The sequence below is a fragment of the Rattus norvegicus genome, chromosome 6 (assembly GCF_021556685.1).
Source record: "Rattus norvegicus strain SHRSP/BbbUtx chromosome 6, alternate assembly SHRSP_T2T, whole genome shotgun sequence".
Classification (NCBI taxonomy): Eukaryota; Metazoa; Chordata; class Mammalia; order Rodentia; family Muridae; genus Rattus; species Rattus norvegicus.
Window position 1 is genome coordinate 13771853 of NC_141539.1, and position 143534 is coordinate 13915386.

The following is a 143534-nucleotide window of genomic DNA, read 5'->3' on the forward strand; positions in this document are numbered from 1 at the left end:
TTAGTAAACACACAACTCTTCATCAGGTAGAGCTCATGGGAAGATGTGGGGAAGTGGAGACGGTGGCTGTGGGATTTGGAGCTGAAGTCTTTTCTAGACTGTAGATTCCTATAGCCTCTCCTCTGTGATTCAGTGGTGATCTCTGGTACACGGGGATCTTAAACTCCTCCTTCCAGCCCTGACCAGTTGCAGAGGAGAAAGTAGGTAGGAATGGGAGAAAGAGAGCATTTGTCCCTTGAAAACATTTGGGTGACAAAAGGACATCAGCTCGGGAAAATGATTTGCTATGTAAGGTCCCCTGCTTTGCCAAGCAATACCAGGACAGCTTCCTTTAAATCTGGAGGGGAAAAATACCTATTATACCCTTGTGTGCTTGCCACAACATTCTATCAGAATGATTGGCAGGTGCCAATGGTGTGTTTCTGCTACTACAAGTGGATGAGTTTCAGGAAAGTACTGTTCGCTGTATGAGAGTCTGTCAGTGGTCTATCACAGCGAAGGAACTTAGGTTAGGCCTAGCTCCTGACTGCAAGCAGACCAGGACAGAGTTCAGTGTTGAACTCTGAGTTCTTGAACTTGGCTGATATTTAACATCACAGCTACTTTGGTGGGATCAGAGTTGACCAAGACAGTGATTGAAAGTCTCCGAAAAACAGGTGAAGGTCTGAGCCTCAAGGTTGTAGATTTGCACGTTGCAGCACTCAGGAAGGCCAGTAATAATTAGGTCCCTTGAGTGATTAGAGTACCCATGCCTTCTTGTGGCTTCTGTTCATGTAGATTAAGGAGTTAGTGACGCGTGTGTATGCTGCCTAGGAGTATGCTGTGTTTGTTTATTTATAAGCTATTTTGTATAAGAGTGCACACATGTATGCACTAAATATTATTATCTGCCCTCAATTTCCACTAAGAAATGATTTTAGGAAGCATGTTTTTGTTTTGTTCTGAGACAGGGTTTCACCATGTAGCCCAGGCTAGCCTCAAACTCATGGTTCTCCTCCTTCAGCTTCATGGTTGTTGTGAGTATCCACACCGCCACGCTCAGCAAGGAGACACACCTTTTTGAACATTCATAGTTCATACAAGGCTTTGAGATGCACAGCTGTATGCCTTTATCCAAGATCCCCACTGGATATTTAAAAATGAGGGAGTACCGAATCCTGTGTGAGTGCTGTGATGTGGCAGCGGTTCGTGACTTTAATTTTTTCAAAACCTATATTTTAATGATGGCTGTTAAATGCTTTAACCTCCCTTGTAGCCCACCACCCACCAGAGGTACTGGGAAAGAACGGATATGGGGGAAGTGGACCTGTTCAGAAAGGTTCTTTGGAGCACCTCCTGTCTGTGCAGTCTGGAAATCCGCAGTTCAGTTCACAGGTTCGCAGCAGCTCCATCCACTCGCAAACGCTTCACGGACACACCAGCAGTCCAGTTCAGTAGAGTTGGGATAGCAAACACGGGTCAGCAGCGGTGGAACTGCCGAGCAGAGACAGCCTCAGGTCAGCAGGAAGGACCAGGAGGGATGTCAGGAGCTGCTCTCAGCTGTGCCTCTCTCAGGGAATCAAAGATCAGTAAAGAAGAGACCCACAAGCGTGGCACAGCTAGCTGTACCAGCAAGCCAAGCTCTGCCTCCATCACTCCATCGAGTCCTATTGATACCCTCCAAACAGTACGTGTCCTCCACGTGCCTTGCCTCAGCACATGCATCCAATCAGTGGCAAGAAACTGCAGCTCACCACCAGACCCTTTGGTGCATTTCTCTCTATGGAGTCCCACCTACATAATGTAAGGCAGACCAATACATGCATGTTGTCGGCAAAGAATCCTTCATCACATGTCCTTTCACATGCTTGCTTTAGCAGAACATCCTCTCTCCTGTGTTTGCTTCAGCGAAACGTTCTTTCATGAGTCTGCCTTAGCCCTTCACACCGGTATGCGCTTGAATGAGACACTCCTTCACATGTTTGCCCCAGCAAAACACCATCAAACCGACTTTCCAAAGAACCCATAAATTTCCACCTCAGTGGTTAGTCACATGACCGAGACAGCTGCTAAGTGACCAGGGACCAGGGAGTGTATGCAGCACGATATGTCAGGTACAGCAAATAGTTCATATGAAATGGGTGGAGTTGGCAATAGATTCTTATCACACTGCTCAGAACAATCCAGAATGTAAAACAGCGTTTCTGGAACTTCCCATTTATATTTTCAGGCTGATTCTGAGTAACTGAGACCCTAGAAATGGAAATGTTGGGAGAGGCGGCTACCAAGTGTGTAAGACTTGTTCATCCTTCAACATGTCTACCTTGGGAGAGTAATTAGATGGATAATAATTTAAACTCTGCTATGCACCTTTCCAAGACGTGTCTAACACCATTCCACAAAAGCACAGTTCAGAGGGAACACCGCAGAAAACAGGATGTTTGAGTACAGCTGTGGCCAGGTTTGCCTTGTATTTGACTATTAGATCAGAAAAGATATTTCTTTTAATGACTTTTCTCTTCCCAGATGACCCCTGTTTTGGTTCCTGGTTCACCATGAGTTTTCGATACTTATGGACTCCTTTCTTTGAGACTGCTTAGTGCATGCTGCTCTGTGATTATCCGTTTTCTGGAAAGATAGGACCCATATGGCAGGATTTAGTTACTAGGAACAGGGGAAAAAAATCACTATGGTCACACACAGGACAGATGATCTTCCTGCTTTCCCTAGACAAGGAGGCTTAGAGAAGGTGCTTTTGACTAACTGACTGAGTTCAGAGCTATGTAGCCAAGTGTTAGCAAACAGGTTTGCACTTCACAGTAGAGAATGCTACAACAGCCAGAGGGGACGCAAAACAGGACACTTTTTCCAAGAGGCTTAGTGATCTGCTCCTTCCCCTCACTCCGCCATCTACTCGTCCTGTTGTACCACTGTTCTGTCACACGCTCATTTGCTATCACCTAGTCAGCAAGCCTTCCACAGGGAAGAAAATCTTCCACATCTGCCTGAACAGTAAAATACATTGCAAAGTCCTGGCATTGCCCCGGAGTCTCTGCAGTCGGCAGCCTCATTGCTACAGGACAAAGCCGAGAGGTTGGGAGAGGGAGTGGTTAGCTATTGAGAGCTGCATAACCCCTTCTCAGAGCTGCACCATATCACCCTCAGATTATTTGAATGTATTTGGGTGCAACCACTTCGCCTGAAATTGTCCCCCAAGTGCTTGAAATGAAAAAAGAAAAGAACTGGCTACACGTAGCGAAGAAGAGTTAGCATTCTTAAAAGCTGGAAAAATGACCTCCAGATGCTCAGCACAGGGGAGGAGGCCTCTCCCTCTAGTTCTAAGCTGCCCACAGTGATCCCTAGTCTGGTCCCTCCCATCTGGACAGCTGCCCTGAGCCCTCTGGGAGGCTACCTTGGGAGACCGCCCGGGAGCTCAGACTGGCCCCAAATCCAAAGAAGGCAGGCAGGCCATCTGGAATGAATTGCCCAGATCAGCTCTGCTTCGCCCAGGCACCCCGGCAGCTTCTTGGGTCCATGAGAGGCTTGGATGGAATCCATCGAGCACCCAGACAGGCCTCTAGACAGCTCATCGACTCCTTTCAGAATCTGGATCCCAACAGAGGTACAGTTAGGCCTGCTAGTCATTTCCAAGTTTGACTTTCTCAGGAAGGACCAAGGTGTGCTCTGAGAGGCACTTTCCAGCAGCTCTTGGCCTAGAGACAAATAAAGAAGGGGAATGGTTTTGGCAGGAGGCCTCTCCCCGGTTCCTTTGTATTCCCACCACAATATGCCAAGCATCCAGCCAGCCCTGACAACTGACACTTATTTGGAAAGGATAGAGAAAATAATCTCACCCCATGACACTTTGGGGAGCCTCTCAGATGTGTCGACCTGTCTTTCTACACCCTCTCTACACAGTGCAAGGTCTGCTTGGGAGAAATGATTGGATAAAATCTGGGGGGAGGCGAAGGGGCTGGGAAGGCATTTGGAACTGTCCCTAAATCGAACTGTCAAAAGGATTGAGGCTTATTTTTTCTTCTTCTTCAAAATCATAAATCCCTGAAAACAATAGAGTTTTACAGTTTTTCTTCTAGAAACTATAGAAACTAGAAACTAGAAACAATAGCCACTTTGATGGTGTGTGAACAGTATTGAACTGCTTGCTCCTCCACAAAGCCCCACCTTCTCCCTCCCACCTTCTTTCTACTCCGTATTCATTTCTTCACTGATAAGGAACATGGATAGTTTTGGAGAACAGATTCCAAGGTAACCGAATCCAAGTTGAAGAGGAGAATCTACTGTGTCTCAGATCAGGTCAGTTCTCAAACGGCTAGAGTGGTGGTGGATCACAGGATCACCAGCACCACCACCTCAGAGTTGTCTAGAGACTTCCAGAATGTTTTGCAAACAGGAATGTTCCCGTCATGGCCCGTGTCCCCTCACAGTGCCCCCTCCCATGTCCCCAGCACTGCCCACTCTTCCCGTGTTCACCACCTGGCAGCACATGGCAGCCCAGAACTGAGAACTTGAGCTACACACAGTAGATGTGAATGGAGCGGGTCACACTGCTCGCCCATCTCCCCGTGTCACCACCTCCACAGCTGCACAAGAATACCGATATTTGGAGTGAGGAGCGGTGAAATTGTCTCACTGCAGACCAACTGAGCAGGGGAAGTCCTCTGTCTGCTCCATGGAAGGAACCCCTGTGTTTCTTTCGCGCCTCTGTGTCCCTCGGACTACTCAAAATGTCCCCAGACCCCCTCTTGTATGTTCTCCATCCCCTCCTGTCACCAGCCAGTTTGTTCCTTTGTGCGTGTGTGCGTGTGTGTGTGTGTGTGTGTGTGTGTGTGTGTTGTGTTGTGTCTTAGTTAGGGTTTCATTGCTGTGAAGAGACACCATGACCACAGCAACTCTTATAAAAGACAACATTTAATTGGGGCTGCTTACAGGTTCAAAGGTTCAGTCCATTATCATCTGGGCAGAAAGCATGACAGTGTCCAGGCAGACATGGTGCAGGAGATGCTGAGAGTTCTACTTCTTGTTCCAAAGGCAGCCTGCAGAGACTCTCTCTTCCTCGTTGGGCAGAGCTTGAGCACTAGCAACCCTCAAAGCCTATCTACGAAGTGACACATTTCCTCCAACAAGGACACAACCTCTTCTGACTAGGCCACATCTCTTAATAGTCTCACTCCCTGTGGACCAAGCATTCCAATCCATGAGTCTATGGCAGACCACTCCAGTGTGTGTGTGCTATGTGTGTGTGCAGTGTGTGTAATATGTGTGTGCAATGTGTGTGTAATATGTATGTGCAATGTGTGTGTATAATATGTGTGCAATGTGTGTGTGCTATGTGTGTGTGCAGTGTGTGTGATATGTGTGTGCAATGTGTGTGTAATATGTATGTGCAATGTGTGTGTAATATGTGTGTATAATATGTGTGTGCAATGTGTGTGTGATCTGTGTGTAGAGTGTGTGTAATATGTGTGTGCAATGTGTGTGTGTGATATGTGTGTGCAGTGTCTTGTGGTATGTGTGGGCAGTGTCTGTGTGATATGTGTGTGCAGTGTTGTATATGTGTGTAATATGTGTGCACAGTGTGTGGTATGTGTATACAGTGTGTGTGTGATATGTGTGCAGTGTGTATGTGTGTGTGTGATATATGTGCAGTGTGTGTAGTGTGCATGTCAATGAGTGCAGGTGTATATGTGCCAGAGTACATACGTGAGAGGCAGGGAAAACTTTCTGAAGTTGGTTCTCCCCTTCCACCATAGGACTGAACTCAGATCCTCAGGCCACAGGGTGGGTGTTTTTATCTGCTGGGCCATCTTGTCAGCCCAACCATTAATCCAGAATGAGTTAGCCATCTCTGTCCTCTTCTGGATCCAGGCAGGACATGGCTGCCAGTAGACCCTGTTTGCTCCTTCTTCATATTGAGGAGGATCACTCGAAGACTTGCTCTCTGGAGGAATCCTTTTTCCAGATCTCCAAGAACTGAAGGAATGTGGAGAGGGTGTGATGGCCCTGGGGACTGCTCCACTGCGGAAGTCAGTCCTTAAGGGGCAGGCAGTGGGCAGCTTGGGTTCCATGCCAGGTTGAGTCTGAGCTTTCCAGTTTGGTTGGCAGAGCATAGCCTAGGAGAATTAAGAAGCCGCTAGAGGTTCAGAGTCCTCTGCGTAGATGGATATCATGGAGAAGTTTGCTTGCCAGAAGTAAGACATAGCTATCAGGTTTGAGTACAGGTTAATGTCCCAACTCAAGAATGAGGTGAACATTCCAACCCAGGAATGGGACTAAGAAAAGGTCACCAGCACCAACAGCACCCCATCCAACCCCACCACTATCCAACACCGCTCCCACAATGGATGATCGTTCAGAGTAGAATTCTTCAAGAGAGGTGGGGCAATAAAGCGAAACATCAGGCACCAAGACCAACATGCACGGAGGCTGTAGAAAGAGTTATAGCTCAGAGCCAGTCGGCACTGCACAAGAGTCCTCGGATCCCGGGTTCACTGACTAACAAGGATAGCGGGGCAGTAAAGTAGATGCGAGGCTCTTAGAAGTGGACACCGGCTGTGGCAACTGTGTGACTCCGTGCTCTACTGGATAGTGGACGATGAACCAGAGTGGGCTATTTATGAGACCGCAGAGCCTATGTTGGAATAGAGAAAGCAGAGGAGGAGAAGCAGGGGTGTGTGGGATTGGTCATCCTCAGTCACAAAGGACAAAGCATTTATGATTAAAATAGCATCTTGCTATTTTAATTCTGGTCTTTTGCCAGCCTGAAGTGGTAGAGGAAAATACCAAAATGAGAGTCCAGAAATCTCTGAGTTACTCTGGCTGAAGCCAGTCACCAGTTTAGGACTCCTAGACATGTCTTTTTATCAACTGTTGGGGGAGGGGGTGTTATCCTTGTTTGTAAAAACCAGGAGGTTGAGCTAAACTAAAGGTTTTTAAAGCATCCTCTTCAAACCGGCAGTACCAGTGTCACCCGGTGGCTTATGGGAAATGTAAGTCCTTAAACCCTACCTTAGTTCTACCAGATCAGAAACACGGGGACTGACCCCTGGAAACCTGCGCTTTAATGAGTCTCCAGGTGGCTCTGAGCCCAGCAAAGTCCTAAACAATTCTGCATCTGCATGCCCAGATGCCTCTGCATCTGCTAGAAAAGATGAAAGCATGACACCCCACCCCTGCTCCTGAACACACAGATACCCCCAGAGCAGGTCTCAGCACACGGCCTTTGTCCCCAGTCTGTTGCTCTGCCAGGGTTGGATAAATGCTGTAGCCGGCCAGTTAGAGATATGCTGCACTCCGTCTCCTTTACCTCCTGCCCAATTAGCCAGAGGTAAGTTAGAGAGATTTACTCTCTCTGCAAACAAGGTCGCAACCTGAGGTTGTCATAGAAGCCAGTTTCCACCCTGGCAGCTCCCCTGGAGCAGCGGATTGGCTAGTAGGCAGATGGCTCCGCCTAGCAGCAGGGATTTGATAGGCAAGGCGTGCGGGGAGAGCCAAAGGGGAAGACTAGTTCCGCTGAGCCTGCTGCCTTCTGCTTACAAAAATTTATAAGTCTATTTATAACCTGTCTTGCTCCACAAAGGATTTCAGGCGGCTGCCTTCCTTGTTGGAAAATCCTTGACGCCAATACTTGGCGTCCGACACCAAGGACTTCCTGGTCCGGAGCAGGGGGCCAAGCCTTTGTTCATGTGGTCTCAGAGCACATAATGGGTACCCTAAGTGTGGAGGGTAGATATTCATCTTCCTGCCCCTGTCTTCACAGAGGATGCAGTCGGCATCTTGTCTGCCCTCATTTTCAATGGTACAACCTGATGACTCCTGGTCCGCATCTTTTCTGTTTGGGTTAAATATAAGTAAGATCCATCAGGAAAAGGTCTCAAAGCCCAGTTGGAGGACTGATTGCCAGAGCTCTGTACACACAGGGCATTCTCTGCCTTTGCTCAGCCTCTCTTCCTCAGAGGAAAATGCTGACTGCTCAGTCATTGAGTGGACTCACGCTTGGAGTCAGTTTGGATTTTGAGGGGTCCGTTATATCCACAGCATGCTTAGAGAGGCAGCGTCATAGTAAATGCTCAAGAACCGTTACCTTAAATAAACAGAGTACCCACCAGTGGCCTGGGTTGACACTAGCGCGTCTTAGGAAGCCATTGATGAACTAGATGCAATGGGGCAGAGATGATTGATCACCGTGAAGCAGAGCCCCAGACTCTGGCCTTGCTTTACTTCTTCCACGGATCTTCTTCGCCTAGAGCTGAGTTCAACAGCTAAGTTATTTGGCCTCAGCTCTTTCAGAGGGGGAGATTCTAGTTTTTAACAGATCTCCCCACAGGAGGCTCAGAAAGAGAGAGGCTCAGTGAGAAATAGCCAGAGTTACTAACACACGGAGACAGCCACATGCTTTGACGCCGGCTGAGCGCCTCTGTGAAAGGCTGCGGTATTCGGGCTCCCTGAGTCCTGGCTCCTCGGACTTCAGCCAGGCCAGGGCTCTGACACATGCTCTGCCCCCACATGGCTTCCCTCTCGCGCCTCTATCTGTCGCTGCATACCTCCGCCCTGGCTGCTTGCACACGATGTCCTCTTTCAGAATCTGACCAACCATGACAAAAATTGACAGGAAACAGCCAAGAGCAAAGGCTAGACAGGACGCTTCTGAAGAAGAGTGGCTTAGCTTTCTAAATATCAAGACTCACAGTTAGTAGCGTTTGGGTGGTTTTTCTTATATTGAGCTGGTGGACACAGACTTAAAAGGCGGGTGCAGAGCAAACACTCTTTTGTAACCCAGGCTCCATTGTTCTGTTTGCATTTTGGTAGATATAAGAAGGAATATGACGATGAAGAGAATGCATTCAGCAGTAGAAATGACAACTTTGTTATCAGTGCAGGGATGAAGTAGCACACAAATGACAGAGGGGACACTAGAGGTGGCTTTAGGGGGTGGTGATCATAGTGGGTGGTGGCTGTAGGGGGTGGTGGCTGTGGGGTGGTGGCTCTAGGTGGTGGTAGCCATAGGGGGTGATGGCTATAGCAGGTGGCTATAGGGGGTGGCTATGAAGTGGTGGCTATAGGGATAGTGGTCATATGAAGTGGTGGCCATGGGGTGGTGGCTATGGGGTGGTGACTATAGGGGGATGGCTTCAGGGGGTGGTGGTCATACGGGGTGGTGGTCACAGGAGACAGTGGTGGTTAGAGGGGTGGTGGCTATAGGGGAGGTGACTATGGGGTGGTGGCTATAGGAGATAGTGACTATAAGGAATAGTGGCTATAGGGGACCGTGGCTTTCAATAAGTGGTCCTGGAAAGCTAGTTTTCTTAAACATAGAGAAAATAAAATGGATCTTTACATAAAGAAAGAGGATAAGAAAGCACAAATGATATAAATGCAGAGACAGAGATGGAGGTGATAAAACAACTTAAACCTACATTTACTTATTTATTTGTTTATTTGTTTGTTTGTTTGTTTATTCCATTGTTGTCCAGGGTGTCCAGCCTCCAGAACACTCAGTTCCCAATGTTTCCACAATCCCTTACAAAGGAGATGTTAATAAAAATAGAAATTAAGTTACTACCATCAAATACACTAGCCCCACTTTCCAGGATTCCTAGAGGTTGCCACAGGCCAGATAGCACTGAGACTTGTAAATTCTGCTTTTTCCAACATATGTCTATGGTAAGGCTTAATCTATCAGTTAGATACAGTAAACTATTGACAGTGATAAATAGGAATGAAATAACACAGTTAGACTATAATACAAGTTAAAATATTTACTTCTGAAATTTGTCCTTTAGCATTTTCAGATGACAGCTGACAGTTGGTAACTCAAGTGTAGGAACCAAAGCCATAGACAAAGAGAGCTACTATGACTGAAGAAGTCACCTAGAACCATGATCACTGCTAAAGGCCCCCCTCTCCATCCCAGAAAGTAAAGGACAAAGTAAAATGAAGCACTCCTTCCTTCCAAACTGCAGGCTCGGGGATGCACGCCTCTAACCCCAGAACCCAAAAGGTGGAGGCAGGCACGTCAACAGTTTAAGACCAGCCCAGGCTGCACCACCCTCCAGACCGCCCTCCAGACCGCCCTCCAGACCATAAATAAATAACTCGGATTGGACAGACACGCACATCCTTGACTGTCCTAGCATCGTTTTAGTTGTTCGAGGTAGCCTCTTGCCATTGGCTTGCATTATTTCTGTAAGACAGAGCAAGGACACAATCCCTCTGGAAGCCCAAGGTCAGACAGCTTGCAACAGCCATGCTCCCAGGATGACCGTCTTCCTCAGCACAGTGCCAAGCTGCACAGCGCCCTAGAAGTTTGTTGAATTACACAGAGCTGCTTGGCTGGCTGCTGGAGGAGGAGGCTGGGGGTGGGAACAGAGGGTGAGCAGCGGGGTGCAAGGTGCCAAAGAATGTGTGACCTGAGCTGTAACCAGTCCACAGTGGGTCTTCATCCATAAACCAGGAACAAGGCATGGCTTCAGGCATAAGAGCTTTCAAGTTCACTTGTCCTTTTTTTTGGAGTCTAGGATGGGGTCCCTCAGTAAGGGAGGGGACCTCTGATGGTGAAGACAGCAGGTTTTAGCAGCTTCCCAGACTCTCCTTCATCTAGATGGTCTGCGTAGCGAGGTCAGAATCGGGTTCAGAGCTATTTACTAATCTTAGCCTGGCCCTCAATGCTGGTAATGCTCTTGGAACTAGAGCTTGTGAATATAATTTCCTGTGGCTCATAAAAACCTTTACAAATCCCTAGGAAATTACGTAAGTGTGTGTGTGTGTGTGTGTGTCTGTGTCTGTGTCTGTGTCTGTGTCTGTGACTATGTGTGTGAGTGTGTATGTGAGTGTGAGTGTGTGTGAGAGTGTGTTTGTATGAGTGTGTGTGTGTCTGTGACTGTATGTGTGTGAGTGTATATGTGAGTGTGAGTGAGAGTGTGTTTGAGTGTGTGTGTGTGTGTGTGTGTTAGAGCTCTCTAGACTACTTTCGTGATTCAAAGATGTTCAAATTACAGCCCAGAGAGGCTCCTGGGTTTTCCCCAAGTCATTCTGCTCAGTGCAGGGCTGCTTTCTTATTTCTTTTGAAGAACTGAAATATTAAAACTGTCTCATTAATTTTAACGCTAAGCGGATACTAGCATCTCTGTCATCTAGTTTAGAGATTTTGTTCACGTCAGTTGATCTGTTTTCTAATCTGTGACATAGGGTAAATAATACTTTCTGGGATCACTGTAAGTTAATGTGTAGGACACACACACCTTCCCTCCCCAAACTAAAAACCAAACAAAGCAAACAAACACCCTCTTGGTCCTTATATCTTCCTCCCTGCCTTCATAACGAACCAAAGGTTACCAAATTCCTGCTCCACAGGCAGCCTAAATTCAGACCCACATTGCTGAGCAGGGTGAATGGAAATGTCCCAGTCAGCTGAGGTAAACCAAGGGCATTGCACAAGGGCGATGTGTGGGCTGGCGCGATGCTGGAAAAGAAAAGCCCTCCAAAGGGAAGCTAGAGACGGAAGCTAGAGAGGTTATTCCCAACAGTGCTGAAGGAGAGGCCTGCGGAGACAGAGGGTTGACAGGGACTGCAGAGAGCAGCTCCCGGGAATGTAGCCAGGAGTCTCAGTAAGCATAGACATTGGAGACTGGTGGCTTCCCCACAGCCCAAAGACCCTGGAGGAAAGGCAAAGGGGGCACGTGACTGTAGGTGTGCACGGTGAGCATGACATATCAGAAAACTGTGCTGGCAGCATGTCTGAGGAGACAGGCTGCCCCTCTGCCGCCACGTGAAGTAAGGGAGTGCACCAGAGCTCCTGAAGCCTGCGGGAAGAGGGACTTTAGTACCAGCCACCAATGTAGTGACTTAAAACTGTCCTGGGTTCACTGCCTTGCTGGTTATAGCCCCTGTGCCAAAGGTACGTGCAGTACACAGAGGCCCTCTTGACTCTCATTGCATTCGTTCCCATACAGAGCACATCAAGAGACAGTCAATTTCATAGAGATATGGGAGCTGGGGAGATGGCTCTCAGAGTAAGACTGTCTGCTGCACAAACATGGCAGCCCGCGCCCAGACTCCTGGTATCCATACAGAGACAGGCGTGACCCTAAATACCTGTGGCCCCAGCCCTGGTGGGTAGAAACAGGAGGCTTGCTAGGGCTTGGTGACCATCCAGGCTAATAAAACAGCAGCAAGCTCCAGGTTTAATGGGAGGCCATGTCTCAAGAGGATAAGGCAAAGGGTGAGAGACATGTGTGCTCACCGGCATGTGCACACAACCTCATCCCACACACACGTGCACTCACAGACATGCCCACACATCCTCATACCACACACATGTGCACTCACGGACATGCCCATACATCCTCATCCCACACACACGTGCACTCACAGACATGCCCACACATCCTCATACCACACACATGTGCACTCACGGACATGCCCATACATCCTCATCCCACACACACGTGCACTCACGGACATGCCCACACATCCTCATACCACACACACGTGCACTCACGGACATGCCCACACATCCACATACCACACACATGTGCACTCACGGACATGCCCACACATCCTCATACCACACACATGTGCACTCACAGACATGTGCACACATCCATATACCACACACATGTGCACTCACAGACATGCCTACACACCCACATACCTCACACATGTGCACTCACAGACATGTGCACACATCCATATACCACACACATGTCCACACACAGCACATACAGACATTCAGTCTAGTGCTTTTGTAGCAGTGTTGGGTAGTAGGAAGGTCTCATGACTATCGCTGGTCCACAGTTAATATAGAACAAAATCAAACTTTTGCTGAAAGTAGTGTGCATGAGATTGGGATGAGGCAAAACTGGAGTAGAAACGCAGCTCTCAACTGCAGTGCTAATGGAGCACACTCAGGCTCCCCTAGTAGAAACCAGAGGTCACATGGTGAGAGTCCCTGGCTCTCACTGGCCTGGAGGCCACACTGTTCTGGAGAGGCAATTCGGTTTGCATTTGGAGGATGTCTTAGGCTTTTACTGCTGTAAAGAGACACCATGACCAACGCAACTCTCATAAGGACAACATTTAATTGGGGCTGGCTTACAGGTTCTGAGGTTCAGTCCATTATCATCAAGGCAGAAACATGGCAGCATCCAGGCAGGCATGGTGCAGGAGGAGCTGAGAGTTCTACATCTTCATCTGAAGGCTGCTAGCAGAAGACTGACATCCAGGCAGCTAGGATGAGGGTCTTAAGCCCATACCCACAGTGACACACCCATTCCAACAAGGCCATACCCACTTCAACAAGGCCACACCTACTTCAACAAGGCCACACCTTCTAATAGTGCCACTCTCTGGGCCAAGCACATACAAACCATCTGAGGACAATACAACCTATCCCTCACCTCTAGGGTGAGTCTCCTGGTTGTTTAGCTCTACCTCAGCCATCCATCTGTAGCCCTGAGACCCAAGAGCCCAGGGCCATCTTTCTCCTCCACACAGACTGCCAGGCTTACACCAAAGCAGGAAGTAATACCCAGATGGGGAGAAATACACTGGCCTGCTAAATGCTGGACACTAGGAATTTAAGGAAGAGAGCAGCTAGGGATGAAGGACACATGAAATGAAAATACAACCATGCAAGGAGCAGACTGATGCAGGAGAGAAAGAGGATGGAGAATCCACTGACAGCAAACAGGGCCAATGAGGTGAAGTCCCCGGACCTGAGAGCTCGCTCCATCCCGAGGAACGTGACTGTAGGTTGTCGTGACTGTAGGTTGGCAGGACAGTCCTGTAGAACCCTAGAACAGCTCTTGTCATTGGCCCCAGGGAAGGGTTTCTCTTCCGAGCGGGAGGAGGGGCTCTCCTTTCCTCTTAGTAACCCCAAGACCTACTCGTACTTTCCAAAACACAGTCCAGCAGCTACCCCACCAGGAAGAATGTGGGGCGACTTAGCCAGGACCCCAGCACTATTAGAGAACAGCTTAACCACGTCTCTCCTCAGGGAAATCCTCCAGCCTCACAGTCCCCATCTCTGCCCAGTTGTCTTCATTGGGGAGGTGCCCTAGCTTAAGGTGGATGGAATGTCTCGACGGGGGTACAATCAGATGTGGAGAGGCTGAGGTTGGTGGGCCAAGGTGTACATGAAGGTTGCAGATAATGATGCTTCCGCTGGCAGGGGAAGGGAGAGTTGCCATGGTGGAAACATGGATCTAACCCAGGCTTTCTGGGCTGGGAAACTATTCACAGCTTCTTCGGCCTGGCTCTTTACCTGGCGGCCCGGACCTGGACACAAGTCTTCACGATTGTGCAACAAGAGCTCTTGCTCACGAAGCCATCTTGCTAGTCCACACACACACACACCCCTCTTATCCTGCGACAGGCGTGGCTGGCTTTGAACTTACGAGCCTCTCACATCAGTCTCTCGGATGCCGAGGCTGCATGTCAGCCCCGCTAAGCCCAGCTCTGTGTTGTCTGTCCTGTTTGTGAATACGCGTCTTCCCATTCCGGTTGTGCAGCAGGTCACTTTGTTTTGAGCACTTTCCTAAGTGCATTGTGTAGACTAGTTCAGCTAATGTTCATAGCAACCTTTGGGGAAGATGCCACAATGTATCGTCTCTATTTCTTGAGGGGAACGGAAACAATAACAAACTCTCTTAAGATCTTGGGGTTGGGGATTTAGCTCCGTGGTAGAGCGCTTGCCTAGCAAGTGCAAGGCCCTGGGTTCGGTCCCCAGCTCCGGAAAAAAAAAAAAAAAAAAAAGATCTTGTAGAAGACCAGAACGTTGTGACTTTTCCTCTGTAAAATGGAAGGGCTAAGAGCGGCTGCTCCTTAAGAGCACCAGGAGGAGTAAGCGAGCTAATGTGTGGATAATGCCTGGCCCCTAAGCACTTCCTGAAATGAGGTAGGTAAATAAATGAATGGAATCTTCATGGCTGAGCTCAACATGGCCAGGTGGTTTGATTCCTGAGAATAAAGTCTTGTTTTCCAGTTCTCTCCTGTTGACTGTTCTGCTCTTTTCCTTCTCATATCTTTTGACAGGGATTCTTACAGATGGGGACACTGACCTCCAGAAGTCGTGATCCAACCAGGGTCACATATTCGTTCCTCTTCTAGAGAATGCCACGGTGACGCTTCCTACAGCCTACGGGCCACTCTACCTGCATTAACTAATACAATTGCATGTTGTCTTAGGGGAGGGAACGCTCCCCATCTGTTACTTAGACAGGACCAGCAAGTACAGCGTGGCCTGACAGTGCTGTCTATGCTTGAGCAGAGCACTCTGCGGTCTGGGACCAGCCAGTTCTGCCCGCACCTGGTATGCTAATTTAGAAAACTACTTAAAGAAAGAAACCCAGACACTGAACGCAAGCGTACCCTTACAGAGGAACCTGTGCTAAGTTTGTCCCACCTGTTTTGCAGTGGTCTATGACTAAAGCTGCTGGTGGGCCCCAGGTCTCAGTATCTGCCTTGGCTTGACTTTAATAGATACATCAAATACTCCTAGTCTGATCTGTTGCTAGGGTGACCAGTTGTCTTGTTCATCTGGAACCAATCACTTGAAAGTCCTGTGTTAACAGGAAAGGCCTTAACACCCCCACCCCCACCCCCCATTCTTCACAGACACCCCCCCCCATTCTTCACAGGGATGCCTTGGTGATCAGTGCTTAGTACATTTTGCACTGTCCTATGAATTTCCAGAGAAAACACATCTTGTCTCCAAACGGTCCCTGCATCATTATAACTTTGGATGCAGCCACAATGCATCTCAATCACGGGGTGGAAGGAGCATCGTGTGGGATCCTCTCTGTCTGGGGGCCGGGGCAGATACCCCGGGTTTCCTCTCTATAATCATGCAGTTCTCCCAGCTTCGATGTGGCCCACCACGCTGTGATTGCCCCCTCCCCGTCTTCATTCTCCCCAGGCACCTTTGAAGATCTACTTTCTGTAGCATCGTTCAGAATAAAGAAAGCTGGAAAGAGCGAGGCTTTTCAGGGAGAAAGATCTGGAGTTGAGTCTCTCGCAGGCCATTTTATGACTGTGGGCGCGCCTGTCTGCAAGATGATAATACTATGCAAAATCAGCAATGCATCATGGGACTTGACTTGCTCGGAGAGGGTGAGTCGGCAATAAACCACTGACTCGAGAGGCCCAGTTCAAGACTGGGGCTCCCAAACACTGGCGTAAACTCGTGTGGTTGCTATGTCTGTCTGTCCAGGGGATGCTTCGGAGAGGCCGCTATGCGTCTAAGGTGGCCACATTCTTCTCTTCTTTCAATGTCGCTTCCCCAGGCAAGGTTTATCTTAGACTCATGGGACCCTGTGCTCTTTATGTCTCTTTTTAAAAAATGAATTTATTTTTGTCAGTTGTTTTGTTTATGTTCAGTCCTTCCTACTTGATGACAAACTTTCTAAAGTCAAGGCCATGTTTATCGTGTTCACTCTTGAAGCTTCAGTGACTAAACCAGGGCTTGGTACCCCGCAGGCATTCACAAATGCTTGTTGAACAAAACAAACTAATAATGACCTAATAGCAAATAACCATAATAACTAATAACAAATGACCATTCGCAGGTACCTGGAGAAGACGGCGTAAGCCTCAGCTGTAGTCACCACTAGATGGCACGAGTGCCTCTCGCTCAAACTATCCCGCAGGCTTTCTCAGACCTGAGGGACGGGTGGCAAAGGTTCAATTTCCAATTCTGCCTGGAAGGGATTCTGCTGAGTTTGTAACATCTGTCTTTACTGAGCGCCATGCTAGGCAATTTACAGCGTGTACTACAGCTCTTACAGCCGCAGCAGGAGAAGCTAGCCCGCTTTACAAGGGAGGAAATAATTTCAAGCAACTTGAAGTAACTTTTAAGATACACAAGCCGCAGCAGGAAAATAGCACTCCAAGCCAGAATGTGTGGGCTTCCATATCTGAGCTCTTTCTAGAATATTCTAGGGCTTCTATCTTAGTGGCTTCATAAGCCAACAGTATACTTCCTTCTATTAAAACAATCCTCACGGGCGATTGGTGTCTTGTCATGGTCCCAATAAGAAGTCTTTGCATGGTCATTTGTTTCTAAAGTCAGCTTAGAGAAGGGGGCGGGATCAAGTCAGAATAGACTCAATATCTCTTGGGCCAGACCTTTAAGTCTTGAGCTCGTGAGTGGCCTAAACATAGTTGGTGAGAGGAGAAAATAACCTTCTGTGTATTAACCAACCATGAATGGCTATTAAGTTCACTCAGGAATAGCTACTAAGTTCATTCATGAAAGGCTACTAAGTTCATTCATGAAAGGCTACTAAGTTCATTCATTCAGCAACTAAGTTCATTCATTCAACAACTAAGTTCATTCATTCAACAACTAAGTTCATTCATTCAGCAACTAGGTTGGTAACTGGTCTGTCAGAAATGAAGATAATCGAAAGAGATACTGTGTCCTTCGATCTTTCAAATGACTGAAACAAGGGATCCCAGAGAAATGGGAATTTGCCTAGGAATCTCATGCTGGGAGAAGGAAGGGCAGCTACCAGAAGGGGAACTTTTCTCCTTGACAGAGACACAGTGTGGGATGAGACTAAGGATGGATCAGTGGTGGACGGATTTTACTGAAACAGCTTTGATGTGCACACCGCAATTTAAACTTTGATCTTATGTCGGGTCCCAGAGACAGACTTAAGGATTCACTGGATCTCTTTGTCCCTCTTCCCAATGTGGCCACATGGAATATTTCTCCTTCTTCTGCTTTGCACTTAATAATTTAGCTGTTTGAATTGGCACATTGAGGACCTAACGTGGGGCACAAAGCACAACCTGCAAATTCAATAACAAGTTCACACACAGGGCTGAGCAATGGCTGGGTTGACAACATGGTCAGTGATATGAAATGTGCACAGGTAAGACATATGCACACACAGCGGGACCTCAGTGCCACACAGATACTACACATCACCAGAGCAGCCTGAGTCTAAAAGCAGAAAGAGTCCTTTGAAAGGCACAGGTCTGAAAGTCAGAGGTGACCAGAGAACACATCAGGAAGACAGCAAGGACATTATAACCTTTCTACTCAAGGTGCAAAGCAAAGGTCAGAGGCACTGCCCCAGCCGAGAACGCGGGAGCGATGTGGAGTGCCACCCCAGACCTGAACAAGAATCTGCACCTTAACAAGTTCTCTGAGTGATCTGCACATGTTCAAAGACTTCCAAGGACGGTAATATACCAAATATACTAGCACTTTAATTTTTAATTTTAAATTCGGACTTTTGTCTTGCTCATGACGGAGTTGCACTGTATACTCTGGGCTCTTCTTCACAAGAACCTCACAGACACTTCTAGTGGCTACATTTTCTGTTGGCTGCTAAATTATTAACTAAAAGAGAGCTCTTACCCTGAAGTATTTTTTTTTTGCATGTGTTTATTTGAAAAAGTTTCAGGAAACTAGGCAGGCCTTGAAAACAACCAAAGGACTAACATTTTAATCACTAAAGAGACTTTAACATATTCATTTTAATTGTGGCATATTGTAATTCTTTGGAGATCAATAATTTATTCATGTTGCATACACCAGGACTCCTCCTGTCCCACCCAGGCTCCTATGCTGTCCTCTTATTCACCATTGTGAGTTCATGGAAGTTGAAACATGGAATCCTAGTGTGCTGTGACAGAGAAAGCCCTTAAGAAGCAAGCACAGCCAGTGGACCTGATTTATACCTTAGTGAAGGTGACACTGTGCCTATGTCCTTACCTGTGGCTCACGTCTGCTCATCTCCTCATGAACGCTGTGTGAGCCCATTTGGATAGGCAGTGTGGCCTGAATTTAAAAAGCACTAAAGGGGGTTGGGGATTTAGCTCACTGGTAGAGTGTTTGCCTAGCAAGCGCAAGGCCCTGGGTTCGGTCCTCAGCTCCGGAAAAAAAAAAAAAAAGGATTTAAAAAGCACTAAAAAATTCTGAACAGAACATGGTCCCTGCGCTGGCAGTCCCTACACAGCGTCACATCTCTGAGATTCAGATCCCTGTGTCTAACTAGGTGGCTTAGATGGTTGCTAAGGACCCTTCCCTGCTCTAGTATTACATGTGCCTGGTTACCTAGGAGTAGGAGCATGGAATGTTATTCATTAAACCTAGAATATATATTCCCAAATAGAAATGGCCCACGCTATCCTCACTCCCAGATATAAAAGTTGAGAATGCTGGTTACCATAGCAACTCACCTTCATGGAGTCATTTAGAAATCCGATTCTGTAAAGTGACAATATTATGTACCAGCACCTGCAAAGCCCCATAACAGTTCCTCTACTCCCTTCTTGCCCCGGGCTACGGTGCCAAGAATTGTCATAATCTGGAGGAGCAATCGGAGTCTTCAAGCTGCCTCTCGGGCTGCTGGAACAGAAGGTGCTGAGAGGGTGGGAGTGTCGGAAGGCCTCGCTTTGGTTTACTAATTCTGCAGCCGCCCTTCGCAAACTCCAGCAAATATTTTGTGATGTTGCAAGGTGTTAGGAGGAGTGAAAAGCAAGCTGTGATTCAGCCGGCATGAAGACTTTGCAAACACGAAAGGCTGATGTGTTACGAGGCTGAGTTTCACTTCTGTGAGTGTGCGAAGCAGACGGAGTGCTTTCTGATGGACGCCATGAGCATGCACACTGGATTTTAAATGCAAGACCAGCTATGTAAAACTATTCCATCAAGCAGGTCTCACCTTTCGGAACCTGGGCCTCTGGGAGCTGTGGCATTAAGGGCATTGAGCCTGCAGACCCCGTGTGTTCTCTCTGCAGAGAGAGTGAGATGTGTGCTCATTTGTATGAATTAGTTTTCAAATGTGCATGCGTATTACAATGCCCACCATGAGTAAATTAAAATTAATTAATTTGCAATGTTACTATGTCTTGGCTGTGTTTTTAAGCAGCTGATCCTAAAAGCAGGGTCCTTCTTGAGGGAACAGGTTACTTCGGGTGGACTTGATTGCTGTCTCACTTTTTCATATTACATCTTGATTCTGAGGGCCATGGCAGGGGCACCTTACTCTTAAGAGGAGCCTTTCCCCAGTTGCTGATGCTCTTTGCATCCCACAGGTCCAGAGAGTTCATTTACCCCTGGCTTCCAGAATGCCAGCACCCTTAATCGGTCAGTTGAGGACTGTTTCTCCATGGGAAATGTCATATCTGCATATAAGCTGTGAACGATGGGTATAATTCTTCGTTAACACATTTTTATGACAAATATAACTGGAGAACTAAACATTAGACTCCCTGAGAGGCAGACAGACAGTAAGGAGAGCCATGATTAGGTAGGGAAAACTGTGAACTTCCAAGATGGCTGCTTCTTCCTCCTGACCCTGAAACAAATCTCTCAGTTTAAAACAAAGACCTTTTGGATCTTTCTTCCTACAGTCAAGCACCCTGCTGCTGGACTGGCCCAACAAGTTCAAGGTCCATTCAGGATATGTTAAATTACAGTTGTGGGCCAACCGCCATCTTGTCTTTCTTCAAACTGACCGCCTAAACTAGGGAGAAAAGACCCTAAAAGGACTTAAAACAAACCCTCAAGGAGAAGCTGGCTTAGGCTTCCTGAGTCATGCCTCTGCTTTGTTGGCAGTCCTTTTTCTATGTGCGTTTCCTCTTCCCTAATAAAAGCTGATTCTGTCTGTCGTGTTTGCTTGTTCAATAGTTTCTCACCTGCTACCTGTCTTACTTGAGACCATTCCTGTCTCTTACATTCTTTGGCAGAGAAAACGAGTCCAATCAAGCCCCCTAGACAATGTTAATCCAAAAGATTTGAGATAAAACACCGCCAACCCAAATCATCATGGCCGAATTAATTAAAGCAAGCATATATATATCTTTTTTTATTTGTGTGCATGGGCTGTATAGGGCTGCCTCCCATGACAGGGTTCAAGAGATCAGCATTGGATGTGTGGAAGAGAAGGTTTTTATAGCTCAGGGGTAGGGAGTTTCCAAATGGTGAATATAGCGGGCAAATAGGTGGTACTACAGGCAGAGAACATAACAAGGCGGTCAGAACAAGGTAGTCATAAGAACCTTTTAGAACAAAGTTAGCTTTGCACGGTGGTCATAACGACTTTTTAAAACAAAGACATGGTGGTTGTTTCCTGGAATAGGCAGTTCAGAACCATTTGTAGTTAAGGTTACTGGTGGGAATTGGGCCCAATTCTTGAGGAATGAGAGGTTTAATCACAAATAGGAATGAACCTAGTTTGTCTTTACTGTCAGATGATGTTCAAGCCTAAGCAGGCCAGTTCACCACCAGAAACATAGCTACTTAGTTTCAGACCTGCTTAGCTTTGCATTGTCAGAGTGGAATCACAGAGAACCTCCCTTTTCCTTGGGACCTTGTCTAGAGAAAGGGAGTAGTTATGAGCTGTGAGGACTTCCATGAGTGAGAGGCCTAAGGAACCTGATCCTTAAGCACATCTTTCCATGCCATGGTGTATTGGGGCATTCTTCATGGTTCAGGGCTGCCTTCCACATCTCTGTCATTCTCTTGGCCCCAGGATATGCTAAAGTGTCAATGGGGTTTGAAAAGCTGCACAGCTACAGATGGCAAAAAGGTGATGTAGGGCTTTGAACATGCTTGGCCCAGGAAGTGGAACCATGAGAAGGAAGATGTGGCCTTGTTGGAGGAAGTGTGTCACTGTGGACGTGAGCTTTGAGAGACCTTCCTCCTAGCTGCCTGGACATCAGTCTGCTCCTGGCTTCCTTTGGATGAAGATGTAGAATTCTCAGTTCCTTCTCCAGTACTATGCCTGCCTGTATGCTGCCATGTTTCCCCATTGATCGTAATGGACTAACCCTCTGAACCTGTAAGCCAGCACCAATTAAATGTTGTCTCTTATAAGAGTTGCTTTGGTCATGGAGTCTGTTCACAACAGTAAACCCTAACAAAGACAGATGGTGTGCCGTGTGGCAGGACAGTGTGTCTGTTGGAGTCCATGGACTAGAATCCCTGTGATTCCTGCAGATATTTCTGTTGAATATTGTTCTGGTTACCTTTTTGTAAACTCGACACAAATTAGTCACCTGGGAAGAGGGACGCTCTAGGAATTGCCTCCATCAGATTGACCTGTGGGCATGTCTGTGAGCATTTTCTTGATTAATGGTGTTTGATGTGGGAGGGTCCAGGTATTCAAGGTGGGGTCACCCATAGGCAGGTGGGTTTTATAAGAAAGCAAGCTGAGCAAGTCATGGGAGTAAGCCAGTAAGTAACATTTTCCTCCATGGTTTATCTCAGTGATGAACTATAACCTGCAAGTCGGTTTTGGTCAGTGTTAAATCACAGTAACGGAGAGGAAAATTTGTGTGTGTGTGTCTCCTCATGTTCATAGACACACACACACACACACACACACACACACACACACGAGCACATTATTTCTTTCCTGAGGTTCTCCTACTTTCCGGGGGTGACTCTACTAAGGTCACAAGGAACGTGTCCTCTCAGTTCCCAAGTCCTACCAACACAGTTGACTGCTTATCTTCCCAGGTGAGGTGGGTAACAGGGCAGAACTCCCTACCACAAATCTAATCCTCTCTTCCCAGAGTACTGTCCCAATTCTACGCTCCTCTTTTCTTCCAAATACTGTGTCTATGTCGCTACTTCGTTTTTTCCCATCCCCAGCAAGCTTCTAAAACCACAGCAAGGAAGACTTTTGTTTGTTTGTTTCTCTGTTTCTTGCTGTTATGTCTTCTCTGGGCTCAGAGAACAAACTAGGCTACCCGGGGAGAACAACAGCCAGGGAGGAACATGATGAAAGGGACGTCTGTCACCGTGCCACATATACAGATCAGCAGAGGTTTCTGGATCCAGGGGTGGCGGCACCTCAGCCAAGCAGCCTCAGATGAAATTAGATACTAATCAAAAAGTGAACATATTTGATAATAACTAAAATAGGACCCCTTCCCCCAGCATCAGATACATTGTCTTCAAAATCTTGCCTTTTTTTTTTTTTTTTTTTTTTTTTTTAATAAAGGGGAGTAGGCGTTCAGAACTCAGTGCCTGGGCTTTTGGCCACAACAGTAAAATATGAAAATTTTCTCAGGACTGGTGAATGATAGAAGCTGTTGGTGGCAGATCCTCAGCCGAAGTCTTGGCAGGAAATTGGGGGAAGAAACAGCAGTTACTCTGCAGTGGCTGCCCCTTGAGACTTTCTATTTAAGGTCTCGTGGACTTACGCCTCCCTCCGTCTTGTGCCTCCCTCCCTCCCTCTCTGGAAACTCCCCTAACCCTCAGACTCTTGGAAACTCGGCTGCCTCTGATTTAAGTCATTTCTACCCTAACAAGAAACAAACTATCTTAAGCCATTAATTCATTTGGAACTTCATTAAAAGCCACTGACTTTCTGTTGGAGCTATGAAGTGGGAATGGCTAGGTCTGTCTTCATCCTGGTGACTTTAGGGGCCTGTTGAACGACAAATGTGCTATATTTGGGTGTCTGAGTCTTAGTTCAGTTGCAGGGGTGGAAGACCTTTCGTAAATTAAAATGGAGTAATCTTAATATGGGGGGCGGATGCGGGCTGTAGGGCACGGAGAGACAGGATACATGGCAAGATCTTCGGGTGTCAAAGAAAGCTTTCTGTGTGGGCAAAGAAGGTTGAACAGGTGGAAACTTGAGAGAGAGTTGAGAGGCTCAGGGCCAGCTGCGGGTAGACTGCTTCTTTAGTAGGAGAGGAACCGAGAGATGCTCTGACTCACCCCAAGCTGTGGTGGGATTGATGTTTCAGAGTTGGTGGCCATGAACAAAAGAGGGAGCTGCTTCATGCCTAGGCAAGAAGACTCCAGCACACCCCACCCCGATTATCACCATGTGCTGAGGGAATCAAGAGCCATGGAGGGTTCTTCTAAATGCAAAACGCACAGGTTCTCCTCTCCCTTGTTCCTCGGGGGTGGGGAGGAAGCAGTGCCTTCCTTACAGGGTCTGTATCTCAGGCAAGGAGTCGGTAAGCATGTATGAGGCACTGGAGCGCTGGAGCAGACCTTTTCTGAGCAGTGTAATTGTATCATTAAACCTTTGGGTAAAGTTGTCCAAGTGGGCTGCCTTAGCTGAACACTTGTCTGAGTGTGGGGCAAACTCCTTAAAACACAGGTTGGTTGCAAATAATCTGCAGAGAAACCGAGTTAGAATTCATTTTATAAAATAGGAACTGCCTGAGTTGTCGGCGGGCGTCTCTCTGGCCCCCTGGATGGGAGAAAGAGCTGTTTTCTGCAGCTGTGAAAAGGAAGGAGACCTGCCTGCCTGGGGAACCCCACCGTCACCCCAAGGCCAGCTTCACATCATGGAAGCGAATCAGAGGGCTGAATTTGGAGAAAGCCCATAAAGTCTAGATCACACAGGAAATAATTACATTCTGAGTGAACGGAGCAAGAAAGTATAATCCTTGAGTAAATAACCAGAGTGAGTGCATTTGCGCTCGCTGCTGACGGTCATGTGGATCAAGTTACTGGTGGTTTAGTTCATCAGTGTATGATAAGTGCTTTAACTCATGCCAGTAAGATAATCTTCAGAGAGGTCTGAGAGGCTTCTGGTCCTAACAGTAATTCATAAGGAATTAAAAAATATCAGGGATAGTCTGGGAGAATGTTAAGCCAATGCTGGGCAACCATTAACCCTTTCTGTCAACTCAGCTTCTCAAATGTATTGATCATTTCTACTCTTTTTTTTTTTTTTTTTCCGGAGCTGGGGACCGAACCCAGGGCCTTGCGCTTCCTAGGTAAGCGCTCTACCACTGAGCTAAATCCTCAGCCCCGTATTGATCATTTCTAACTAGGATAAAGCTTGCAACAACAAACTTATTTTAAGGAACAAGTAGTAAATGTTTTAGGCTTTGTGATCCTGTCCTCTTACAAGAAAGCAGCCAGTAAACGTCTGTGACTTTGTTCCAGTACAATGTCTGTCAGAATAGTTAACATGCCAGTGGTTTGTGATACCCTCATGCCTGATTCTGAACGAGTACATCAATGCAGAAAGATTATAAATTCTTTGGGAAAATTAGGATCTCTTTGAAGGTTCGCAGCAGACTTTTGTGAAAGTGTATTAGTCACTGGCCAATAGACAGTGTCCTGTAATATTTATAAATATTGGATGAAGAAGCCTGGATGCTTTTGTTAGAAGCCAGATGCCTGATGGAAAGGCAGACTTGGTGCTGGGATCAGGGTGAACTGTTCATTTGAAGTGTAAAACACTTAGGGAAAAGGAATAACTATAACAAGCACATTCTCTCACACATGCAACTGTAGAACTTCACCAGGTTAACCTCTCACATCCCCATGAACCCCCTACCTCTGTCTGTCCCTGTCTTTCTGTTCATTCTCTGATTTTGCCTCTGTCCTCACCACTTCTCCTGTTAAGAGGACTGAATTTGTAGGTCAAAAATCTAATTAGAGAACTTGCCTAACATTTGTGAAGGCCTTGGTTCAATCCCAGGTACCACAAACTAAATAGATAGATAGATGATAGATAGATAGATAGACAGACAGACAGACAGACAGACAGACAGGTATATGAGTGCCTGTGAACATTAGGAAGGTGATAAAACTGTAAGAATATATGGAGTTGAAGTTTCTCGGAAATGTCAACAAATAAAACATCTAATTTTGATCCTTAACTTTCCCCTCTAAAACTATATTACCAATATTTTGGGGGAAATGGTGTGATCCCCAAAGATAGTGAAGGGAGGTATCAAAGGATGCAACTTTGAGTGGGTGGAGGAACAAGTGGTAATAGACCTGTCACTTCTGGAAAAACTAAACTTCAATGACATTAAGTACATATGGGGACAAGTTTGGCATACACTTTAATGCCAACTGGCTCACAACCTTATGACACCTCTGGAAGTGCACTGGAAAGCTGACTTAAAGCACACTGGCTGAATGACGGACAAACGAGTCACGTGACTTCCTGGCCCTGAAGCACAACCTCTATGCATACTACTGGTGGAGGAGTATTGCTCTCCCACACTATGGCCAAAACCTCGAGGTGCCAGCTCCAGAGATGGGGACACGGATTTTCACCACACACAGCTCGAGGTGGGCACTGGACCCAGGGCAGGAGGAGCCAGTGCCTGAACACTGACCACTGAGGCTCTTTGTCTCCACACTAACCTCCAGAGAAGTGAGAAGTGCTTGTTACAGTCAACGGTATCATCCAGTGATACTGTTGGAGAGGCTGGCCTGCTAATCACGGTAAGCTGAGGTGCAGAACAGTCTGACAGTCTCCGCTGTTGGGTCTGCGTGGGCACAGATGGCCAGAAAGGTCGGGAGAAACTGGGGTCCTTAGAAACTGGGGGTGAGGGGGTGTGGGGAAGGCAGAAATGAGAAAAGTAACTTAAAGAGGCAGAGTCTGTAGGGCAAAGAACTTTAAGAAACTGTACAAGACCAGCCAGACATGGGGGTGCATGCCTTGTTCATCCCAGCATTTGGGAGGCTAAGGCTGAATTAAGCCTGGGCCACACAGTCCTCTTACGACAGCTTGGCTTCGGATCTTCTGAATTTAGAATGTTGAGGGAGCGGTGTACATTCAGAAGTGCACTTGGATTCAGAATGCTGAGCTTCCCCAGGCTGGTGAGAGGCAGTACGGAGCTTTTTCATGATGCTGGCAGAGCATGTGGAGGGAGGAGGCGGGAGGGTGGGGCTGACCACTGATGCTCCTGTGAGCTATGCTGTAAGCTGGGATTCCAGTTGCTGGGTGTGTTTGTAATATCTTCAGCCTACCACGGGTTTACTGGGATGGGGAACTTTATCAAAACAGACATCTTAGTCCATGTGTAATGGACACGGGTGACTATGACAAAATGCCAGGGGCCATATTTACCTTCCTGCTCTAATCAATTCTTAAAAACGGGACAAAATTGTGAAAACTGGTTTTGGATATTGGGGAATGGGCAGCACAGGATTGTGACCCCTGAGAGGGACTCGGGCCATACAGGAGCAGATCCTATTCACCTTACTGGGTGAGGACCAAGGCTAGAGTTAAGGCCATGTGGGCTGTTCAAAGATAAAGGGCAGAGTCCTAGAAAGGCAGCAACACATCTTCATGTATCTTTGTCACATCCGAGGATGACCTTATCTAGTGAGCCAGCCCACAGGCTGTGGAAAAAGAGGAGTGGGCTGGGAGCTGAGGAGTTAGTTCCCAGACTTCGCCCAGGGCATGGGAATGGGACGTGGTGATTGATGTGTACAACCCTGTCATTCTAGAGACTGAAGCAGGATAACAGTAAGCCCTCGCTGACTACCAGCCCTCAGATGGAGCCCTGGAAGGACCACACCTTCATACTGGAGCTAAACTATCCTTACAGTAAGGGTTCCTCTACGTTCTTCCTAGCAGAGCTTTTAAAAAAAAGTGTCAAAAGCGGAGGCTTAAGCAAACACGATTCCTCATGAGGTCAAAGCCTGGCACATCCCTTTCAAGAAACGCGTTTAACTTTTTAAAACTTAACTGTGACACTTGTTGTGGGCCTTCTGTGACCTTAGAAGGCTAAGGAATTCCTTTCCATTCTAACTTTATAGCAATTTTCACTGTAACTGATTTTAGAGTATGTCATTATCTATATGTGTGCATGTGTGAGTGCACTCACCTGTGTGTGTAAGCAGAGGCCAGAAGAGGGCATCACACACCTTCCACCATTTCCGAGTTCCTCTGAGGCAGTGTCTGTTCCTAAACCTGGGGCTCAAGTCTTTGCTAGGTTGAAAGAACACCAGCAGCAGTGACCAACCCTCCTGTCTTTGCCCTTCTCAGTCCTGGGGCCATGGGCATTGGCAGGGGACCCAGTTTATTTCATAGGGGCTGGAATCACGTGTGTGTGTGTGTGTGTGTGTGTGTGTGTGTGTGTGTGTGTGTGTGTAGCAGCTTGTCTTTCATTTTTTTTTTTCTTTTTTTTCGGAGCTGAGGACTGAACCCAGAGCCTTGCGCTTGCTAGGCAAGCGCTCTACCACTGAGCTAAATCCCCAACCCCTGTCTTTCATTTTCTAATGTGGGTACCTTTAATGGGTTTAAAACATGTCAGCCAACTTGAATTCCTAGAATAAGTCAACATTGGTCACAAAACATACTGGATTCATTTTCTAACATTTCCCATCTTTGTTCTGAAGACTGCCCTTAAACAACATTTTAACCTATTTTCCAGTGTTACAGATTTATTTGTGTGTGGGTGCCTGCACATGTGTGCAGGAGACCATGGAGGCCAGAGGCCAGGCTGTGAGCCACCATGGAGATGCCGGGAACCAAACCACGTCCTGGGTAAGAGCTGTACACACTCTTAACCAGGAACCTCCCCACCCCTGCCCATCCCTGCTTTAAAAAAGATAGTCTCGTGTAGTTAAGGAATGTTAAACATTCTAGAGCTTAGCTCCTAAGCTAAGTTTTATATATATAATTCATGGCCTTAAACTTGTTATATAGGCCAGGGACACCTGTAGCCTCTAATCCTCCTGCCCCTACTTCCCAAGTGCTGGTCAGTACACCTAGTGACACAATTCTGGGAATCAGAGCCACGGCTTCATGTGCTCGGGCCCTCTCCAGCACCCTTATTTCCACATTGTAAATGTTTCATGAAGACCCTCTCTGACTATCTTATCACAATGTCATCTGGGACTTAAGTGTACACATTTGATCTTTTGGGTTGCTTTAACTGCAAATATTTTAGGATGGTTGCAAATTAAAACCAGGAAGAGCATCATTGCCCCCTGGTGGAAAGGCCTACTACTACCACGTTGAAAAGGCCCCCAGTGACAGCAGCCTCTCCTCTCACTCAGTCAGTCCAGCCACCTCACTGGGCCATTGAACCTGCATCTTTATTTTCCATTTCCTCCCGGTATCTTAGCTCAGCTTCCAACCTCATCACTACTGGCTAACGTCACTGCTCTGAAACTGCTCAACTCTACTCTGTGTACAGACATTTGGAGTAATAAAGCAGAAATCCAGTAAATAGTGGCTGAATTTTAAAAGCACTCAGCTTCATTCACTAAGTCACCTGGGAGGGAAGTTCCGCCCCGTGTGCACAGGCTGATACATGGTAATCATACATGTTAAGTGTTTGCCCAGAAATCTTACAACTTGAACCAGGGACATCTGGACAAACGACTCACTGCAGGGCTAAGGGCGGGTGGGAGGACCACAGTAACGGAGCCCAGATCAAAACAGACCATCCTGTGCTGCACGGTAAGGAACTGCTTAAGGGTACAGCACAGCTGGGTCCTTTATGACTTCTCTGCGTTAAGATCTTAACACTTCGAGAAGTCAGCTTGGTCTACAGACAGTCAGGGCTATGTAGAGGGACCCTGCCTCAAAAAACTAAAACCCAACCCCCGAAAAATCCCAAGTTAAAACATAGGAGGTATTTTATACTGAGCCATACTATTTGTTTTTGTATTTTGTCTTTCCAGACAAGGTTGCTCTATGTAGCTCTGGCTGTCCTGGAACTCACTCTGTAGACCAGGCTGACCTTGAACTCAAGAGATCCTTCTGCCTCTGCCTCCTGGGATTAAAAGTGTGTGCCACCACTGCCCGGCTGAGATGTTATTTGTATTTTGTATTATTTCTGTAATTTTTCTGATAAAAATTAACAAATTAACAAAGCACCCTAGAAAAACATTGAAAAAAAATCTAGTGGATAAAATTAAGAATTTTTCTTCAAAGTAATTTTAAAACCATAATCAATGTCTATTTTTTCATTGTTTATAGTAGGTCTCACATTACACAGTGATATGCATTTAAGATCCTGCAGATAAAAACAGAGAATATGCTTTTGGTCTCTGGGTAGGCTGAGGGTTTTAAAGGTGGAAGGCCCAACCCAAAGAAGGCAACAAGAAAAACCTTCATTCACAGCAGCCCCCTGGCAGGCTGCAGCAATGTCAGAGGCCAGAGGCCTGCTTTATTTCTGAGGAAGTGGCAGCGGGGGTTGGGAGGTGTTAAGGAAAGCTATGTTTCCTTCTTCAAAGAACATTCCCAAACAGAATAAATGTATTCTCATTTGAATTTAAGATAATGCTGACAGAACGCACGTCTCTGAACTTCAGTGTCTGCCTGGACATCGGGCCCCATGGCACTCAGTCACACGTAAAAGAAACTCACTTTAGCAGCAACAGCAACTTTAAATAAAAATGCAACTTATCTTAGACTTGTGGCAGGACTGGTCACCAAGGAACCACTCTGCAAAAATGGTCTCAGACATTATAGCTCATGAAAATGCAGTAACTAAGGCCCTGTTTGTTCTAAGAACTGCAATGTTTGTGAGAAAGTGAGAAATCTCAAGTCTGGATGTCAAGTTCAGAGCAAAGAATCAGTGATTTCACATTTGCAATATCTATAAATAAAACGCGTGGGTCAGATAGGAATTATATGGATAATGTCTAGTAGACAGTGCGTACAGAAGTAGGGAACACCTTACTCATTAATTATACAGATAATGTCGAGTAGACAGTGCGTACTCATTAATTAGATAATGTCGAGTAGACAGTGCGTACACAAGTTGGGAAACCTCGTTCATTAATTTTGTCACTTATCTAGTTCAGTAAAATGCTCACAAGGAAAATAACCACCTAAGGCAGAAACTTCATTCACAACTTCATGAGAGCAGACAGATCAATACTGATCAACGTCCCTGCTTCAGACTGAATCATTCATCCTCAAACAGGTCATTTTGTGAGATGGACATCCGTGTTACGCTTGAAAAGCTGAAGCACAAATACAACCGTAGAGTTGGAATCTTCAACAGCCTAGACGGAAGTCTGCTTGTAGTTTTTAGTATCCAAAACCTTTTTGCCACACATCGCACAGATGCCTGAAACAAAAGAAAGCATGTGAGCAGCAGCCAGTTGCTTTATTTATGTTAAACTAAAGCTCAGCGGGGCTGCCCGGCTCGCTCACTGGTCAAGCGCACTTGCTCTGTCATCATGGAAACTAGAGTCTGGAGTTCAACATTCACATCTGCTCACAAATCCCCATAATTTCAAATCCAAGTAGGGTGCAGACAGGAGGATCCTTGGGGTTTGCTGGCTTCTACCCCAACTGAGAAACAGGAGCCTCAGGGTCAGGGAGAGACCCCGCCTCACAAGGTGGTAATAGAGAGAGACGCCTTCTCTTGGCTTCGGGCACACATGCCTAATGCATAAGTGAGCTGCACACATGACCACACACTCAGACACAGAGAGAAGGACAGATGGAGAATCTTTAAGAACTTCAAAACGTCATAAGAGAGAAAAAAGGATATCCTTTTGACTACAATTTTAAATTCTATTTTATCTTAGTAAAAAAGGGTATTTGATTAACAACTCTAGAAAGGTTACTCCTTTCAATTACTTAAACCAACACCAAATGAGATAGATTTAAGTCGAAAAATCGAGTTAAAGAAACATACCTTTCTTGTAGGCACAGCCTTGACAGTAATGAGAACCTGGCTGGTGTACAGAACTTTTACAAATTCTGCAAGTGGAGAACTTATTTTTTCCATATGGATCAAACCTAGAGAGTTAAAAAAAAAGATATTCATACCACAATAGAAACTTGTGTGTGTGTGTGCGTGTGTGTGTGTGTGTGTGTGTGTGTGAGAGAGAGAGAGAGAGAGAGAGAGAGAGAGAGAGAGAGAGAGAGAGAGAGACAGGCTTTCTCTGTATGGCTCTGGCTGTCCTGGTACTTACTCTGTAGACCAGGCTGGCTTCTAACTCACTGAGATTCACCTGCCTCTGCCTCTCCAGTACTGGGATTAGATATGGGTAAGCCAATTACTAAAAACGGGAGGGTGGATTCCATATGTTCTCTATGTACATATGTATGTCATATGTGTGCAGGTAGCTATGGAAGCCAGAGGGTTTGGGTTCTTTGTAGATGGGGTTACACGTGGCTTTAAGAAGCAAACTCATGTCATCTCTCCAGGACCATTCCCCTTCCCTGCCCCCCTCCCTTGGTGAACCTTGACCTCCTGATGCTTTTGCCACCAGCACCTAAGCACTGGGGTTACAGGCACATGCCATCACACCCGGCTTAGTTTTTGCTCCACTCTGAAGGTATATAATATATTCTGGTGATGGTTTCTGTGAGAAGTAATATAAACTCTCATCAGCAGACCCGACCATAAAGGGTTAATCTCAATGTCCACATGTACAGTTCACTTTAATGAGACAGGCGCATTTCCTAATGACTACTCACTTTAACAAGGTTTTTCTACTGACTCCACTTGGTCCCTTTGGATAAAGGGATTTCTACTATATGAACATTGGTATCTTACAGGAAATAGAGGGCAAATAACTTTATAAGAAATAATTCTCCTAAAACTGACTATTTGCCTTCCTCCAGAATAGCTCTTTACATTTTCTTCATGTGACATTATCGTCCTGGTGTCTTGTTTGGACTACGGCATATGAGATTCTTTTAACTTTTTTACCTTTATCTGTGTATTTTAATTTTATGTGTACATGTGTCTTCCCTGCATATATGTCTATGTGTCAAGTGGGCTGTGCCTGTGGGAGCCAGAAAAGGGCACTGGATCTTCTGGGACTGGAGTTAGGGATGGCTGTGAGCCACCATATAGGTGCTGGGAATTGAACCTAGGTCCTCTGGAAGAGCAGCCAGTGCTCTAACCACTGAGCCATCTCTGCAGCCTTATTATCTCATTATTAAACAAACAGACACCTTTCACTTGTTTGCTCATTTGACTTTTAAGACAGATTCTGGCTCTATAACCCAGACTATCGTGACCTTTGCTATCTTCCTGCTCAGCTCCCCACAGGTACTACAATGGCTAGGTAGCAGATAAATTTTTAGAGGTTAACTTTTCTAAACTGAATCACTTTACTCCCACAAGAGTTAAGTAAAATTTGTTTAGATTTGGATGTTTAGAATCCTTTTCAGAAACCATATTTTTATTGTTCTAAAATGACATTTTAACCTTCAAATGAACCTTTACCATCAAGTGGCAGCTTTTTGTTCTTTTTCTAAAGATTCTATTATTTTTAAAATTATGTTTCTATTGTGTTTGTGTGGGGATGTGTGCTGCTGAGGCCAGGAGACAGTGTGGATCCCCTGAATTTGGAGTCACAGGCCGTTTGTGAGCCTCTCAATGTCCAAACAGAACCCTCGGGAAAAGCAGTGCGTGCTCTTAACCACTGAGCCATTTCCCCAGCCGCACAGAGTTTCTTGCTCCTTATAAATAATGGAACTGAAAATTTAATGTAATACAGTAGTATACTTTCTAAAACAAGCTAGAGTACTCAAAAATAATAGCTACAATTCAGAAATATCAGAAAAAAGGAATGGGATGTATATGAAGTTGCACGATTCAGATAAATAACTAGTAAACCCGGTCTTAGCAAGCATTGTCTTGCAACAATATACAGTCTGATGCTATGTGCCAGCCACTTTATAAGGTAAAAGCTTCACTTTTATTTCTTTTAATTCCTACTGTACTGACACTCAATGGCTACTTACTCACTCAGCAGATTATCTACAGAGTGCTTTCTATATCCAATACTGTTCTAAATACCAAACATGAACACTACGGATTCCCTGCCCTCACCAAACTGTTACAGAGAAAATCCCAGCTAAAAGCTGGAGGAGAGGAGAGAAATGCTGGTTAAGGACCCTTCTCTGAGATCAGAGCTCAGTCATGTTTCAAGTGACAAGAAGTCAGGAGGAACCTCGGAGCACCAAACACTGGCCTTAGGTGACAGTGGAGTCTCAGAAGAGGAAGCCACCATATCATGGAAGACTTGTAGTAGAGAGCTCAGATTCTGCTCTACTGGAAAAGGAAAGCCATCAGAAGGCTTTAAGCAAAGGAATCACATGATCTTTCTGTATGCCCATTCTGGCTAACAACCCTTCACTGTGGTAAAGGAAACAAGGAACTGGGGTAGCAGTGGGAAGGGTTTTGTTAAAGTTTAAATTTAATATAACGAAGCAATGTGTCAGAATTGGGGAGATTTTGTCCTCATTCCCAGAGATAAAGTAAAATCAAGTCTTCTGTTAGAATAGTAGAAAGCAGTATCTACACATGTCGGATAAGGTGGAGAAGGGGCCTACAGCAAACAGTCCATCACTGTATGCAAACATGACCACAACAGGATCAGGCAAAAGTTCACTCCGCTAGACTCGCCACTTAAAACATGAACTTCACGACTGCCCCAGGGATGCCCTCGCTTACCTTGCTTTCTTCGAAGTCAGAGCTTTGTTTTCGTTCAGCTTCCTTCCACCACTTTCTATATGTTAAAAAGGAAAAGTGCATACATGGTGGGCCATTCACTTTTGTGCATTTAGCATGTAATGTGCAATACCCAAACTCACCCTGACTTTCTATCAATAAATGTGCACATCATAGCCCAGTTTCTGATGAACTTGGTATAAAGTGTAACTGCCTCATTACTCAGTCTTAGGGTAACTCTGACAACGCATACCCTCGCTTTGTATGTGTGACATCTGTCTACTTTGGTGTCAGAGACTGAATACAGAGAAACGCTGGGTCCCCACTACTGAAGACAGACTTCGCTGTGTGGGGTGGTTTGTTTGGTTATATTTTGTAGATAGGGTTTCTCTGTGTAGCCCCTGGCTGTCCTGGAACTCATTTTGTAGACCAGGCTGGCTTTGAACTCAAGAGATCTGCCTGCTAAGTGCTGGGATTAAAGGAATCGAGTGCTGGGATTAAAGGCATGTATCACCCCACCAGGCCTTGGTGTATGGGTTTAATAAAAAACGTGAAAGCAGTTTAAATTTGTTCGAGAATGTAAAACTTAAGATGTCGGAAGGAAATTTAAATACAGACTTTATTAAGCTGAATCAAATAAAATACACTGAAATAATAATTTGACTCCTTCTTGACTCTCTATATGAGGAATCCATTCATGAAACTCAGATGATGAAAAAGATATGAATTCACAGGGGAATCCGGTCCTCTTTGTGTTTAATGGACGAGAGAGTCATCATCTAACACTGCACTCTGCAAACAGTGAAGCCCTAGAGCTGTGTCCACAAGCACTTGATCCAGCTCCTGTTTCCTACTGGCAAGCAGTACCTGTGGTGTTCCGGGCCCCGTCCTTCCATGTGTCTGGAGTGATAACCCTGCCGAGTTTCTTTTCACCTGTTGTAGCAAAATAGCAAAAGAGTACAACTGTCATCTAATACACACACTGTGTGGAAATAAAATAACAAAACGCATTTCTCTGCTAACGTTACAATAATAATTTAAAATAATAAATATACTGTATTATGCCTGAAGTACATAATGACATGAAAAGTGAGACTACAGTAGGAACCTACTAACACCAGGGTAGAAATCAATGAATGAATGATAGCAACTGTGGGCAACAGATACTGGTTCTAAATAAAACTTCCAGGACAACAAGATGCCCTACCAACAGGTTCCACTGATTATACTTTAAACAATTCTGACAAACGTATTCATTTCTCCCACTTTCTCTAATCACCTAGTCTGTACAAAGCACTGTGGGAGGTACTGAGGAAAACAAAGCCATGAGTCTAGATTCAGGGGCTTAGACCCAAGTTCACGAGCTCCTTAAGAGCTTGTAGGCTGATAGCTGGGAGGAAACGAAGCAGGCGGGACTGCACAGAAACCTAGAGCATGTGCTTATAACCTTTTCTTGTTCTGACTGGAGCCTTTCTGAAAAGTGAAGAAGCCTTCAGTAGAACCATAAGCTGGAAGCCTGAGCTGTGAACTAAGGAGATGGAGCTTAAGTGTTGGGAAAGTAGATGAGGAGATGAAGTCAAACAGTAAATAAAGGACACATCCCCAGGTCAGGCATGGGAAGCTCAGGGGTACCACAGTGCACAGAGTACTCTGGCGAGCTCAGTGTGAGGTGGGAGAAAGGAGGTTGGAAGGATAGCTTAGGTGTTTGTCTGTAGAGGGCCTCGGACGTCAAGATCCAAATGGACAGTTACTTCTTAGAGTTTAAGTAGGGAAAAGGTCAGGTGGAGAGGTGAACTGGATACTCAGTGGTATGGATGTGCTAGCTGAGGTCAACCATTTCCCAAAGATCTAATGGATCAAGAGAAACAAAGCAGACCAAGACAAACACCCTGGAACCCAGTAAATGGAAGAGAACTCTAAAAATTTGGAGACAAAGAACTTTTTGAGCAACTTATGACAGAAGGAAAGGCAGAACTGAGGTGGCTGCCTGACAGTACAGCTTCTGTATGAGCAGGAGTTCAGTTTACATACAGGGTGAGTGTAATGAGCACACAGACTAGGAGGTTACAAATAGTAAAACATTAGATTTTTCAGAAGAGCAGAGGAGTAACTATAATAGAAAGAAATGGCCTTTTACTGCACAGCACAAAGGACAGGGTCATATCTACATTTAGGCCACATTTAATTAAACACTTTCCCCACTTTCAAAAAGAATAAAAAGCTGTTTGAGAATGGAGCTGATGAAGGTAGCTAGGAGTGGTCTTCCCGAGGGAAGGGCATACCAATTGGTTGTCCAGTGCTAATGGTCAGCCCGGAAACATACATCCAAGTAACAATATATGAACTGAGCAGGCTGCATTTATAAAACAACTATATACATGTATGCATTCAATACAATTAGTGAAAAAAGAGGTCAGGAATTTGATGGATATATGGGAGAGTTTAGAGGGAGGAAATGGAAGAAAGAAATGTTGCAATTATATTATCTCAAAAATAATAAAGAAATAGAATTTACTGGAAAAAAAAAGAATGGTGGCTGAGTCTGATGCCACAGCTACTAGGTGGTGTCTGTGTCCAGAGTTCTATGTACTGTGGTTGTATATATTAGCCATTAACTGAGATCCAAGTTGGAATCTTGTCAGAGAAGGCTGTCTAGCCCAAGAAAGAGATCAAGAAAAGAAAGCTGTTTTAAACAAATCAACAGCTTTTGCAGTAAAAAACAAAAAACAGAAAACGAAAAAACAAAACAATAAGTATTTTCAACAAATCTCAGGGGTTTCATTGGAATTACTGAATGGTAACTTAAAGAGTTAAAAAGACCTTTCTAAAAGCCAGGGATGACTACATAGATTTCTTTGGTGGTGATGAGACTCTCTCCTTCACCTGACCTAATGCTGTATTAATGAACTGACGGGATGGTATAAGATATTCAATTAAACTTAATTTCAGATGACCACTGAATTAATTTTTAAAGTAAAATCTGTATTAAATGCGGCATGTTTTGTAGTAAGGAACAGCAAACAAAAGCCAAGATTTAAATATTATGCGGGATATATTAATAATACTAGAAATTAATCATTGCCTATAATCTTATAATGTAACTGAGAGCCTGGGATTTATATTTGTTACACCTGGCAACTCTAGATGCTACCAGAAAGATTTTTAAGTCTCTGGGATCCTGTCAAGAAGTTATAATTAAAGAGATCCAAGGAGGGCGCGAGGACGGTGACAGAAACAAGCATAGATGTGCAGAACTGAGACCATTCTGAACACAAAGCATAGGGCTATAGGGTCCCGGGATAGGCAAGGACCGTGGGGCAAGGAAGGAAGACAAAGGTTATACTACAGACCGGTGAGAAAAAACAAAGGCCGAAATCCCAAGAGAATTTCGTCGGGTTCATCCAGCCTCCACCTCCCACAGAAGCAGCGCCTTAACTTACACTTTTCACACACCATCCTTCCACGGGTCGTCCTGTCCCCCTCAACCCGCAAAGCAGGAGCAGCTGCCAAAATACATCAACAACACAGCTGAGAAGACTTCTTCTTCCGGTTACGTCAGTTCGCTTCCGTACTCAGCCCTCCCGCTCCGGCCTATCCAGGATGGAGAAAGTCGCGGGAGGGATAAACGCGGGCTCATGGGCGGGGCTTCCTTTATCGGTCCGCCTCTTCTCTTCAACGATTGGCTATCCGCTTGTGAGTCCCCCGCCTTCTGGTCTGCGCCTGCGCGAGGGGCCATGGCAGCCTGTCGCACCTGAGGGTGGGAGGCGGTGGTGTCCCCTTCCCTTCGGCGGGCGGGAGAGTTAGGTAAGCGGGAGGGATGCTTCCTAAGTTCTCCTGGGGCAGGTGCAGGTCGCTCTGCGGACTGCTGCCGTGGCTTCCAAGGCGCCACGCTTCCGGCGGGCCAGAGGATGCATGGCGCGACGGACCCTCTGAGATCCCGGCGTCTGTTGGCGGGACCGACCCTCTGTCACCGTCTCTCAGGTTACCGGGTCGGCCGCCCGGGCTCTCTCTGATGATGCCCCTCAGTTGCCCACACTCGCGCTGTCCGGGGTTGGGACAGAGTCACCTGGGTGGGGTTGAGCCGCGGTCAGCGCCCGGGCAAAGGCTGCTCAGGAGGGTTCGGGAGCAGCCATGCCTTCCCACCGGGCTCTCGTGGGATCGCGACTCCGAATTGCGGCTTCCCAGGTGTGGCGTGCTAGGGAAACTCGCCCGCCGGTGTCCGAGGAAGGGCTCCATTCAACCGGCCTTTGCGTTTGGGCACGGCTCGCCGTGTTAGATAGGGATTTGCAGGTGGCCCAGAGACGAGCTCTACTTAGAGGATGGATTTCTGATCCCCCTACCTGCCCGATCCCTCAGTGGAGGGGAGAATCTGAGAAACTTTTCCGAAGTCTTTTCATTGTTATCCGTTCTTGTCCGGACCCCGGAGGGTATCTTCATGTTAAAGAGGCGATACTTGAAATGGCTTTAGTGTGTGTAACCTTGGCCGCTTCTGCTAACTTGTTTAGCCGGTTTGCTTAATCAGTACCATATTTGCCTTTGAAAACGATAGTGTGAATTAAATGAGGGCAAATAGGACAACGCCCAGACTTGCACTTTTACGTTCCCTGTTAATTGCTCCTCCTTTTGTGTGGATGTTCCTTTTTGGGCCGGATTTTTACTACATTGTAACAATTGCTAAAGTTCTTAATTAATTTTAGTCAATATAACATAAAAAATGTTCTTTAGGTCAAACACATGTATTTAGGGACTGTAAACCTTTGCTTCTCCTCCCACTTACGTTCTGCTTTTAGTAGGATTTAGCATCTGTAACAGACAGTGGGCCCCTAGTTTATCATAATGACCATCTTACTCTGGTTCTGCACCATTTGCATACCTAAGTGTATACTTGGTTGTCATTTGGGGACTGCAGGACTTCCTGATTTTGGCCAAAAAAAGTAAAATTGTTGCTTGTGTCTGCTACATGCCCCCTTTGCAGAAACCAGTCACAAATATCTAATTTTTTACCGAATTTTTCTGAGGCTCTGAAAGATTTGTATCATATTAGAAAAATTTAAAGGAAGTTAAAATTTGCATATGCATTTTCTGTGTTTTGAAACAAATAATTGTCCATAGAAACTTATTAGTCCATGATTTATGTATTTCGAGTGATGAAGTGTTTGAGACATGGAAAAAATCATTATGACATGTTTTTTTCTTTGTTTTCTACTAGATAGTTACCCAAGAAGACACCATGAAAGATACTGACATCAAGAGACTTCTATATACCAATCTTTTGTGCATATTTTCAGTTTTCCTAAGCATTTTTATCCCATCCTTTTTCTTGGACAACTTCTCAATATTGGAAACTCACTTGGTCTGGTTGGGCACTTGCTCTGCTTTTGTGACTGGTGCCAATCTCTTGTTATACTTGGTAGTGAAACCGAATGTGTCCTCTAAAAGAAGTTCATTGTCACATAAGGTAAGGGTCAGCTCTGCATAACTGGTTTTTAGATGGCGGTTATTGTGAGAGTGAAGTGTTGCTGTGTCCTCATTGAGTTATTTACAGTGTAAAGGGAACCAAGTCCCCCCACCCCCACCTCCCAAAGCATTAGTAGCCTGACACTTTCCTGCAGTGTTTGATAGATCCTTGTTGTGCATTAATTGTGGAATTATGACTCCTTCAGTGCATCACAATGCAAGCGACCTGAGTAAGCATGGTTTTATGTCATCACTGAAGGTAGCGTACAAGACACTACAGTTTATTTTCATTTATTTTTGTATATTTTTAGGTGTGTGTGTGTTGGGAGGGGTTATGCTATATGCAAATGCATTTGGAGGCTAGAGGACAACTTCCAGTGTTATCTTTAGAAACAGTGTCCACCTGCTCCGTACAGGACATTCAGTGGCCTGGAGCTCACTAGTTAGGCTAGATTGGCTCGCCAATGAGCCCCAGACATCCTCTCTCCCCAGTGCTGGGATGACTAGCTTGCCCATACCTGACATTTTACTGTGGGTTCCAGGAATCCATTCAGGTCCTTGTTTACTGACTGAACTGTCCCCTAGGCCTGTACTTTTTAAAATATATTTTTCTATTTGATAATTTCATGCTTGCACACAGTGTGTTTCGATAACATGCATTCATCCCCTACTCTATTCTTGGGGGTACCTGGCCAACCTCATAACCTTTGTTGTTGTTGATAGAATGTTTAGAACCCTATATCTGTGAGTGGGTGCAGGGCCATCCACTGGAGCTTGGTCAGCCTACCAGGGACCATACTCCCAAGGAAAACTGACTTTGTCTGCCTTAGTAGCTATCAACTGTCAATAGCTCCCTCGGCGAGGGGTCAAGGCCACGCCCATATTTTTGAATCCTTAAATAAGTGATTTTTCTAGATTAATTGCAAATTAAGTCATAGCAACTGTTATTTCACATGAGGCATTGTGTAAACAGTTAAATGTTTTCAGATATTAGAATTAATTTTTTCTGGAATGCTCATTGTGCTATGACACTTAACAATTATGTTAAATTAAAATCCTTACTGAATACTCAATACTATGATTAATTCCCTTTTAGAACATTTTGAACACACATGTGCACATACACAGACACAAAATATTCATTCTATTCCTCTAAAGACAACTATCACACAAATATATGCTACTCACCATACCAGCATAAAAGTAAAAATTTATTTCTGTTATGTGGTATGACTGAGATATTATTAATACTTAAGAAATATTGATAACTGAGTTTTGAGATACAAAAACCACAGTGACCTTATTATATAAAGAGATATGAATTACAAAAAATAATGAATGCTATGCTTTTTTTTTTCATTTTAAAGCAAAACTGGGTAAATTCCATCAAAAAAGCAAAACACTAAGTAATTTCCCAAATCGTATTCATGTTGCAGAATAAACTATTAAAAAAACATGAAACACTTGAACATCTACTAATAGGGCCCATGCCTAGAACATGGTCTGGAACTTCAGATGCTATAATTACAAAACACAAAGAGCACATTTTAAACCGTGTACACACAACACAGCTCTCGGTGGCGAGGTCAGAGGGTAGGCCTTCACTTCATCCTGTGGGCCCCAGGGATTGAATTGGTGGTCAGGCTTGGTGGCCAGAGCCTTTCCCTGCTGAGCTCACTCGCTGGCCCCATCTTTGAAGTCTGTTTTGAGGGCTGTGTCTGTGATGAAACATGAGATCCAATTCGAGGTTATCCGACAAAGGACGTCCAGCTGTTTCAGACACCATGGCAACAAGTTATATTTGTGTGTAAACCGGCAGAGTGTATGGGTCTTAGGTATCGTCTGGAGTCTTGAGATTCTTCCTTTCTCTTTCAGGTAGCCCGAGTTGTCAGATGCTGGCTCTACTTTCTCGCGTCTTGTTTTTTCCTTCATATAATCTTTGTTCTGTATGGAGCACCACTGATGGAGTGAGTCTTGAATGCTTACTTTGTGTTTACCGTGTGAGTCCTAAATGATATGCTAACTTTAGCAGCTAGAATGGGACCATAGCAGGCTTGATTAATGTGTCAAGGTAGGAGACAGTTGTCATTGTCCTGTTGTTTTAAAAACATCAAGACAATTAAACCTTGTCACATTTCAGCTGTTTAGTTTCTGATGCCCAATTCTACATATGAGCAGGGCAGGTTAGCACCATTACTATATACTGTAGTAATAAATGTACGTTAGCACCATTACTGTATACTGTAGGGCAGGTTAGCACCATTACTGTATACTGTAGTAATAAATGTACGTTAGCACCATTACTGTATACTGTAGTAATAAATGTACGTTAGCACCATTATTATATATTGTAGTAATAAATGTACGTTAGCACCATTACTGTATGCTATAGTAATAAATGTACATTAAGGACCTCTAGATGTCCAGCTTTTTGGGCGTTATAACACAATGTGGTCATCTACAAAAGTGTATTTAGGATTGGCTTATGATTTGGGAGGCATTGATGCTATCATTGGCCAAGGCCTACACGCTAGATATACCTTGATTTCTGCAGGCAACTCACTATTGCAATGGGTGTAAGTTGGTTATAAATAGCATTTCAATGATTCATAAATATGATTCTAGAGTAGCTGAGGTTATTTTTGTAAGGTACATAGATTCCTTTTAAATACTAATGTTTATATTAAAGTTTTATAGTTTTTAAAACTCAGCCAATTTCAAACTAGTGGAAGCTAATTCATAAATATTTCTTAGATGAGACATTTAAGTTTGGCAGTGATTAATGATGATGGTGAAAGGAGTGGTTTTACACACGCACATGCACACACACACACACACACACACGCACGCACACGCACACAGAGTTGTATATACACATTAAACTAGCAGATTGTTCTGTTTAAGCAAAGCAGGGAAGCCTTGTCATGGAAGATGGTTTCTATCTAATCCATCATAAAAGAATCAATGAATGGACAATGTGTTCAAGATTTTACCAACATCCAAATTGCTAGACTTCAGTCGTAAACTCTTGAGGTGAAACTTGCTGATCTTTAGTCTCTTCATGTGAGAAAAAAGGCAGTTCAACTTTGAGAGTTCTGGAAAGTGATGAGAAAGCAAGCTAATTATCTAAAATTGAGATGTCTTTTTTTGTTTTTGCAAGAGACCTTAGTATAAATCTTCAGATTTTTAACATTTTGAAATCTATGATGAGAACCAGGTAATTTGGCTTGTAGAGTAGTCGAGTCCTTATTTAGTGTTTCGAGGCGACGTGTGAAGCAGGTATTGGAGGGTGCGTGCGCTGCAGACACGGCTGTGCTGTGCATGTGTGTATCACCACTAATACTTTTGAGAGTTAACAGTGTTCTTTCCTCCTAGGTTGGTGCTGGAAACCTTTTTATTTGCAGTTGTTTTGTCTACTTTTACCACAGTACCTTGTCTGTGTTTGTTAGGACCAAATCTCAAAGCCTGGCTGAGAGTTTTCAGTAGAAATGGGTAAGTTTAAAGTTTACACTTTAGTGATGTTAGTAATTTAAAGGAAGTAGGGAAATATTTTCTGTTCGTGCCCATAAACTCATCCTCTGAGTGTTTGTAGGCAGTGCTGGCTCTCAGGGATGGCAGAAAGAGCCGGTGAGGTTAGGGAACAGAGGCAGGAAAGAGAGGACCCCAGACAGTGAGAGGCAGGAAAGAGAGGACCCCAGACAGTGAGAGGCAGGAAAGAGAGGACCCCAGACAGTGAGAGGCAGGAAAGAGAGGATCCCAGACAGTGAGAGGCGGGAAAGAGAGGATCCCAGACAGTGACAGCCGCAGCTCCTTCCTCCACATTGGCCAGGTACAGCACTACAAGGATTTCTAGCACTTCATAGTAATCTACGAGTGTTTACACTAATGGTCTCTTCTTTGGTCTTTCCCATGGTAAGATACGAAAGAGCAAGTGTTCCCAGATCTCCATTCTAAAGCTACCATATAGATTTTCAGCATAGCTAAGATTAACATTTAGCTTCCTTAAAGCCCCTGGAATGATACATACTAAAAATGGTTAATTTTAACTAAGAAAACCAGCTGCATTAGTTCTCACGGGTTTGCCCTGTTGGTGACTTTGTGAGCATTTACTCTGTGTTCCCCCTTACCTCACTCTGTGTGGGTTCCAGAATACTCAGAGGACCTCGTCTGATCAAGGGCTAAGAGTGACATGAGTCCGGCATTAAGCCACTAAAAGTGTTGGAGGATAGGGAAGGAAGCAGCAGAGAAAGGGGCTGTAAGGGGACTGACTGATCTGTCATGAGTTGGGTCAGAAATAGAAGATTTGATGAAACCTAAAAAGGGAGAGATACTGTCTACAGGGTGTTAAGGGAGCATAAAACTGAAGCAAGCTTGGTATTGTGTCATTTGAAGTTCACCTGCACAAGGAGTGCACAGGGTGGGTTCTGCATAGCCTATCTCTATAAATTACATTTTTCTTTGGTAATGAGTATTATTTTATGTATGTGTGTGTAGCTTTGGTCTTGCTGTGTTTATATATTTATTTTTCTGGAAGTGCTGGCTAATCATAAAGTTTCTACAAACAAAAGCATAACAACTGAATCTCACCACCACCACCACACACATAAACACACACACACACACACACACACACACATGCATGCACGCACACATACACACACACACACACATAAAAACACACACACATTATAACCATGGTATCTCCAATGGAATTCTTTTATTTAATTTGAAAATTTTAAATATAGAAACTGCTGAAACTTTGACAGTTTGTTTAGGTTGGTGATTTAGTCAACTCTGAGTTTTGTGTCCTAAGTTATATATTTGCTGGATACATTGTCATCTGGTTTTACAGATGGCTGTTCTGTCCCTTGACCTATGTGTTCTAAAACCTACTGTACTTTGCAAAAAGTCAGTCGCAAAGAGCAGAGAGATTTTTGTATAGGAAAGGACAGAGTTCGAGACGTCTGCTCGGAGACTTCATTAATGACACAGAAGAGAACCAGGAACTTAATAAATGGCAGCACAGTTTTACATTAAAAGGCTTCAACCACATAGACATTCCATTAAATAGCATTTTTTCCAGGAAAAGCCTTGAAATGTGTTCCTTGTCAGTTATTATGGAGCAGTGAGAGATGGTGCTGCAATGCTAAGAACTAACACCACATGTGCATGGACATAGCTTATAATGCAGGGAGTAAGCATACAATTGGGACACAGAGCGATAGATTACTAGTTTATTTGTGTGTGTATGCACAAGTGTCCATGTCCGTGTGGGTGCTGTTGTGCCATAGGGCACGTGTGGAGGTTAGAGAGCAAGTTTGGAACTTGGTCTCAGAGACGAAACTCTGGTTGGCAGGTTTGGCAGCAGATGTCTTTACCTGCTTTGTTAGTTAGGCATTTTCTCATCTGAGATTCTTCCTTCTCATGATGTAAGGTTGTGTCAAGTTGTAAAAACAAACAAACAAACAAACAAACTAGCCAGCATACCTGCTGAGCCATCTTCCCAGTTCATGGGAGACACCATTTTCTAAAAACTATTGAGATATGATTCACACTCCATAAATGTCAACTACTGGAAAGTTTGACAGAATGGCTTTTAGTATAGCCACAGATATACATACCCATCACCAGAGTCAATTTTAGAATATCTTTAGTACTTCAAATACAAGTACACTCTTACATCCTTGTTGCTGTCCCCAAGTGACCATGAATCTAGTTCTGTCTTCGTAGAGCCAACCAAACAACCAAACAAAACCCGCCAAGGTTAAAGCCAAAACCCGCCAAGGTTAAAGCCAAAACCCGCTAGGTTAAAGCCTGTGTATAGGATGCAACATTTGTGTTCAGAGTTGGAAGGTGGAAGGAACAGTCGGTCGCACTGACTTCCGAAGACGACAGGAGCTTGAGGAATACCGGTTATCTCTGACTAGCTGGCAGACATGCAGGACACTTTCCACTGGAGCTTCTTAGCTTGTGAAACTTGAGCTTTGCCCACAATGAGAACCACTAGGTACTGATATTGAGTTGGTTCTTGGTTACTGAAGTTAGAGCTGTAATAGAGGCTGCTAGGTTTCTCAGATGCCACCAAAAGTCACTAGACTGTAAGAGCTACCCTCCCAAAGTTTCCAATGTGCAATCAATTGAAGGTAATCGGCAAGCTGCTAAGGACTGTGGTTAAAAAAGTCAGTTTGTAATACAAACCTTGCCATTTACCAGCCTGTGGGATGCCATGAAATCATAATGAAGTAAAATCAAACATTCTTTATGAAGATGCTGAATATCCTGAAGGACGATGAATCCTTTCCTCGTGTTTCACAGTCAGTGAGCAACGGGGCTGGGACTTGGATTCAGCGGTAAGATGCTAGTGGTCCAGGGTTGGAAAGTGGGTTTGTGCCTTCGTTACGTAGTCGTCATCTCAGACAAGCTGCTTGGCTCCATGGGTTCTCATGGATCTCATATGATCAAACTAAAATGCATGTGTGCTCTTCAGGGGTGTTGCCAGACTGAGGAAGACAGTAAAGTCAAAGAGCAAGTGCTTGTCAGGTAGGTTAAGAAGACTGGCAGCATCTGTGTACCGTATTGCCACCCCGCACGGTTTGTCTCAGTCGTTGTATTTGGTTTGGAACAGACCAGCAAGCGCAGTGCATGGATAACTCAGAGAAGCGTAAGGCTCTGCCAGTTAATTCAGTTGATGTGTGCATGGCCCAGGTCACGAGTGGAGCAGAAGGCATTATGGCTCCACATTCGTTAGTGTAGTTACAAGCCATGAAATGAACCTGGGATGTGGAGGGGGAGCAGGTCTACTTTGAACTGACATCATATCCTACCCCACCTCAAATCAGTATAAGCAGTCTGTACTATTTTAATTGAAATAACCACGGTTTGATTTACTTTTATTCACTTTATGTTTATAAGTGTTTTGCTTTCATATATGTCTGTGTACCACATGTATTCCTGGTACCTAGAGGCCAGAAGAGGTAGTCAGGTCCCCGGGACTGGAGTTGTAGACAGCTGTGAGCTGGCATGAGGGTGCTGGGAGTCAAACCTGGGTCCTCTGACAGAGCATCAGGCATTCTTAGCCACTGAGCCTCTCCCTCCCCTGGGTTTAATGCATTTATTTGCATTCATGTATATTCAGTGTTGAGCAGATGACAATCATGTATAGACTGAAAACTAAACTTTTGAGCTTGAAGACTGAGAATTTTGTCCTGAGAAAAAAGGATCAATTCTGATGCTTTTGAAGTTTAGACACTTAATTTCATTATTTTAACAGTTACCCTTAAAGTTATTCCAGAAAAGTAAATGAAACCAACTTCAAGAGAACGTTTTGTGGAGAAACTGAAGACAGAAAGTAATTTGGTTTCTTCTTATTGCTATGCATAATATTGGATGTGCTCCATTTGTAAATTTCATTCAGCTTGTTGCCTTGTTAATTATCACAAAGTGTGCTTCTTTCACTTGTGGAGTGTGTGTGTGTGTGTGTGTGTGTGTGTGTGTGTGTGTGTGTGTGTGCACGTTCTGTCTGCAAGTACACCTGCAGGCCAGAAGAGGACCTCAGATCCCTTTATAGATGGTCACGAACCACCGTGTGGGTGCTGGGAATTGAACTCAGGTCCTCTGGAAGAGCAGTCAGTGCTCGTCACAGCTGCACCATCTGTCTAGCCTGTGGACTTTCTTATAGAGAAGCGTAGCAGTTACCTATCACAGACCTATGCTTTGTACTCAAGTTTACGCTTTGGTTTGTCAGTTCCTTTGTGCTATTTGGTCACCTGAGCTAAAAAACGTTCCTGGATAGGATGGTCTTGTCAAGGTGGAAGCTCTCAGGAATGCCTATTCTGTACATGAGACAACCAAGTCTGGCTTTGTCATCTCTACACTGATATAGATTTTATATTGAGAAAACCACCACAGACATTAAGAGGAAAGGAAAGTAAATGGCTGAAAATTTATGCTTATAAAAGTAGGCACCGTATGTGGCTTTTATTTTTTCTTTATATCCAACACTTTATCTGTGGATTCTATATCTTCTAGCAATGTCTTCTCTGGCTCAGCCCAGCCTCTCCTGTCTCAGCTGCCTCAGCTGTCTTCTCGTCTCCCTCTGCTCTCTGACCCTACTCTTCTGTCTCTTTGTACCACCTCTCTGCTACCCCCTGATTCCTACTCCCAGTCTCAACCTCTACTGGCTTCTCATAGCCTCTCCTGTCCCAGAATTCCAAGAGGCAACTGACACTGAAGGGCATAGGGTCCTTTAAAGGGCCAGGCACATAAAATAAATTCTACTACACATTTAGTCCGAATGTGGTTGAAAAAAATTAGTAGCAAAGAAGCAATGGATTTAATGTTTATTTACTGGGGAAAACCCATACTTAGCCACCAGGAGGAGTTGCACCCCTCTTCCTTCAAAATCTTTAAACTTTGTGATGAGAACCTGTCTAAACCACATGTGCTTACTATTAATTGCGTTCAAGTGGCTAACACATTGACATACTGAAGGCACTCAAAGGGGCATGTTAGAGTTGACATTTGATGAAAGGAATGTCAGAGAAGTCAAATAACATGGATGGTACTTAGGCCTTTGTCATGAAGAGTGATCTATAGCCTTTCCTGAATTACCTTAAACGTTTCTTCATAGAATAATAGGCCATTTAGTCTGTTCTCAGCCCTATGGTTTATGTACAGATATTCTATGGTTATGACAGCGTTAGCAGTGATCGCACACTTGAGAGAGTTTAGCATGTAACCCTGTGAAGTGACAACAAGCCAATGTCGGTCCTGAAAGAATTAGTTAGGAGGAACTTGCCTGCCTCAGCTTTTCTCTCCACTCTTTTTTACAAGAGAGTGCATGTATGTAAGTAAGTAGTAAAATGGGTAAAGTTTGTAGTAAAAGTATATAATTTTAAATTATAAATTATAAATTAAATTATAAATTATAAATTTAAATTATAAATTTATAAATTATAAATTTAAATTTTAAATCATGTTAAAACCTCAAGTAATTAAACATAGGTCGGATAGCCTACTACTGTGATATTATAAAGAGGCACTAATTACAGTTTATGTACTCAGTTTTGTTTCTTCATATGTAATGTGCATTTTGAAAGGAAAGCAGTGGTTGTAGTCACTGCCTTATAGTGTACTTTGCTCCACTGATGGTATGAATATTGTTCTCTGTGCGTATGTGTACGATGTACCACTTTTTGCATAGCACATTTGCACAGCACAACTATCCTATCTTTAAGTGAGATGAGACCTCAGGCTGTGTTGTTTTTACCGTGAAGGAACATGCTATGCTGCAGTATAGACAGTGGGTGCTTCTGCATACAGATAGCACGTGACTGCCTATTAGGGATTCTCTGGTCCTTGTCCTTGTTAGAGATGAGAGAAGGCAGTAGCTCTCTTTCCTTATGCCCTGATTACTGAGAAGGAGAAGCAGTCACTATGATCAAGTTAGTCAAATCATCATATCATTAATACTCTGTGATTAATTTACTATTGAATGTTATCACATTTTCACAGTTGTAAGTAAGGTGATGTTCATCTTTGTTTCATCAAACTTGAGCAAGGGGCTGTTTGTTTGTTTGTTTTTAACAATTGTAAGTAATGTGAAGTACATCTTTGTTTCAGCAAAACTTAGACAAGAGTTTCTGTGAACTAAATTCCTGGACTAGAACTCAGGGATCGAGGGCAGCTCATTGACACAGTCAGATTAAGATTCTAATCCAGAGAATGTGTGCACAGCTAGTTTTCTTACCAACACAACAGCCGTTCCCTGACTATTGTCAGGTCTCCTTGCTTTTTATGAATTTCATGACTGCTTTCTACTGGTCCTCTGCCACGGGCACAGACGGCGCTATACTAGGTCCATCTGGTTTCTGAAAGGATGTATAAACCCTGGCCAGGATTATTTAACGTTTGAATCATGGATCCACACTTACTGCATCTCAGCTGAGTATTACTATAGAGTCACAGCGAGCGTCTGCCTTGTCCTTCTCCGTTCTTTCCTTCTGACTCATGATAAAAACCTACAGGAACATCCAGTAAAGCCTACAGGAACATCCAAGGAAACAGGAAAGATGGAGCCAGTTAAGACGTGGAGACAGCACCAAAGTGAGCTTATTTGTTACATCTGAGCAGACAGTAGCCAACGCAGCTTGCCATGGCAAGGGTGAGCTAGAGAGACAGACGAGGTACAGCAACCAAGAAGGGAAGATGGGGAGGCAGAGGACGGAGAGACACGTGCACAGGCAGATGAGTAACGGGATCTGGAGAAAACAGCCCTGGACCAAACCAAGCAAATCTCACAGTTTACCATAAAGCATGTTATCATGCAGATTTATTTAATAAAAAGAGCAAAGATGAGAAAATCAGCCAAAATGAAGAAGACCAGATTGCAGAATCAATGCCACAAAATTAGAACCTAAACCACATTTATAAAATATACATTAGAAATATCCAGAAGTGGCTGAATGGTGCCCAAGTTTAATTCTGCACTCAGAGGGAGAGGCAGGCAGAGCTCTTGAGTTCAAGGCTAGCCTTGTGAGCGTAGTGGCTTCCTGACAGACGGGGCTAGGTAGAAAGACCCTGCCTCAAAAAAACAAAACAAAACAACAAAAGGAATATCAAGAAGTATAAAGCAAACTAGAAAATCAAAATTTAACAGGAAGGTAAAGTTTGAGCTAATCAGATTGAATGAGGGATGTGAAAGGAGCTGGAGGCATAAAGTAAGTGGAGAACATGACAGACGGAGACAGGAGACTCAGTAATGTGCTCCTAGGGCAAAGAAAAGTCAAAGATGCTTCTCCTGATTGAAAGAGTTATTCAGCGTTTATATGAAAGTGGCTCATGACGTCAAGAAAATACTAGAATGAATTAGGGATATGGAGGAGAAGATACTGTAAAAGTGACACAACTTGAACCATGGAAGAAGAGGAGTGGAGAAAATAGAATTACACCCTAATAGCCTCAGCTGTGTCAGCTAACCCTCATGCTGGAGTTGCCAGCTGCTTCAGGGCTCCTTTATCCCCAAGCTTCCCAAAAGGAGCTCTTCTCCAACAGTTATGAAATGCAGAAAGAAATGAAATCTCGAAATATAATACATGAAATGTATATACACACAAACACGTATGTTGGAATACATATGCATATATACACACATATATATGTACGTATATGTATGTGTGTGTGTATATATATATATACATATATATATATATATATATATATATATATATATATATAAAATGAAGCATCTCTATAGGGTATAGAAATCAGGGGAGGAGACTTTAATCTGATTTGAAAGATGTTATTTTTGACAAATATATTTACTTAAAAATACAGGCTACAGGAACCTTTATAGTTTTATAGGTCTTGTTTTTTGTTTTTTGTTTTTTTTTTTAGCATTTCTTGTATGTAGGATCACAAACACTCATGAATATGCCAAACAATCAAAACTGAAATCAACCTCTGTGATATTTGCACTATTTATCTTAATAAGCAGAAGTCAGTTACAGATGTGCTAGAATAATGAAAAAAGCTGAAGGGAATTGTTTCTAGCCACCAGTGGCTCTGATCACATCATTAGCTTGATTCAGGTCCTTCAGTGGTTCCATAGCATGACTTTAGCACAGTCTTAACCATAAGTCTGCTGCACTGAGACACCATTTCACACTAGAATTTCAGGCTAGAGTGACTGTCACCCACAGATTATTAGGAAGATGTAGACAAGTTGGAACCTTCACACATCAACTGTTTGGGCTGCTTTAGAAAATTGTCGGGCTGGAGAGATGGCTCAGCGGTTAAGAGCACCTGACTACTCTTCCAGAGGTCCTGAGTTCAATTCCCAGCAACCACATGGTGGCTCACACCCATCTGTAAAGAGATCTGATGCCCTCTTCTGGTGTATCTGAAGACATCTGCAGTGTACTTATATATAATAAATGAATAAATCTTAAAAAAAAAAGAAAATTGTCAGTTCCTCAAATGATTAAAGAGCAGGTGACCCAACTATTTCAGGTACAGTCCCAAGAGAGGTGAGAACACATGTCCCTACAGAGACTTGTACATAAATGTTCCTAGTAGCAGTATATCTAATACCAAAGGGCAGTAACAACTCATGTTCATCAACTATTGTATGGAGGAATGAAGTCTGCAGTATATACAAGGGCGTGTGACCCCCTGATAGGGTGTGACTGAAGTGTTGGCACATGCAACACCACAGATGACTCTTGGAAAGAGTATTCTAAGGGGAAAAAAATCAGTAAGAGAATTGATGTCACCTGAGCCCACTTAAATGAACAACTTAGAGCAGGCAAATGCATAGACATAAAATAACTTGGTGGCTTAGGGCTGTGAGAATGAGGAATGGAGACTTACAGCTGATAGGTGAATACTTTCTTTTTATAGTGATTAAAATATTGTAAACATGGCTGGTGATGGTCATGTAAAAACTGTCCTGAAAACCACTGTGTTATAACCTTATGTAAGTTACGTGGCCCGAACAGCATGTCCTAGGGGTTTGTTGTGGTTTTGGTTTGGTTTTGGTTTTGGTTTTGCTATACTCAATAAAGCTGGATTTTTTTTTCCTGTATCCCAGATTGGACTAGAGCTTGCTATGTGATCCAAGCTAGGCTTGAACTTGCAGTATTCCTCCTGACTCACAGCCTCAGTGCCGGAATTACAGGTGGCTTTGAGTTGTTTTTGCAAACTTGCTTCTCAGCCTCTTCCCATCTTGCAGCTGGCCTCTCATGTGTAGTGCATTTTCTAGCTTACAGTCTCACACCTCTTACTCCCTCAACGATGACTTCCTCTTCTGTATTCAGACACGTCTTTCCAGCGCTGTCATCGGTCCCCACAGACCTAGTGAAGATTGACCTTTGAGAATCTGTTACGGTCTCTGGACAGTCTCTGTTTAAGTCAGTTTATTTCCTCTTCAGTGTAGGAATAGTTTTTCCTATTCCTGCTGACTGCTAGTTGAAACTGTCTAGCATTTACAGACATTACCTTAAGTGCAGAGCAGTAATGTTCAATAAATAATACAAATATGGATAGACGGTGATTGTCTACTTCCCCCAAGCCCAGAGTTTTACAAGAAACAAGAATCCCTTAGAAGTGGGATGTCAGTGGACAGGGCTGTAGTACCTGACTTTCACTTGGATGTCTGTAATTCACTGCAAATAACTGTTCTTCTGCTGTGCCAGCCAGAAGATGCTGCCTTTCACTGACTTACTTCACCCCACCCCGCATTGTGAGCTAGTGAGTCTGTGGCTGCACTCTGTATTGTTGTGGGCCCTTACTAAACACTATTCTGACTGAAGCATTCACATATGAGACGGTTACTGAATTCTGGAATTTTGGCGTCTTAAAAAAAAACACAGAAACATTGTAAGCATGTGCTTTTGTTTAATCCCAGGTGTGGGGGTACGGGCCGCTTCAGACTGTCCGCAGCGGCTATGATTTACCTCATGCTCTAGCCGAGGCATGGTTGTCCAATCTGCAGATAGTCTCTACAGTTGTGTGACGTTTGGAATTCTGGGAACTTTTCAGAGGGCACATAAATGCCAGGACCCCAAGAGGTGGGGTGAGTGGTTGATGGTCGTTCAGAGGTTGGCCGCAGTTTGTAGTAGTTGTGGTCAGAGAAGAAATAAAAGGAAAGAAATGAGATTCAGTGATTTTCCTAATTCCTCTCTCCTCTATCCTTGTTCCTCTCCTACCTTGTGTTGGGGTGAAACAGGATTGGGGAGGATACAATGTGAGAAGGAGAAGACCCCACAAAGTAGCCAAGACCAGCCACAATAGTACACGGTGACGTTGAAGTCACTGCTTTAGCACCAGCCTTCCCTGAGAGCTACCATGTCCACTGTCAGGAGGGCTTTGGAAGTTCTTGTTCTCTGGCCCTAATTTGTCTAGTTGGGTGAATGAAAGGTAGCATGGAGAAGACGAGTTGAGAAAACCATTCTCCATCCATACATGGGTTATCATAGCTGCTCTTGCAGAAAACAAATCTCCATTGGGCTTATAACATGATGCATTTAAGTCTTAATTGGGAAAGTACATACACACATTTCATTTATGCAGTTATATGTAAGATAAATCTGTGTGCATAACTGAACCTGCATAGACCCTTTCTGGAAAGGCATATAACTTGAAATGGCAGTGACCTGTGGGGGAAGGTCTCAGGAGCTGTGGTAAGAGGATGTGTTTGTTGCCGTGTATTGTTTGCCTCTCACAGTGCCTGTCCAATGGAAAGACATTTGCATCTTCATGGTTCTACGTCATTTTGAGTTGATTATGTTAACTGGATGAAAATATTTGTGTAGCATCAGTTTGTTCTAGCTGTTATGACCTAATCTGCCAATGACATATGTATTGTGTCTTACAGAGTTACATCTGTTTGGGAGAACAGTCTTCAGATTACTACAGTTTCTAGTTTCATAGGAGCATGGCTTGGAGCATTTCCTATTCCACTGGATTGGGAAAGACCATGGCAGGTTGGTTTCAGAGACTTTAACAAATGCATGTTGGCCCAGCAGTAGGAAAGCTGAAGAAAGCTGCCGTGTGATGCCAGGTATTTCATTGTTTGTGAAAGGAGGGAAGGCAGAGCAGTCTAGGGGACTGCCCAGCCACAGGCATCCATGTTGGCTGGGGTCTACCTACCATCCAGCTGTGTTTTCTGTATGCATAGGTGAAGGCTTCTTCTTCAGACTGTGTGTGCGTGCGTGTGCGTACTTATGCATTTATTGTGTGAAGGTCAGAGGTTGACATCCAGTGTCTTCTGTGGCTTACCTTATTTTTTGACACAGTCTCTCCCTGAGCCTAGAGATTATGCAATGGCTAGGCTGTCTGGCCATGGCAGCTCTGGGATCCTCCTGCCTTCACCTTCTTGTACTGAGATGACAAATGTGTCATCACTATGGCTTTTCACATGGGTGCGGTGACCCAAACTCAGGACCTCATCTTGCAGAGCAGTCACACGCTAGTCCCTGCCTTACACGTGTAACAGTTTATTTTGCCAATACACACAGGGCGCTATTTTCTTCATCTTTTCTTTCCAGCTATTACACTTCTGATCTTAGATTATATATTATTAACTAGATTGATGCCACATTAAATACTCCCTTGAAATATATTAAAAAGCATATAGCAAAGTAATTTTTTAAAAAAGCATTCCACATTATTTTATGTATGTGCATGCCTGTGGGCGTGGGCGTGCCTGTGGGTGTGTCTGTGGGTGTGTCTGTGGGTGTGGCGTGTCTGTGGGTGTGGCGTGTCTGTGGGCCTGGGCATGCCTGTGGGCGTGTCTTGGTGTGGGCATGTCTGTGGGCGTGGGCGTGCATGTGGGTATGTGCATGCTAGAGTACGAGAGTGGATGTCAGACTAGGTTCTTGCCTTCCACCGAGTATGTTCTACAACCCAGCAAGCAGGTTATTGGGTTTAGCAACAGGCGCCTTTACCCACTGAGCTGTCCTGCCCGCCCCAGCATCGTTTTAAAATAAAGGTAGGTGTTTGAGAGGAAACCTACAGTACACTACCACTGAGCCAAACTCCTACCTTTGGTGCTTTGAGGCAAGACCTCCTCGCTTAGCTCACAATGACCTTGAGCTTATTGTGTCATCCACACTGGCTTGAAACTAAGGATCCCCTTACACATGCTTCATGATTAGTAGGATTATACTCACCACCCAGCATCGTTATCTCCGTTTTTAAAATATGGTTGTTTTGAGACAGGATCTTATGTAGCCCAGGCTGGCCTTAAATACATTTTATATTTGAGTGTGGCTTTGAATTCCTGATCCTCATACTTTCCTTCCCTAGGATTGGGGATTACAGGTATGTGTCACCATGTGCTGGCATTTTCTGTTGTTGTGATAAACAACTTTGTTGTGACCAAAAGCAACTTAGGGGGAGGGTAAGCTTTATTTGGCTCACACTCGAGATTATATTTCATCATCGAGGAAGGTCAAGGGGAAACTCAAGGCAAGAACTTGAAGCAAAACCTTGAAGGATCAAACACCATTTGGCTTGCTTGTTTCTAGATTCATGCTTTATGGAATGAGTTCATGGTATGTGTGCCACCCATGGTGGATGGGTCCTTCTGCATTGATTAACAATAAAGGTAGCCACCACTGACATGCCCACAGGCCAGTCTGCACTGGGAAGTCCCTCAGTTGAGGCCTTCTTCTCAGATGACGCTGTGTCTAGTTGACAGTACTAGCCAGGACACTCCATACTTTGTGTCAACTTGGCACACAAACACATTTGCCTTTTTTTGTCCCCAAAATCCTGTCTCACTAATTTCCAGTTGTTTTAGACTGTGCTTCTCTGCTGTATAGTTATTTATAGTGTAGTAAACTTCACTCTGGGTTGTTTAGCTTGTCGCCAGTATGTTGCTACAGTGCACTGATGACGTCCTTAATCTGCAGTATCATGACTTTTCCTGATAATTTCTCTAGTAAGAACTGTGCTATTAAAAATGGCGTACTTAGGGGTTGGGGATTTAGCTCAGTGGTAGAGCACTTGCCTAGGAAGCGCAAGGCCCTGGGTTCGGTCCCCAGCTCCGAAAAAAAAGAACCAAACAACAAAAAAAAAAAAAAAAAAATGGCGTACTTTTTTTCCAATATGGAGAGAATGTTTTTCTTGTTTCAAAGAGAAGATTTATTTGCCTTTTAACTTTAAGCTGTGTTAATAGTTATTACAGAAAGTTAACATTCGCTTTTTTTCACCCACTGGGAGAATGCCATCGTTTGTATTCTGATGGTGAGTTTTTGCAGCTCTTTCTGCACCTGAGCTGTTCATCATGTACATGTTTTTAATGTGTTTTCCTTTCAGCTCTATATCACGGTGTTAGTGTGTATTAGTGAAGAGTTACAGAACTGGAATGTTAGGTTGTTTTCGGTTCTCACAGGTATAGCATCAATTTTACACTTGTCCTTCTTAAGCGTTTGCTGAAATCCTGAATTCTAGGCAACAGTGGGTGGAGCTAAATCTTTCCTGTGTCGCTCACTGACAGGACCTGAGTTTTCAGGAGAGCAGACTGCCTGGTTTTAGGTGCATTTTTGTGCCCTCACTTAGCATTGTGTCTCCCATGGCCCTCAGTAAATCTGCTGTGTGCCCTGTTCTGATTGTCATGTGCAGGTCTCGGGAGGCGTGGGGACCGTGGTGGCTGTCATGTCCTTGTTGAGGATTTAGTGCTTGGGCAAAGCCCTACCCCACTTGGTTGTCTTGCTGGCATCTCTGTGCCGTCACCCATGCTTCGCTCATTCACTGAAGAGCATCACTGCTTAAGTTGGGGGGCAAAATTATTGAAAAGGGCACAGGAACTGTTTCAGACTTTGAGACTCAGGACTTTCAGTTAGTATAATTAAATCTAAATATAGAATAAGCTTTAATGTGTTGGTAAAATGTCAGTTTGTATATAGATTGCCTATTTTATGATATAAAAATTTGATCTTACATGTTTAGAACTTCCCTGCAAGATAACAGAAGTAGAAACTGAATTGTGACAAGCAGACATACTGACTAAAGCATGTGTTTAAGTTTGCTTAGAAGACATGAATTACAGTTCAGTTGTCCATTTTTAGATCATTTAGGCTTTTTACTAATTTTTCTCCTTCAGTATTTACAATAAAGAGTGAACTAGATTCAAATTAATATCAGATTTTAAAAATATTGTAGTTTTCCCTTGACCTATGACATTTGGAGAAGGTATAGCTTTGACGCAGGCTCACTTTGTAGCCCAGGCTTGCCTGGAATTCTGTATGTAGCCAAGGCTGGCCTCAAAACACTTGATCCTACTTTCAGCACATCCCAGGTCCTGGGATTGCAGTCATGGGCCAAAATGCCTGACACCTAACTTTGTCTTTGAGAGTGTGTATAAGCGCATGTGCTACTGCACATGTAGAAGTCCACTGACGAGGCCTCGATATACACACACACCAGTCAAGCCTGCTCTCTTAACTTCCAGGACCTCTGTCTGCGCTCCCACGTCCTCGGCTGGTCAACTGTGTAGCTTTCTGAGAGCTCTGGGGACCAGACCTCATTTAGCACTCTGTGACAAGCATCTTACTTACCCTGAGCCAGTAGCTCCTGAGTTCTAGACCTCCTAAAAGATTAAGCTGATTCCAAGTTATTACAGGTGGCTAAAATATTTCAAAGATTTCATTTAGATGGAATACACCGGCTGTTTAATCTTGTTGTTGTTTTTTGGGGTATTTTAAATTAATGGCTGGCTTATTCTCTATGATCCTTTTAAAGTCTAATATGTACTGATGGGGGAAGAATAAAACTGACATTTCTCAGATTTTATTCAGCTTCTTACCAGTGGTTTTTGGTTGTTTTCTAATAAGTGAGGTGGTTTCACTTCATTTTCAGCAAACAAGGTTCTGTGGGGCTTCGGCTATTTCCAGTGCTTCAGCCTACACAGAGCAAGGCCTCACGGTTAATCATATGGACAGAGTCTGTCAGGTCAGACGGCAGGCATTTCATAAACGTGGAGAATTTGCTAGAGCAGAACTCCATGAGAAGATAGTACTGTCTAAACTCTCCTGTCAGTATAGCATGCTGGCAAAAGGGGCTTTTAGTTCTTCGTTCCCTGCAGCCAGGTGCACTTTTGAGGACTGTAAATCATGTTTCAGCAAGGTCTCTGGGTGATGCTTGTTGTGTTTTAGAGATGGGAACATCTGGTTTCTTTAGAAATACACATACATGAACACATGTTTGAATGCCATTTTCTCTGCTCTGAACTCAAATTTGATTTTGTGTGATATTCCTGTGGCCTGGCATCAACTGTTCCATAATGACAAATTTCAGTTTTCAGATGGATTCTTCCTCAACTGACAGAGAGAGAAAGCTCACTGAAAGTTAATGTCCATGAACTTATTTTCAACCTACATGAGTGAGTGTTCAGTGATTTTAGTAGTTAGTGATAGATGGTGATAGGTCTGTGCACATGAAGGAAGACCTCTGTGCTGTGTAGAAAACAGCAAAAGTTGGTCACAGAAAGCAGGGTAGAAGGCACCTACTACATGCTGTGACCCCCTGAAGAAGCTGACAGAATTTCCTGCACAGCAGATGCAGGCTTCATTGTTTATGCTGAGTTCTCCTCCTCTGTGTCTTGTTCTGTCTGCTAGCACTCCTATGTGAGTTTCTTTCCTTTTATATTTTGTTAAACCAGTTTGAGTTACTTGAATTTCATATCATGTTGAATTCTGCCTGACATTTCAGATAATAATAGAACATAATAATAGATCATAGTATCATTTGTAGGTCTCTGTATACCAGGTGTGGGTCTGATTCTATGCCAGAGGTAATGTGATGATGACAGCAGAGCGAGCTCTATCTTACTCCTATTAGTACCCACCACAAAGGCCAAGTGTGGGAGAGGGGAGACACGTCGTTACTCCCGTTAGTACCCACCACAAAGGCCAAGTGTGGGAGAGGGGAGACACGTCGTTATTCCCGTTAGTACCCACCACAAAGGCCAAGTGTGGGAGAGGGGAGACACGTCGTGCTCACTGGTATTTAATTGGCAAGAAGAAGATTTGGGATTTAAACAAGAACCCCACCTACACCGCGATTCTCTTCTCTGCAGGAGACCGAAACACTGTGTTTATTTCTTTTTTTTAAGCCAGAGCTTTTGTTCTCTTTAGAATAGCTTAAATATTAAATTGCTTTCCTTTCCCACATTGCTTCTTTTAAATGTCATGATCACTCTGGTGATGTCTGTATTTTTAGACCAAAATCTTAATATATTTGTAGGAGCATTGTTAAAGCTAATTTATAGTGTCTTTGTCTGAAAAAAATGCATGCCTTTCTTTTCTGTGTACTCACACATGTATGTAGCCTGCGGCCATAGAAAGATGACAGGTGCCATGTTCTATCATTTTCTGATTTCTACTTGTTACTAAGGCGTCCTTGTTTGTGTGTGTGTGGGTATCTGTGCACATATCTCTTGTGTGCCCATGGAGTCCAGAAGTGGTGGTGAGACCCTGAGCTGGAGTTACAGGTGTGTGGGTGCCTCCGGATGTGGGTACCCTCAGAGTAAAGAGGAGAAAGGGGTGATCTGCAGAGGGGGAGTTCCTCTCTTTTCAGATACAAAGGAAGGTGAGCCCAGGCTGTCAGTCCTGTTTCTCATAGGCTCTTCTCAGTGGTTTGTTTATTGTGCTGAACAAATTTTCAGCTGCCTGACTGTTAGAACCCATGTGACAAAGCTGCCGCCTTCAGGTGGTCGCTCACAATTCCTCTCAGTTTGGTCTTGAGTGCTTTGCTAGGTTCTCCTAACAGAAATGCTGCAGTCTGGGTCCTCCTAACATAAGTGCAGCAGTCTGTGTCCTAACATAAGTGCAGCAGTCTGTGTCCTAACAGAAATGCTGCAGCCTGGGTTCTCCTAACAGAAATGCAGCAGCCTGGGTTCTCCTAACAGAAATGCAGCAGCCTGGGTTCTCCTAACATAAGTGCAGCAGCCTGGGTTCTCCTAGCTGTAGTCCGCTGTAGAACACACACACAAGTGACAAACACCTGTTCCTCTGGCTCCCGTTTGCTAATAGTAATGGACACTGACCTGCATTTACTCTGACCTCTCTCCTGCAAGGGACACATACTTAGGGACCTATTACTTGTGGAGCAGTGAACTCCTGGCCAGGACTCCTGTCAAAGGAACAATAAATACTTCTGAACACACACATGCACACACATAAGTGAGCCGGGCCAGTAAGTCTCTCAGGAAAGTCCTGCCATAGTCCTGTCAGCAGAATTAGCTGATGTGAGCAGATCTTTAATCCAAAACCATCTTCTGTTAAATACTAGTTTTCCCCAGTCTTGAAACATGTAAATGGTACGCTAACATTTTAGTTTAACACAGTACAATCCCTTTGGTAAGGGAAATACCAATTAACCTAAATTCACACAAGTCTTCATTCAGAATGAGACAGACCCGTGACCTGTTTTACTCTCTACTCTGGCATTTTGCAGTAACATTCAGTTATAGTCCTATGACTTCTAATTTCAAATTATTTAAGAATTTGTGGTATCTGTAATTTTTAAAAATGAGTGTTTCATAAATACTGATTTTTCTATCCTAGTAAAACTGGGAAAAGGCATCATGATGTTTTACATTTGTGTTTATTATTGCCATGTGTGAATGCCTGCAGGTAACAGGGTTTGTAACTTAGCACAGACTGGCTGGATGGCTTACCACAGACCTCTTCAAGCCAAGATTCAACTCCAGTCTGTGTAATACCAGAGCCTGTGCTCTTCCTCACTGTTTTACCTTTAGAGCACAGTGGAGAACTGGTGAACCTGCATAGCTGTGCTGAGCAAAGGAGAGTTTCCTCCCAAGTCAAAGTGGACACACACTTTTGTATTGTTGCATTCTTTTAAACTCTCTTTGTTAAAGTACTTATTCTACATGTTTTGTCTGCATGTATGTCTACATATAACATGCATGCAGCACGTCCACCCACAGAGGATCAGGACTGAAGTCACAGATGGTTGTGAGCCACCATGTGCTGGGAATCATACTCAGGTTCTCTGGAAGAGCACCGTGCGCTTAACTGTCATCCATCTGCCCCAGACCATACTGTGTCTTTCAGACAATTTTTATTTGATGGGGGAAAAAAACAACCACACATTCAGTTTATACATCTAAAAGTGCTTTTTGGCTTATGAAAATATTTTATTTCTTAAAAAAAAAAACTTTACTACAGGTTTCATTTGTTCCAATTCTATGCTAGGTAATATAAAATCTTTATTAATTTTTATTACTTTGAGAACACTGGCCTTTCTTGGTCACGTGATAAGTGAATCCACAGGCACCTGATTATGAGAAGGACCGTAATGGAGCCCTAAATGCAAGGCTTTTTTTTTTTTTTTTTTTTTTGCCAGTTGGGGAGAAGGGAGGCAGAGATTGAGTTGAAGTTTTGTTTTCCCTTTTAGTGTCTTGTGTTTTGAAATAGTATCTTGCCCTGTAGCCCAGGCTGGCCTCAGACTCATGGTGGTCCTCCCTTGTTGTTACCCTGCCAGCCTCTGAAGTACAAGGTCACAGGAATGCAGCCGAGTGGGGTTTGTGAGGTAATGTCTTGCTTTGTGGCTGTGCTAACTGATTTTATCTGCGAGGAGGGCGCCTCAGTTGAGAAAACACTTCCTTTAGATCACCCTTTAGACAGGCCGGGAGGGCATTTTCTTAATTAGGGATCCATGTGAGAGGCCCTGCCCACTGCGCAGTGCCACCCCTGGGCTGGTGGTCCCTAATTCTATAAGAAAGCAAGCTGAGCAAACCAGTAAGAAATACCCCTCCATGGCCTCCGCATCAGCTCCTGCCTCCAGGTTCCTGCCCCGTGTGAGTTCTTTTTTTTTTTTTTTTTTCTTTTTCTTTTTTACGGAGCTGGGGATCGAACCCAGGGCCTTGCGCTTGCTAGCCGTGTGAGTTCTTACTCAGACGACCTTAGATGGCAGTGATGTGCAAGTGTAAGCCTTTCTTTCTTTTTCCTTTCTTCCTTCCCCAAGTCACTTTTGCATTCTGTGCTTCCATTAAAGCACAGTGACCCTAAAACAACGGCATGGCTTCAAATTCCCCATCCGTGTCTTCCTTGCCTCCTGATTTCGGGCATGAGAGGTGTGTGCATGATGCATACCGAGGATGCTGGCTTTTCACCTGATGGAGCCGCTCATCCTTTAAACGGTTTCCTTTGGTGCCTGTAAGTTTATTTACTTGGTTGTTACACTGTTATGCACATGAGATGGTTCTTCCATTGAGTCATTTAAAGAAACATTTGAAGCTAAGGAAACTAGATAAAATGATTGTCACTTTGGTGACAAACCCTGGGAATGGCTTTCTTAATATGAATGTCTCTGTTTTCAATTTCCTATTTTCCTTACATAAAACAATAATTATATGTAGCTATTTCAGATAATTTAGAGAAATATTTATATTTCTGCAGCTGAACTAGCTAATAGGTGCTACAGATTTTTTAAAATATTGTGGCATGAAGAAAATAAAAATAGTATCTGTGAAACAAGGAAATCTTTAAGTGGAAAACTTAAGATCCCATTATTAAAATATAATTAAACTAGGCTGACTGGATAAGTCAGGATGAATTCTGTGCTGTGGTGTGGTTTAAACATTTTACAGTAATCATGAGAAAGCCGGGAGGAAGAGAGAACTGTCAACAGTTAAGGACTTGCGAGTTGTACTGCAGGGGACTCACAGCAGCACCCTGGTACCCACAAAGCCTGGGGCATCACTAGGGAATCATTCGAAGTTTACTTTGCTGGCAGGGATGGCTAAGTCTTATGTGACTGAATTGCTGAGTGCTCCAAGCCTTACCCCCTGGCAGGAGGAAAACACTGAAAACAACATTTGCTTTATTTTCCAGTCTTTGGAGGTGAAGTATGGCAAATGTCAAAAGGGTGTGTGTGTGAGTGAGTGTGTGCGTGCGTGTGCGTGTGCGTGTGCGTGTGCGTGTGTGTGTGTGTGTGTTTGAGAACAGAGAACCACACTGAAGTCACAGAGTGATTAAAACAGAACTTGGTGCAAATAAGAATGTGGCTGGGACCCATTAGGATTGTTTTTTCCCCCACACCCTGACCTTCTTAGGGGACGCAAGAGCTTACAGGTTGCCAGGGTGAGCCGTCACACAGCAGAGGAGAGGGGATTAAATAAAAACTCCTAAGGTAAGAAGTTCAGTGCTTTACATAAAACAGTAAACTATGCATCTCATTTTATTATGACTCCATATGTCAGGAGGGGATGCTATTGAAGTAACAATCATTTAAAAACAACAACCAACAAACCAGCATTTAATTTGGTATTTAAAACCAATCATTAAAAGTCAAACGGAAGCAGTATGTAAAATAACTAAGATAACAAGTAGTATGAACTCAAGCTCTGTGTATTGAAATATGATAATTCATCACGAGTGAGCTACAATGTACCTGCAAGGACAGGAAGGGCATACGTTAGCAAAGAGAGGCTGTTAGAGTGCAGGATTCCCCTCAACATTTTAAAGGGCTTTAGAACAGATTTTCTATGCAAACACTAACCAACTATAATTTGTTGTATGTTCTTTCACACATGACCTTATTTGAAGCAGTGTTCTTACTAACACAGTTCATATTAATAAAACATTGAGAAGAATTTTCTTTCCCAGATATTTCACTAGTTTGAAAGAGTTATTCCAGAGATTAGTCTGAATTTCTGTGGCAACCTAAGCCATTAATGAAGACATGCGTCTGAAAATAAGGCAGTCTCTCTATAATCTGTTCATGAATAGAAAACAAATCTTTGGTTTTCTGCTTAAAGTGGCAGAGAAGATTTTGCAAAAAGAAATATTAAATAACAAACACAAAGAGCTCTTAACAAGCAATGGGAAACTCCAAACCCCATCAAGGTAAGTAGAGTACCTAAGGCACCTCAGGTTCAGATGATACAATCGTCTGCTTAGAGTTCAAACAGTCTGTGTACATGATTCTTACCATCTGGAGAAGCTGAAGCCCAACGGACTGCTGTCAACTAGGAGAGAGTGATAAGCGCTCAAGAATGACTAGGACACACGGTCGTCCCCCCACGGCCACACATGAGGAGACTGAGGTGACACCACTGCACGTTTAGATTCTTAATCCTTTTCTCTTGAAGCAGGCAAGTCCTTGACTTTATCTCATTGCTAACACACCGAGTGTCAAGGGTTTCACAGATGTAGATTTGAAGAAAAAAACAAACCATCAAATCTCCAAAGGCAACTTGGAAATGAATAATACTTTACTGTCTTGATTCCTTCATATCATAGGTTTGACAACTTAGCTAGTACGTTAGCCGACTATACAATTTCTTTCAATTCTATCTAAAAACAGACCGAAACTAAATGGGAAAATTACAGAAGTCCCATTTGAGCATACATAAATAAGGCCATGATATACCTAATGTGAACCGCCACTGCCTGAGGACATCCTGCGTCCACTTCCAAGAGAGCTCTTGTCAGTAGACGGTCTGCTACCGCGTGGGGAGTGTGGTGCTCATATTTTAAAAACTCCTACAAAGCTCACATGCAAGACAGTACATCTAGATTTGTGACTGGTATGAACATTTAAGGCTGTCATTTTCAAGTATAAATGTTTAGTGTTCCATTACCCAATCTGTGCACTAGACAAAGCTTAAGCACAAACCATGGAAGATAACAGAAGCTTGCTAAAGACAGATGTCGTAGTTTAAGCAACAGCAACTTTGAACCTAAGGGAGGCTGGTGCCAATGTGTGGATTCGCTTGCGCTTCCCCAGACTGCATGAGGTGGTTCACGGAAGCTTTGCCTACACTACTGTCTGTTGCATGGCATTTAGAATAAGGCAGATCCATAGCAGACGGAAGAAGAAAGCCAACGAGGTAGCAGCCAGTTATTAGGATGGTTTCCCTCCAGTACACTTGGATGGCCGATTCCCCAGAGAAGGGTAAGAAAGGCTGCAGTACACCAGATAAGCTTTACAAAGGACATGAAGGTGTCTGCAAGACTTTACACACACACCCTGTCTGTGGCATTAAAAAGTCTCCTCTATTTCTGGCTTAGTGAGATGTAGCGTGGGGAGTGTGTTCTTGCCTCACGCTCTAGGTGTGTACGTAAGCTGTGGTGTGTAGACCTTCTGCTGTGGACACACTATCTGCAGCTCCAAGTGGCCATCAGCTTACCATGGAAGAGATAACCACAAATTCCACGTGACATGCTCGCATCCCACGTCTTTCCTCTCACACGACTGAACGTTTCTAAGGTTTGCTCACTTATTTCATTTGATGTACACAGCCAGTGTAGGAGTTAGAAAAATGGCCAACTAATTCAGAGCCAAACTGAGTTCAGGATTATGGTAAACAATGACCCATTTTTACATGTTACTTTTGCATGTATTTCATGCAGTTTAGATAAAAGCAAACTAGAGCTACAGTTGCCAGAGGCCATGTTACTGTTTAATGCACATTAACTAAAATGTGGACACTTTTAGTGTTATGATCAATGCAGTCATGACCTATTAAACTTGGCATTCTTTATGAAGCACACTAAGCTTCACTATAGAAATGTGTGCAGTACACTTCATTTGTGCTCAAGTGTAATAAAGCATCGGTTGGCTTAGATCTCAATTCTTTCCTTAGGTGTGGCCCATCTCCTGTACACTCGGAGCGACCTTTGGCTACGTGGCTGGCCTGGTTATCTCGCCACTCTGGATATACTGGAATAGAAAGCAACTTACATACAAGAACAATTAAGAGGAGAAGGGAGAGAAGTGATTTCTTTGTGCAGAGTCCATAAGGGCTGTGCAGAAGTGTACGTGGTCAAAGCCGAGCCGTCCATTTACAGCACTGTGGTTTTCTAAATGTCATTTCAACATGATGTGATTGTAGCTTTTTAACTATGAAACCCCTGAGAGATTGTACCTTCTAGTTGAAATAAAGTATTTATAGTAGATTGTGGCTTCAGATGCTGTTCGCTGCCGCTTAGACCTTTATGAAACATTCTCAATGAACTCTGTAGGATGCTGAGGACAGGCTCCCTCCCCCCTCAAGTTAAACTGCTTCATTGTAAGAGGTCAGGACATTGCTGTAGCATTTCAAATGCTTTCTGGGAGAAATGACAGTTTCCTTGGCCACTAAAGATGTTTCTCACGTAATCAAACAACAGTTTATACATCTTGATCCTATTCTCTTTTTTACTGTGTGTTTCTTTGGAGTTAAAATGGCTATGATAGCCTCGTCAAACACAGTCTTCAAACCCTTCTGGGTCAGAGCTGAGCATTCCACATAGCAGCATGCGCCGATCTGGGAAGGAGAAGAGCCAAAGTTAGAGAAAAGTTTATACAACTCAGGAACAACGCATTAAAAGGGAGGTTATAATATAGCTGTATAAAAAGAGCCTCACTGTGCACATTCACAGTACCCAGAGGGACACGTGTCAAAATACTAGTGTGTGGCCTTCCAGGTTTCTCTATGGAAAACTCATTCATCAAATATTAGAGAATCACTGCACATTAAGCAACTGTTTAGGTGCTGGGGACATGGCAATGACCAAGGTGTCCTGCTCTGTGGCAAGAGAAAGGATATGGAAGAGACACTAGTAAAATGCTGGGACAAAGAGAAGAGGGAAACAGGAGGACAGTGATACTCAGGAGTGCCTTCTCAATGGTCAAGGTTGAGCATCAATGAATCTCCAAGGATCCAAACCCCAAGACCGATGTGGGAGATGCTTGCCATATCTAAGACACAGTAAGCCAGATGGGAGAGAACACTGATTTCCCTGTGTAGACCTTAGTCGTTTTCTTGTCTGTTTTCCAGGGTTGCCCGGCTGCTCTGTCCCTTACTTTACCTTCCTGTCGTCTTCTGGCGTTCTAGCTCTATGCTCACTCCTTTTGAGTTGTAATCTCTCCCTCAAAGAAACAAACAAACAAAACACACACACACACACACACACACACACACACACACACACACAGTCTGCTAAGAGCAGGGTAGGGACTTAGCTTATTCTGCTGTGATGTCAGACCTCAAGTAAGAATACATAATTTATTGTTTGTTTGCTTGTTTTGACTTGTCCTCAAGCTTACTCTGTAGAGCAGCTGGTCTTGAACTCACAGAGATCACCCTCCTCTGTCCCTAAGTGATGGGATTAAAAGCATGTGCCCCTGTACCCAGCTAGAATGCAGTTTCTACTCATTCTCCTTGGAGTAGAAGCTCATGATGACTTCCTCACACTTGGTGACTTTGGATGGATGTTCTTAGCCCACTCTTCCGCTGGGGTCTCTGCCCTCTTCTGATTAAATCATGTTATGCAAGGGGTTCCTATATACTAAAGACATCAATGCCCTGCACAGTAATCTGATTTGTTTCTGACAGCCAGCGTAATAGCACGTATTTATGTTCTCAGATAACCTGCATTTATAACTTTTGCTTTTATGTATTTAGAAATTCCCTCTCTCCCCAAGATTATAAACTCAATGCAAGGAATTTCTGAAATGATTTGTTGGTAAAATCATTTCTCTTTCCTTTGGGAAAAGCTGTCCTCCAGAAAGTTCTCTTGATTCTTCCTCTCTCCCAATAGTACATTTAAAAGACCTTGTTAGATTGTACTTATAAAGAAATCCTACTAAAGCCAAACAGAACAGGGAGAAAAAAAAGAACTAGAAGAACTCAACAATCTTGTAGTCATAGGCAGGGGAAAGAATCTAGCTTTAGGTAAAGAATAATGCCAATTAAATTAAAAGGTATTTTATGTATCCATAAGTATTTTGTAGAGAACTACCCATAATTTTCTCTTAAACCACAGATTTAAATTGTCACCTAATGTCACTTCCACTGCACCTGCAGGAGTCTAGGCTGAAAGCAGAGCCTGGCACAGCTGAAATGTTTAAATAATTAAATAATAAATTAAATTATTAAGAAGCCCTAGCCTCTGCTTCCGCTAGCTCCTACAGGTGCCTCTAAAGTCATAGCTGTCAGCCTAGCACAGGTGGCCGAGCATCTGTGCTGGAAGCCCAGCTGGGCCATTTTTTACTTTTAAAGGGCCCCATTCTTTCTTGTTTTGTCAGCCAGGGAAATAGACCTTCCTCAGTGCGGAGATGACGGGATAGTGGGAGAGGGCTGGGAGGTGAAGCACAGCGCTGCGTTGTCTGTTGAGCCATCTGCGTTAAGCCTGGTGGGGATCCGTTACCTCTTTTGCTAGTTTCTGTCCTTGTTCCACACAGACAGGTTTTTCTTTCATGTCATTCAGTCTTGCTAAAGTTTTGGGGTCATCTCGGAGATCAATCTAATTAAGAAAGATAAATAATGTCCTATAATATGTATTTTAAAATCAATCATACAGTCCCATTTAATCTCCACATATTAAAAAAATTACATAAAATAAGATTTTAAAGATACAAATACAATTTGGGGAAAATATTTTAATAGAAATATGAGGGGGATTGCTGGTTTGAAACTTGCTTAGCACATCATTTGGTAATCACAGGGTCTTGTTTGAGAGCAGTCCCCCAAGACTAAAACTATAGAGCTTCTTAAATGAATAAAGTCAAAGCAGACACACCTGAGTTCCTATTAACAAGAAGGGGACATTTGGTGCATATTCCTTTAGTTCTGGTACCCATTCCTCCTTTACATTTTGAAATGAGGCTGGATTTACCACAGAGAAGCATATGAGGAAGACGTCAGTCATGGGGTAAGATAAAGGCCTCAGACGATCATAGTCTTCCTATGGAAAAAAAAGGAAAGTCATTGTTCATACTTTCATGTCTACAGATTAATAGCGATAACTACATTAGATCACAAGGTCAAAAAGAACAGCCAGAGGGGTTGGGGATTTAGCTCAGTGGTAGACACTTGCCTAGCAAGTGCAAGGCCCTGGGTTCGGTCCTCAGCTCTGGACAAAAAAAAAAAAAAAGAACAGCCTGGAATCTATCTCTCTGTGAAGTAAGATGATTTCACTTGGGTTTGGTTTTCTTCTTTTCTTAGTTAACAAAAAAAAAAAAAAGTACAATCAACAAATCAAATAAAAAACAAAGAAAACAGAGGGGTGCACACTGCCATAACTCCAGCATTCTGGAGCCTAAGGGAGATGGGGAATTCTAGTCAGCCCAGGCTACACAGTGAGATCCATCTCAGAACATACAAAGAAACACACACACGGGGGTAGGGAGCAGTACATTGTGATTCCTATAGCTCTCGCTGCAAGGTTGGTCAAAGAACCGAGGTGAGCTCAGTGCTAACACACCCTGAAATATACCCCAAGTATCACAGTAGTACAGGTCTTGACCAACGTGGTCTCATGGACTTCATCCTTAAAACTGTATGGTCCACATACAGAGGCATGGAAGGCAAAGAACCTGTAAGGACAGACGGATGGACAGACGTATGGATGGACAGTCAGAGAAAAGTTGCTGGGCTTCAAACTGGGGGCTGGAGGGTGGGGCAGTGCACTTAGTGCTTAATGAACTTTCACTGAGAGCCTTTATTTGTGACTTTCTTGTTCTCTCTCTCTCTCTCTCTCTCTCTCTCTCTCTCACACACACACACACACACACACACACACACACACACTTAAAGACAGAAATGTATACATCACACTACTTCCCACTTCCTTTTCCAAATGTTTTCTTCTGTATTTGCTAGGTTGTGGTGGTGGTGGTGGTGGTGGTGGTGGTGGTGGTGGTGGTGGTGGTGGTGGTGGTTGTTTTGGTAAGGTTTAGTGTGGGTTGGGTTGGGTTTGGTGTGGTTTGGGTTGACTTTTGGTTTGGTGTGGTTTGGGTTGGATTTGGTTTTGGTGTGGTTTGGTTTGGTTTTGGTGTGGTTTGGTATGGTGTGGTTTGGTTTGGTATGGTTTGATTTGATTTTTGTTTTGGTGTGGTTTGGGTTGGTTTGGTTTTGGTGTGGTTTGGTTTGGTTTGGTTTTGGTGTGGTGTGGTTTAGTTTTGGTGTGGTGTGGTGTGGTTTTGGTTTGGTTTGGTGTAGTATGGTCTGTTTGGTGTGGCTTAGTTTGTATTCCCAGAGCTGCAAACATTCATACAGCAATACATGAGATCAAACGGTGCCTTCTGCTCTGTGACCACCTGGTCTGTCCGTCTTGGCAATCTCTCCACACCACAATGTGCCGGGCTATTGGAAGGGTTAAACTGCTGCTTCCTGGCTCTCTTCCTGATAGGTGCTTCCGTCTCTGCCACAAAAGCAGTGACTAACTCATTTTGCATGGACTATTTTAGATGACACAAAATTCTACTTACATTCTAGCAAGAGAATGGAGCTAGGGATCCATTTCTGCCATGACTGGACTCATCTGGTTTCATGGAAACTGGTTTTGGTGCAGACTACCTTCTTAAATGACCCACTTCACTAGTAGAACAGTATAAACATGGAGCTAAGAGAGGATTTTAAAAGATCCCCATTTAGTTTCTGCCTATTATTTTCCTACTGAAGTACTTTCCTTTCATATACTTTTCTCACTATAACTTTCAATTCCAGCCACTCTTCTCTTACTTGTGAGTGATTAGTTCCAAAATCCCCATGACACCAACATCTGCAGATGCTCCAAGCCCCTTCTGTAAAATGGCTGTTACTTATATGTAACTTATACAACCTCGTGCACATCCTAGCCACTGACACATTGCTTATAGTGCCTAATGAAACACAAAGAGCTAGCTTATTCTATCCTTCAGTGTCCTGGCTTGTTTTAAGTCAGTTTCACCAAGCTAGACTCACTGGAGGGGAGGGAGACTCCATTGAGAAAATACCTCCATAAGATCATGCTGTAGGGCATTTTCTTAGTGATTGATGGGACCATCTCTGGGTTGGTGGTTCTGGGTTCTATAAGAAAGCAGGCGGAGCAAGCCATGAGGAGCAAGCCAGCAGGCAGCATCCCTCCATGGCCTCTGCATCAGCTCCTGCCTCCAGGTTTCGGTCCTTCCTGAGTCCCTGCCCTGACTGGCTTCAGTGGTGAGCAGGAATGTGGAAGTGAGAGCTGCATAAACCCTTTCCTCCCCAACATAAACTTTGGTCAGTGTTTCATTGCAGCACTAGAAACTCTGCGAAAGACAGGTAGGGAACAATACCAGGAATAAAGACCTGCACATGAGATGTATATTTTAACCTAAATATTTTCAATCCATAGTTGGTGATGACATCTGCAGACATGGAGGGCTGACTGTGTAAAGTGGGACTTGTGTGTTTATCACCACATATCTTGTCTATGGATGTTGCTCTTCTGTCTCTGTGAGTCTTTCAAATGGCAATATGCTCTAAGCATCTTTATTCATGTCACTGGCCCAGCAGTGGACATGGAACTCTATAGCCATAGGCAGTGACCATTTTTGATAAAACAGGACAATAGGAAAATGTCATCTCCACAATCTTTATGTTTCTCCCTCCCTCCCTTCCTCCCTTCCTTCTTTTTTTCATGTTCATGTGTGTTTCGCCTGTATATACCGGTGCCCACCAAGCCAGAAAAGGTGTCCGGTGCCCTGGGGCTGGCCTTACACATGGTTTTGAGCCAGCATGTGGGTGCTCTGCAAGAACAGCTATCTATTGCTCTTAACCACTGAGCCCTCTCTCCAGGCCAAGCCTTTTCTTTCAGTGTGGAAGTCGCTACTTGCATTTAACTAACTCTGTGCCATGGGTTTAGAAATCAGGCCGTAGGCAGTAGCAGTGCGGTCACTGCCCAATGTGTTGCTCTGGCAGTGTACTGAGTTAGCCACCGTTCCCAGTCCGGTCAAACATGAAAGAGGGGGGTGGTTGGTTGTGAGGAAACAGGTAGAGTAGGTTTGAAGCACAATACACCTGGACCAGCTGGGACAAAACCCTCAAAACTACAACAAGAACAAACAATCTAATCATACACTTAATCTAAAAAGAAGCCAGCAGTATGGCCAATAAATACCTTCTTCTGCAGCCAGCGACAGGAAGTGAGACGCACCAAGAGCCTACTGACCCAGTGAGCATGGCTATCATCCATGAAACAAACGGAGCCACACTGCCAAGGGTACAGAGGGGCTGGGGGGGGGGAGCCTTTATGGGAACCTAAATTAGTACAGCCACCCAAAAAAGCAGGAAGTCCTAAATCACCCCTACAAACCCTCTAAGAATACAGCTACCACATGAGGCAGCTAGACTGAGCCTGAGTTCACACTCAAAAGAATCACAGTCAGCACACGAAGAGATGGGCCCACTCCACTCACGGTCCCTGAGGACTGTCACCCACAGTAGACAAGTTACAGAACCAGTCGAAGTGCCCTGCAGAAGGCACCTGTGTGTGTGTGTGTGTGTGTGTGTGTGTGTGTGTGTGTGTGTGTGTGTGTGTGCATATGTGTGTGTATATACATACACATAGACATGTGCAATGGACTTTCAGTCAACAAAATCGTGTCATTTTGCAGGACGGTGGATAGAACTGGAAGTTACCATGTTAAGCAAAATAAGCCAGCCTGAGAAAGACAATGTGTTTTCTTTCACTTGTGGAAAGTAGTGGGGCAGCTAGGGAAGGGTAAGAGACCCAGGGACAAAGGAGGGTAAAGATTATAGTTGGGAGGGTAGAAATAACCAAAATATAAATAACTGTAGACATATATGGAGACATCACAGCGAAACACGATTTTAAAGTATGACGTCCAGGGGTTGGAGAGTTGGCTCAAGGGGTTAAAAGTACTTGTTACTTTTGCAGAGGATCCAGATTTGATTCCCAATCCTGGCAATCCTCAAAAGCTCCCAAAAGATCCTAAAATCCCCGTGCCTCTGGCTTTATCTCCCAGCAGGTACAGAGAAGTCTCTTTACTGAGAAATAAAATTTCCTACGCTCTCATCACAACACCCAAAGCAGAGTCGTGGGGGCAAATGCTTTTCTGATTGACAGGACAAGGATTCGTTATCACTGAACTAATTGACAGTTTGGAATGCAACCAGCATTCAAAGAACTATCTGTAGTTTTTAAGAATGCCAATTACATATTCACTTTTAGCCACGATTACGTCATGGGGGGGGGACGGACAGAACCATGCACTCTTCTCTCTGAGGGGCTGTGAAAAGAAAGCAGTTGAATTCAGAATTCCCTAGAAGTGCTTAGTCACACTAACCCAGGTACTGATGGCTCTCATGACCACGCTTAATCAGGCCTGATTTCCCCAGTGGGGACATGTGGACATACAGGAGGACAATCGGATCAATCCTTTCTAGGGTTCGAAGGAATTGCATTTTGTGTTAGAACAGTTACCCTCAAGGAGCTGGGGCTATAAAAACTGATCAAAACCAAATGCTTGCACAGAACTTCTTGGAGTAAGTGATGCTTCTTCAACTCGGACCACCTGGAACGAACGGCTTCTGCCTGCCTCATGGGCTAAATAATTGGCAGTTATTTTGAGAATGAGATCACTCCTGCTTTCATCTAATCTGAGTAATTAGAAGGCTAATAATAGAGAGCAAATTAAGAAATAAATTAGCCCTCATGCATACTGTAGCCAGCATCGTGTAAAACTGCTTCTCCTCATCGCACCACGTTTACGAGACGACAATGTAATGTGAGCCGGTGGTCTGCGAGTAAGGACAGCTTCGGGGCCCCATCTCAGGCTAGATACGGAGACGTGAGGCTCGCATGTGCGAGCCCTTACTTTTAAACGACCATGTGTCCAAGTCAGAACTTTTCTCAACCGAGTCTCCTGTGTCCTTCTAATTAGCAAACCGACTATATATTTTAGTTTTGATTTTTAAAATAGGTATTTAAACATTTAACTAGAATGTTCTCAGGAGCACAGCTAAGTGTATTAAAGGACAACTATCCACCATCAAAATACTGAATTTCATCAACAGGACTTCTGGGCTGCCAAGGGAATTATTTAGCTCCCTACTAGGTGCCTATATTTCACAGAGGTTTCCGTTTTTAAAGTCACACATTTTTATAGCTTATTGAGTGGGATTTGCATTATTGAAAACCAGAACTGATAAATTATCATATACTTAGCACTGACAAGAATCCCAGACAAGAGAAGAAATGTGTTCAGAAAGAAAACTAAGATCTTCAGGAGTGACAGTGAACTAAAGCAGGTGCCCTGTCCCAGCCAGCAGGGCCCCGGGGCCTCCCCTGCTGCACACCGGGCCCAGGCGGCAGGGCCCCCAGCCTCCCCTCCTCAGCATTATCCTTGTCCCTGCACACAGCCCTAGGTATGCCCTCCCACACGGCTGGTCTTTGAATATCTGTTTAAACTATACATCCAAAATACAGCCCTCACCCAGCACCGATCCTGGACAGCATGCTTCTGCTGCGCAGACAGTGAACATTCCTATCACCCTGGCTATTCCAAAGCCATCGGCAAATGCTTGAGATTACACTGCATGAAGATGTCCTAAGACATACACACATAAAGGACTTCACTGTACCTTCTGGGGTTTATAATCTAGTTGGACAGTCAGGACATAAATAGGAAAGGAAGATCATATCTAACAACAGGACAGATAGAGAGGAGACTCAATGGGGTAATTAGATAAATGGTTACTCCAAGCAACACCATTCAATAGCCCCAAAGTGCTGAGATCATTCTATAAACAGGGACAGGCAAAAACCGCACGACTCGAAACCCAACTTACAAACTATGTTAGAAACGTTCACAGGTTCTCTCATGAAAGACGTATGTTTAAAATTCAGGCAATGATGTTACTTGAACGAGCATACTTGAATAAGCATCTGTGATATATATGTATATATATGTATGTATATATATATGTATATGTGTGTATGTACACACACACACACACACACACACACACACACACACACACATACACATACACATACCTTGCAACTCATTAGGGCTTTGAAAAACCAGTAAGCCACAGCCCCAAAGGGATGAAACTACAGGCTGCTGCACAAACACACACAAGGTGAGCCCCAAGGTGGATTGCACGGGTGGGAGGTGACACTCAAATGTCAAACAGCCATAGCTCTCAGAGAGTGCATGGCAAGGCAGACAAGTTGTGTGTGAACATGTCATTACAAGGCAGAATGCTGTATGTGTCAGTGGTGTGAATCAGACCTTACAACTGGAGCAGACTACACACAAACGAGGTGTGGCCTTTGTCAGGCCTCGTACCTCTGGGACCCTTAGTTTGTGAAGTGGGAGGTTGTCGGTGACAAATGCTTCAAAGGTAAGAAAATGCCGATGTGATAAACTATACTTTCCAGTCATCCGGAATATAGCCCATTACCAAAGTCTACAAGCTTCTGTCTGTGACAGTCTGGAAGGAGAGAAAGTGGGGCCACAGAGGACGAATTCTTTCAGCCAAGCCCTAGCCTTCTAACTCCAAAACAGCTGCTGATTATTCTTGGAGCTGAAAAAGCTGTCTAACAACCACGAATGCCCCGACAACTGTGGCTCTGCTATACACAGAAAGCAACTGTCGTGCGTGCAGTAGCCATCCCTCTCAAACATCTGTTTCAGATGAGAAGCCCAAAATAGGCACCCTGCCCTGTGGAAACAGCCCAGCCCTCAAAGGGTGCCATGCAGTCACTGAGCAGGCTCTGTCTCTGCAGTAACAATAGCATCTGAAACTTTGTTTCCGTCATGTAGTCAATTTGTCACTTCTGAGTTGGTTTCCTATTGAACTTTGTCAAACAAAAGTAGCAATTTTTTTTTCACCTTAATTAGTGGTAGAGCACTTACGTGGCATGAACAACATTTAGTACTGGGTTAGATTCTCTATTACCACAAACAAATGGACTCAGAGTAAAACTCTAGGGGGAGCTGGAGAGATGGCTCAGCGCTGCGGATACACACTGCTCTTTCGGAGGACCAGAGCAAGTGTCAGGCAGCTTACAATGGCTCCAGGAGGGTATGATGCCTCTGTCCCACGGACACCTGAACTCATATGTACACACCACCCGACCCCTACTGTACACACATCACTAAACATAAAACTTGACCTTTAAAAAAAGTTGTTTTTTTAAGTGGGTAGGCTGGGTATGTAGCGCGGTGGTAGAGGGCCCCCTTAGAGCACGTGTGTAGCCTTAGATGAGATCTCCAGCACTGTGAACAATAACAGCACCTTGGTTTTTCCAGAGAACCTGGGTTGAGTCCCCTTAGCCCTTTGGTGACTACATTGATCAATATGGTTCAAAGCTCATCCATCACCCAGGAGTTTTCTGAGCTCACCCACTTACTCTCTACTACCTCCGTCTGCTGTAGACTCAAGGCAATTGGGGAGGAGAAATAATAGTTAGGGTGCTATAACTCCCTAAGAAACTATTGTTTCATATTATTATTTCAAAACTATTTTCTCTTCCTGCACTTTTCAGTCTTTATTTTAGTTATGAAACGGTATTTGGTCATGGGTCTGATTAGCTCTAGGCAAGAATTATTGAACTTAAAGGCTGGCATTCTGACTTCTAAAGTGTGTGTGTGTGTGTGTGTGTGTGTGTGTGTGTGTGTGTGTGTGTGTTAGCAATAAATAGCATCTGAAACTTCGTTTCCGTCGTGTAGTCAATTTGTCACTTCTGAGTCTGTTTCCTATTGAACTTTGTCAAACAAGAGTAGCAATTTTTTTCACCTTAATTAGTGGTAGAGCACTTGCTTGGCATGAACAACATTTGGTACTGGGTTAGATTCTCCATTACTATAAACAAACAAATGAACGAGGGGGGTGGAGGGAGAGGGAGTGGTGTTTGAATACTTTGTGTGTTAACGGGTCAGTCTCTACCATTAATTGAACAATTAGTTTGGAGCTGTAGACCCAAGTTGTGGGCTTTTCCATCGATACCTTCTTGTGCCCACTTGACTGATCATAGCACCAGTTCAGTTAGGCCAGAAGGACAGTAAGTGCTCAAGATGAGGTGGGGCTGAATGACAGCCAGCAAGGACCCTTGTGGAACAGTACTTCCTCTCTCTAAAAGAAGGGGTCTGAACGAGCCACCAGGTCCTCGTGTCTCTGCCTTTCATTCTGTGAACAGCCCTAGGAAAAGACTTACATTTTTAGATAAAGCTCGAGTCTTGGGGTTCTGCTTTATCTAAACTGAACCCACAAGGCTCACCCAGATATGGCCCTCCGTCCAGCAATCTTCATTTCCCTATTGGCAGAGGGACAGTAAATATAGCATACACATGTTGAGAGAAGAGAGCTGGAAAAGTGCTTTGTGCTCTTCTTGCAGATCAGCCTGACTTTCCAAAAAAAGATAAGCCACAGCCTCGCGGCCAGTGCTCTCTCTTCAGTGCAGGGCGAGGTGACTCCCCTGGTTGGGGAGGTCTCAGAGCTGAAATTCTACACTGTCAGGAGCTATAATTACAAGATGCTTTTACTAAAACAGAGGTCAGCTGGCCTCCAGCACCAGGAACAAAGCTAAATGCCAGCTCACTCTCCTGGTGTATGTCTTGCCTGACTTGCTGGCAGGAATTTCATGTTGTTGGGATCACGCACTCCCACATATGCCTGGCAGCACAGTGCTGAGTGTGGTGTACACACGCATGAGAAGCAGGTGCGGGTCCCACCTTTCGCTCTTCTGCAGAAACCAAGGGGCTTAGCAAGGGACTGTCGTCTAGGCAGTGCGACTGTCTGGAGAATGCTCTGGAACCCAGGGGTGCTTTTGATTGTCAAAGTGAGAATGGGGTCTCTACAGGTATTCTGACATTGCTCTCCTGGATCCCATACAACTGCTTGAGTATCAGCATTCAGAAAAACAACTTCGTGATTACACAACTCCAGGACCTGCCATGACTAAATATATAAGCATAAATGATTCATTTTTTAAAGCACCATTTAAATAAAGTTTCTAGGAAGGTAATCTCAATGCAAACGGAATTTTGTTCAAAGCGCTGAAACATCACACGGTGATCTGCCATTGCCCAAGGTCACAGGCTGCCGGCAGTGTTGCTCTTAGCATCCAAATGGCCAACAAAAACATGATTGTGTCAGTCACTTCGGTGACTGTCGTTGCATTTATGGTAATTACAGGTACCTGATTATGAAATTATGATTTCAGGAATATTCTCACCCTGGGAACCTAGGAATTTAGTACTGAAATAAATAACTTAGCAATGGATTGCTTTCCCACAGCCATCCTTCATACTCATAGAGTGTTCAACCTTGACTTCAAATTACGACCCTAGAGAGCTCGCATGGCTATCAACTCCACCTGAGCATAAATATAAACGGGGGCAGGCAGGGAGGGGGCTGAGTCTGATGAAGCTTGTTGTTGAGGGAAGCTGCCCCAAGAACGGTGGCGAGCACAGGCTGGACGCAGTGCTGGGGAGGGAAGGCCCAGGAGCTAGGAAAGGGTTTAAGCGGAAAGATGGATTCTAACAGAGAGCCTGAGGTCTGAGAGCAGCCCTGAGGCCTGATAGCCACAGATGCTCCCAGAAAGGCCAAGGACACAGAGAGCTGGGCAGGGTGTCAGCGTGAATCACTGGAGGCAGAGGGATCACAGAATTGGACTTTTCTAAAAACCGGAGGTGAACAGGAACTCGAGACAGACTGTTTTACTGGAAGCTGCAGGACAAAGATGGTGCCCTAGATCAAGTGGAAGCAGCTGGCCCTCCCGGAGAACCCACTCCTCAAGATGGCACTGAGCTCAGGCTGGGAGCCAGGGTAGACAGGGTTCTCGGTAGCACTTCTAGGAAGGTGGCCGGTTGATTTTACAGAGCAGAGAAACGCTTGAGTGAGCAAACCATTAGGGGGAAACTAGAGGCCCGCGTTGGCCATGTTGAGCTTGAGACATCTTCTAGGTGGCTACAGACAGACTTCTGGCCTCATCAGAACCTCGCAGGTTGACAACTCTGAACTAAATTCACTTCTCAAGTCTGCAACTCAGGAGTCTGCCACCTCAGTACAAGAAACTGCTATGTACTCAAGCTTCCTAAGTCAGAGATCCAGAAATCTCAGTCGCAACTCAAATGCACACAGGGATCAAAGCACAGGTCTCCAACCGGTGGATGGACAGCTCGGGACGCTCAGACCCCTTCCCTCGCCGCACTTCTCACCCGGGCAGCAGCACCTCACTTTGTAAGCCCTGGTCTATAAATCATTTCATCTGACAGATCTCAGGCGGATGCAGATTCAGATCCATCACCCCATGCTCTGCGCTTCCACAGCACCAGTGGGCTGCTTCTGGTTCTGACCCTGTAACAACAGCGTCTCTCCTCAGCTATATCTGCCGGTGGGAGGTGCAGCCAGGAAGTAGCTGCTGCCTGGTCATGGGTAGCCTGCACTGTGCTAGCTAGAGCTGGAGAAAGCGTTTTAACTCTGTTCGGTTGCTACTGTCACTTTAAGGAGAGATCAAATTGGCCCTGAGAGCAGGGCTATCTCTCTGCTGAACGATCGCTCTAAGTTCACTCAGCAGTGGCCTCACAGCCCAGGAGCCACACACTGAGATACTCCCAGCACCTTAGTTCTTGCTACTGCACCTACCACAGCCTTGACATCCACCTGACATTTATGTCACCAAGGTGAGGAGGAAATTGTCCAGCATCCTTGTTCTCTCCTTCCTTCCAGGCCCCTGACTCAGTTCAAGGTCCATCTCCTCCCATTAGACACTTGGCCCTGGGGAACCTGATCTCCTGCTGGCCTAGAGAAGGGCTGTACTTGGGAGGAACTAAGTTCCTGTGTAAGCACATGACCTAAGCTGTCCAGTCACAAAGTAGGAATACCTGCACACTCCAGAATGCTCTTGCCCCTGCTGCTGCTCCCTTGACACCCCTCCGCCACCCTCCCCATATCTGCAATGCATGGAGTCAGGCCAGGGCATGCTCAGCAGTGGGTCAGTGCCTGGCCTGTGTCTCTATTCCATTCTAAAGGGCGCGGGAAGTCTTTGGAGAAAGTCCAACTCTGTATGTGTGACAACTCAGTCACACACGCTGTGCCTACCTGCAGGACTTTTTCTTCATATTAGCCCTTAACACAGTAGCATAACCATGGTTGTGATAGGCACTGGAGATGCAGCTCAGATGGTAGAGTGCTTGCTTAGCCTCTGAGAAGCCCTGGGGTAGACCACCAATGTCACATAAGCCATTCACAGTGCCTGTGGACTGAGCCCTCAGGAGACAGAGGCAGGGGCCTCAGAATCGCTAGACACACGTCCACACCCTGGGGCGTGGCTTATCTCCTGGCATGAGTAGGACACTCCGTCCCACCTCCATGCTGAATACTTCCTTCAGCTCCAACCTTGCTGTTCTGTGAGGATTTCCATGGAGCCCTGCAGCCCTGATCTTGGAAAGGCTACCTGGATCTTGCTCTCACACGACATCCAGCCATCTCACTGGGCTTTACCATTACTCCCCAGTGACAGGGCTGCTTCCCCTTACTGATGAGGGAGCTTATCACTTGCCCAGCGTCACAGCTGGGCAGAACTTCAGGCCAAACGAAGTTTCTAGACAGCAAGTTTTGCCAGCCATGCATCCTAGGTGAGACTGACCCGAACCTGGCTGGCCTTGCTAGCTGTGCAGTCTCTATTAGACTCCCTTTCCTGTTTCCTTTTTCTAGACTACTGGAGATCCTCACAGCAAGCAGCGTGTGCATGGAGGTGGGGGGTGTAGGAGCTGGGGTGTGAAAAGCACTTAGCACATGGCGGCTGCTAGTCCGTAACATCCCTCCCGGCAGGGTTTTCTCTCCATTCAGTTCCAGATTTGATGCAGAGCTATGAATAGGTAGGTGTGTGTGTGTGCACGTGCATGTGCGTGTGTGTGCATGTGCGTGTGTGTGCGTGTGAGAACTGTGGATGAAACTGACTTTGAGAAAAACACATAAATGTTTTGCCAAATCAATATACGTCAGAAGTGGGGCAAGGGAGACAGCTCAGTCAGTGAAGTCTTCACTTACAAGTATGGAATCGGAGTTCTATCCATTTTAAAAAGCTGGGTGTGGTGGTGTTGCTGGTAATGCCAGCACTGGAGAGGTGGACACTGGCAGTTCTCTCATGGCCAGCCAAACTAGCCTACTTGATAAAACCCAGGCCACTGAGAGTCCGTGTCTCAAAAAGTAAGACATGTTACCACAGGAATGGTACCGAGACCGACCTCTGCATCCCCACATACATGTACACAAATGTGAGGCCGACCTCTGCATCTCCACATACACGTGCACAAATGTGAGGCCGACCTCTGCATCCCCACATACATGTGCACAAATGTGAGGCCGACCTCTGCATCTCCACATACACGTGCACAACTGTGAGGCCGACCTCTGCATCTCCAGATGTGAGTGCTCAGCACACAGCTCTCTTCAGCCAGTCCACTGACTGAACACAAGCTAAGCACCAACGTGACAATGCTCACATGACAGTTCTACAGCAGAGAAGTGCAGCCACTATTAGCAAGGCACTGGACTGGATATTGGTGCCTGTCTGTGCTGGGGCTTCACATCTGTTCTTGTGTGGTTTTTGGAGACAGTCTCATGTAGCCAGACTGTCCTCACACTCCTCAGATATGCTGTGTAGCTGAGGACGACATTGAACTTCTGACCTGCGTGCCTCCACCTCTCACTGCGCTGGGATTACAAGTTTACCACACCTAGAGCTTCACGCACGCCAAGCAAGTGTTCTACTAATCCTTATACAACCTCAGAGGCAGGGTCAGTCTGGATAAGACATCCCTCATTCTCCCTCCAGGGCAGTGAAGACAGCAGCCCAACTCTAGGTGGCTCAGTGATGACACTGTCCCAGAAGCAAAGGGTTCCCAGGCTAGACCACACCCTGTGACCTGGCCGAATTGTATAGGAGCCTTTGGTTCTGGCCCACACCCAGCCTTGTGAACCCACCACTGAGTCCCTTTAGACCCCTTGGTCCATCATGGAAGTTGTGTCATGTGCTGCCTGGAGAATGGGTCATCTAATGAAACTGGTGCGATCTGGTGGCATGAAGTCTCTGAACCACGGGCTGCAGAGTGCAGGGTCTGGGCTGGGCACAAGTGCTGCCTCAGAAACCACACGTGTAACTGTTTATTCAGTGTTCTTCAGACCCTCTCCTCATCATCTGTGTGTGTGTGTGTGTGTGTGTCTGTTTGTGTGTCTGTGTATGTGGTATGTGCACATGCGTGTGTGTATGTGTGTGTGTCTGTGCATGTGCATTGTGCGTGTGCATGTGTGTGTGTCTGTGTGTGCATGTGCGTGTGTGTATCTCTGTGTGTGCATGCATGTGTATGTGTGTGTGTGTCTGTGCATGTGTGCGTGTATCTGTGTGTGCGTGTGTGTCTGTGTGTATCTCTGTGTGTGCATGCATGTGTGTGTATGTGTGTGTGTCTGTGCATGTGCGCGTGTGTGTGTGTATCTCTGTGTGTGTGAGTGTGCCTGTGCATGTGCGTGTGTGTGTGTGTGTGTGTGTGTGTGTGTGTGAATCTTCCCATCGCTCTTTACCTTAGTTTTTGAGACACGTCCGATCAGAAATTGAAAGCTGAAGCTCACCGGGTTGGCTAAACTGGTTAGTCACCAAGCCCCAGGAAGCCTCCTCCCTGCCTCCTGAGCACACGGTTCACAGATGTGTGCTGTCCCACTTGGCACTTATGGACTGGTGCTAAAGATCCAAACTCAGGTCCTCATGCGAGCACAGCAAGCATCTTACTGACTGAGCACTGATACCAACCACACCATCCACCATTAAACAAACAAACAGAGAGAGCCCACTGTGGGTGGGGCTGCCCCTGGGCTGGTGGTCCTGGGTTCTATAAGAAAGCAGACTGAGGAAGCCGCAGGGAGCAAGCCAGTAATCAGCACCCCTCCATGGCCTCTGTATCAGCTCCTCCCTCCAGGTTTCTGCCCTGTTTGAGGTTCCTGTCCTGACTTCCTTCAGTGATGAGCAGTGATCTGGAAAAATGTTAGCCGAATAAATCCTTTCTTCCCCAAGTTGCTCTTGGTCATGGTGTTTTATCATAGCAATAGTAACCCTAACTAGGACAGTCTTCCTTGACCCAAAGCAAGAAGTGCTCCCTCCAGCCTTCCAGGATCAACCACACTGTGATAGTTAATGTAAAGGGGTCACAGCAGGTCACTGGCAATCAGGCTGCACTTTGATGTTTGAATGAATGGAAATCTGTGTTTACTAGTCATCAGTAGTGCTGGTGACTAAGGTGATGGGAACAGGAAAGCAACCAAATCTTATCAAGGTGACTCCACAGCAACCAAAGACAGCTGCACCCTAAAGACAGTATTTGGGATTGCATGGATAAAGTGACCGCTAGAAAGTCATGGTCTGTACAGACCCCAGAGAGTCTAGTCACAGATGGGATACATTAGCATTCCAGTGGCCCAGAGCTGGACTTGGTGGACACAGACTCTGGTCATCAGAAAGCCAGGCTCCATGTGGAAGGAGAAGGCCTTGCTGCAGTTCCAGGACTCAAAGGACAACATCTCTGAGACATCCAATAACTTTTGCTCCAAAGCCCAAATGCCAAGTGAGCGTCTTACAAATTCATTTCCCAGTGTCTTGAGGCGGCTCTGAAAGGGAGCCACTGCTGGAACACATTTATGTTTCTAAATATAAAGGGGACGACTTCAGCTAGATCCCCGCCGACTGAACACGCACATTTATCTCTTCCCTCTCCAGAGTCCTCTAAGACGCACCAAGGTTTGGGTGTTTTTGTTTTCGTTTTGTTTTTTGTTGTTGTTTTAAGGCATAAAGTCACATGGAAAAACCCAATCAGAAAGGAGATAACAGTCACAACATTTTAGAATCTAGAGGCAAGAAGAGCCAAATGAAGCAGCTTAGCAGACCCAGGGCTGCAACTCCTGAGGCAGCCGCAGAGTTGGGGGCAGCAGAGGGGGCAGCCGTCTGCAGCATCACCATGCCCGGGCCTGGAAGCATGAGGCTGGAGCAGTCTGTTCTTTCAGATATAGGACAAAGGTGAAGAGGGTTTAATTTTTGGTCCCCTTCTCTACCACAATAAACTCTTTAACTTTGCAAAAGGTAGAGAGTATATGCTTGAAATTGAGCCCTCCGAGCTACTTTTCCACCTGCCTCCTGGGATACTGGCAACTCTGTATAAGCCCAACTCAGACAGCTGTTGGATAATTCTTTTCTGGGAAACGTGGGTGTGGTGGTTTGAACATGCTTGGCCCACGGGGAGTGGTACTGTGAGGAAGCGTGCTGCTGTGGGGGATGGGCTTTGGAGACCTCCTCCTGTGCTCAGGCTTCATCCACTATAGAAGAAACCCTCTTCCTAGCTGCCTGAGGATGCCACTCTCTGGCTGCCTTTGAATCAAGACATAGACCTCTCAGCTCCTTCTCCAGCACCATGTCTGCCTGGATGCTGCCATGCTTCCTGGCATGATAATAATGGGCTGAACCTCTGAAACTGTAAGCCAGCCCCAGTTATAAGAGTTGCCTTGGTCATGGTGTCTCTTCACAGCAATGGAGCCCTAAGACAATGGCCCTAACTCTAGAGCAAAGACAAAAACCTATTAACTTTATAGAATCCCAAAATGGAAAGGTTTAGACAGGTCATGGTATAATCATGGTTTTCAACTGCAACTGAGTACAAGGGGTGTTGCCCCAAGAGAGCGTATGTCAATGTCTGGATCATTTTGATCGCCACAGCTGGAGGAGGATACTGTTAGCATATACGGGGAAGACACCAGTAATGGTTCTTTACACATCCTAGAGTGTACAAGACAGCCTCCTCCCAGCGAAGAACAAGAGTTCAGCCATACTAACAGTACTTGTTGAGAAGTCCTGACCTACAAGGAGACCTGAGTTAACCCCCTCACATACCCATCTCCCATGGGCTAAGTACTAGTAGAACTTTGGAAATTCCAAGTTAGCCCTCTTGAGTGTTAGGGGTTGAGATGAGAGGCTATACAAAAACTTCTAAAGAACAAAAACACAAGAAAGCAAGGTCCACTCAAAGGACTAAGCTATATCTACAGCAAGCAGGGACTTGATGGAAGAAAAAAGTTTCCTTTACTAGACTCAAGCACTCCGACAGGCATACATACCATAGTCACCAAACTCAGTCACTCCACAGCATAATTCTCCTAGATCTGCAGGGCATATAGTCTAAGACTCAGACACAGAGAATTGTGGATGTTATCCAAACCTAGCATACTGTATTTTTTCCAATATACATATACTATAATAAAATCCACTTTGTAAATTAGACATAATAAAAAATAAGAACAAATAATAAGCTAGATCAATATACTGCAGTTAATCAAACCTCAAAGGAACTATCATTAACGTCCTTAGAGGAATTACAGAAAGTATTTCATCAAAAGACAAACCACCAGATGTGCTATGAAAATTTTAATCTCAGCATTTAGGAGACAGAGACGTGTAGATCTCTGAGTGATCTACATAGTGAGTTCAGGCCAGCCAGGGCCACATACTGGGACTCTGTCTCAAAGAACAAAGACCTCTAGCTGAGTAACCAGGGGGTGGGGGGATCCAGAAAGCAAGAAAGGCTGTTCAACATTAAAAATAGAATCATATTTAAAAAACAAAATAGGGACATACCAGTAAATAATAAAATTGAGGAAATAACCCTAAAATAGAGCAAAATGAACAGAGAAAATAAAATATAAGGAAATTAGGATGTTCCAGGAAGCCTGGTAAGAGAAGTGAAAGAAGAAGAGGAGAGGACATTAAAGAAATGGACCAAAGCGTTTCCCAGAAGCAGAGTACGGATCTCTAGACTGCGGTGGGATGCAGCGGCCAGTCGGACCCTACCCAGCACAGATGCCCGCTGCCTTCCAGGATGGTGAAATCTAAGTCCTGACTGTTTCCAGAACCAAGTTCCTGAAGACAGGTCAAGACCCAGTTAGCTTGAGATTCAAAGAACCTAACAGAACCTAGAAGAGAACAAAGCTATGCCTTTGAAATTCCGGGGAAGAAAGAAAAAGTCAACCAAGTCTGAAAGAAACAAACAAAAAAGATGTTAGGTCTAGCGATGGTGACAAACACTTGATTCGAGGCCAGCCTGGTCTATACAGAGAAACCCTGTCTTGGGGGGTGGGGAGGGCACCAAAAAAAAAAAAAAAACCAAACCAACCAAAAAACCTATTTAATGTCAAAGAACACTTGCCTGTAATAAACCTTCTTCACTCAGGGAACTGACTAAAATATGTCCTCCATCAGAGTGAGGAGGAACTGAAGGAGAAGCCATGACATCCTGAACATGGGGATTTAACTAAGGGATTGGAACCAGGAAACTCTCTAGTGTCCAGCGGGAGAGGCACTAGGCCAACAGGAGCAGCTGGAAGGCTCAGGAGGGAAGCTCCCACAGAGAGGCTGACAGGATGTTGGACTTAGGTGCTGCACGAAGGGCAGGCTGGAGGGGAAAGAGTGGGGCTGCTATGGATGCTAAGCTAGAGAAGACAGTCCCCAACTCTGCATAAACACAGGAGGCAGGGAGTGGGTGTGGCGTCCTACATGGCTCACCTGTGACCACCTAGTCACAAACAGAAAAGCGCACATGGGAAGTGTCTTGAGAGAGCTGGGGCATTCAGAGTGTGAAGTGAAGACAGAATGTTTGTTCCTGAACCAGGCAGCTGGGAGCAGACAGTGGAGATCACAAGAAAGGGGGCACGGCCTTGCTACAGACGCATGGAGAGACCTGTTGGATCTTACCCGGCATCGACATTAAAACTTTGACACAAATAAAATGACTTTTAAAATCCTGGGGGAGAACAGAATAAAGTAGAAATGCCTAAAATCATTCAGTATGACGGCTTAGAGTGATCACTGGACTTTGTGGGTCCAACCTCCCTGTTTACTGTACACACATTCACCGCTGTAGCCATCGCTGTGTAGAGTTCTAATACATGCATTTCACACTGCATGCATCATTTGCCTGCTATGTTGTTTCTTTAAAATTGTGTGAAAGCGCTTTCTAATGGTTGCTATTACCCTAACACATGTCGGTCTGTGCTTCTTACCGGTCCTCGGTGCGTTCATGATTGGTCACTGTCGCAAGTACCACTGTGAAGAAGCCCATTTGTCTATAAACCTCTGTATACCATGATGGTTTTTCTGATTATACGTAAGGGGGAAAGGGTCGCTGCTAATTCAGGGTTTTGTCAAAGATCTTCAAACCAGGTGGGACAGTTTTTACTCCCAACAACATGGTGTGTCCAGCCTTTTCTTTCTTTCATTTGTTCATTCATTCATTCATTCACTTTACATCTGGAAAACTGCCCCTGCCCCGTGTCTAAACTCTTGCTGCATCAGCCCCACGCTATCATCTTCAAGTTCCCACTCGAGAACTGTGTAATCGAGTTAACGAAAATCTCTCACTCGAAGATCTCAGAATGTTCTAAATACGTTTCATATTTTTTTTTTCTGGTCCACATTTACAGCTATCTGGAGGTACAGGTTCCCACAGGCCATAGGTCGGCCATGTCTGGTCAACTCTCCTGCTCTTGGATATCACTTTTTCCTATCCAGTCCAGTAGATTACAGATCTTATTATTTGCATGTCTTCGCACAGTGGCTTTCGCGTGGCTACTTGCTTTCCTTCTTCTGTGACCTATAGGTTTGTGGCTTTGTTTCTTCCTATACGCCTCCTGGAGACCCCACCGAGACTCTCACCTCTTACAGAGCGACACAATCAAACCCAGGGATCTGACCATCCACGACTGTTCCCAATAAAACTGTTCCCGAGTTGGGGTAACTTTCCAGAGACTCCGCCTGAACAGGAGGGGGAGAGTGGCCCAGTTCCTCTGGTAATCTAAGGCCAGCAGAACTTTCCATCCTGCATCTATACCAAGTATGACCCCAGAGCCAGAAGAAGAATATCCACGGAAAAAGACCGAAAGAGAAGTCCCGCTAAAAAGGAACGAGACATTGACACTTTCCCCAATACAGATAAACCCTGAAAACATGTCAAACCGAAGAGCTAAAAGAGCAAATCTCAGTACAAAACATCCAGGGTGGGCAAATCTACAGAAGTGAACCAGTGGTTGCTAGGGGGTTGCTAGGGAAGAAGAGGGTATGGAGGGTGACCAATAATGGGTGTGAAGTTTTTTGGGGGTGGGGGGTGATAAATATTTTGTGCAATTTATAATATCTCAGCTTTAAATTCCAAAGAGTACATACGTACATCAGCAGTTTGATCCACCGTGAATGTCACTCATCCCCGTTACCCAAGTGGCACACAGGTGTGCATGCCTGCCTAGGCCCACCTGAACAACACATCCTTCCCGCTCCTCCCTCTTGGCGGCACAGCCCACTCTGGAGGCACTCCCGACATAACACAATTCTGTGAGTCGAGGCTCTCTGGAGAACAGTTCAAACCCTGGCCAGTAAACGGATCTGGCAGTCCGTCTGCTCTGGGCTCTGCAGTGAGTGTCACTGGGCCTACATGGGCAGTACATTAAAACCACCACTTACGAGCTGACTGAAAAGCCTTCGACAGTGTCTAGACAGGTCAGAATCCTCTTCCAAATGGCAGGGCCATTTATGAAAGTCAGGCTTTTCCATAATAATCTGACCAACAGGCTCTCCGAAATCCAACACTCACCTGGTTCCTATGGCGATGTCCAAACCTTTCGTAAAACGCTGTGTCACATACAGCGTCCCTTAGGGGCGTCAGCAATCTTCATGGGTAGTAAGGGTCTACCCAGGAACAAAGCCAAGTGTCAAGCTGTGGCTCAGCCAGTTACTCGGTTAAAATTCAGAAATGTGGTATATGTCAGTCTCAAATGGGAGCCTCACAATGACTTCCTTGATTTCTGGATGAGGCCTGGGTGACTCCTCGGCCTCCTGGACAGAGCTCCTAGTGTGGAAACAGAAGTCCCCATCCCTCCTCTCCCCCCCCTTTGTCCTCTCCCCTCATGTAGCACCATCCCCACCTTCAGGTAATAAGGGTGAGCGAGCCCTGACCCAGATGGCCGAGGAGGACAGCCTCCTGCAATTGAGCTGGAGCAAATGGAGCTTTAACTGAACTGGAGCGTCAGAACTAAGCGTTCTCAGTGGCAGCTCTTACAAGGGGCCTCTGCAGAGCCAACTTGCTCACACTACTGACCGTTACACCATTCAAAGGATGCTGCTTCTGGACTGGACTAAAAACAACCAGGGGAACAAATAGATAACATTTGAAAGGGGAGCAAAGGAGTAGAGAGGGAGGTCGCTCCACAGAGCACTGAGGTCAGCCATGGGGAAAGCGATTACTGCAAAAGCGAGCATTGATCAACACAGCACTTCCTCAGACTCCAGCCACCGAGACCTGCCTGGGGTCACACCAGAAGAGTGCCACTGCCCATCCACTACGGGCAGGAGAGAACGTGGCTTGGCACGTAGACCTTATCAAGGAATACTCGTGGAGCCTACTATTTGCATACCCTTAGGGCAGACATCACACTCTTGGAGCCAAGGTTTGCACATGGAGTCTCACCTCCATTTTTCTCCTAAGTCCATTCATTAAGCAAATGTGGAGAGTCCCAACACATGTTCAAGATGAGGAAGGAGGCCACAAGAATGTGTAGGAGAGAAGATTAAGCATGAGGTTCAGATATGTCCCCCAGACATAGACAGTGTGTAAGGTGGGTGATGGTGGCAGCTCGCCGAGAGGAGACACCAGGTCTCAAACAGCATCTGAGCAGCTTTGACTTTCTGGGCTGTCTCAGAATCGCCCATCCAGTCTGGATCAACAGTGATCTCCCCAAGCTTGTGATTGAGGAGACGGGGTACATCCTAAGACTCAAGAACAAGTTCCCAGGCAGCGCATGTAGGGATCCAGTCTGGCACTCTGTCCGCCTGGGAAGCCCTGCTCGGACTTAGCTCTCCATAGGAATTCATTACAGGAGAGCACCCCTGGCCTCCTCTGCACCCAGAAACAGACCCCACTGTGCTCCCACTGCAGGCCCTGGGCCAGACTTGGTTCTCAGGGAACCACTTACTGGCTGGCTACAGGGATAAGCTAGAGGGATGTTCATCTAGACAACTACCACAGAAAGCTAGAAGCCAGAGGGCCTGGGATAAAAGAGACAATTTCTTTCTAGTGCACATAACAGGCGAGCTCTTTACCACTGTGTGTACCCCAAGCCCCAGACATACATTTGCAAAGAGGCAACTTCCCCTAAATAAGAAAACCCTGAGAGGGATAAAAGAGGCCCCCTAAGTAGCTAACACAGCTCCCAGCAGCAGATGGACACAATGACACGGCGCAGAAAGGGGTGTGGAGGGATTTTTAATCCCTTAGGGTTCAGGGGCATCCAACAATTCCACACAGGGCATAATGCAAATGGCAGACAGCTTCGTCCACTTACCCATCAACAGCGTGGCACGAGAACCCCCCAGGCATGCTTCCTTCAGGACGTGCACTGGTGTATGGACAGCAAGACAAAACGGTCTCCAGTTCACAGAACGACATTTACTGGAACAGCTGCAGCCCCTGACATCCAGCCTCCAGACACCACTCCACCAACTCTTTCACCCAGAAAAGTGATTGCGGGTTTTTTGCACAAAATAGTCAACACGGGGACAAGGCATTCGTTTATAGGCAAGCTGATTAGTGTCAGCTAATACCAAGACCCAGGAGTTGTAATTCCAAGGCCTATCCTGGAAACATCTTTTAACTTTCACCAACTCTATGGCCTGCAGCAAACCACTCAACCTTCCTGACTCTGCAAAATGGGGCAAACACCACTTAGCCTCTATGACTCACGAAGTGGGGAAGGCAAAGAGACAACAACTGTAGCACTGTGGGAAATCACCATCCAAGGCTGAGCCCCCAAGACTATTCTGAGGTCCCATATATCTGGGGACCTGCAGGGGAGGCTGGCTCACCTCTCTGGCCAGTCACCACAAAAGAAATAGCAACAGTAAAGGCCTCCTCCTCCACTTACTTTTCTGCTAAAACAGAAGCAACAAGGCAGCAGATTAATATCTCTCTAATTACCAAGTTGTCAATCAAAAGGGGAGGTCTGTAATTTAGTTATCAAGCATACACCTCAAGTCGGCAGAGAAAGCAGGGACCCCCGGCCCACAAAGACACACGTGGGACACCTCCCAGGCCTGCCCTCTTCACACTGCTTCCCTGCACCCCTGCCAGGGGTGAGCTTTCTCATGCGCTCTGCGCCAATGGCCTTTTACCGTGCCATGCTTCTCAGACTTGCCGTTGGTGGCACAGAGAGAAAGGAGCTGCTCGCCCAGCACGAGCTGGTTGGGACCCGGGGCACGGGTGTGTGACTGGAGGGGAAAGTTGAGCACCAGCATGTCCCAGGTCCCTCCCGGCCACCCTGTAAGGGGAGGACATTCCTCTGCTGGGAAACAGGAAGCTCTGACTTGGCCCCCTAGGTACAATCATAACCCCGTAATGTGGATGTGCACATTAGTTTGTGGAGATGAAGCTTCCCGGTGGGAAGCAGCGGCACCTGGTCAGGACTCCACAGCCCAGTGAGCCGGCCACCCTGGGCCTCACCTCCTGCCTCACACTCCCACCTCCTGCCTCACACTCGGGAGGGGCAAGGGTGGGGATATCCTACAGCATTGGCCTCCTTTAGCTTCACAATTGTGCAACACACTTCCCAGGGTCTCATCACCTTCCTTTCCCCCACAGAAGGCTAGAACATAGAGCAGGCACCAAACCAGCCACTCCAGAACCTAGGAGGTTTAGCACTCTTGAGAGTGAGTGACTATATGCGTAAATCCTAAGCCCTGGAGCCAACCTGCAAGGCAGGAACTGTCTCCCATCACACAGGGAAGGAAAGAGGCCCCGGGAGGAGTTGGCCAGTGAACTGGTCTTAGTCACACAAAAATAGAGACAAGGTTTGGTGTTCAGCAGCAGAATCCAAAACCCCTCATCCCACCGCCAAACTGCCTTGTGGTCAGGGGACCTTGACGATGCAAAGGCCCCGAGCCTGGTAGCCAGCGAGCCTAGCAAGCCAGGTCACAGACAGAAGGGATAGTTTGATGCGCCATCCACATGCCTGCTTCTCATAGACGGCAGCTGAATCACAGAGGAAGAGTTGTACCTGGTGCCCTGAGCCACTGGCTAGCTTTCAGCTGAGCAAGTCGAGAGCCAGTTGAAAAAGAATTCATTTTAAGGTATCATCATTATGAGGCACTGGCTGGGCTGTAGGAGGCAGTGGAGGACACACAGTGGGCTACCATCCTGGAGCTTTATGGAAGGCCCGAAGCATCCACGGAGACAATGGCAGGCAGTGGTCCCACACCACTCCCTGGGGCACATGAAGGGCTGGGGCAGCTGGCCACCTGCCACCTGCAGGCTTCCCTGGGCTCAGAGCAGCTGTGACAGGCACTGAAAGAGGAACAGCAAAGTGCTGAGGGCAAAGAAGGCCACTCCCTGGCCCAAACAGGCCAAATTAGGGCAAAATCAACTCCCTGGGGTGTGAAAGGAAATCCAGCCCATCTTAAATAGTTCGGTTAGTTGTTTTTTTTTTTTTTAAAGCTGCATTTGTAGGGTTTTGGTTTTTTTTTTTTTTTTTTTTTTTTTTTTTTGGCCTGGTTTCTCGGACACTGCCTTTTTTCTTTTTGAAGCACTACTACGGTAGCTGAGGCCTCTGGGATACCTGCTGCTGCTAACACACATCCTTGCTAGAGACTGATACTCTTCTGGAAATATGCTAGGCTGAAACCCCAAACTCTACCACAAAACCACAAAAGTCCAGTTCTCCAAAAGACCCTGACCAGGGAATGAGGCTACAAGTTCAAACCCCAGTAATTAAAGGGGAGGTGGGTACACAGCTGTAGAGATGGCTCAGCGGTTAGAGCACTGACTGCTCTTCCAGAGGTCCTGAGTTCAATTCCCAGCAACCACATGGTGGCTCACAGCCATCTCTAAAGGGATCCCTCTTCTGGTGTGTCTGAAGAGAGTGAGTGTACTGACATATAACTGCAAAGAAACAAAAAGAGTTCGCTCTGTGGCCATACCGTGGCACACACAGCAATTCGTGCTCGGCTCCCCAGGCCCCCCGCCTCACCAGCCCCCAAGGCTGCTGAAGCAGCATCTCGTTCTGTCTGCAGCGTTCGCCCTTGGCATACCAGTCAGGAAGCATTAAAGACTAGAAAGGTCATGAGACCTCAGGAGACTCACGTTGGAAGCCGATCAAAGCCCTCGGAAAGGCAGAGACATAGCACGAGGCTCAACTGGACACTCCCCCACTCTTAAGTTCCTGCCTGACCTGGAAGAGACCGCCAGAGTCCCACCCAGGAAAACCCAGTGTACTTTAAAGTGCACAGCTTACGAATGGACAGGCCACCACCTTCTCAATCCAGAGGAGGCCGCCAAGCATGCCTGTGTGATACAGCGCAGCCCGGGGTCTAAATAGCTTCTACGGAGGTTAGCGAAATCTGCGGTGTGTTACCAAGAGAGACCAGATGCTCAGTGCCACATCTCACCTGTTGCAGCTCACATCTGAAAGAGACTCAGGGCTCCTCTCACGCTCTGTGCCCTCAAGGATGGAACCAGAGGCTGAGGGAACCAGAAGCTGGTGGGACGCGAGTGGCCGTGTCTGTGTGCTGCACACCCACACTCAAGTCGAAAACCTTTTTCTCTGACTCCCACCAGCTTCCTCACTTCCTCACTAGACTGCTCCTCTGGGGAGCAGTCTACCTGGAGAGGTGTCATGAACAAACCCTACCTCAAGATAGAAGGCATTTGATGAGGTGGTACCACTGCCCCTCCCCCCACACGCACTCTGCTAAATTCTTGGGTGCTGCCCCGAAAATGTAGAAGAGGAGGGACCTCCTTCTGCCGCCTCCAGTCGAGGTTCCATTTGTTGGAGGAAGTGCCTTCCTGGGTACCCAGAGGGCTCTGGGGGAAAGGGGGCAGCTACAGCTGCTGGGCTACAGCAAGTGCGAAGTAAATCTCGTTTGTCACTGAGAAGCTGCCCCAGGGGAGCTTGGAGCAAGGATATTTATAGCTCTCACGCATACAACCCTGAACTTGGATGCTTAAGTTGCCAGATACAGCAACAACGGGCCCAAAGATACATGTGAACTTGGACGCAGAGGCAGTGGCTAAATCCAGAACTTTAGGGATCCCAAACTCACCCCACCGTGACACACCCTCCTGAATGTCGGTATTCTGAGACCTGGGATAAACTGGACTTTGGTGCTTCCCTCCTCAGAGTATCAGGTTCTGCCTTCCTGCCAAGGATTAAGAGATCAGGCCTGGAGCCCGCAGGCAGGGGGGCAACCTGCCAAGCAGATAGATCCCTGCCTGCCGGCTTGTTTGGGCACAGGGAAAGTTCACCCCGCTTCCTTTCATTCCCAACAGTAGAGGCCATGGTAACAATTTCACCTTTCTAATTCCCTCCCACGTGGGCAGAGGGCTAGTGCAGAACCTCCACTGAAGGCCCAGAGGTGGGCAGGAAAGGAGAAGTTCCATAGAGACCTGGGAAGAAGCCAGGCCTCTCTGCAAGGCCCCACAGTAGAGAACTGTGTGGACTTCCATTCCAAAACGCTTGGCAGACAAAATGGCACACTGCCCCTAGAGCAATCTAGGGTTCAGCCAAGAAGGGGAGAGGGTTCCCTTCTGCGGCCATGCTTGTGAGTGAGTGGAGCACAGACAGAAGTCCCAAGACAAGGCGCACACCAGGGACTGCTGTCCAACACACTTGTGTACTCCCTTCTCTCTTCTCTCTGCTGATAGCAGATAGACATGAGCCTGCTCACGAAGGCCAAAGGCCACCTCCTAACCACCCTCCCTTGACTGGTAGATCCCTAATAGGTCAACTTGGGTCACTGATGCATGTGGCTATGGACTTGACTGGAGTGGTCAAGAGTCAGAAATGTGGAGTAGAGGTGACAACCTGAGGGAGGCACTGCTGCATTTATTAGGTGGGTACACTGAGCACCCACACACATGAGCAGTGTGGAGAGAAGGCCAGTGCTTTCCAGCCTGTAATCCTCCTCCTCCTCCTCATCCCACTGTCTCTGGAAAAAGAACCAACCGAAACCTACAGATGCCGCTTGCTTCTCAACCTCTACGTGGAGCCTGAAACTATTTCTCTGTCTCCACACCTCCGCTAACGACTCTCGGATCTGGCACGGTTAGCGGAGTGTATGAACTTCGGGCATGATACGTTCTCCTCCTCCACTTGGGACCACCCCCGACCCCCCAAGTTACCCCACCCATAGCAGAACACAGTAATTTCTTGTGCTATCGTTTGCACGCCTACCACACACAAAGAACTGTTCATGCCAACTGTTTCTCAAAGGTTAATGAATTTAAGACAGCCTACATCTCTGCGGTGAAGATTCTAATTATCCACATTTTACTATTACAGAGCAAGTAAATCCAGTCAGTTAGAATCACATGCCTAGTGCAGGTAAAGATATGACCCCAAGGTGTTTTAATCCCGAAGCCCATAGATGTCCCCCCTTTGTATATCTGTCTAAAACTCCCTGGCATCTGATTATGTGCGTGTGTGCCCATGTATTTATTTAGGGTTATTATTGTCATAAAAGGAAGCCGGTATCTATCTATAGAGAAGTGGGGTCTTAACAATCAGCACAGAAACCTACATGAGACGTAGGAACAACCATTTGATCCAGACTCTTACAAGCAGTAGCGACCGCATAACTTAAATGTTTTCTTTTGCACACCTTAGATGTTTACTTAGCACGATACAATAGCCCTGCCGCTTTGTCTGATAATGGCTAAGTTTGCTTATTACTAACGAAATTAATTATCAATAACTTCAGCCCCAAATCCTAAGTATTAGCGTGTGGTACCTACCATCAGGTGACATGAGACCCCCTGATCACACCCTCCCCACCCTCGCCCGGACTACAGCCAAGAGAATGGCTGCAAAACTTCAAATACTACATGCATGCAAGCAATCTGACCGAACCCGGGACACCTCAGTACTTCCCAAGACACCACTGGAGTGGCCCGGGGTCCTTTATCTCAGCAGCAAGCTTTCGTAAGCTGTGTGAGCTTAGATGTGCAAACATGGGCATGTGGCTGCCCCTGTAGGATAAGAAATTAAAGTCGGGAACTTTCTTCTCCAAAACTCTACCCTCAACTACTGTCAACTCCTAATCTATCAATGGCACTACTTAAAGTTGGAGGTTCTTTTTTTTTTTTCTTTCTTTTTTTTTCTTTTTCTTTTTTTATTTCAGAGCTGGGGACCAAACCCAGGACCTTGCGCTTGCTAGGCTCTACCACTGAGCCAAATCCCCAACACCAAAGTTGGAGGTTCTTAACTGTGTTCCTCTCCTTGCCCTCCAAGACTGACAAAAGTGGCGTTGGCGGGGCTAAAGGACAATCGAACAGGCCCAGGAGCTGAGAAGCAGCCCTCGGCGGCATTGGCAACTGCAGGGAAAGGGGGCGTCCTCTAGCCTTTGCACTGCCAGCAGGTCTCAGTCCTCAAATGCCTCTTTGCCACCTTCCTATTCTGTTCCCCTGGTGCCATGCCCCCCAGCCATAAAGTTATCTTGTTGCTTTATCATAACTGTAATTTTGCTACTGTTAGGAATCTGATGTGCAGAATAGCTGATATGTGACCCTTAGACTGAGAACCACTGCTCTAACAGTTTAGAAATCAGGGCCAAATCAAGCCCCTCACCCCACCCCCAAAACCCACAAAATGTTTCTAGATTTCAGTATAGAATGAGAGAGCCTACAATGCTAAAAGGCAAATCTAATCGAACACACGTTTAAAACTACAGTATCTGTGGAGAGATCTCTCTGCCCCGCCCCCGCCCCACCCCTCTTTACCACCACCACCACCACCCCTTCACAAATAAGGAGGCCCCCACGATTGGAGTCACTCTTAATCGCTCAATGGCTCACAGGCCCTCTGGGGGCTTAAGTCTGCAGAATACACAGAAACTTCTCCAGAGACTTCAGAGCAAATGATAGAGCTGAATTCTGCAAAATTTTATCACCTTAGCCTCAGAAAGAATTAAAGTGGGTCCAGCAAGGCAGTAGACAGAAAATCAGAAATCCCCTTAACCCTACAGGAGAACAGCCTGGCCCTTCTGGTTTGCAAACACTAGCCAGAGGCTGCAGACAGAAGTGTTCCTTTCCTTTCTGCTGTAATCTCTCCAAAGAAAACACAAAGTCACCTGGCCCTCCAGGGGGAAGAACAGCTCTTCCTTCCCAGACTCCTGCTGAACTCTTAACCCTACCCACCCCGAACCCCAGGGAGTGGCTGATGGTTGTTGTTTCTTTTCTTTTTCCCGGTGCTCCTCTGGTAACACCACAAATTACGTTTTCAAGGACTGGAGTCCCAGAGTGCAATGATGTTGTAATAAACATAACCAGGACCAAATGCCTTCCCATCATCTTAGATGATGCCATTTCCTACCAATCAGGCTCCTCGGGCAGGCAGACCACTCACCAATGAGGGACCAGACAGAGGCTGTGAGAGGGAGACCTGGTCATCAGCAACTAAAAATAAGAACGCTTTACCATTGGCCACTGCCACTTTGCAACAGGAGTTGGGACCCACTCACCAGGCAACATACGTAATGACCCATACAGTCAAAAACTTTCACATCGCGGGGCTCACGCTGGCCTGCGTTTTCTATTGGGTTTGTTTCCTCGATTTGCTGACTTAAGAAAAAACCTGATACTGAGGTTCCCCTGGAAGACACACCCTCCCACCTAGATACCTCAGTATCCAAAGGCCTTCCACAGCCTCACAGAACTGGCGAGAGATGGGGGGTAAGGGGAACCGGCCAGAAGCCAAAACACTCACCTGTCCAGCTGTGTCATAGAGTCCCAAGAGGTACTGCTTGCCCCCCACGGTGACGCTGACTGCAAGGACAGAAGCGGGGGTGGGGAAAGAAGCTCACAATGACCTGAGGTCTAGCAATTTCGTTCCCCACCGTACCCTCCTTTCCCAAATCACTGGGAAGCATGTGGGTGCTTCCCAGAAGAGAACATCCCCTTTTTTCTTTGAGTACAGTTCACTGCCAAGTGGCATGAGATATAGGTGTAATGTGGTCCCCTGCCATCCAACCCCCACCAAACCCTGTAGCCACGTCTACCCTAGTGTTCCCAGATGTTTCCCCTACAGGGGTTTCAGGCAGTAAGAGACGAGACCGCCGCGGGAAGGTCAAGAAGGGCGCTCAAGAGACTGAGAAGTGTGGGAGAGGGGCGAAAGGGGAGATAGGAATGGGGTGGGAGTTCCTGCGAGGGGTGACCAGAGGCACAGCCTGGGGGAGGGGGTGGAGCCGCCAGGAGAGGACACGGAGGGGGAGGGGAACCAGCTCAGGGGAGGCAGGCCAGGGGGCTCAGCCAAAGTTGCTCCAAAGTTCCCAGCCCGGGATCAGCCCCTTAAGTCAGCAGGACAGAGGCTTACCTGCGTAGTGGTCGAAGACAGTGGGCACGTACTCCTCGGGGAAGGCGTCGTTGGCATAGCTCATGAGCAGGCACGTCTTACCCACCGCCCCGTCGCCGACCACCACGCACTTGAGCATCAGCGCGCCGGGCCCGTGAGCCATGCTGCGGCCGGCCGGCCTCGGGGCATGGTCCCCCCGGAGCCCCCGCCCCGGCCCCGGGCTCAGCCCCAGCCCGCCTGGGGGGTCCGCCGTCGCCGCCGCTCGGCGCAGCAGGGCCGCCCCCCCGGCCCCATGCAGCGGTTCCCCTGACCGGAGGGGAAGGTGCGGCGGGCCCGGAGCGCAGCCGCCGCCGCTTCGATCGCTACCCCGCTCCCCGCCCTGGTCCCGCTCGCCGCGCCCGGCTGCTGGCCCCGCCGCTCGGCGCCCGAACCCGCTCCCCGGCCCGGCCTCCCCAGGAGGATCCGCCGGATCATAAGACCGTCCGGCCCCAGGGGAGTCGGCAACTTTGGGGAGGGCGGCGGAGGGGAGGGGCCAGACGGCTCTGCCCGCCCCGCGCCGCCCCGGCCCCCGCCCGCCTAGACGGGGGGGAGGGCGGTCCCGGCGGCTCCCGGGTGCCGCGCGCCCCGCGCCCGCGCCCGCCGTGCGCTCCTGCCGCTCACTCTAGCTTGACTCCCCGCGAGGCGGGCGCAGGAGGCCGAGGAGGAGGCGCCGGGGAGCCGGGAGGACGGCGGCTGGGGGAGGGGCTCTCGGGCAGCCGCTCGGAAGGAGCCCAGGGCTCCTCGCGAAAGTGCGGCCAGAGCCCGGAAGCGTCCTCAGGCCCCGGTGCGGGGAGGAGAGGTGGAGGCCTTTCGGGGAACCACGACAACTTCAACGGTGACGCAATTGTGAAAAATTTTACAGATGAATATATTTAAATCCTGCCTGGAAGGCAGGAGCCATCCCATCGGCCTGCAAGTGCTCCACGCAACTGGAAATCAGGAACAGCGGCCAAGAGGGTTATAAAAATAATTAATAACAATAATTAGAAAGGCGCGCGGAGGCTGGGAAGATGGTGGGTCTCTAAGCTGGAAAGCTGGGACTCCTGGCTTATTGCTTGCTCTTAAGCACCGCCACCCCACGCCTTTCGCAGCACGAGCTTGAGTCATTTTCTATGAAATTGGTGACTAAGAGATGCAGCAATTGCACCCCCAACCATCCACAAAAGAGCGAGCCCTTGTCAGGAGACCGCAAATGTTATTTGTGCTCCCCCTGGAGGCGACATCGTCCGAGGCTTCCTTTTGGTTCCAAGTGTCTCTCCAAAAGTGTTCAGTTGTGATCCTTAAAATATGATGCATCCTTATGCTCTGAGATTTGGGGGGCAGTGATCCAGGACCAACCCTGCGCCTCTGTCTGGCAAGTCCGGAAGCACTTGTCTGGCCAGGGCCAGTTGTGTGGCCGAGTACTGCTTTAAACCTAAGGCCTGGAGGGAAAACTCACTCTGTGCTGACCTCACACCGCACCCTACCCCAGCCTGCTGATAGGGAAATAGCTTCCTCTCACCAGTTCATAGTGATAGAAAATGGTGCGTTGAGAGGTACGTGGGACATTCATACCCTCAGCCCCGGGATTTAAATGGGGCAACTGGGACCTGGGATGTGGTTACCAAAAGGCTCCCTGTTACTCCCAGAGTTCAAGGACTTAAGGGCCACCTGGGGAGATGCTTACTTTGATGCTCTCTTTTCACGTTCAGGATCCCCAGGTGCCAATTTTCAAATCATAATCCTGATTTCAGTTCTACCAGGAAGATTTCGAGTGTTGCTTAAAGTTCCTTGCAAGTGAACTTAGGGAAGCATCTCTCCATACCTTGCCCTTTGTATTTGAATAGAAGTACTTGCATTGACTAATAAATCCGAAAGTTACTTCATTAAATTCTGAAAGGGTAAGGAAGGTGGCACTCTGTTTTGAAGTCAGGTCTTGACACTTTCCCATGGAGGGGAAGGGAAGAAGGTTTGCTGCAAAGACTAGTATTCTGAAAGGAGGAACTGTGGAAAAGGTTAAAGAGCTGTGGGAGCCAGCTCTGCCGGAAAGCTGAGTTTGGTCCAAGCACCACAAGTTAGCAGTGTGGCTGGCCGCCGTTTTCTAGGCCTCGGGTTTTCTGCCTTAAAAAAATGTGAACTCATCTCACAGGGACCCTGGGTTCTGGATGGCTTGTGGGAAGCTCTGAGAATCTCAGAGCTCACTTCAAGTTGGGGACTGATGTGGGATGAATCATGCGGTGGTGACTTCATTGGCGACAGTGACCTCATTCCCTTGGCCCACAGTAATGCCAGACAGGCTGCCAAGAATATTAGAGCTCTGGGGACAGTCACACCTGGTGGATGTGGGGCGGGAGCTGGGGGATGGACGGCTACCCAGAACACTGCCTTAATAGTCCATTCACCCTTCAACTGGAACAATTAGACCTCTGCAAGACCCTCACTTTCCCATGGGCAAAAAAGAGAATGCCCAAGTAAAACAGAACAAAACCAAAACCAGTTCTCAAATGTCAAGGACTAGGGTACAGGAAACAACTTTGTTTCTAAGCATCCCAGAGGCCTCTGCTCTTTTCCTTTTGTTTGAACTGCGAACACTGAAACAGACACAGGTCTGTGTGAGAACAGCGAACTGGTCTAGGCGGCCTTCTCTTTTTCCTCTATTCCTTCCTTCCTCCTCCTCATTCAGTATTCCGTTTAACAAGCTTGAATTGAGGTCGACTAGACGCCAGGCTTTCTTCCTGGGGAAGGCAGGGGCCTTAGAGCTGGCAAGGCACGCTCACTAGAGAGGGAGCGGAAAGGCGCTTGCTGATGGGCAAACAGTTGCTATATAATGTAATCAGTACTGGGGGTGGGTAGGGGGAATAAAGAACAGGCTTCTGGGAGAGCCAAGGAGGCTGCAGTGCAGAGCTGTGGGTGTGCTGTGAAGGATTTGCAAAGTGGTGGTGGTGACCTGGGGCTCTGAGGCGAATAGGGCAAGGCCCAGGAGAAGCAGACAGCGTGCTCTGTCCAGGAAGAGTGAGCAGCGTAGAGCCTCTTGCAGATGTTGAACATCTGAAGTGGACAGGCTGTTCCCACTGGGGCGCGTGCATTCGAGAGCATATCTTTATCTCCATAGCAAGGTACAAAGGCACCATGAGGCGAGTGGTGTCATGGTGAAGGAGGGAGAGATTGGCAGCGTGCTGCTGTGTGCAGCAGTATCTGTGTCACATTGAGCACTCGGTGATCAGTGAGATACATATGCTTACTTTATCTCTCAAACGACTGTGCAAGGTAAGACTCGTAGACAGCCACTATTCATCCGTCTGTCTAGGTCAGCACTGTTTGCTTCATGTCTGTCGTCCGGTGGTTTGACTGGAAGCTTTCACCTTACACATCCTGCCTGAGCCCTGACCCCACAAACCCCTGCCTGCCCCAGGTACTGAATCCAAGGCAAGAAAGACAAGCAAAACTCCTTCCTGGAATTTTTTTAATTCGGGATTCACAGCAGGATTTTCTACTCTTTTGCTGCATAGCTTGGCTATGTGTGGTTCTGAAAACTGTTGGCCACTCAGGAATTAGCCAGCACAAGAGAATGAAACCCGAAAGCAAAGGGAAACTGAGGGGCTGCCCTCAAGGTACATTCACACACACTCCCATGCGTGCGCGCACACTCCGAGTGCATGTAAATAATTTTTTTAAATTTTGTAATTATATTTATGTACAGAAAACTTAAGTGTACATTTTACCCAGTTTAGTGGCGAGTTCTTTAGCCTTTGCCTTTTCCAGCTTGGCAATGCAAGCCACAGACTTAGGACCCAGGACGTTGTCTCCCCAGTGGGAACGGATCTCGTCATATCTGTCATTATAATTGGTCCTAAGAGCTTCCACCAGCTTAGCCAGAGCACCCTTGTCTTCCGAGTTAACCTGTGTGAAGGCAGCGGTGGTGCACGTCTTCCTGTGGACCAGGCACCCCAGCCTGGCCTTTCCCTTGATGATGCAGTAGGGCACTCCCATCTTTCGACACAGGGCAGGCAGGGAAACCACCAGCTCAATGGGGTCTACATCATGGGCAATCACCACCAGCTGAGCCTTCTTGTTCTCCACAAAGGTAGTACCTGTGTTGACCCCTGCTCGGAGGACAGGTCTCTTAGTTGGGACGTCCCCTTTGCCAGCAGCTTTCTTCTCAGCACGGGCCAGCAGCCTGTGCTTCTTCTCCTGCTCTGTCTCTGGCCTGTACCTTGTGGGCAAGCTTAAGCAGCTGAGTCGCTGTTTGCCTGTCCAGGGCCTGGGTGAACTGGTTGATGGCAGGAGGTACTTTGAGCCGCTTATAAAGGCTGGCTCTTTGCTGCTGCAGCCTGATGTAGCCAGACCATTTGAGGAAGCCTGTAAGATCTCTTTTGGGCTGGATGTCCTGCCCAATGCTGAAGTTCTTAGGCCTTTTCTCAAACAAAGGACTGACCACCTTTTTGGCCTCTTGTTTCTTGACAACAGTGGGGTCTGAGGCCACCTTCTTCCCCTTGGCCTTCTTTCCTTTGGGCATCTTGCTCGGCTGGAGGAGAGAGCGTAAATAATTTTTAGCTCAGAACTCTGCTGTTTCCGAGGCCCTACTGGCCTAATGGGTTGAAGTTAGTTTTTAGCTTCTGATAACCAAAGGAATTCTGGCCCTTACAGTGTTCACGTTATAGCCGAGGTAAGGAACAAACAAAGACACTTAAGAACCCTGCTCAGTCGCACAGCCACGTAGCAGGGCTGCGGTCTGAAATGTGGTCTTCCCAGTTCATGCTGCTTGCTGCATGTTCTGTGACAAAGCATCCAAGATGGCAGACAGGGAAAATGACAAATCTAGGCCTGTCATTGGAGACCACTCTGGCACCAGGATACGGCTTTGGAGAATAGAGATAAGGTCAGACAGAGGAGGGGAGAGACTGCGTAAGATTGGACGGTGTATCGCCACGGCGTGAAGCAGAGAATGAGGTTCAAGAATATTCACGTGACAGGATCCATGGGATTTGGTAACAGCCTGGGGAGGGTTGGTATCTTCCATTGGCCTCTCTGACCAGTGGGTTTTCCTTGATTCCTAATTAAACTAAAGCCTTAGACTTCCTCTAACCATCTACACTCATTTCATATTTAAGCTGGTCAGGGTAGCCCGTGAAAAGCAGGATGGCTTTTTGCCTAACACCCAAACTATATTGCATCTCTAAAACCATCAGTGACATCCATTGCACCTTGGTTGCTGCCCCGCAGAGTTCCTAGGTCTCCCAAAGCTGCAATGGAAACGACAGTGAAGTGTGCGTCAGGTCCAGTGTCCATACAGGAGCCCATGCTCACTCCAAGTCTCTCTGTATCTCTCCTCCCTCTCTGAAACTCCTTCTGGGAAGTTATCAATAACGTGGCCCTTGTCTTCAGATGGAGCCACCTGACTGCCAAGGACCCTCCTGCCGCCCACAGTCTATATCCGGCCTATGCTTCCCCTTCGTACACACCCTTCCCTTCTGCACCCTCCCCATTTTTGGTAGCATGTGTTGCACTGTATTTCGAGCTGAGGTACTAATGACTTAAACACTGTGGCGAGTTCTTAAACGTCATCGGGCCTTAATGAGCAAGTCTAATAAAATGATCTCACTTGGCTTTCACTTCTAAATGAATGTAACTAGATCCCTCTTTCCAGTTCAGCACCTCCCAGAAATTCAGGCTATACCCCATACACTGAGGATTCAAGCTTAAGTAGCCTTAGCAATTTTTTTCAGTCCTCTGCCTTCCTCTATGCCCTAAGGTTAGGAAAGCGGTCATTGTGACCCCTGTTATCAACCACCTACTGCCCCACTGTAGGAGAGGGCACCACCTTGGAGATTGCTGGAAATATAATTTGGAAATTGTTCCCTCCCATAAACTTCAAAGAAAGAGGGGTCACAGGTTTCCCTGAGAAATGAAATAAGTATTTTACCCGGGCTTCAGTAGGAAGAGTGCTATAATTGAGTCTCTGACTCAGAAGTGACAGACCCTTGAGGTGTTTAGATATAGGTGGTGGCAATGACATCTACCAGCCAAACTCATTTGTCCCTATTCTGTCCCAGTGGATGTTTTGGTCAGTGAACGTCAGAAACATATTTTGAACGTTAAGCATCTTCTGGTTCAGTGGATCTCAACCTGTGGGGTGCAACACCTTTGGGGGTCGAACTTCAGATGTCCTGCCTTCAGACATTTATATTATGACTCATAACAGCAGCAAACTTTCAGGCATAAAGTAGCAATGAAAGAAACGTTATGGTTGGAGGTCACCACAACGTGAGGCACTGCATTAAAGGGTCGCACCATTGGGAAGGTCAAGTTGGTGAGTCTCGGTCTCAATGGGAAGAGAAGAGCTAACCTTAAAGTCAAGCTGGACTTTACAGACCTAGCTAGTGAAACATGGGTTAACTATAAGCCACACCCTCTCTGGAGGGTTCCGAGTCAGTGGTGGGTAGGTAAGTCAGTTCCTGACACGGGAAGTGGTACGTCAGAGCAGGCAGTGGTTATAGATGTGGTATGATTAAGTTCCCAGTTCAAAAGAGACAGGTGGACACACGGATTGTGGACAGCTAGGGGACAGCGATGGTGCTGGAAGTGGTTTTCTTGCCAGAAAAGCTCCGAGGTGTGTGCTGGACGTCACACCACGCTCATCTTCGACAGTTCCTCCAGCCCTTCCGCAACCTTGTGTGCTCTCTCTGACTCTCTTAGGAGTGTCCATGCCTTCTCTGGTTAATCAACCTTGGTCTCTGCAGCTTGCAACCAACCAGCCACCCGAGAAGGGGCAGACAAGCAGATAACCACACTGAGGGTACTTGGTGTAAGCACTGTAGCCTCGCTCACTTCTACCATAGCAAGCAACAGCCCAGGACTGTTCTTCCTAATTGACGTAAGGTTAAGTTGCATAAAACTGTTGTTTCCCAAATACGAACTGTGTAGTCCGGGGCCAAGTGGCTGAAGAAAGGGATGGGGTAAGCTTTACTTTCTGTGGAAGCATTGTATTAATGGAAACAAAAGACTGGGGGACCACCGGGGAGATGCTCTCAGGGCCAGGTATCATAGAGGAGAAAGCATGGATGCTATCATAGAGGAGAAAGCATGGATGCAAAAAGGGCCGCTGCACCCCTGGTCTGTTGCCAACTGCCAAGTTGCATATGTGTAGGGTAAACTTCAAGATGCTAAGCACAGGGCAAAGGCTCCCAGTGCTCCAGAAGAGGTTTGGGTTTCCACTGGCCAGTGTGTGAAGAGGTCTTAGTGAGTTCAGCAGTCCAGGGAATTCAATGGCAGCCCCGGTAGAAAGGTTCTATAGCTCTAGTGTCAAGGTGACTTTAGATATTTCCCCGACAAGGTTTGGAAACAAGCCTCAGAAGTAGCAAGCTCACCACACACTGCCGGGTAAAAGAAGTCTGCATTTTTAAGTAACAAAATACAAGTGTCCAAACTATCCTCCAAAATGGAAGGCAGAAGTAACTTGTTTTTTTTTTTTTCAGATATCAAAAGGCTTAAATGTTTCTAATTAAAATATTGTTATTTTATTTCTTTTTATGTGTATGGGCGTTCTGCCTATATGTATGTCTGTGTGCCACTTTCATGTCCGATACCTAAGGAGGCCAGAAGCAGGCATCAGATCCCTTGGGACTGGGAATTGAACCTGGGTCTTCCGGAAGAGCAGCCAGTGTCTAAAGTCCTGAGCCATCTTTCGGCGCTCTTAAGGACTGTTTAACCATAAGATCTTCACTCCAATAAAATTCTTCAGGTGTTGATACCAGATGAGAAGTCAGAACTCTACAATGAGATTAAGAGCCCAAAGATGGTAAAACATGTAGATAAATACATGACACTTTCCTTTGTCACTAAAACAATCTTAGAAGGGGGAACAAAAATATTCACAGGGACACAGAGACAAAGTGTGGAGCAGAGACTGATGGAAAGGCCATCCAGAGACTGCCCCACCTGGGGATCCAGCCCATTATACACACAGCCACCAAACCCAGACAATATTGCTGATGTCAAGAAGTGAATGCTGACAGGAGCCCGCTATAGCTGTCTCCTGAGAGGCTCTGCCAAAGCATGACAAATACAGAGGTGGATGCTTGCAGCCTGACAATGAACTGAGAATGGGGCCCCCATTGGAGGAATTAGAAAAAGGATTAAAGGAGCTGAAGGGTCTTGCAACCCCATAAGAACAATACCAACCATACAGAGCTCCTAGGGACTAAGCCATGATCCAAAGAGTACATACTGACAGACCCATGGCTCCAGCTGCATATGTAGCAGAGGATGGCCTTGTTTGGAGTAAAGGCCCTTGGTTCTGTGAAGGCTCAATTCCCAGTGTAGGGGAATGCCAAGGTATGGTGGAAGTGGGTGGGTGGGAGGGGGAGCATCCTCATAGTCATGGGGATGGGAGGATGGGATAGAAGGTTTTATCGATGGGAAACTGTGAAAGGAGATAACATTTGAAATGTAAATTTAGGGCTGGAGAGATGGCTCAGTGGTTAAGAGAACTGACTGCTCTTCCAAAGGTCCTGAGTTCAAAGCCCAGCAACCACATGGTGGCTTACAACCCTCTATGAATAAAATAAATAAATCTTAAAAAAAAGAAATGTAAATTTAAAAATACCCCCCAAAATTGTAGAAGATAATTGACCATCTAAAGCAAAATTAAAAGATTTTGCATGGTTTATAACATCTATAGAAATAAATTATAGTAAAAATAACATACCAACAGAAAACAAACAGAAGTACATTTTCGTAACATATCCTATATAATACATTAAGTAATATTGTGGCAGTTTGAATGAGAACGGCCCCCATTGGCTCATTTGTTTGAATACTTGGTCCCCAGTTGGAAGAGCTGTTTGAGAAGGATTAGGAGGTGTGGCCTTCTTGGAGGTGTAACCTGGGTGGGCTTTGAGGCTTCAAGAACCTCTGTTTCACATAGTGACTTCACCCATACTGCACTTTACCCACAGTGACTTCAACACCACAGTGCACTTCACCTGCAGTGACTTCACCCACAGTGCACTTCACCTGCAGTGACTTCACCCACAGTGCACTTCACTTGCAGTGACTTCACCCACAGTGCACTTCACTTGCAGTGACTTCACCCACAGTGCACTTCACTTGCAGTGACTTCACCCACAGTGCACTTCACCCGCAGTGCACTTCACCCACAGTGCACTTCACCTGCAGTGACTTCACCCACAGTGCACTTCACCTGCAGTGACTTCACCCACAGGGCACTTCACCCATAGTGCACTTCACCTGCAGTGACTTCACCCACAATGCACTTCACCTGCAGTGATTGCACCCACAGTGCACTTCACCTGCAGTGACTTCATCTGCACTGCACCCTCTGTTTTCATCTCTGGCTTCTGTCCTCCACTCTGCCATCATGAGTCCTAACCCTCTGGAACCAGAAGCCTGAAATACACACTTGTCTACAGGCTGCCTAGGTCATGGTGTTTTATCAATAGACAAGTAACTAAGACGGCGCAGTGTGATTTACTGTTGTCTCTCTCAATCTATTCCTGATCTTAAAAGAAAAGGTGCTAGAATGGCTGATTTGTAATAGACGTGCACGGCTCCTATGGACATCTTGGGAAGCTCAAGATCAAAACATGGCAGACTTTACTATGTCTGGAAAGGGCCAGTCTCTGCTACCGAGATGGTATTACCGAATCTACTCTGGGGGAACAGAAGGGCAAAAGGAGAATGGAAGAAGGCAGGGTGTGTATGAACCCACAGACCTTCTGGTAAGAGTGCCTGCTGCAGCCACATGCTCTTTGCCCTTCAAAATCATGTCACGTGTAATACCGCGCCATATCTGAGAACAAGGGCTAATCCGAGGCACCTGGCCTATTGTCCACAGAAATGGGGATACAGACACGAGGACCTTGGTGTTTCAGGACTTAAAAAGGCAAGCGGTTTGTTCTCTGAGTGAGGGTTGGTGAGTCAGGGAAGAGGATTCTGGGTTCCTAAGACATAAGTAAACAAATGCCTGACTAGGAACATGTCCGGTGCACCCCCTTCCGTCAGAGCAGTCTAAGTGTGCCACCAGCTCTGTTCAGTCCTGTCTGCTCCCCTGCTACCACCCTGGTCCCTCACACGTCCAGGTGTCCTGGTCCCACAGGTCAGAGGGCACTGGATATTGCTGATATCAGACTGCGCACTATGGGAAGCAAAACGCCTTTGTCCCGCACTACAGGCCTTTAACTAAGTGTGGGACTTCCAGAAGGTTGCACAGACCCAGAGCTAACCTACGGCTGATGATATCCCATAGTTCATGACTAAACGGGTTGTAAAGGTACCAAGATAATTTTGCCTTGCTTGGTAAAAACTCTCCACCTTGATCTCCCTTAGGGCAGCTACCCCAAGCCTTGGCTCCCTCTGACCTCCTGACTTAGGTTCTGGAGGAGCTCCATATGCAGGAGGCTTTGGGACACAGTTCCAGCAGAGCTACTCTGCTTGGTTTTATCCTTGAGTATAGGTTAGCACCACGGCAGCCTTACAGTAACCATTTTGAGTACAACAGTCGTAGAGGGCTCCAGACACCTTCATATAACTCCCTCATACTCTACGAATTCTCTTGGAGCTCTGTGCTCCGACAATCTGGCCTGTGTAAGAGGACCCCACATGGGTAGCCCCCCACCCCCCATTACATTAGATCCTCTCTCATTCTGACAAAAGGCTGAAAACCCCCAAGGCTGTTGGCAATTTATAGAGGTCACTATGTCTTCACCAGCCAGTCCTGCATGTGTGGGCTCCATGAGCAGCCATGATGAGATTGCTATATCATGCTGGCCTCCATGGGAAGCAAAGAGATGAGTAAAAAAGAGGAGGGGCTAGAGAGATGGCTCAATAGTTAAGAGCACTGACTGCTCTTTCAGAGGTCCTGAGTTCAATTCCCATCAACCACATGGTGGGTCACAACCATCTGTAATGGGATCCGATGCCCTCTTCTGGTGTATTTGAGGACAGCTAAAGTGTACTCATATACGTAAAATAAATATATCTTTTTAAAAAAGGAAGGAAGGAAGGAAGGAAGGAAGGAAGGAAGGAAGGAAGGAAGGAAAAAGCAATTACTTTCCTCCCAAAGAACTACCTGAAGAGACCCTGGACATGCTTGGGACAATGTGGAATAGACATTTATATTCTCTTCCTTGCAAACCAGAACTTTCCCTGTGTCAGAGATCGAGCTGCGTCTCTGAAAAGACACACAAGGAGAGTGAATTTGGTGACAGAGCAGTGCTTGCTCTGGACATGTCACTTAAGACTGTGGGCTAAGAACAGGCATGACCGCCATGTGTCTCTGAGGCTGAACATTGTATTCCTTCCTGGCGCCATGCTCAGCTTGCCGGCTAGAATCTCGGACATGCCTTGGAGACTTCCTCATGACCTAAGTCCACTTCCCCACAGGTGGTTAGAGGAATCTGCTTCTGTGAAGGTCAGAGGGGAGGGACCTTGGAGCTGAGGCCAGGGAAGCTACACTTTGTAACATCAAACTCAATAGCACTTTCCAAAGCTTGTTCAACCTTTGCTTCTTTGTCCTTTTCAGTTCCATTGTGAGGGTAGCAGACTGCTCATTAACATTTCTCTTTTACTGATAGGGCTTCTCTGTGTCAAAGCCATCTGACCCTGTGCTGTCACCACAACACAAATTGCAGTCTCAATTACAGCGAAACCATAGATGGCCTAAGGGCACATCTGTTGAACTTCCCCCCCATCCCCATCCCCCATCTGTTTCTTTTGTTGTTTGTTTGTTAGGACAGGGTTTCTCTGTGTAGCCCTGGCCATCCTGGAACTCACTTTGTAGACCAAGCTGGCCTTGAACTCACAGAGATCCACCTGCCTCTGTCTCCCAAGTGCTAGGATTAGAATATGCACCATCACGGCCTGGGTTTGTTGAGCATTTTCTTGTTTAATAGTTAATGTGGGATGTGGCCCATACATATACAGCCACCCAATTAGACAAGATGGATGAAGCAAAGAAGTGCAGACCGACAGGTGCCGGATGTAGATCTCTCCTGAGAGACACAGTCAGAATACAGCAAATACAGAGGCGAATGCCAGCAGCAAACCATTGAACTGAGAATAGGACCCCCGTTGAAGGAATCAGAGAAAGAACTGGAAGAGCTTGAAGGGGTTCGAGACCCCATATGAACAACAATGCCAAGCAACCAGAGCTTCCAGGGACTAAGCCACTACCTAAAGACTGTACATGGACTGACCCTGGACTCTGACCTCATAGGTAGCAATGAATATCCTAGTAAGAGCACCAGTGGAAGGGGAAGCCCTGGGTCCTGCTAAGACTGAACCCCCAGTGAATGTGATTGTTGGGGGGAGGGCGGCAATGGGGGGAGGATGGGGAGGGGAACACCCATAAAGAAGGGGAGGGGGAGGGGAGGGGGATGTTGGCCCGGAAACAGGGAAAGGGAATAACACTCGAAATGTAAATAAGAAATACTTAAGTTAATAAAAAAAAGTAATAAAAAATTCAAAGTAAAAAAAAATATAGTTAATGTGGGAGGGCTCAGCTCACTGTGGGTGGTGCCCTCTCAGGGCAGGTAGTCCAGGGTTGTATAAGGAAGCGGGTGAAGTAGCATTTCTCTGTCTTCTGCTTCAGCCCCCGCCTCCAGGTTTCTGCCTTGACTTCCCTCATGATGGACTGTGAGCTGTTCGAGGAAGTAAACCTTCCCGGATTGCTTTTGGTCAGTGTTTTATCTTATCAACAGGAAGTAAGTTAGGACCGGAGCTAGTATTAGAGAATGGGTTATTATGGAGACAGACCGGGCCGTGTTGTTTAGAGGAGGATGCTTGAAGTATTTGTAAGTTTGTCTGAGAGTGCTGTCAAGTGCTTGGAGCTTGCCTGTGGGAGTGTAGAAGGTAACGGTGAGCAGATGGTGGAAGCCTGGCTCGTAATATTTCACAGGGAAGCAAAGACTACTGGGGCTGTTGATATTTTGAATTGATAATCTGTGGGTCTTGGTCAACTTCAATGGGAGAATCAGCTGAGAATAAGAAGAGACCGGCATCACTGAGGTGAAACCTAGGAAGCACTTCCTCAGAGTCAGGACACAGAGCTGCAGTCCAGAGGGTCTAAGGCTGCGTTTCGAGCTGGCGGTGAACTTGGTATCCCACGTATTGGTATTGTTGGCATGAAAGTTGCAGGACTGAAGAGGTCATGAGAGTGAGGCTGAGGCTGAGGCATGGTATTGTGAGGTGTCCGGGGAGGTCACTGGTGAAGGGGCAGCTGCAGTGGGAACCCCAGAATTGAAGGGTTAGGAAGAGAAGCTGAGGCATGCGTGGCACCATGTGACAGAGTTAGAGTCCCTAAAGAAGCCAGGCGAGGCCTCTGGTGAAGACGCAGCCATAGTTGTAGTGGAGAACCCAGCATCTTGGAGATGCCCTATTTTTTCCAAGGTGGTTTGTGTTGTGTCACTCGGAGTCGAGATGGAACTGAAGGGCTTTTCTGGTGGAGGACGCTGTCATCCCTGGAAACCAAGCTGTGCTAATCTGAAGCAAACTGCTCTTGGGGGGAACCCAACTTCTGTGGAGTGCTGCTTTCAAATGCCTGATTTGCAGGTGTTTGTTTTAGAAGAAGCTAAGTTGTGGGTTCTTAATGTAAATCATTTTAGAGGAAACGTTTCCAGTCTTTGGCTAGCTCACTCTTCCTTTTTCTGCCTGGCCCCTACAGGCATTTCACATTCTGCAGTCTGGACCAGAACTTGCTTAGCCACTGGGAGAGCGTCTCCAAGACTGATGTCGTCACTGTCAGCACTGAAGCCGTCTTTGCTCTTCAGACACTTTTCCCTCTGGGAGTGGGCTTCTACCTCCCAATCTAATGAGTGTTCTCTCCTACGTTCCCTCCTTCCAGCTTGCTCCTGAGAACACAGTGGCATATGGTTCCTGCCCCAGTCCACAGCCTCAGTCCCAGCCCAGGTATCGAATCTGATAGTTTGTATCTCTTCCCCTTTCATCACTGGTAGCTTGTTTCTCATCCCGGGCCTCATCTGAGCCCTAACTTGCTTTATGACCTTCTGCCACCACCTGGTGAACCCCCAGACCAGCGTTTGGGCAAATTACAACCCTATTTGGAAGCCACGGGGTCTGTCACTCAACTGAAACCTATAGCTTCGTTATCTAGGCCTCACCTTTCCTTTCTCCCTTCTCACCTTGAGTGGCAGGCACCTTTCTACACATCTTAGCCAGAGGCCTCAGCCAAGTCACTGGGTCTTCCAAGAAGGTGGTGAGGAACAGCCTGATGTGAGTGGCCTGAGCTACTCACACCTGAGGCTGTGACATCACCAGCCCACGCTGCCACCTAGGGTTATGTCTGGATCCATGACCCTGCAGCAGCAGCAAGAGTCTGTGTCAGTGTCTGCAGTCCTTGGCCCACTCACCAAAGGCCATGTGGACATCCCTGGTCTGGGCTGCTGCCTGGGCCATGTTGATGTTCCGGGGCTACACAGAGCTGGCCGTGCCATTCTCCTGGGCAGTGCAGAAGAGCTGGCCCTGGCGCCATGGGTCCAGGAGAGTTGATGGGCTGACCAACTTAGCTACCACCCAGGTCTGGATCCAGGGATTGCAGTTGACCCACACCAACATCTACCCCATCTTTGAACTGCTGGAGCCTGTGAAGGGGCCAGTCCTGCAGATCCAAAGCTCCAGGATCTCCATAAGACAGGGCAACAGGGGTTGGGGATTTAGCTCAGTGGTAGAGCGCTTGCTTACCTAGAAAGCGCAAGGCCCTGGGTTCGATCCCCAGCTCCAAAAAAAAGAACCAAAAAAAAAAAAAAAAAAAAAAAAAGACAGGGCAACAACAGATTATCCGAGAGGAGTCCTGGGGAGGATCCAGTATTGAATTGTCGCAGAAACCAGAGGCCTTGAACCAGACCGATGACTCATTACAGTGAACATTTGCAGTGAAGCAAAAGGTAGTAGATTATTATTGTTATTATTATTATTATTATTATTATTATATTTTCTTTTATTTAAATTTCTTTGTGTTTTCTTTTGGGGAGGGGAGGTTGCAAAGGCAGAGAACAGATATGGAGGAACAGAAAGATGTGTAGGATTGGGGTGCATAATGTGAAAGTCACAAAGAATCAATAAAAAGTTGACGGGGGAGGGGGGATTGGGCCTCTAAGAAGTCTTGACCATTCCTACCAATTTGGATACATTCTCAATTGTGAATTCTAAACATGTCTTCTCTTTTCCAGGTGACTTACTCCAAATTAAGGCACTGTACCGGATCCCCCTGAAACCTCATTTTGGGGTGGTGGAGGGTTTGTGTCTCTAAATGTCTGTGTGTCCTTCCATTTACCTTCATCCTCTGCTCCCCCATTTGCATTTTTACTGCCAACACCCAGACATTTGAAACCAGGTACTTGCAAGACTGAGCTGTCTGTAGGACGACACGCTGTGACAGAGCCGGTGACACTCTTGGGAGGGGACTGGGCTAGATCCCTTCATTCATGTAGCTCTATTGGCATTGCTGGTGCCTAACTCTCTGGTCTGTGGTTTTCAGCTTACAAACTGAGTCTCCCATCACACCAAGGCCTTGGGAACCAGAGCTGGCACCTCTTCGCCTTGTCCATTCTGTTGCCTATGCGCAGTGTCTCACACACAGCTCAGCCAGTGTTTGCTGAAAGACACAGAAGGGGGTGCCCCCCATGTACTTAATTCTGAAAACCCCTAAAGGATTTCCTAACTTTCTTCACCCACTTCCTGGGCCCCACATGTTGTACCATGCTCCAAGCCCTGGGAAACCCCCTTCCTCTTGTTACTTAGCAATCCCTAAGTGTCTAGAGGCGGAAGGCCGGCCCTGCTTCCCTTTTGACAGGGAAGAGAGACCATGCCACACGAATCTGCCCTCAGGCATGCTTACAGAATGGAATGAAGTTGCCTCAGGACCTGGGCGAGGTTCCTGGCTTCCTCTTGGGTACAGAGTTCCTCACTTTTCTAGAACAGATACCCCTTCACCTGGGTGAAGGCCTGAAGAAACAGTTTCCCACGTCCACAAATACAAAACCTTGAGTTCTAAAATGTCCCCTCCTTCCGTGGTAAGGCTGCCTGCAGGGTGTCAACATTCCTTGCTAAAAACATTAATGTCCTCTATGTGGAAGTGCTTACATATTGGTGTGAACATGCCGTGTGCATGTCTGGAGGTCAGGGGACAACTGTGGTAGCCTGTTGTTCTCTTGCCTGCGTTCTCAGGGACTGAACTCAGGTCATCAGGTTGGCGGCAAGCACCTTTACCTACTGAGGTATCTTGGAGGCCCTTGCTAGTTCCTTTCTTGACCTGGTCAATAGTTACCAAGTATTTGCCTGGCATTAATTCATTGAATGCATTTGCATTCTGGGTACTTTCCACAAATGTATGTTGTATTTTGCAATGTAAGAAGACAAGAGAGAAAGGACATTTTCTCTCAATTCCAAGTTCCATCACTCACAGTGAAGTAGTGCCCATCTGCACCCCGGGGCCCTGGACCCAGCTCTGAATAGTCACCGTCCCAGTCCCAGAGACACAAACGCTTCTACACAAAATAAGTTAATTTTTTTAAAAAGAATTAATTTTTAAAAGTTAATTTTTAAAAAAGGAATGTTGACTGCTTACAGTCGTCCCTACTGTGACTATGGAGAGCACATCTCAGAATTCATGATTTTGTATTTGTGGGCATCATTTTGGGGAGGAGCCCAAGGGCCCAAGAAACAGTGTGACTCAAACTGGATCTCAAAGGTGGGATTTACAAGTGGACATTTTACTTGAGGGAACAGTGTGAGCAAGCGTTGCTCAGTAGAACCAGGCTTGTGTGTTTGGGGGTCTGACGCAGTAAAGATAGCCTGCTACTGTGTGTCTGTGTGAGGGGGTGGGGTGGGGGATGGGAGATAATGCGAGGCATGTCGGCCTTAGAGGCCTGACCTGCTGCCCCAGCCCTAAACGTGGGCAAATGCCACTTTCAAGCCCTTGTGCAGAAACAATCATGAGGCTTTCTCAGTTTGGTTTGCTGTTTTGCTTAAACCACAGGCCCGTGTGAGCTCATAATCTCTATCCCAGACAGGCGGAAAGTTACATCTGCCAGACACGTGACATAGATACCGAGTTCCTGCAGACACATTTGCTCCAGCCTCAAATTCCAGCCCAGACTGGAGACAGCCCTGAATTTCAGCCCAGGCCACCCCGCAGCTGCTTCCAAGTCCGGTACTAACGAATGCTCGTGCGCACGGAGAGAGCCACAAGACCTGTGGACTGCAGCATCTAGCAGGGCGTGTACAATGAGCTATGATTCCCCCGACCAGCGCCTTGGAATTCAGAACTTTACCCGCTATCTCTGAGGGTCTGACTGTGTCTGGACTGGGGATGAGGGCATCGAGACATGTTAGAAGAGTTCATGAACTCCAGACAGGGCTACTAAGTTTAACAAGGAGGTCAAGCTAGTGAGAGTCAGGTCTGATCTAGATCTTTTACATTCAAACAGGGGCCGTGATGAGGAGCGGCACCCCAATCCAAGCAGGGTTGTCCCTTTTAATTACGTTCCACGAAGACCGACTCTGCGTGCCGCTGTGAAAAACCCGCCCTTTCGTTTAGGCAACAGCCTCACGGTGTAGATGCTGTCACATTCCATCATACTCATGAGGGGGGATCAGAGCGACTTCGGAATGATCGCAGGCAGGCGTGGTCAGTGAAGAGCTGGCACTCAGACAGCCTCCCTGGGGAGCCTGCACAGTGGAAGCTGGCCCTGTCTGGGCATGGAGAGGTGCCTCCTTCGCGAAACGCAGCCCAGCAGCCCTGGGGTGGGAGTGGCTCTCTTAAAGACCATCTGGTGAATTGTCCTTAGACTGCTTTCTCATTAAACAGCCTTCAGATTTGTCTCCACAGGCAACTTGCCTTCAGTTAGAGAGGCCGTGACCCACCAGCATGGCAGCTGTATTTTTCATTAGTAAATTAATAAACTGGCTGCCTGGGTCTATACACATCTGTTAAGGGAAGCCCACCCCAGAGTGGGGCCAACTCTGTGCCTCCTTAATTGAGATTCTGAGTGTGCAAGGACAAGCCCCGGCCACAGTCCAGGTGCCAAGGAGCCTTGTCCCAGACTCTTCTTGGCAGAACTGGCCAGCCCTCCTAAGGGGTAGACTAGCTCTGCGAATTGGAGCTCTCTGGTCAGACGGCTGGAATCATCTGTACAGAAGGGTATGGCGGTGCCAGGTTCCAGTGAGCCTTCCAAGTTCCACATTCTGTGTCAGACTCCCGGCGCCAGACCAAAGGCGGCTCCTGGCAGGGAACCGGTAAGGGCTCGCTTGGTGTGTTTGTTCCTCCACACACATGCCCTAGGTGTCCTACATTTCGCACCCCTTATCCCTTCATCCCTAGTGGCTCCAAAAGCTGGTGACCATTGGAGTCACTTGGGGAGTCTTTTCAAACGGATTTAATTGACATGTCTTGTGTAGGAGCAGGGAGTGGTTTTGCTCTATTGACAAAAAAAAAAAAAAAAAAAAAAGCTGAGTTTTCAAAAGTATACCTCCAAATAACGTGATACGAATAATATGCTCTTCAGGTAAATAATTATCTTATTTGGGAACTTGCTATGTAGCTGGTCAGCCTGGAACTCACTATGTAGACGAGGCTGACATCAGATTCACAGAGCTCTGCCTGCCTCTGCCTCCCAAGAGCTCCCAAGCGTTCAGAGGCATGAGCCACCATGTCTGGCCTTTGTGAGGATTTAAAATTACATGAATGCGATCAGGGCACAGCTCAAAGGAAAACTGATTGGAGCTGGGGTCTTTCCTTCCCATGTGCATCCCGAGGATAGAACCCACGTGACCCACTGAGCCATCTTACTAGTCCTGTTTAGGCCTCAAATGTCTTTTTAATTCAATTTTTTTTAGCTCCACAATTTATTTAGTTCTTTTTATATTTTGAATATTCTCATTTTCAGATATTTTCCTGAGCCTGAACAGTTTTTTTTTTTTGAGTTTTTACATCAGTTTCTTTGATAATTTCATGTGCGTATCTAATACATTCCGCTCACAGGCATCCATTCACCCTCCTTACCCTCCCCCAACCCCCACCATGCCTCCTGTCCTCTCACCAAATCTCCTCCGTGTCTTCTTGACCTTTAGTTTGTCTCGTTGATTGTCTTGGTTTCTGTCTTGTGACCCACTGGGTTTGACCTGGTCACTCCTGTGGGCCTGGGTGGAGTGAGGCCCTGGAGCATAAGTCCCTCGTGGGCAGCTCTTTCACTAAAGAAAATGGCTTCCTGTCCCGCAGCCACTCAAGGCTTCCGTTAGCTGTCTCGGGTGTGCAGGCCCCGCTGACCCCTCCTCAGTCTAAGCCCGGATGCTCATGAGTTCAGTCTTCTGTGGGCCCTGTGCAGGCAGCTACAGTTCCCGAGTGTTGCAGCCATATCATGCCATGGGGCAGCATTTTATGGCCCAGGTAGAAAAGATCTTTTCGCTTCTTGTGTTTGCATTTTTGTTTGTTTTGTTTTGTTTTGTTTTGTTTTGTTTGTGGTGTGCAAGGATGAAAGCCAGGGTCAAGTGTGTGTTAGGTAAATGCTCTACCACTAAATATATCCCCAGTCTGAGGATTTTCCTCCTTCTCCTGCTCCTCCTCCTGCTCCTCCCACTCCTCCTCCTTCTCCTGCTCCTCCCACTCCTCCTCCTCCTCTTCCTCCTGCTCCTCCTCCTGCTCCTTCTCCTCCTTCTTCTTTCTCCTCCTTCTCCTCCTTCTCCTTCTTCTCCTCCTCCTCCTGCTTTTCCTCCTGCTCCTCCCACTCCTCCTCCTCCCCCTCCTTCTCCTCCTTCTCCTTCTCCTCCTCCTCCTCCTGTTCCTTCTCCTGCTCCTCCTCCTCCTCCTCCTCTTCCTCCTGCTCCTTCTCCTGTTCCTCCTCTCCTGCTTCTCTTCCTTCTGCTCCTATTCCTGCTTCTCCTGCTTCTCCCCTTCTTCCTTCTCCTGCTCCTCCTCCTCTTTCTCCTCCTCCTCCCACTCCTCCTCCTACTCCTCCTCCTGCTCCTCCCACTTTTCCTGCTCCTCCTCCTTCTGCTCCTATTCCTGCTTCTCCTGCTTCTCCCCTTCTTCCTTCTCCTGCTCCTCCTCCTCCTCTTGTTCTTCTTCCTCCTGCCCCCTTCCTCCCCTCCTCCTGTTCTCCCCTCCTCCTCCTGCTCCCCCTCCTCCTCCTCCTCACTATTACCATTGGAGGAGGATGTGCGTATGATGAGGATCTATGGGTGAAGATGCTCACACACCATTGTTGTCACACATTCGCAGTGGTCAGAGGTCAACCCCACAGACTTGGTTCTATCCTTCCACCATTACGAGGGCTCTGGGGATCAAACGCAGGTTCTCGGGATTGCTCGCAAGCACTCTGACTGGAGCCTGGAGGTTTTTTAAGGATCCCAGAGGACACTGGTGGAGACTTTGACTCCAGCAGGTACAGTGAGTAGCAGGATGGAGTAAGACCTTCCAAGACAGACTTCTTAAAGGTCCTCCCTGCCACTGGACCCCATTCCTGGTGAAAGACTGCCGTCAGCCTCTTCAGCCTCTCCCCAGAGTGCCTTTATCCACTTAGCGGGACTCTAAGTCGGAACAGGTTTTGTGAAGCCGTCTGCCTGCTAGCAGTCTTCCTGGACTGAGTCCTGCATTATCAGGCTCTTATGATTCTCCTCAGTCCTTCCCACCCCATAAGGTATTCATTTATTTTTGTGATCTTTGTTTTTAAAATTTGTACGTATGGGGGGTTTGCTTGTACATATGTCTGTGCACCACATATGTGCAGTGCCTGCAGAAGTCATAAGAAGGTGTCCGATCCCCTAGGACTGGAGTGACAGGTAGCTTTCATGTGAATGCTGGGAATTGGACTCAGGTCCTAATGGCTGAGCCTTCTCTGCAGCCCCATGCTGAGACATTCTTATTCTTAGGTATTGGTTCGGTATTTCCACTCCATTGATTTCCATCTGGGTCTTAGTTCATCGCTACATAGAGAACTCTGGACTAGCGTGGCCCTGACTTGCTGCTATTGGGTGATAGTCAGCGAACAGGGACAGGACGGCACCGGTGGAAGCTTGGGTTCCTCGGGAATGGCTTCTTACAAATCGCTTTCCATCTCTGCATGTCGGTTGCCCTATCTACAAACTGAGGGCTGTCAAGATGGTTTCCCATCTCCTTCCCTTCAGACTCTGATTTCCCCTTTCCTCTTTTGTGTACCGCACAGGGAGGGAGCAGACATTAGCGATACTCTGGAAACTTTGTTCTACATTGAAGACACGAGAAGGTCTACGCGCCCTCCCTCTGCCCCCATTCCTGAGAGCAGCCATGGCCCTGACTGACATAGATGTGCAGAAACAGATCAAGCACATGATGGCATTCATCGAGCAGGAAGCCAATGAGAAGGCGGAGGAGATAGACGCCAAGGCAGAGGAAGAGTTCAACATTGAGAAAGGCCGCCTGGTGCAGACCCAGCGGCTGAAGATCATGGATTATTTTGAGAAGAAGGAGAAACAGATAGAGCAGCAGAAAAAAATCCAGCTGTCCACCATGAGAAACCAGGCTCGGATCACAGTCCTGAGAGCCCGAGACAATCTCATCTTGGAACTGCTCAAAGAGGCGAAGATGAGGCTCAGTAGAATCGTGTCGGATGAAGAGTTCTACCAAGATCTGCTGGATAAGCTCGTGCTCCAAGCTTTGCTCCGGCTGCTGGAGCCGGTGATGATTGTCCGATGCAGAGAACAGGACTTCTACCTGGTGCAGTCTGCCCTGCTAAGAGCCATCCCTCAGTACATGATGCTCTGCCAGAAGCATTTGGAGGTCCAGATTGATCAAACTGAATACTTGTCTTCCAATGCTGCCGGAGGGGTGGAGGTCTATAGCAGCGATCGGAAAATAAAGGTTTCCAATACCCTAGAAAGCCGACTGAATCTCGCAGCCCTGCAGAATATGCCAGAGATACGAAGGACTTTGTTTGGGGATAATTCTAACAGGAAGTTCTTTACATGAGGCTCTGGGAAGGGAAGCCCGGGTTGAACTGCAGAGTCTTAAAAGTCTAAGTCATTTGGACAAAGGGGAACTGGGGGAGGGGTGCCACCTTCCTCTCTGTTCCTCCTCTGCAGTCATTTCCTACCTTTGAATAGCTAAGAGGGCAACTTCAAAATAAATCCCAAATTACGCTCAGAAATCAAACTGTAGTTCATCTGTCTTGACAGTTTCTGGGGCATTTCCAAGTCTGGGATGAAGAAGTCTGTCAGCTTTGCCCTAGGTGAGATGTAAATTGTGCCTTTGACCTAGGCATCTGAAACTCTAAGCTTATTCAAACACGAAGTGTGTTTTCCCTCTGGTTTCAGGTGTAGTGACTTGGGACAATGGTACTCAATGAGGGTCAGCATCATGGATGTGTGTCTAGTACACCTTCCCCAGGCTCCTGCTCAGAAAAGACCCAGGCAATCAGAAACTGCGCCTACAGCTTAATGTCCCTGCAGCCTCTGCCTTGAGATTCCTGCTGTCTCCAGAGCTCTGTCATGTAGGAGAGGCTGCACGGGACACTGGGTATGTATCATGGCTCTGGGGCCTTGGTTTATGCACACTACTGATTCCAGAAGCCTGCCTGTATTCCTGAGACTTGTTCTCGGCCTGTCTCTCCCATCAGAAGCCCAGCCTTCTACATTACCAGCTAACATTGCCGCCCACGTGCATGGTGGGCAGAGGAAGGTGTACGTGTTCTATGGCATGCAGAGGTGACAGTGGTAGACTGATCTCAGCTCGGACTCAGTGTGTAGTTATTGAGGCTGGTGGAAAAGAGAACCCAGAAGTCGTCAAAGTATCAGGTATCAAGAATTGAGGGCAGGATCCTCAGGGATGTCTGAGGGTTTGTCTGTGGCCTGCATAGAATCCCCACGCCTGCTTGCAGTACGCCATTGGATGGTTGACTGCCAGTGGGATTTGGGCTATCTCTCCCAATAGCTTGAAGTACCTTCTGGGAGAAGTCCAGAAACACAGATCACGGTCATTTCTGTCTACACATGGGCATCATGGAATGTAAAATGAATAGTGGAACTGGAGGTAGAGATGGCCCAGTAGCTAAGAGCACTTGTTGCTCTTTCAGAGGACCTGAGTCTGATTCCCAGTTCCCAGGATTGCTTGGAACTGTTCATCTAGAACTCTAGTTCCAGGGGTTCCAATTCATTATAGTCTTTGCAGGCATCAGGCACGCATGTGGTGGGCACGCATACACGAGGCATGAACGAATAAATAGCAAAATCTGTGCTGGTTTTTCTTTATTCGGGAAGACATTAAATAATAAACAAACACGAAAAACAGAGAAACTAAGGCAGGAAGCATGCCAATGGCATCATACTTTCTTCTCCTGTCTTTAACAAAGGACTTTTAGTTTACACTGGACCCCACGAATTCCGTATTTAGTTCTGTGTGGGCGTGAATGCTTTCGGGTTGAATCTGTGTCTGGGTATGTGACATTGATTAAAAGATTTGGAACAGAGGAAACTCCAAACAACTTCCCAGAGTCAGTGCTTATGTCTGCTTAGAACCGTGTACTGAATAGAAGACCCATGAGACTCAAACACAAATCTGGGGTCAGGTTATTAGTAAGTTGGGAAGCTTCACGGGACCCAGAGGCAGAAATCTCATGGGGCCTCAGGAAAGGGCTGGAATTAAGGTTCAGAAAGCCATTTGAATCTTTTTTTAAAAGATGTATTTATTTGTTTATTTTATGTGCACACACTGTCACTGTCTTCAGACACAGCAGAAGAGGGCATCAGATCCCATTACAGGTGATTGTGAGCCACCATGTGGGTGCTGGGAATAGAACTCAGGACCTCTGGAAGAGCAGTCGGAGCTCTTAACTGCTGAGCCATCTTTCCAGCCCCACACTTTAATCTTTTATCTCCTAAGTCCCATCTCCATGTCTCCATATCCCTATGCTTTGCCAAATTCTCCTTCTCACAGAGTCACTGTACTACACTTTCCTCTTTGTTCCTTCTCCTCCTCCTCTTCCTCCTCTTCCTCTTCCTCCTCCTTGTCCTTTCTCTCTATGGTTCCAGTGTAATCCTTCATGTCCCTTTAGCAATACAAAAAGGCAATGTTTAATCAAGCTCTGACATTTCCCCAGTTCTTGGCCACAGGCACTGCATCCCCTTGAGGGGCCAGCACAAGATGGCCACCAGCACAAGATGGCTACCAGCATAAGATGGCCACCAGCACGAGATGGCCTTTATGTGCTGGCACCACTTTCCCACCAGTCTCTTCTCCCACACACTGCCTTCCAGACAGGGATCCTCTTCAGTCTTTGTTGTTCTGATGCTTGTAGCTTTTGCATCTGGCGTTGGGTGACAAGAAAGTCTCTGGGTGAGTATTCACTCACATTCTGGATGTGGGACTCCAGGGTATCTCCTGTTCTGGCTTGTAAGAAAGAAAGGGTCTGGGGAAAGGCATCTCTGGGGTATTTCAGAACCAGAACTTGACCAAAAGAATTCTTCTTCACTGTTCCTGGAAGAAAGGGCTATAACAGAGCAGCTGGACTTAAGGCAGACCATGTCTCCTGCTTCGCTTCTCACTCTGATGCATCTGGAGGTTTCTATATGTCTTCCTTCCATGGGCCTTGCTTTGCACTTGTGTGCACAGACCAGCACTGTCCGAAGGGCCTGTGCCTGACTAGTGTCCTCCGCAGTGTCATGGGAAATGCAAATTACAGCCTTTGAATATGCATGGCTTTGGTACTAACTGGACATGGGTGGTGCTCACAGCTCTGTGCTGTACCCCAGGGTACAGCTTTAGAAGTGCTCATGCAATCAAATCCTACTCCAAAGAAAGTGAGCTCTTGGAGCAAACTGTGAGAAGCCACTGTCAGGCACAGCTCCTACTTCATGCTCCCCTCATTAGCGCCTCCTCCTGAGGTGTGAGGCAAGCTGTTGGCTGAGGCAGAGAGGCTGTGCTTAAAGTGGGTGCTGTGGAGACTCCTCCCACGGAGGGGAGCTGGGGAGTGTTAAATGTCACAGGCAGCTCCTACCACCACCACCACCACACAGATGTGTGCTGCATCAAGAGTTAGGTCTGTCATCAGTCAGAGGAGGAAACACGTTCAGCTCTGCTTCCTGGAGAGCAGCAGAGATGGCTCGATGTGAGGCCAGTCCCAGAGAGAGATGAGAGACCAGACCTGCAACCATGAGGATTCAGTAGGGCTCTGGCCTGGCCCCAACCTCATTGGGACTTTAGAAATGGGCCACCAGATTACTCTGGACCCAACCACAGTCCTACCTGTACCTCTGAAGAGTGACTGTGGTGCCTTGCTTGACTGCCTGGGGACATTGCTTTTCTCAGTTTACCCTTTACTCCTTCCACCTCAGATCCCCCCTCTAAAGTTGCCCTCACCTCTGATAGCAGGAGAAAGGCAGCTCAGGTTTCCCTCCCCCATCACTGCCCCCAGCTTCTGCTGTACAGCAAGAGAAACCCTGGCTTTCTTGAGCAAACTCATAGCTCACGGGACTTGTCCTTCAGGGTAGCCCTCTTTTATGGGAAGGAGGGGGTTCTTCTGCTGAAGACACAGCTAATATCCCCCTGCCCCTCCCCCCAGGCTCTAAGATGCAGGCCTTCTGACTCTTGGTCCACATCCTCTGTCATCTCCTGAGAAAGATGAGTGAACTCTCTCATCACTGGGCAATGAGCCTATGGGGGGTGATGCTGGGCTCATCCTGGAGGCTCCCAAACCTGTCAAGACTTGTCCTGGTGGTCATGAGGCTCAGAGGTCTAGGGCACCCAACAAGCCTAAGGTCTGCTTGAATCTGAAGTCCTGAGGGAGTGAGGAAGCAGTCCGTTCAGGGTCATAACCTGCTGATATCTGCTGATAACCTGGGATTGGGAACAAGTCTGAAAAGTCTGACGTTGTCACCGTTCGTTTTTATAAAGCACACTGTGTAGGAATTGGGAGCCTTGGTGGCCAGCGGGTCAGATATGACAGTAACTACACAGCCATAGCTGGTACTGCAGAGGAACCTTCGTTTTTTCACTCCTGATCAGGGTGTCTGAGCTCAGGTCAGTCACAGTGAGGACCACAGACCAGTGGGACCTGTACAAGAAAGGAATGACAGGAGGGGCCAGGGAAGGACTGCACCCAAGAAGGTGGCAAGAAGGTGGACTCCAACCATGCTGACGGCACCTGACCTACGGCTGTCCCCCAGTGGGTACTGACGAACCTCTGAAAAAGAAGGAAAGAGAGGGAGGAAAGAAAAAGAAATATAGATGTGTGGGAGAGGAGGGGCGGGAGGAGAGGAGTAGAGGAGATGGGAGGGGAGGAGACGGGAAGGGAGGGGAGGAGAGAAAGAGTGAAAACAGTGGAGGGTATTTGAAGAATTTTTTTGTCATTTTTTTTTTTTTTTGAATCTGAGTCCTGGCTTTTCACTCAGTGGAATTGCGTATCAACTCACACACTCTGAAAATATGTACTGCACTGTTACTAAGTGCCCCATATCTGCTCAGGACAATTAAGGCCTCAGCCTTAAGGAACCTTCTGATACAGGTGGCAAGGGCATCAAGGAGAGGAACCACCAGGGGCACTGAAAGGGGTTGGAAACCAAGCTTCTCCCTCCATCCAAGGGCAGGGTATGGTCCTGGGAAGCCTGCTTTAGGAGTCAAGGATTACAATGTATCTATGGGATTAGAAAAGAGGTGTCAGACCTTCAGCGTCCCAAGAGAGTATGAATAAGGTGGCTTCCTGCTTACAGGATCACCAACTGGAAAGGCTCGCAGGCTAGAATCTTAGAGCTTGGGGGCTTCCTAGCAGCTGCTTGTGTTCTCCTGCAGCCCGTGTCAGAAAGACACCAGCATATTAGAGGCTGGGCGCTGGGCGGGAGATGACTGACAGAGGTTCTTGGTGCAGAGTTGCAAGCGGTTTGCTGGAGGAACCTAGTAACTGTTTCTGTCCTAACTTTCCTTTGGTAAGGCGGAGAGATATCACTTCTCATTGGGTGTTTTGAAGGTGAAAGGAAACCAAATAGAAAGCTCTCAGAAAAAGCCAATGAGATCTATGTGTTCTATGTTAATTTGATGCCAGACCTTAGCTCAGTGGAATTATTTTTATTACTACGTTATACAAGAAATAAGAAAAGATTATGGAAGTCCAGAACAATAAAAAGCCTTAAAACTTTGAAAGTTTAGTATTTGAAGTTTATAATTTGGCTATCCTTTTAAAGTTATCATATCCTCACTTTCCCTGATAAAAAAATGATATCTTTATATGCACTATTTATTATACTTATCATTTTATACCCAAGTTTTTCACATAACAGGATCATGGGTCTATGCAATTTTCATTTTCTTTGTTTACCAGTTTTCTCTGTGTAGCCCTACCTGTCTTGAAACTCCCTCTGTAGACCAGGCTGGCCTCACAGAGATCTGCCTGCCCCTGCCTCCTGAGTGCTGGGATTAAAGGCCTGTGTCATCACTGCCCAACTGTAATTTTCATTTTCAAGGTCCATACACTTGTGCAAGCAACATGTTTCATAATTTAATGAACCCAGCAGAAATTGACAGCCGAGCTACTTTCAAAGTTTCACTTCTGTAAACAATGCTGTGGGTAACACATCTTTAAAAGTACAGTAGGTCTGCATGTAGTATTCTGTCTAATTGTGGTACTGAGAGATGTCACAGTAAAATATGGAGATAATGCTTTCTGAGAGTGAGAGAGAGGAGAGGGGGAGGTGGGAGAGAGGAGGGAAGGAGAGACAAGGAGAGGGAGGGAGGGAGAGGAGAGGAGAGAGAGAGAGAGAGAGAGAGAGAGAGAGAGGAGAGAGAGAGAGAGAGAGAGAGAGAGAGAGAGAGAGAGAGAGATTCTAGTAGCGTTCTCAAATTCACTGTGTAATCAAAGCTGGCCTTCGAATCCTAATGTTCCTGCCTCTGCCTCCCAAGTGTTGGGAATACAAACGTGGACCACCGCTCCCCACACCCTTCCCTGAGCATTTTGTGTATAGGGCTCCTTTGTACATACGTCATTGGTCTAATGGTGCATATGCAATGCTATAATGTGACTTAAAATGGTCTTATTCATTTATTTATTTTACTCACTACTATTGTGGTAAGCATAAATGCATGAAGGTTAGGAGATCAGAGTCTAGACTAATTTGAACCTAATTCAAATCCAGGCCCTGCCACTCATCCTTCAACTAACCTCTAAGTCTCAGTATTTATCCATTAGTCAGCTGGTGAGCCCTGGGAACTTTCTTCTCCCGGCCACACTTTGGAAGGGTGATTACAGTACTTGCCTTTTCAATGTGTAAGAATCATTCCACAGAAAGCCTTCATTAGAACTGGCTGACATACAGTAAGTGCTCCATAAACACCAGTCACTCCCATTGTTTAAAGAATGCTTGCTCCATGTCAGGAAGCATTCTTGGAGAGAACTTTTTTTTATTGTTTTAATTTTTGTCTTGTGTGTTTGAGTATTTTGTGTGCATGTATGTATATGGGAGTCCATATATGTAGGTGGTTTCTGCCACTCCCAGAGGCCAGAAGAGAGTGTCACACCCTCAGGAACTGGATGGACAGTGGTCAGTCACCATGTAGGAGTTGAGAATCAAGTCAGGATCCTCTGGAAGAGCAGCTAATGCTCTTAATCTTGAGCCATTATTCCAGCCAGAGATCATCATTTGTAGTGACTTTCTAGTACCATACTGTTGTATGTACTCTAATGTATTCAATGTCATTGTATATTTTGTATATCTTTTTTTTCTTTTCTTTTTTTTTTTTCTGGGGCTGGGGACGGAACCCAGGACCTTGCGCTTCCTAGGCAAGCGCTCTACCACTGAGCCAAATCCCCAACCCCTATTTTGTATATCTTAATAAGACAGTGATTTTTGGGTACCGGAACTTCGGCCCCAGTTTTAAGTATTTTCACCCTAGACTTGTGTTATTGGAATTAAAGAGTATCATAATTTTTAAGAGATTTCTAAAGCATATGCTAAATTGCTTCCACATAAGATAAGGGCTCAAGTGAGGTTTCCAAACTGTGGCAGCAGGAACTACAATCTTGGACGTTTCCATCCCCCTCCTACCTCCCTTTTTAAAGGTGTCCCACTGGAAGGCATAGACTTCAGATTCCTGAACTTTTGAGACGGTCCCTTGGTTGTGAAAGAGCAGAGCGCGCAGAAGGGGGAGGAGGAGGAGGAAGAGGAGAAGAAGGAGGAGGCCAGAGCAGGTTTGAATGTCATAAACGCCCTGTCTGACTGTCTTAGTAATTGTATCACGGTTGACAGATGCAGCAGTGGTCACGTGGCATGAGCATGACCTCATAGCTCCCGGCCTCTGCCAAGGCCCAGCAGCTGTGGGAGGAGGGGAGGGAAGGTCGGCGCATCACTCCAAGTTGGCAAGTTACTTAAAGGAGACTTGAGGGCCTGGGAACTCTTCTTGGTCCCCTGAGTGCAAAGGAAGGAGATGCTCCGATTTTTCTGATGGACTGGAAACGATATTTCGCTGCTTCATTAGCAACTATTTGCTGCGTGCAGCTGGATGCCCAGCTCCGACTGCAGACCAATCTCTGTGCCAGGCAATCTGCCCACTTCCTCTCCCTGCACTCTGATTATCCACATCTTATTGGCCAGGAAATAGGTTTGGGAACAGAATGAGAAAAGAAGTGAGGACAGGACTGGCAGCTTTAGGCACCCCATCCACACCCCCACCCCCACCCCGCCTTTGAGGCTGGGACCCCTGGGGTGCGGGAACTTCCTGAAAGAAAGGAGAGGCAAGATGGGACAGGGCAGAACTTACCTGGATCTGTAAGGCAGAGAGGGCAGTTCTGAGAGAACCATCAAGATAAACAGACCAAAAGACAAAAGGACAGTATTCACTGAGGGAAGGAGCGCTCTCACCCCACCTAACCAGTCTACGACAGTTCCACTTCCCTCTAGAATGCCTGGGACAGATTGGCAAAGACCCAGAGAACATTTACAGCTCTAGGTTTTGCATGCGTTCTAGACAGCTTCCTATTACATGCAAATGCCAATTCCATCGCAGGCAATCATGCCTTCGAATGCGCCGACCCCTGGATGCCTGTGTACACATACACACATACATACATACATGTACATACGTTCATACATACATACACACACCACAAATACACACACGTGTGCTCACACAAATGTGTACACTCACATGCACACAGGCACACACATATATACATACCACAAATAAACACATGTGCACACACAAATATGCACACACATGCACACAGGCACACACATACACACATACATACCACAAATACAAACACACACATGCATACACACCTAATACACACCTACGGCAAATGCACACACGTGTACATGCACAGATGTGTGCGCGCACACATACACACTCACGTGCACACATTTTTCTCAGACTTCTTAAGAAACAAATTTATGCAGCTTCTTGTGCATTTTTAGGCTTAAGCGTTTAAATATTTTCCCTCAGTGTAAATCATTACACGAATGCACTTTCTGGTATGTTGCAAATATTGACATTTTAGAATAAAACGGTTACAGTACTCTGAAACATGTTTCTAAATGCAACACCACAGTGGTTGGCTACCCACTGCCATCCCTTTTAAAAATACAGGAAGACGTTGGAACCAGTTCATCTCTCTCTCTGTCGGCACATATTTCTACCCCACTTCTCTGTTAGCCCACACTTTATGAATGGAAGTCTCCTGTATCCCTGTTGTAGCCTCACTCACTCGGCAAGGCTATTTTTGTATGCCTGTGTTCATAAGAAATGAGTTTGTTTAACAAATTTCTTGTGACTGTACACTCTTTTTGTCATTTTAAAAATCATTTTTGACAACTTTATATTTGATCGACTATACCATTACCCTCTCTAAACCCCCAAGCCCTTCTTCCCAACAACTTCCTTCCTGCTTCTCTGTTTGTGTGCACATTTGTGTGTGCATGTGTGTCGTGTGTGAGTGCCTGTGTGCATGTGTGTTTGTGTGTGTTTGCACATGTGTGCATGTGTGTCGTGTGTGAGTGCCTGTGTGTGTGCGCGTATATATGCATGTGTGTATGTATGTGTGCCCTAATTCAGGTTGCTTGAATGAGTAGGGGTGGGAGTGGGTTGGCATGGGTAGGAGTGAGGGGTGAGGGTGGGTCGGCATGGGAAGGGGTGAGGGGTGAGGGTGGGTTGGCATGGGTAGGAGTGAGGGGTGAGGGGTGAGGGGTGAGGGTGGGTCGGCATGGGAAGGGGTGAGGGGTGGGAGTGGGTCGGCATGGGCAGGGGTGAGGGGTGAGGGTGGGTCGGCATGGGAAGGGGTGAGGGGTGGGAGTGGGTCGGCATGGGCAGGGGTGAGGGGTGAGGGTGGGTTGGCATGGGAAGGGGTGAGGGGTGAGGGTGGGTTGGCATGGGAAGGGGTGAGGGGTGAGGGTGGGTTGGCATGGGCAGGGGTGAGGGGTGAGGGTGGGTTGGCATGGGAAGGGGTGAGGGTGGGTTGGCATGGGCAGGGGTGAGGGGTGAGGGTGGGTTGGCATGGGTAGGGGTGAGGGGTGAGGGTGGATTGGCCTGAGTAGGATAAGGGAGGCCTCCCGGAGCTGTTGGGTAGTGTGTGAAGCCTTGTTCTTAGAGATTTCTATTGAGCTTCTGTCAGTTTGATGCTGTTGTTTTATCTTGAAAGGGCAAAGTGAAGAAAGTCAAACTGGCATGGGCTCCTTAGCTCAGCTCATGGACCTCCTCTCAGTCTGTGCCTCACCTTCCCAAACCTTTGGGCTCAGCTGAGACCTAGCTGAGAGAAATCATTAAACTTCAAGGTTTCAGGCGACTCTGCGGTTGTTTTCTGTTTAGCCTGCAGCAAGGGCTCTATGAACTGTGTTTTTGAAATCTGTAATCACAGCCTGGGAAACCTCACACCCTGATTCACTGGGAAGGCAAGCTGAGAGAGATTCTTCTCTCAAATGTAGCATTTTTAAAGGATCTCAGCTCCTTACTTTTGTAGAGGCCCTGCAGAAGCTTGCAAATGGAGTATCACAAAAACAGACATTTAAATGCAGACACAAAGTGGACGGACACATGGCCCAGTGTTCTAGCCTCTTGTCCTGGTGAATCATACTTCATAATGACCTGACAGGTCAAGTTTAAATTTAGGATCTGCATGCTCCTCAGATGGCTTCCTACGAGTGTGGTAGCGGTGTGGAGAGCTGCCTTGCCTGGCCTCAGTCCTCCTCAGCGGCCCTCACTCCCCACAGGTGGCTCTTCCAGCACCAGCTCTACCTCCAGTTTTGAGCTTGCTACATTCTGCCCACATGGGGGATGGGGAAGATCTGAGAAACAGGTTCCAGGCCTTTGAGGTGGGAAACTCCATGGTTTTATGTACCCCAGGGAATGGTCCAGAAAGAGAAAGCATGGTTGGATGTGTCGCCTGGGTGAGGTCTTTCCTGGGAGAAAGACTGAGGCTGGAGTCATTGTCAGTGTTAAAATCATGTCTCTGTTGCTTGTGACTGGGTCAGTATACAGTGGTGGCATCTCCATGGTGTCTCCTAGGGCTTTCTGAGGCTCACCCTACCACACAGACTGGGAACCTTAGCTTGCCTTTCTTCTTTGGGGAACAGCTTTATTAAGAGACTATTCATCTAACACATTTCACCCATTTAAAGTGTACAATTCGGATGCCTTTAGTTTATTCGTAGAGCTGTATAGCCAATCACCACCACAATCAGTTTCAGAGCATTTCAAGACCCCACGGGAAACCCTGCACTCTTTGGCTGTCACCCATAATTCCCCTGTTCCTATAATCTTAGGCAACGACAAATGCTTTCCTCAGCTCCAGCGGTTCCTACTCTGATGTCTCACAGACACAGAATTGTGTCAGGGTTCATCATAAATGTTCTCAGGACCCATCCATGCTGGAGCAGGATTAAGCACTTTGTTTCTCCTCATTGTGGAATAATGTATGGATGACCCACATTTTACTACCTACCTACCACGGGCATTTAGGACACTGTATCAGCAGCATCAGCTGTCCCCTGGATTGTGCAGTGGACTTGCCTTCCCAGCCAGGCCCGCTGGGATTCTCTGGGTACCATGATCAATGCCCTCTACCTTACCTCGCCAGTGCAGTGGGTCCGATAGTTCTTCCTTGCAGAAGGGCACATGCTCTCCCGGGTACTCCAGGAACTCTCCTTGTGGCTTGGAAATTCCCTTGTTTGGGTTCATCTCCACCTCTTTCTCCACAGACTGGGAGGCTGGGAAGAGACTCAGTGTTGTAGCAGAACCTGGGTGGTACCACATAAAGAGAGCTTCTGCCCTTGTACAACTTAGAGTTCCTTGTTACAGAGGACGGAAATGCAGTTCAACCCAAAACCTGGAAAAGTGGAGCGCTCAGGGATGTCTCTTACTTCTGGTGGATCTAGAGCTCAACTATTTCACCAAGGACTCACATTTCTCCTCTCCCTCCCGTTCCTGTCCCCTCCCCCTCCCCCTCCCCCCTCCCCCTCTCTCCCCCTTTCCTCTTCCCCCTCTTTTCTTCCTTTTCTCTTCTCCCCTCCCCCTCCTCTTCTCCCTCTCTCTCTCCCTCTCTTGTTTCCTCTTTCAGTATCTTCCTATCCCCAGGTTTTGCTTTTCTTTACGTTGGCTTCATTCTCAGCTTTCCTAAGGCAAAACAAGATGGCTACCAGGCCTTCTGAACATTCCTTCCCTCAGCTTAGTATCCAGTCAGAAAGTGAGAGGGGACTATGGCCGCTGCCCAGCAGTCCTCCTCGGTTTCCTCTATACATATTTATTCAGTCTGTGGCCCCAGCTCATGAATAATGCCGTGTGTGTGTGTGTGTGTGTGTGTGTGTGTGTGTGTGTGTGTGTGTGCATGTGTGGGGAAAGGGAGGGGGGTTCCCTCCTCATTTAAGCTTATCTGGAAATGCCCTCAAAGACACACTCAGAGGTGTGTCCCCTAGGAAGTCCAGATCCAATCCTGTTGGTAGTGAAGATTAGTAACTATCTCTAAACCACTCCAGCCGCCATACTCTCTCCTCCTCGGTGGACCGTATCTTTTGAAATCTAAGCTGAAAGGTATCTTCTCTTCAGCGACTCCTATCCCTTGGTCACAAATGCAAGAAAGGCAGCTAACAGGAGTCAGCTCACCTGAACTTCACGGGGTAGGGGTGGGTGGGGGAGGGAGTCTGACAAAAGAAAGTCAGAGGGAATACATTTGAATAAACATATAGTCACTGTGTTGGTTTGTATGCGGCCTAGGGAGTGGCACTATTAGGAGATGTGGCCTTGTTGGAGGAAGTGTCACTGTTGGGGTGGGCTTTGAGATCCTCCTCCTAGCCACGTGGGATCCAGTCTTCTCCTGTCTGCCTTTGGATCAAGATGTACAACTTTCGGCTCCTCCAACCCCACATCTGCCTGGGCACTGCCATGCTCCCACCTTGATGAGAATGGACTGAACCTCTGAACCTGTAAGCCAGCCCCAATTAAATGTCCTTTATAAGAGTGGCCTTGGTCATGGTGTCTGCTCACAGCAATGGAAACCCTAACAAAGACAGTGGCTGTCACTGCCACCCTAAGCAATGCCCTGTCTGGAGTCCACCCACTAGTGTCTTACACATTCAGAATTCACGAGATGACACCGAGGTCCTTGCACACAACAATTATCACCTTCTGAGAGCCTAGAAATGGATTAGTGAGACGTTAAGCCTTCTAATGAAGATGTATAATTGAACAGGAGGGAAGCCTCAGGAGTCCATAAAATGCTGCTCTCACAGTGGACTCTCAGGCTTCATGGCCGAACAGTGCTGGCTGGGTACACTCTGAATCCAAGCGGTTTTTTGGAGACCCAGAGATTCACTAAGATTCACTAAGTATGTGCCCATTCATCCACGTTTAACGTGTTCTTGACGTAATTTCACAGTAACTGACTTACGCTGAGGAAGAGCAGATTCAGGGGGCCACAACAAAGGCAGTAGCAGTAGCAAATGCAGTCCTTCCTCCAGACATCCCCCCCCTTCTCCTTCCCCCTTCCTTGCTTCCTTCATTACCATGGCAACTAATGATGCTCCTCCTCTCCAGCTTTCTCCTGTGGGTCCCCAGACCCCACCTGTCTTTGTCTTACAAACTTCAAAGAGCAGTCCTCAGCCTCTCCCAGTCACAGCCAGGGTCCCCTCTTTACCCACCTCTAACACTTTCTCCCACCTCATTTCCCTTCTCCCAGGCCTCCAAACTGAGCCTTCTTTAATCTTGATCTAGGCTTTAGTTAAATTCCCATCTATAAGAAGTTGTATGAAAATTAGATTTTTGCCACTCTAACCTGATTTGAAATGCATTAGGAGATCTGCCTCTCGGAACACCTCAAGGTGAGGTGACTGCTGCTCTCAGCTTAATCTCTGTTAGGGGCTGAATCACATTCTATTTCTGTACCAGGAGTGCCTGTGTTCGAAGAAATCCACCTGTGTGTCTCTGAGGGAAACAGAGACTACCCTGAAAGAAACAGTGTCTCAGATTCAGGGATTCTGAGCTGCTGGCCCCAAAGACTTCTGTCAGGGGCACAGAGCGACCAAGGACAATGGAACCAGCATTTGAAAGCCAGCAGGTTCTCAGATGAAAGTTCTGGTTGCCCTGGGCCGGGCATGGTGTATGCATCTCCACACAGTGAAGGGGCAGGTAGGAGAGGAGCAGGGCTGCCTGCTTAGTGCCCTCACTGGCACTTTGTTTCCTGAGCTACAACACTTTACAAGCTCCTCTCCTCACCTGACACACCTGGGTTCCCTGGCACCCACATGTCTGAGTGTGTACCCTAACTGTTCTGGGGTGTGTGTGTGTGTATTTGGTGTGCTGTGTTTCTGTGGTATATGTGTGTGGTGTGTGGTACTATGATGTGTGTATGTGTGGTAAGTATTTGATATGTGTGGTGTATTTGAGATGTTCATGTGATATATGTATGTGTGATGTGTATCTGGTGTGTTCGTGTATGGTACTGTGTGATATGGGTGATATGTGTGTGTAGTCTGTGTAGTGTGTATGTGGTCTATGTGTAGTAGTGTGTGAAATGCATGATATATGTGAGGGATGTATGTGTTATACGTATGCTGTGTTTTGTGTATAAATGGGGATTTTATAACGCATGTGTGGGTACTTGTGTGAAATGTGTGGCGTTTTGTGGTATGTGTACTTGGAGAGTATGTGTGGTAGTATGTGGGTGGTATATGTGTAGTGTGTATAGTGTATGCTTGAGCAGTGTGTAATATGTGTGGTGATGTGTGTGTTCTGTATGTATGTGTATTTAGTATGTAGTAGTGTATGTTATATATAGCGTATAAGTAAGGTAATATGTGGCATGTGCAGTGTAAGTAGTATGTAAAATGCATAGTGCATGTGACATGTGTATATGATATGCACATGTATGATATATGTGTGTATAGTATGCCTGTGTGGTATAAGGGATATATGTGTTTATGTGTACTGTGTATATGAAATGTTTGTGTGTTAATGTATATATGTCTATATGTGTATGGTAGCGTGCAACAGAGTGTGGTCTGTATAAGTGTATGTGTTATGTATGCATGTGTGTAGTATGTGTATTGAGTAGAATGTATGTGTGATGTATGCCTGTATGTTTAGGTTATGTGTGTATGTAGCCTATGCCTGTATATTTGATGTGTGTGTGGTATGTCTATACATATGGTGTATGTAGTACATGTGGATATGTGAGTGTATGTCTGTGATATGTTTTTGCCTCTCTACTGCTGTGATTATAAGCATGTGTCATCACGTCTGGATTTTTTGTTACTGTGCTGGGGCCTGAACTCAGGTCCTTGTACTTGCAAGGCAAGGATTCTATGCTGACTGAACTGTACCTCTGACCCCTGGAGTCAGGGCTTTTAAAGATGTAATTAAGATGAGTCCTCAGTGCTGTGTGAATGGCGCCCTTACTGTGATTTCCTCCAGGTTGGCCCTGGCCATCCCATTAAGGCACTGAAGGACACACTGAAGCTTTCTGTGATGCCAGGCTGTGAGCATACTGTGAGCAGGAAGGCAGGAGGCTCATAAGACCTTCAGGAGACCTTCTGGAGGCTCTGCTCCTCTCTAGATTACCTAAGAATCAAGGGGTTGACTGAAGTGGGATGTCTCAAGGGTTTACCTTCCTATAAATCACCCAGGGGTCTTCTGAGGGCTACATAGCTGACTTTGGGGCACCCATGTATCTGCAAGCCGTCCTAATAAATTCACTAATCACCAGGCCGAACTTCAGTGGAATTCTTCTTTGGTCTCCAGTATCTGGGATGGTCAGACATCTCCGTGTTCCCAGAAAGAGTCACGCATGAGGATATGCTGGACACACAGGCTGTGTCCAAACACAGAAAAGTCATCTGTATGCCAAGGAGGCTTCTAATCTCCAGAACTGGATGAAGCTCCTGCTTAAGCTATCTGTGCTTTGGCAGTGGTGATCCGAACAGCCTAAGTCTAGGTGACCACAGGGTGATCGATCTGTCCAGGGAATGCACGGGACAGAGCAAATGTACTGAAAGAATTTGGACAAGACGCCCCCTCGCAAGCCGCCAGCACACTGTCTGTGAGCTCCTGGGCCCTTTCTCAGACCCCCCTTGCCCTCTTTTGTTCTTTCCCCCTGTGGAATTGCTGATGGGCCCAGCAGCTGGCTGGGATGTTCAACCTCACTGTTTATTGTCCTGGCGACTCCAGGAGCCAATGCTGCAGCAGACTTCCTCAGAGAGGAGCTGCCCCGGGTGAGGGAGGACTGTGGGGGTGGAGGAACTCCCCTACTTCTCCCTGCTTCTGCCAGGTTCTCTGGCTCTGCACTTTCAGCAGGACTTCCTGGTGGCTGCTGTCCAAGGCCTGCCTTCTGTCCCAGGACTGAACAAAGACCCCTTTGATGAGAAGTGTGAGTTGAAGTGACCATCTGTCCTCTGAGGCGCAGGAGGACAAGAAGTGTAGCTTTCTTCTACCGGGACTTTCTAAGCCTGAGGAGGAGTAAGGTGAATAGGAGGCAGGAGGGAGAGGAGAGGTGCGCCCAAGTTCTTGAGTTCTCAGTAAGCCCTCTGATGAGGAGTGGCCATGGCCTGCAATGTGACAAGTTCAGTAAAAGATCCCTCCTGTAGACCAGCGTCTGCTCCTAGAGCTGAGACCTGCATGTAATGGTTTGCCTTGGACATAAGACTCAGAACCCACCCCACCTCCTCCAAGCTGGTTGCACTCCAGTGCACAGGGCCCAGCTTCCTCCCTGCCTGAGGGATGGGATCTAAGAGACAGTATGAAACCTGGACCCCAGAGACATCTTCATTCACTGCCAGGCTGGCTTTGTGGGCCCAGCACACGATGGTACCTGTGCTCTTCTGTCAGCACCAGGAAGTCCAATAGTTGTCCCACATGTGGGTGTGGGCATGGTGTTGTGTGGGCATGGTGTGGGCATGGGTGTCAGAGGACAACCTCAGGTGCTGGCCATTTGGTGGTTTTTCTTTTTCCCTTCCTTTCCTCCCTCCCTCCCTTCTTTTCTCCTTCCCTCCCTTCTTTCCTCCCTCCTTCCCTCCCTCTCTATTTTTTTTGAGACAGGGTCTTTCACTAGCTGACTGACCAGACCTCTCCCCACCCCCTTACCCTACTCCTACCCGGGTGAGCCTTGCTTTTTTACAGGGGTTCTAACGAGTGAGCTCACTTTACCTACTGAACTGTCTCCACAACCCTTGCGTTGGTTTTGAATAAGAGACCCTGTGTGCTATCCTTTCACACCGAGCTCACAAATTCTGGAGCCCTGTTCTCCCCACCTTCCTCAGGTCCCTGTTCTTCCCACCCCCCTCAGGTCTTTTTTTTTTTTTTTTTTTTTGGTTCTTTTTTTTCGGAGCTGGGGACCGAACCCAGGGCCTTGCGCTTCCTAGGCAAGCGCTCTACCACTGAGCTAAATCCCCAGCCCCCCTCCCCCTCAGGTCTTAAATTCAGGTTAACACATTTCACCTGCTCAGTTCTGCTCACAGCCCAGCCGAGGGGCTGCCATCTCTACTGGGCCACTGTGGGGGCAATAAGACCTTTGATGTCACCTCACCATTTTGCTTCTGAGGGACAAAAGCGATCTCCTCCTGACCATCACCACATACACACACACACACACACACACCACACGCACACACACACACACACGCACACACACACACCACACACACACGCACACACGCACACCACACGCACACACACACCACACACACACGCACACACACACACCACACACACATACACACACACAAACGCGCACACACGCACACGCACACACACACGCACACACACACCACACGCACACACACACACCACACGCACACACACACACCACACGCACACACACACCACACGCACACACACACACGCACACACACACACCACACGCACACACACACACCACACGCACACACACCACACACACACGCACACACATACACACACACACGCACACACACACACCACACGCACACACACACACACGCACACACATACACACACACGCACACACACACACCACACGCACACACACACACGCACACACACACACCACACACACACACGCACACACACACACGCACACACACACACGCACACACACCACACACACATACACACACACACAAACGCGCACACACGCACACACACAAACGCGCACACACGCACACACACACGCACACACACACACCACACGCGCGCACACACACACACCACACGCACACACACACACCACACACACACGCACACACACACACCACACGCACACACACACCACACGCACACACACACACCACACGCACACACACACACACCACACGCACACACACACACCACACGCACACACACACACCACACGCACACACACCACACGCACACACACACACCACACGCACACACACACACGCACACACACACCACACGCACACACACACACCACACGCACACACACCACACACACACACGCACACACATACACACACACACGCACACACACACACCACACGCACACACACACACGCACACACATACACACACACGCACACACACACACCACACGCACACACACACACCACACGCACACACACACACCACACACACACGCACACACACACACCACACGCACACACACACACCACACGCACACACACACACCACACACACACGCACACACACACACCACACGCACACACACACACACCACACGCACACACACACACACCACACGCACACACACGCACACACACACGGTATGAGAAACTTGCAAGTCAGAGCTAATCCCCTACTTCAGTCTTAGATCCCACAAAGCTTAGGAAATATTGGTGATGAACCCACAGCTGTGTCCCTCTGTCTAATTAGGTGTAAATAAGCCACACTTTAAATTATATAAGGGGGCTTGGCCAAAACAGCCTCAAAACGTGGGATTCCTAGCTGCTTTCCTGGGCCCCCTGGAACAATCCCATCTTTTAATCATGCCTAGCCTTCCTGAAGGAACAGCAGCAAGCTCTTAATAACAAACGGAGCAAGAGCCCCCAGAGCCACACACAGGAGACATAAAGACAGGAGAGGCAGACACAGGCCTGGGGGAGTCCAGAACTTTCTTGTGTTTCCTGGGGTGCTGGTTGAAATTAATTGGGTCCTCAGAAACCCATAGCAAGGACTGGTCAAAAGGCAGAGGGAGGAGGGACAGATGGTGGTGCCCTGTGGCCATGCTACACTCCGGCTAGCATCTGCCCATGCCAGGTATCAATGGAGTCTCCCACAACACTTCTAGGACCCACACTCAGGCCCCCTTCTTGCCTCATTTTCTATCGTTGTCCTTTTATCCCTCTGGGAAATCCTCCAGGTCAAGAACAGGGTCTACAGTCAGTGGATGGAGCCCCAGCACGGGCAGCAAGCGCCTAGCTGGGGTGGGACCTATCACAAGTTCCTGACTCGGGGCTGGGATAGAACCCAGGGAGCCTCATCTGTATGGTACTTCCTCAGCTCCACTGAAAGTCACCTCTAGACACAGGCCTGGGGGAGTCCAGAACTTTCTTGTGTTTCCTGGGGTGCTGGTTGAAATTAATTGGGTCCTCAGAAACCCATAGCAAGGACTGGTCAAAAGGCAGAGGGAGGAGGGACAGATGGTGGTGCCCTGTGGCCATGCTACACTCCGGCTAGCATCTGCCCATGCCAGGTATCAATGGAGTCTCCCACAACACTTCTAGGACCCACACTCAGGCCCCCTTCTTGCCTCATTTTCTATCGTTGTCCTTTTATCCCTCTGGGAAATCCTCCAGGTCAAGAACAGGGTCTACAGTCAGTGGATGGAGCCCCAGCACGGGCAGCAAGCGCCTAGCTGGGGTGGGACCTATCACAAGTTCCTGACTCGGGGCTGGGATAGAACCCAGGGAGCCTCATCTGTATGGTACTTCCTCAGCTCCACTGAAAGTCACCTCTAGACACAACCTTGGGTCAACTGAGCCAGATGCTATGTTAATTAATTCATTATATTAATTAAGAAGCCTTTATTTTTCTCACTGAGTTTCTAGGTAATCTCCATGTCACTTCAATGATGCCCGAGAAGATTAAAGGGCTTGTAGTCACTTGTTCAACAGAGGTGACAACAGAAAAAGATGAGGGAAGTGGCCTTTAGAACTATGCCTGCTGCCCTTCCCCTTCAGCAAATGACAGTAGTCTCTTAGCTCTAGCTTATCGTGGACTTGGGTTGGCAATCTATGATATTCTATTTGGAGGGAGGCAAACTGTGTCTTTCCTCTCATCTGCCTACTTGGAATGCTGCTAGGGCTTTGCTTATTTGGACTAAAGCAGGGCATACCTTGGTGATGAGCTCCTTTTATGGGGCAATCTTTAGCAGCTGGGTATAGGACCATGGTGTAGAACTGCTGGCCAGCCGGCAGTGGGGTGTGTTCTGTTGGGATCTGAGATCAGGAAGAGACTCTAGCCTTGAACACGTCTTGCAGTTTTGGAGGTCTGACACTGATCTGCATACCCTTCTAAGTCCCCAGGCAGGGCCGCTGCCCTGGTGGTAAATGTCGGGTCAGATCTAGGCATGCATGCATCTGGATGAAGCCATGAACTTTCTACTCCTCTATGCGGTTGTGGCCTGGTGTACTCTTCCTCAGGTGGACATAGCATGGGGCTAGGACCAGATCGACTGCTGCCATGCTCTACCTGCATGTCTCAACTAACCAAGGCTCTGACTCAGTAATTCAGGCCTTCTAAAGCAGGAATGGTAGACAACTAGTTCTTATTCCATTACTAACCCTTGCCCTTGTCCTATCAGGCTGCAAAAGTGCTCAGGTAAAAACTGTGACATGACAAGATGGTGCAGAGGTTCCTCTGTCTTGTATTCTTGCTAAGGCCACTCTTCAATTTTAACCAGAATTTGATCCCCTTGATGGAGAATCCCATTGAAAATTATCCAACCCTATTCTAGGAGCCCAAGGTCAAGATCCCCTGCTAGTTTATCTTAACTTCTGTTAAGCTTTCTGTCCATGTAAAACTCTCCTTTCAACTAACTGCTTGTCCTAGCTTCTGTTAAACTGCTTGCTTGGGCAAACCTTTCCTCTGTAGCTGCTGACTGAGGTACTAGAACATGGGTTTTGCCTTTAAAAAGACCATTGGTCTAAATGCTCTGGGCCACACTTGGGTTTCTGAAGGCCTGGGTATAGTTCCAGCTAGCTGGAACAAAGACTTTCAAATACCTATGAAATGTGTGTAGTAGGTTGACCCAATGTTGCTTGTATTGTGATGCTAATTTGAGCCCCCCAAACTGGTTGCTCCAGAGACTAGAAATGAGAAAGTCCTCACATAAGCAATATCTAAATGACCCTGACCCCAGTTTATTGTGATTGGTGAATAAAGATGGCAGCAGCTAATAGCTGAGCAGGAGAGACATAGGAGGGATTTAGGTTTCCCAGGCTTGGGGTCAGAGAACCACGAGGAGAGGAAGGTGAATGGAAGAGGGAGAAGCTGCCATGGGTTAGGAGTCAAGAAGGCATAGCCCTGTGGGCTGGCCAATCAGAGTTAAGAACATCCCAGATGAAACATAGTAGGTAGTGATAATGAAAGACCCCCAGATTTTGGAGAGACTCTCGCTCCAGTCACGGGTTGGGGTACCCCCAGGAAACACGAGTAGCCGGTCTTGATGTAATCAGCAAGAGGCAGTTTTATTTACGAGATCTCGGGCTGACACATATCCCACACAGGAGATTGAGTCAAGCCCTGAGCCTCTCTAGGCAGGAGCTTATATAGGGAAGGGTTTCGTGTGGATACACATAATTGGCTAATACAAAGGGTGCACAGTTACTTTTGGCATGGAGTTACATCAACAAAGCATACATGTAATCTAGCATCTCAGCAATGTGGGCAGGGCAACTCATCTCACTGCAGCAGGGAGTGAAGGAAGGGGAGGGGGTGGCTCCAGATGGCCAGTGTCCTTGGAGCCCTATCTCAAATTCTTTTAGGCATAGCCAGACTTTGTTCATGACTAACTTTTAGAAATTTTAACCCTTCAATAACTCGAGGTCATCCATAGGAAAATAGATTCTAGCAGCCGAGAGTGAGATACCTGTCCAGCTATTGTACTGTTGAAGGCTTATGGCAAATCTAAAGCTTTTATGTGTTCTTTCATAAAGAACGGCAGGGTAGAAACCCTGGGCAGGGTTTAAATCATTTCTACAACAATGTGTCTGAGTAGTCATATATGGTGGGATCCCTGTAGCAAAACCTTACCACCTCAGAAGCCTGGTAGCTAGCTGGACGCAATCTTATGATAGTATTTGACCAATGAGATATAATCAGAAATCTCTGGTTGTGGCTTCTTGGGAAATATTTTTGTTGTTGTTGTTGGTGGTGGTTTTTTAAAAAAGATTTTGAGACAAGTTCTATGTCTCCCAGGATGGCCTTGAACTCACAGAACTCTGCCTGCCTCTGCCTCCTGAGTGCTGGGATCGAAGCCCCACGACGAGTTTGGAAAGCCTTCAAAGGGCAGTGCTTCCTCCCCACCTGTTCTCAGCCTGGGGATTGGTGCCTGGAGCTGTGGTAGCCATGAGAGAATTAGACTGTAGCCACAGGATGTAAATGAAAGCTGTTGCCACGGGGATGGTGGGCAGCCCCAAGCCAGAGCCCTCTGTCATTTCACAGAAAGTTTCAGCCCTTGGGCTGACCACCTGGAACTTCCTGGTTTGTACAAACAGACCTTGGTTAAGTTAAGCTGCAGTGCCTGGTGCTTTTTTCTTCTTTCACACTCTGATCTCTAAAACAAGGTGTCTAGACTAGAAATGGGAAGAGGGGTCAAGGTGAGCATGGTTTCCAGACTTCTGGGAGGGGTGGGGGAGAGGAAGCTTCTCTCTCACCTCTTTTGTGCATTAGACTTCTTCATAAGCATCAGGGCTCCCAGTTTCATAAAGGATCAAGGTCGTATTCTGACACCAGCGTAAGACCATGACACTGGGCTGGAGCCAGTCGTGCAGCCTGTCCGCCGTTACGGCACTCCTTTGAGCAAAAACACTCCATAACTTCTACCTCTGCACTGACCCCTGTATAAGACTTCCCTCTTCCTTCTCACTTACCTGCCCAGGTTTCCTAAACCACCAGGGGCCGCTTTTCAAGAAGCCTTCACTGGCTCTAACCAACTGCCCTGCCTGAAGATAACTTACAGCGACCATGTGTGTTAAAGCTGCCTCACCCGGCGGGACTGTTGGAACCTGGGATCCTCAACTTAGAGTTAGGTCCTAACTCCTGCCTTTAGATGCTTTAGACGCCAGATCTGGGCAGTGGGAAAGAGAGTTTGCACCTGTAACCCAGGGTGTGCCATGCTAATTCAAGGACTTCAGAGAGCTCATCTTCCTCTTTGGAAACCAAAAGCATTTAGGTCCAGTGTTGCTAGACAACAGGAGTGACAGGGTGGCCTTGACATTTCGTTTTTAACCCAGTGCCCACCTCTGTCTGAGACAGGGGAATAGATGGGCCTGTGACAATTTGCTCCCCTAGTCTTTGCCTTGGTCTCATGCCAGGAACCCGAATCAAATAAACGATCCTGAGAACTGACCCACAGCAAGCATTTCCACCGATGAAACTTTAATGAGAAATGCCAGTGTCACCATTTGCAAGTTATAAGTGCCTATCACACACAGCCTTAAGTGGGGATGGATGCATTGAACTGGTTGGAAGATGAGAGGTCACTGTGGACACAAATGGCAGGCTGATATGTCCTGACAGTGTGGTCCCAAGACGGTCTTCTGTTTCACTGAGCGTCACAGAACCCAGCCGAGCCCATGACTGGAGAGGAAGGTCGGTATGAACTCACCAAAAGCTTTACCCCCTCGTGTGACTCTCAGGGCCAGCACT

At 46.7% G+C, this 143534-nt stretch overlaps 5 protein-coding genes and 1 long non-coding RNA gene across 18 annotated transcripts; 3 read left to right on the forward strand and 3 right to left on the reverse strand.

The window, feature by feature from the left end:
* Positions 1 to 29646: 29646 nt before the first annotated feature.
* Cript (CXXC repeat containing interactor of PDZ3 domain) lies at positions 29647 to 37635 on the reverse strand. The gene is given in 5 exon segments (NM_019907.1): positions 29647 to 30765; positions 31342 to 31445; positions 34120 to 34174; positions 34984 to 35049; positions 37557 to 37635. Coding segments are annotated over 5 exon segments (306 nt in total). The 5' UTR covers positions 37573 to 37635; the 3' UTR covers positions 29647 to 30700.
* Positions 37636 to 37820: 185 nt separating this feature from the next.
* Positions 37821 to 66005, forward strand: Pigf (phosphatidylinositol glycan anchor biosynthesis, class F). 11 transcript variants are annotated; one of them, XR_015622138.1, is made up of 8 exons: positions 37821 to 38301; positions 39326 to 39574; positions 41449 to 41540; positions 42949 to 43065; positions 45787 to 45923; positions 46061 to 46113; positions 53948 to 54056; positions 65693 to 66005. XR_015622138.1 is itself a non-coding variant. In XM_087554626.1 (7 exons), exons 1-6 carry the CDS (start codon positions 38248 to 38250, stop codon positions 63221 to 63223), a joined length of 687 nt encoding a protein of 228 aa, XP_087410752.1. In that variant the 5' UTR covers positions 37821 to 38247; the 3' UTR covers positions 63224 to 63234; positions 65693 to 66005.
* On the forward strand, positions 56875 to 60662 carry LOC148005043 (uncharacterized). The gene is made up of 2 exons (XR_015622668.1): positions 56875 to 58916; positions 59030 to 60662. It is a non-coding gene; the product is annotated as an uncharacterized LOC148005043 (long non-coding RNA).
* On the reverse strand, positions 63243 to 98698 carry Rhoq (ras homolog family member Q). Of its 2 annotated transcripts, XR_015622174.1 has the most exons (6): positions 98243 to 98695; positions 97637 to 97695; positions 69297 to 69408; positions 68613 to 68777; positions 68241 to 68336; positions 63248 to 66355 (listed from the first exon to the last, which is right to left on the reverse strand). XR_015622174.1 is itself a non-coding variant. In NM_053522.2 (5 exon segments), coding segments are annotated over 5 exon segments (618 nt in total). In that variant the 5' UTR covers positions 98385 to 98698; the 3' UTR covers positions 63243 to 66199.
* A 179-nt stretch (positions 98699 to 98877) lies between these two features.
* LOC134479089 (large ribosomal subunit protein eL8-like) lies at positions 98878 to 102755 on the reverse strand. Its single transcript, XM_087555185.1, has 4 exons — positions 102490 to 102755; positions 101962 to 102452; positions 100065 to 100132; positions 98878 to 99087 (listed from the first exon to the last, which is right to left on the reverse strand). Exons 1-4 carry the CDS (start codon positions 102753 to 102755, stop codon positions 98878 to 98880), a joined length of 1035 nt encoding a protein of 344 aa, XP_087411311.1.
* Positions 102756 to 116481: 13726 nt separating this feature from the next.
* On the forward strand, positions 116482 to 120401 carry Atp6v1e2 (ATPase H+ transporting V1 subunit E2). Of its 2 annotated transcripts, none has more exon segments than NM_001108979.1 (2): positions 116482 to 116512; positions 119437 to 120397. In NM_001108979.1, a coding segment is annotated over 1 exon segment (681 nt). In that variant the 5' UTR covers positions 116482 to 116512; positions 119437 to 119537; the 3' UTR covers positions 120219 to 120397.
* The last annotated feature ends 23133 nt before the right edge of the window (positions 120402 to 143534 follow it).

What these genes read in the sequence shown, in the direction of transcription:
- Atp6v1e2 (XM_087554040.1), top strand. Translation starts at nt 119,538, where the DNA reads ATGGCCCTGACTGACATAGATGTGCAGAAACAGATCAAGCACATGATG.
- LOC134479089 (XM_087555185.1), bottom strand. Translation starts at nt 102,755, where the DNA reads ATGCCCAAAGGAAAGAAGGCCAAGGGGAAGAAGGTGGCCTCAGACCCC. An exon ending in AGAACTCGCCACTAAACTGG is followed by an intron (nt 100,133 to 101,961) that starts GTAAAATGTACA and finishes TTACCCTTTCAG; the next exon opens with AATTTAATGAAGTAACTTTC. An exon ending in ATTCAAATACAAAGGGCAAG is followed by an intron (nt 99,088 to 100,064) that starts GTATGGAGAGAT and finishes TCACCGTTGAAG; the next exon opens with TTGTCGTGGTTCCCCGAAAG.
- Pigf (XM_087554625.1), top strand. Translation starts at nt 38,248, where the DNA reads ATGCCTTCCCACCGGGCTCTCGTGGGATCGCGACTCCGAATTGCGGCT. An exon ending in GAAGTTCATTGTCACATAAG is followed by an intron (nt 39,575 to 41,448) that starts GTAAGGGTCAGC and finishes TTTCTCTTTCAG; the next exon opens with GTAGCCCGAGTTGTCAGATG. An exon ending in ATTGGGAAAGACCATGGCAG is followed by an intron (nt 54,057 to 65,692) that starts GTTGGTTTCAGA and finishes TTCTTTCCTTAG; the next exon opens with GTGTGGCCCATCTCCTGTAC.